We start from the raw sequence: 144,179 nt of genomic DNA, 5'->3' as shown, positions 1-144,179 counted from the left end.
GGTTCGTTTGGACACTTTATGCATTAACTAAGTTTTCAATGCATTTATGTGCATAATTCAAATTTGAACTACATGCACATGCTCCAGTGCATATAAATTGGTTGAAAAATCAAATCTATGTCCTTGGGTGCATGCTTAGGTCCCATGCAAGAAATGAGAATGAATTTCAAACACCAGGGCACCATTAATTACCGGCAAATCTTTGAGATGCCTGGTTTTTAAATTCTAGTAAATCCAAAACCCGTCTGAAATTCATGAAACTTGGCATGCTATCATGGAGCGGCATCAACATGTCGTGGTAAATTTTTTGTCCCTTTGGGGCAGGTTTGGGTATATGCTTCTCACAAACCGGAGCTTCTCACAACAAGCATGATGGTTTTCGGTAGGGAACGTCCCACCTTTAGGGACGAAATGATATCCATTACCTCTTATTGCTTCCAAATTTTTTCTCGTGTCAACATAGAACAAAGGAGTGTTGTGTGATTTTTTGTGATTTTTCGGGGTTCGTTTGGACATTTTTTATGAATTAACTGAGTTTTCAATGCATTTATGTGCATAATTCAAATTTGAACTACATGCACATGCTCCAATGCATATAAATTGGTTGAAAAATCAAATCTGTGTCCTTGGGTGCATGCTTAGGTCCCATGCAAGAAATGTGAATGAATTTCAAACACCAGGGCACCGTTGATTGCCGGCAAAACATTGAGATGCCTGGTTTTTAAATTCTAGTAAATCCAAAACCCGTCTAAAATTCATGAAACTTGGCATGCTATCATGGAGCGGCATCAACATGCTGTGGTAAATTTTTTGTCCCATTTGGGGCAGGTTTAGGTATATGCTTCTCACAAACCGGAGCTTCTCACAACAAGCATGATGGTTTTCGGTAGGAACGTCCCACCTTTGGGGACGAAATGATATCCATTGCCTCGTATTGCCTCCAAAAAATTTCTCATGTCAACATAGAATAACAGGAGTGTTGTGTGATTTTTTGTGATTTTTGGGGTTCGTTTGGAAATTTTTATGCATTAACTAAGTTTTCAATGCATCTATGTGCATAATTCAAATTTGAACTACATGCACATGCTCCAGTGCATATAAATTGGTTGAAAAAACAAATCTGTGGCCATGGGTGCATGCTTAGGTCCCATGCAAGAAATGGGAATGAATTTCAAATAGTAGGGCACCGTTTATTGCTGGCAAAACATTGAGATGCCTAGTTTTTAAATTCTAGTAAATCCAAAACTCTTCTGAAATTCATGAAACTTGGCATGCTATCATGGAATGGCACCCGACATGCTGTGGTATTTTTTGTGTCCATTTTTAGAGAAGGCGCACTCGAATAATGACAGCCAACAAAGGCATTTTGAAAAAATAGCTGCCACTTTAATATCTCAAACGTTTGTATAATTCAGACCGTGTGCGTTCTGTTAACCATTCACGTGACGCCACGTGTATTGGTTTTAATGGCTGCAGGAGGTGCCGCGGACAGCTGCTTGACCTTGACTGAACGGGAGGCGTGCGAGCGTCATCCGGTGCGCAGGCTAACCGAGAGGCATGCAAGTTGTCCACGAATGCGTAGGCTCACCGGGAAGCGTGCGAGCTGTACGCTGTGCATGCTCACTAGGAAGCGAGCCCTTTGATTTCCATGGCCGCCCGCCTTGCTCGCATCCTCTCCATTAATGGCGCCCAAGCCGCAGTTTAATTCGCTTTTTAAATATAAAACAATCATCGCAAACATTTTAGTTAGAACACCCGTATGCAAATCGACAGCTTCCCCAGGAAGCCAAATGAAAATGTGCCGAGCAGGATTTCTCCTGCTCTTGATCGCAAACGTTTTAGATAGAACACCCATATGCAAAGTGAGAGCAGCGCAGGATTTGTGCATCCCTTCAACGCAAACGGTTGTTTTGGATGACCCGTGTGCAACCACGTACAAACAATTTGGTAAGATTTGTGAATCCTTGTAACACTGCAATTTGTCAAAACATGAAGCTAAAAATCAGTAGCAGTATCTAATTTTTGCAACTAAAATTCAGTAATTAAGCAGAGATTTCATTCATAGATTAAGCAGTCATTCTTAATTTATACAAATAGTTCAACTCGACAGCTGAACCAACCAAACTTTTCCCCAATTGTTGCCAACCATGTACTGAAATAGCTAGTTCAACTATATATACTAGCTAATTTTAAGTACGTTGTACAGTTCCACCACATCTATAGTTAGATGAACTGAATAAAATAGCCCCTAAATACTACTACTACTGCGGAGGGGCTTTGTACTACTTCCGGCTGCCTCTCCTCTGTCGAGCGCACTCAGTAAGAGGCGGCGGAGGAGGAGCCTACTGACGAGCTGGGCAACCGCAATACGGTGCCTGCCGCTGTTGCAGCTTCAGCGACGCTCACCTCGAACGCCCTCTGCCGCTCCAGAAGACCCCTCTCGAAGCGGTGGTTCTCCTTGTAGATCTCTTGATTCCTCGCCTCTAAGGAGGCATGTGCCGCGGCCACGGCGGTGGTAACGCTCTTTGCATGCTCGACGAGGCGTTCCTCCTCCTCTCGCAGGAACTCGGTGTAGCGCGCAAGGTCACTGATGCATGTGCGGGCATCCACCTCCGCCTCCCGCCTTCGGGCGGAGGTGGCGGAGCGGGTGTACCTCGGTGGTCGACGGTGGGCTGGCGGCCACGGCGGCTGAAGACGGGGTGGCGGCCACGACCACCACCTCCCGCCTTCGGGCCGCGGTAGCGGAGCGGGTGATGGTCAGAGTGTCGGCAGTGGGGTGGAGGCCACGACGGCCACCTCCCGCCTTCGGGCCGCGGCAGCGAAGCGCGCAATGGCCCTGGCTTTCGACGGTGGTGTGGCGGCAACACTGGCCGGCAACAACTGCCAACGGGCACTGGCGGCGGAGCGTGTGGTGGGTGTTCCACGCACACCCAACAGGGACGCCACACGCACTACACTACGCCGGGGACTGCGTCGCCGCCGCGGTGTAGCCTCCCAGCTAGAGCTATCCTCTGATGACGGCGGAGTGGCTGAGCGACGACGACGGACCGGTGCCATTGACGATTGTGGGAGAAGCAGACGGGATAAGCTACAGGGAGGGAGGGGAAAATGCGACGCAAGACTCGCCGGTCGTGAGGGTTTATATAGCAGGCTGGTAAGCATTGGGATTTTGGGGGATTTCACTGAATTGGGCGGGAAGCTTGCGCGGGAACCTACGAGGTTGCGCGAGAACGGGCTCACCAACGATTCATTAGCGCCACCATTTGGCCAAAAGAACGCCCTCGCGCACTGCGCAAGCTTGAGCTATAAGCCATCTGCGGCAGCGGGGTGACAAGACGTGCGAGAGGAGAATGAAAGGCCACATACACATACGGTTAATAAAAAAATGTTTGCGATTTAATTACCTACTATACCACCGTCCTTGTTTATAAGTATGACTTAACTAATAAAATACGAATGCATGTCGCCAAAGATTATATAGTTGGATTCGTATTTGAACATAGTTTCCAATTATATAATTTTTAAAACATGCATTAACATTTTGTTGGTTAAATTCGAGGGCAAAGTATGGCACATAATATAAAGGAGACTATAGACTAGACGGAGGTGGTAGCACACGGCCGCTCTCTATGCAGCGACACAACTGTCGACCGGCTTGTAGGCGACCATTTCCTGCCTGTTCAACTGCTCTATGCGTGTGGTTGCTTGCGGTTCACGCGGCCGCGACGCGCTCTACTCGCATCCCGCCGCGCGCGCTCTACTCTTGCGTCCCTCCGGGTGCTCTGCCCTCATCCCTCCACGCGCGCTGCCAGTGTTTGGAGCCGGCGCACGATCACACACGTTCGTGTGCAAGCGGTTGCACCGGGCGCGGCGTGACGATGCAGTTACCCGCTGCAAAAACTGCCATGCGGACGCGCCGAGAATCCACGCCGCCTGGCCCCCTTTTATTCCTGCGGCCATTTACCTTCATCTCTCGTCTCACACGACACAATAAGCACACCCACGAGGACACATACAGAGAGGACATCCAGTGGTTCCAATGGCGCTCCTCGTGGCTTCAATGGCGCTCCTAGCGGCCAACGACGACAACTGCGGGCAGTTCACCATGCATCACGTAGTGGACACCCACGTGAGGGGGAAGGCCCTCTCGGTGGTGTACACAAATGATCCAGTCTCAGTGGAGAGATCCATCCAAACTATGGAGCAGTTCCTTGCCGAGGAAAAGTACCGAGCGGTCGGCTTCGACCTCGAGTACACCAGTGGTCGTGCCGGGCATGATCAGAAGGTTGCCATCGCCTAGTTGTGCGTGTGACATGACGTCCTCGTCTACCACTACCACCTTGCCACAAGGCCTTGCGAGCGTTTCTCCAGGTTTATCAACAGCCTCGACTACAGTTTCGCTACGGCGGACACCACCAACGATCTAAAAGCGCTCAAGGTTTCGGACTTGAAATGCCTGAATCTTGTCAACATCCAAAGCCACTACAAGGTCTGAGGCAGCGACAAAAACAAACTAAACTCCCTGGTTGACCTCGCCTCGGCCATCATCGACCCCTACTACATGAATATGAAGAATGAGAGCAATAAGGACAGGAACGCCTGGCATAGTGTGTGGCATAAGAGACTATATGAACAACATGTCAAGTACGCGGCCATGGACACGTACACAAGCTACGAGATGTACTGGCGGATCATTGACATGAGGAACTGGCTTCTTCCTGACCCAAACGAGGGATCGAGCCACATAGCAGTGGCGGGAGCGTCACAAGAAGTAGATGACTAGACGATCGTTTCTCCTACTTTAGAATGCACACAATAGTTTATTGAGGTGTGTGCGAATGATCTGTATAGTCACTTATGTAATTGGATGTTTATTTCAGTTATATATATACACACATGTTATTCTACTATAGACATAGCAAATCACATGGCTTATTAGAAGCAATCGTCTGTGTTACTATTGGTCTTCGTACACATTTCTAATTATGGACCTATTTGCCGCGTATCACACACACCTTGATCTGGCTGACCGTTTCTTTTGTGTTGCCTAATCACAAACAGTTCATCCAAGTGAACTGTATGCTCTATATCACACACGCCTTCATCAGGCTGACCGTTTCTTTTGTTCCTCCTCATCACAAACAGTTCATTGAGCTGAAATGTATGCCCTGCATCGCACACGCAACTAAAATATCAACCGTGTTTGATAGCTCTGACGGTTCTTTTACACCACCCTTTGCGATTATGGCATCACACACAATTTCATCAAAGGGTCTCTGATCGTAGTGTCGCGTTTAGACCATTCTGCAGTAGTAACTCCCGAATATCGGAGGAACACCTTGTGTGCTATCAAACTTCACACCGTAACTAGGTGATTATAAAGATGCTCTACAGTGTCTCCGATGGTGTTTGTTGAGTTGGCATAGATTGAGATTAGGATTTTTCACTCTGATTGTCGGGGAGGTATCTCTGGGCCCACTTGGTAATGCACATCACTATAAGCCTTGCAAGTAATGTGACCAATGAGTTAGTCATGGGATGATACATTACGGAACGAGTAAAGTGACTTTCCAGTAACTAGATTGAACTAGGTATGATGATACCGACGATCGAATCCCGGGCAAGTAACATACTGATGACAAAGGGAACAACATATGTTGTTATGCGGTTTGACCAATAAAGATCTTCGTAGAATATGTAGGGGCCAATTTGAGCATCCGGGTTCCGCTATTGGTTATTGACTGGAGATATCTCTCGGTCATGTCTACATAGTTCTCGAACCCGTAGGGTCCGCACGCTTAACGTTCGATGACGATTTGTTTTGTGAGTTATGTGATTTGATGACCGAAGTTTGTTCGGAGTTCCGGATGAGATCACGGACATGACGAGGAGTCTCGAAATGGTCGAGACATAAAGATCGATATATTGGAAGGCTATATTCGGACATTGGAAAGGTTTTAAGTGGTTCGGGTATTTTTTGGAGTACCGGAGAGTTACGGGACTACGCTGGGGGAAGTATTGGGCCTTCATGGGCCTTAGTGGAAAGGAGAGAAGGGCCACAAGGGGAGGCCGCGCCCCCCATGGGCTGGTCCGAATTGGACTAGCGAGGGGGCGGTGCCCCCTCTTTCCTTCTCGCTCTCCTCTCCTTCCTTCTTCTCTTACTTGGACTAGGGAAGGGGGAAACCTACTCCTACTAGGAGTAGGAATCCCCCCTTTTGGGCGCGCCCCTTGTGGCCAGCCCTCCTCCTCCTCCCCTCCTTTATATACGGGGGAGGGGGCACCCCATAGACACACAAGTTAATCTCTTAGCCGTGTGCGGTGCGCCCCTCCACAGATTTCCGCCTCGGTCATATTGTCGTAGTGCTTAGGCGAAGCCCTGCGTCGGTAACTTCATCATCACCGTCACCACGCCATCATGCTGACGAAACTCTCCCTTGGCTTCAGCTGGATCTAGAGTTCGACGGATGTCACCGAGCTAAATGTGTGCAGATCGCAGATGTGTCGTGCGTTCGGTACTTGATTAGTTGGATCACGAAGACGTTCGACTACATCAACCGTGTTACTTAACGCTTCCGCTTTCGGTCTACGAGGGTACGTAGACACACTCTCCCACTCTCATTGCTATGGATCTCCTAGATAGATCTTGCGTGATTGTAGAAATGTTTTGAAATACTGCATTCCCCAATAGTGGCATCGGAGCCAGGTCTATGCGTAGATGTTATATGCACGAGTAGAACACAAAGGAGTTGTGGGCGCGGGTATATACATATTGCTTGCCGTCACTAGTTGTTTCTTGATTCAGCGGTATCGTTGGATGAAGTGGTCCGGACCGACATTACATGACCGTGTTCATGAGACTGGTTCTACCGACGTGCTTTGCACACAGGTGGATGGCGGGTATCAGTTTCTCCAACTTTAGTTGAATCGGATTCAATGAACATGGTTCTTTCTAAAGATCAAAAAGCAATCACTATACCGCGTTGTGGTTTTTGATGAGTAGGTAAGAACGGTTCTTGCTAAGCCCGTAGCAGCCACATAAAACTTGCAACAACAAAGTAGAGGATGTCTAACTTGTTTTTGCAGGGCATGTTGTGATGTGATATGGTCAAGACGTGGTTATATAAATTGCTGTATGAGATGATCATGTTTTGTAACACAGTTATCGACAACTGGCAGGAGCCATATGGTTGTCGCTTTATTGTATGAAATGCAATCGCCATGTAATTGCTTTACTTTATCACTGAGAGGTAGCGATAGTCGTGGAAGCAATAGTTGGCGAGAGGACAATGATGCTACGATGGAGATCAATGTGTCAAGCTGGTGACGATGGTGATCATGATGGTGCTTTGGAGATGGATATCAAAGGCACAAGATGATGATGGCCATATCATATCACTCATATTGATTGCATGTGATGTTTATCCTTTATGCATCTTATTTTTGCTTAGTATGGCCGTTGCGACAATTCGTCGTGCCGAGACATCACGTGATGATCGGGTGTGATAAGCTCTATGTTCACATACAACGGGTGCAAGACAGTTTTGCACACGCGGAATACTCGGGTTAAACTTGACGAGCCTAGCATATGCGGATATGGCCTCGGAACACTGAGACAAAAAGGTCGAGCGTGAATCATATAGAATATATGATCAACATAGTGATGTTCACCATTGAAACTACTCCATCTCACGTGATGATCGGACGTGGTTTAGTTGATATGGATCACGTGATCATTTAGATGACTCTAGGGATGTCTATCTAAGTGGGAGTTCTTAAGTAATATGAATAATTGAACTTAATTTTATCATGAACTTAGTCCTGATAGTTTTTGCATATCTATGTTGTAGATCAATAGCTCGCGTTGTAGGTCCCCTATGATTTTGATATGTTCCTAGAGAAAACTATGTTGAAAGATGTTAGTAGCAATGATGCGGACTAGCTACGTGATCTGAGGATTATCCTCATTGTTGCACAGAATAATTATGTCCTTGATGCACCGCTAGGTGACGGACCTATTGCAGGAGCAGAGGCAGACGTTATGAACATTTGGCAAACTTGGTATGATGACTACTTGACAGTTTAGTGCGCCATGCTTTATGTCTTAGAACCGGGACTTCAAAAACATTTTGAACGCCACAGAGCATATAAGATGTTCCAAGAGTTGAAATTAGTATTTCAAACTCATGCCCATGTCGAGAGGTATGAGACCTCTGACAGTACTTTGCCTACAAGATGGAGGAGAATAGCTCAACCAGTGAGCATGTGCTCAGATTGTCTGGGTACTACAATTGCTTGAATCAAGTGGGAGTTAATCTTCCAGATAAGATAGTGATTGACGGAGTTCTCTAGTCACTATCACCAAGTTACTGGAACTTAGTGATGAACTATAATATGCAAGGGATGACATAAAACGATTCCCGAGCTCTTCGCGATGCTGAAATCGGCGAAGGTAGAAATCAATAAAAGCATCAAGTGTTGCTGGTTGACAGGCCACTAGTTTCAAGTAAAAGGGCAAGGAAAAAAAGAGAGAACTTTAAGAAGAATGGCAAGCAATTTGTCACTCCCATGAAGAAGCCCAAAGCTAGACCCAAGCCTGAAACTGGATGCTTCTACTGCAAAGAAAATGGTCAATGGAAGCAGAACTGCCCCAAATACTTGGCGGATAAGAAGGATGGCAAAGTGAACAAAAGTATATATGATATACATGTTATTTATGTGTACTTTACTAGTGTTCATAGTAGCCCCTGGGTATTTGATACTGGTTCAGTTGCTATGATAAGTAACTTGAAACAGGAGTTACAAAATGAACAGAGACTAGTTGAGGGTGAGGTGACGATGTGTGTTGGAAGTAATTCCAAGGTTGATAAGATCACCATCGCACACTCCCTTTACCTTCGGGATTAGTGTTGAACCCAAAATAAATGTTATTTGGTGTTTGTGTTGATCATAATATGATTGGATCATGTTTATTGCAATACGGTTATTCATTTAAGACAAAGAATAATTGTTATTCTATTTACAAGAATAAAACCTTCTTTGGTCATACACCCAAGGTGAATGGTTTATTGAGTCTCGATCGTAGTAATACACATATTCATAATATTGATGCCAAAAGATGCAAAGTTGATAATGATAGTGCAACATACTAGTGGCACTGCCATTTAGGTCATATTAGTGTAAAGCGCATGAAGAAACTCCATGCAGATGGACTTTTGAAATCACTTGATTTTGAATCATTTGGTGCTTGCGAACCATGCCTCATAGGCAAGATGACTAAGACTCCGTTTTCTAGAACAATGGAGCGAACCACTAACTTATTGGAAATAATACATACTGATGTATGCGGTTTGATGAGTGTTGAGGCTCACGGCAGGTATCGTTATTTTCTGACATTCACAGATTATTTAAGCAGATATGGGTATATCTACTTAATGGAACACAAGTCTGAAACATTTGAAAAGTTCAAAGAAATTCAGTGAAGTTAAGAATCATCGGAAGAAGAAAATAAAGTTCCTACGATCTGATCGCGGAGGCAAATATTTGAGTTATGAGTTTGGCCTTCATTTAAAAACAATGTGGAATAAGTTTCACAACTCATGCCACCTGGAACACCATAGAGTAATGGTGTCTCCGAACGTCGTAGCCGTACTTTATTAGATATGGTGCGATCTATGATGTCTCTTAGCGATTTACCACTATCGTTTTGGGTTTATGCATTAGAGATAGCTACATTCACATTAAATAGGGCACGGTCTAAAAATCCGTTCAGATGACACCGTATGAACTGTGGTTTAGCAAGAAACCTAAGCTGTCGTTTCTTAAAGTTTGGGGTTGTGATGCTTATGTGAAAAAGTTTCAGCCTGATAAGATCAAACCCAAATCGGAGAAGTGCGTCTTCATAAGATACCCAAAAGAAACTGTTGGGTACACCTTCTATCACAGATCCGAAGGCAAGATCTTTATTGCTAGGAGTGGATCCTTTCTAGAGAAGGAGTTTCTCTCGAAAGAAGTGAGTGGGAGGAAAGTAGAACTTGATGAGGTATTTGTACCTTCTCTCGAATTGGAAAGTAGCTCATCACTGAAATTAGTTCCAGTGATGCCTACACCAATTAGTGAGGAAGTTAATGATGATGATCATGAAACTTTAGATCAAGTTACTACCGAACCTCGTAGGTTAACCAGAGTACGTTCCGCATCAGAGTGGTACGGTAATCCTGTTCTGGAAGTCATGTTACAAGACCATGATGAACCTACGCACTATGAGGAAGCGATGATGAGCCCAGATTCTGCGAAATGGCTTAAGGCCATGAAATCTAAGATGAGATCCATGTATGAGAACAAAGTATGGACTTTGATTGACTTGCGGTGAAGCCTGTATTCACAAGAAAGTGACTGGGAGCACTACAACCTTTTTGATAAGTATATGTGAATGACATATTGTTAATCAGAAATGATGTAGAATTTTCTGGAAAGCATAAAGGAGTGTTTGAAAGGAGTTTTTCAAAGAAAGACCTCGGTGAAGCTACTTACATATTGGGCATCAAGATCTATAGAGATTGATCAAGACGCTTGATAAGATTTTTCAATGAGTACATACCTTGACAAGATTTTTGAAGTAGTTCAAAATGGAACAGTCAAAGAAGGAGTTCTTGCCTGTATTGCAAGTTGGAAAGTTGCGTAAGACTCAAAACACGACCACGAAAGAAAATAGAAAGAGAATGAAAGTCATTCCCTATGCCTCAGCCATAGGTTCTATAAAGTATGCTATGTTGTGTACCAAACCTATCGTGTACCTTGCCATAAGTTTGGCAAGGGGGTACGATATTGATCCAGGAGTGGATCACTTGACAATGGTCAAAATTATCCTTAGAAGACTAAGGAGATATTTCTCGGTTATGGAAGTGATAAAGAGTTCATCGTAAAGTGTTACGCTGATGGAAGCTTTTACACCGATCTGGATGACTCTGAGTCTCAATCTGGATACTTATTGAAAGTGGGAGCAATTAGCTAGAGTAGCTCCATGCAGAGCATTGTAGACATAGAAAATTTTCAAAATACATATGGCTTTGAATGTAGAAGACTAGTTGACTAAACTTATCTCACAAGTAAAACATGATCGCTCTTTGGGTGTTAATCACATAGCAATGTGAACTAGATTATTGACTCTAGTAAACCCTTTGGGAATTAGTCACATGGAGATGTGAACTAATCACATAAAGATGTGAACTATTGGTGTGAAATCACATGACGATGTGAGCTAGATTATTGACTCTAGTGCAAGTGGGAGACTAAAGGAAATATGCCCTAGAGGCAATAATAAAGTTTTTATCCATGCTAGAATTGTATTAACCGGAAACTTAGTACATGTGTGAATACATAGACAAACAGATTGTCCCTAGTATGCCTCTACTAGACTAGCTCATTGATCAATGATGGTTAAGTTTTCTAGCCATAGACATGTGTTGTCATTTGATGAACGGGATCACATCATTAGAGAATGATGTGATGGACAAGACCCATCCGTTAGCTTAGCACTTTGATCGTTTAGTTTATTGCTATTTCTTTCTTCATAACTTATACATGTTCCTATGACTATGAGATTATGCAACTTCGGAATACCGAAGGAACACCTTGTGTGCTATCAAACGTCACAACGTTACTGGGTGATTATAAAGATGCTCTACCGTGTCTTCGCTGGTGTTTGTTGAGTTGGCATAGATCGATATTAGGATTTGTCACTCCGATTGTTGGAGAGGTAACTCTGGGCCCACTCGGTAACGCACATGACTATAAGCCTTGAAAGCAATGTGACCAATGAGTTAGTCATGGGATGATGCATTATGGAACGAGTAAAGAGTCTTGCCGGTAACAAGATTGAACTAGGTATGATGATACCGACGATCGAATCTCGGGCAAGTAACATACTGATGACAAAGGGAACAATGTATATTGTTATGCGATTTGACCGATAAAGATCTTCGTAGAATATGTAGGAGCCAATATGAGCATCCAGGTTCCTCTATTCGTTATTGACCGGAGATATGTCTCGATCATGTCTACATAGTTCTCAAACCCGTAGGGTCCGCACGCTTAACATTCGATGATGATTTGTATTATGAGTTATGTGATTTGATGACCGAAGTTTGTTCGGAGTCCCGAATGAGATCACAGACATGACGAGGAGTCTCTAAATGGTCGAGATGTAAAGATCGATATATTGGAAGGCTATATTCGGATATCAGAAAGGTTCTGAGTGGTTCGGGTATTTTTCGTAGTACCGACGAGTTACGGGAATTCGTCGATGGAAGTATTGGGCCTTCATGGGCCTTAGTGGAAAGTAGAGAAGGGCCACAAGGGGAGGCCACGCGCCCCCCATGGGTTGGTCCAAACTGGACTAGGGAGGGGGCGGTGCCCCCCTCTTTCCTTCTCCCTCTCCTCTCCTTCCTTCTTCTCCTACTTGGACTAGGAAAGGGGGAACCTACTCCTATAGGAATCCCCCCTTTTGGGCGCGCCCCTTGTGGCCGGCCCTCCTCCTCCTCCTCCCCTACTTTATATATGGGGGAAGTGGCACCCCATAGACACAAAAGTTAATCTCTTAGCCGTGTGCGGTGCCCCCCTCCATAGATTTCCACCTCGATCATATTGTCGTAGTACTTAGGCGAAGCCCTGCGTCGATAACTTCATCATCACCGTCACCGCGCTATCGTGCTGACGAAACTCTCCCTCGGCCTCAGCTAGATCTAGAGTTTGAGGGACGTTACCAAGTTGAACATGTGTAGATCGCGGAGGTGCCATGCATTTGGTACTTGATCGGTTGGATCACGAAGACGTTCGACTACTTCAACCGTGTTACTTAACGCTTCCGCTTTCGGTCTACAAGGGTACGTAGACACACTCTCCCCCTCTCGTTGCTATGCATCTCCTAGATAGATCTTGTGTGATCATAGAATTTTTTTGAAATAGTGCATCCCCAACACAAAATATATAGGCGAGTGGAGGTGAGGGGCAAAGTGGAGGGCAAAAGGGTCAACCCTCAGCCATGCTCGCTGGAAGGCCCGTACGCACGGGCTAAGTTGTCCCCATCGGCACGGGGGTCCCATGTGTATGGCACACACCCATGCACACGAGGTTGCCAGCAGCTACATCAGCATGGCCCGTGTGCACGGGGTCCCGGAGGCCCGTGTGCAGGGTGTGTCCAGAAACTCTCTAGATAGGTTGTGCACACAGGGTCCAGGAGGAGCCGTGCGCACGGGATCGCCTGGGCGCGTCTTCTTCTTCTTCCCGTTGTTGGTGTCCATCTTCCTCACGTCCTTGCTGTCCTTCCTCTTGGACTTGGTGAGGCTCCTTAGCTCCTTGGTGGGGGTCGTCCTCGTACCTAGACACACAAAGTTCTATGGTGAGGTAGCAACCAAGTACCATCCATATCCATGTCAAACTCACAAAGGAGTGAGTTCACCTCACTTTCGATGGCACGTGCGTGAGCTCTTGCTACGGGTCCACTTGGTGCTTGATGAGTTGGTGTGGTGTCCATGCGGATGACCGAAGGATGCTCCGCATCATCTCCCCCTGGGAAAGATCTGCTCTCGGATTGATAACCCCGTTACCATGGAAGGGACATAGGTCCTTGATGTTGAAGTTGTTGCTCACATTGTACTTGTTGCGTGAGATGTCGATCTTGTAGGCATTGTCATTGTAGCATGCTAGAACCTTGAATGGTCCATCAGGGCAAGGTAGAAGCTTTGAATTGCCTGGGGAAACGGTCTTTACGAAGGTGTAGCAACACTGGATCTTTAGGGCTGAATGATACGTCTTTGTCGTACCTACTTTTTCAAACACTTTCGCCCTTATTTTGGACTCTAATTTGCATGATTTGAATGAAACTAACTCGGATTGACACTGTTTTCAGCAGAACTATCATGGTGTTGTTTTTGTGTAGAAATGAAAGTTCTCGAAATTGGACAAAACTTTTTGGAGATTTTTTATGGAATAAATAAAAATACTAGAGCCAAGATGCACTAGAGGGGGGTCACCCAGTGCCCACGAGGCATCAGGGCGCGCCCAACCCCGTGGGTGCGCCCTGGTGGCTTGTGGGGCCCATGTTGCTCCGCTGACCCTAATCTCAAGTCTATAAATTCCTATTCCCCAAGAAAAAAATAAGAGAAGAAGTTTCATCGCGTCTTGCGATGCGGAGACACCGCCACCTCCTGTTCTTCATCGGGAGGCCCGATATGGAGTCCTTACGGGGCTTCGGAGAGGGGGATCTCCGATCTTTGGCTTGCTGGATGGTGATGGGTTGGATGAGATTCATCATGTAATCGAGTTAGTTTTGTTAGGGCTTGATCCCTAGTATCCACTATGTTCTGAGATTGATGTTGCTATGACTTTGCTATGCTTAATACTTGTCACTAGGACCCGAGTGCCATGATTTTAGATTTGAACCCTTTATGTTTTCATGAATATATTTGTGTTCTTGATCCGATCTTGCAAGTTCTATGCACCTACTTCGAGTTATGATCCGCATACCCCAAGGTGACAATAATTGGGATTCTTTCCAGTGATTACCGTAGTTTGAGGAATTCATGTATTCATTATGTGTTAATGCTTTGTTCCGGTTCTCTATTAAAAGGAGGCCTTAATATCCCTTAGTTTCCTTATGGACCCCGCTGCCACGGGAGGGTAGGACAAAAGATGTCATGCAAGTTCTTATTATAAGAACGTATGACTATATACGGAGTATAGGCCTACATTACGTTGATGAATTGGAGCTAGTTCCGTGTTGCCTAGGTTATGACTATTACATGATGAATATTATCCAACGTTGTCACCGATCCAATGCATATGAAATTTTCATATATTAATCTTTGCTAAGTTACTACTGTTGCTACTGCTGTTACGATCACTAAAAAACTGATATTGCTACTATTACCATTACTACTTCTTTTGTTACCACCGCTATCAAATTACCATACTACTGTGCTACTGATCACTTTGCTGTAGAGATTTAGTTTTGAGGTGTGATTGAATTGACAACTCAACTGCTAATACTTGCAAATATTCTTTGGCTCCCCTTGTGTCGAATCAATAAATTTGGGTTGAATACTATACCCTCGAAAACTGTTGCGATCCCCTATACTTGTGGGTTATCAAGACCTTTTTCTGGCACCGTTGCTGGGGAGCATAGCTATATTTGTTGAGTCACTTGGGATTTATATCTGTTGATCACTATGAAGAATCTTAAGGATGCTAGAACCAAGATCGTTCCCTCTAAGACGAGGGGAGGTAAGGAATTGTTATCTAGCTTTGCACTTGATTCACCTTGTGTTTTTAGTAGCTTGCAACACCACCACCTGCTATTAATCCTGATATGTCGCAAGTAATTGATGATGCTACTTCTGCTATGAATGATGTTATTGATGATGCTAGTACTTTGCTTGATAAGAATGTGCCACTAGGTGAATTTCTTGATGAACAACTTGCTAGAGCTAAAGAATTTGAGAATGCTGAAATTGATGAAATTACTGAAACTAATGAAGTTATTGAGACATGAAATTATGAAACACCTATTATACCTAGCTCTCCTAGATATGAATTGCCTAAGATTCTCGAGGGTTATGTTATGAAAGGAGAGGTAGCTAGGGATTTTCTTGCTTGTAAGGATAGAGATGATCTTAAGAAATTACTATGCAAGTTGAAAGAAAAAAATGTGAATGCTAGAATGAAATATGTTCAAAAGTTTGCTACTTCACCTATCTTTATTACTGATAAGGCTTATGAATTATCTGTCGATCGTAAGTTAACTACTTTGATTGAATATGATCCTTTCCATGGCTATGAAACTGAAACTGTTGTGGCACATCTTCCTAAATTAAATGATATAGCCACCCTATTTTCTCACGAGGAAAAACTTTGCTACTACTATATTCTTAAGTTATTTCCTTTCTCTTTAAAGGGTGATGCTAAGGTATGGTATAATACTCTTGCTCCTGGTTGTGTGCGTAGTGCCCTGGATATGATTTACTACTTCTCTGGAAAATATTTCCTGCTCATAAGAAAAAAGTTGCCTTATAGGAAATATTTAACTTTGTGCAAATTAAAGAAGAGAATCTCCCTCAAGCTTGGGGGAGGCTTCTTCAATTACTGAATGCTTTGCCTGATCAAACTCTTAAGAGAAATGAAATACTTGATATCTTCTATAATGGACTAACCGATGCTTCTAGGGACTACCTAGATAGTTGTGATGGTTGTGTTTTCAGGGGACGAACTATTGATTAAGCCGAGGAACTATTGAATAATATATTGAAGAATGATAATGATTGGACTCTTCCTGAACCACCGCCTAAACCCACTCCAAAGAAGTGGGGTATTTTATTTCTCAATCCTGAAGATATGCAAGAAGCAAAGAAATGTATGAAGGAAAACGGTATTAAAGCTAAAGATGTTAAGTATTTACCACCTATTGAAGAGATACATGGTCTTGACACACCACCACAGGTGGTAGACATAAATTATCTTATAAAGTTTGATGAAGGTGACATTCCCTATAATAAATCTCCTAGTCAATGCTTGCATGAATTTGATAATTACATTATTAAGCAAGATCATTTCAATGCACATGTTATGAGAGAATTGAAACGAAATGCCTACATGATTGATCACTTGCGTGACTTGTTGTTTAGAATTGTTAATGATGTCAAAGGTGTACATAAATATGCTTCTATGGTCCAAACTCAGTTAGAACAAGTTGCTAAATCTCAAAGTGAGTTTCTCAATGAAATGAATAATAATATGAATGATCATGCCATTAGAGTAATGACTAGAGGAGGTAGAATGACTCGAGAGCCACTTTATCCTGAAGGTCGCCCCAAAAGAATTGAAAAAGACTCTCAAAGAATTAATATTGATGCACCTACTCCTTCTAAAAGAAAAATAAAAAAATGATAGGACTTTGCATACTTCTAGTGAACCTGAGGTAGAAAAACCTTCCGAGGATAGTAATGAAGCTTCTATTTTTGATACTGAAGCACAATCTAGTAATGAAGATTCACCTAGTGATAATGATAATGACAATGATGATGTTCATGTAGATGCTCAACCAGACAATGATAAAGAACCAGATAATGATGTTGAAATAGAACTTCTTGTTGATCTTGATAACCCACCTTCTAGAAACAAACATTATGATAATAGAGATTTTGTTGCTAGAAAACATGGTAAAGAAAGAGAACCATCGGTTAAAAAACCCATGCCCTTTCCTCCTAAACCATCTAAGAATAAGGATGGGGAAGAATTTGAACGCTTTGTCAAAATGCTTAGGCCAGTATTTTTGCGTACTCGTTTGACTGATATTTTAAAGATGGCCCCATATGGAAAGGATCGAGAAGAGGGGTATAGAGGGGGTGATTAGACCCTCAACAAGTAGAAGTGGAAACTTTTAAGTTTCTCAGGTTAAGGTGGAGTTTTAGCAAAAGTTTAAGCATTCGCAATACATTTCAAGCAAGCATGACAAGAGTATGAGCAGCGGAAAGAGTAAAGCATGCTAATTGCAAGAAATTAAAGGGATGGGATTGGAGTGTGCAAATGCAATGAAGACAAAAAGATTTTTGGCGTGGTTCTGATAGGTGGAGCTATCATACATCCACGTTGATGGAGACTTCAACCCACGAAGGGTAACGGTTGCGTGAGTCCATGGAGGGCTCCACCCATGAAGGGTCCACGAAGAAGCAACCTTGTCTATCCCACCATGGCCATCGCCCACGAAGGACTTGCCTCACTCGGGTAGATCTTCACGAACTAGGCGACCTCCTTGCCCTTACAAACTTCTTGGTTCAACTCCACAATCTTGTCGGAGGCTCCCAAGCGACACCTAACCAATCTAGGAGACACAACTCTCCAAAAGGTAATAGATGTTGTGTTGATGATGAACTCCTTGCTCTTGTGCTTCAAATGATAGTCTCCCCAACACTCAACTCTCTCTTATAGATTTGGATATGGTGGAAAGATGATTTGAGTGGAAAGCAACTTGGGGAAGGCTATAAATCAAGATTCTTGTGGTAGGATTGGTATATCTTGATCTCAACACATGAGTAGGTGGTTCTCTCTTAGAAAATGTATGCTGGAAGTGTAGGCACGTTCTGATGGCTCTCTCATAGATGGAGAAGGGGGTGGAGTGGTATATATAGCCTCCACACAAAATCCAACTGTTACACACATTTGACCCAACTCTGTCTGACCGAATAGAAGAACTCGGTGAGACCGATTTAGTTCAAAATGTGAACGTTAGGAATATCGGTGGGACTTACTGGAACAACTCGGTGGGACTGATGTGCTAGGGCTTAGGGAAAACATCAACTCGGTGGCACCGATTGCATCAACTCGGTGAGATTGAAGTGAAGCAATAAGGCAACAGAGAAAATGCCAAGCCAACTCGGTGAGACCAATCGCTATTTCGGTGAGACCGAAATATGCAACATGCAACAGAGAATTGGCAAGGCCACCTAGGTGAGACTGAAATCCCTATCGGTGTGACCGAACTGTTAGGGTTTTTGGCAGTGGCTACGGCATATGAACTCGGTGGCACCAGATAGAAAGAATTGGTGGGGCCGAGTTAGAGTTTAGGGTTTTGACATATTTGTAATGATAATGTGGTTGAGGGCTTTGGAGCAATATCACTAAGCATTTTGAGCAAGAAAGTCATTAAGCAACACCGCATCCCATTTTAATAGTATACACTTTCCTATGGACTCAATGTGATCTTGGATCACTAAAAATGAAATGAAGAGTCTTGAGCTTTTGCCAATATGTGTCCTTAGCATTTTGAAGGGGTTCGACATCTTCTTGTCCTTTCCACACCATTGTTGAACTTTTTTGAAATGCACAAGAAAAAACCATTAGTCCAACAGAGATATGTTGACATTAATTACCAAAATCACCCAGGGAGCACTTGTTCTTTCAATCTCCCCTTTTTTGGTAATTGATGACAACATACATCAAAGCTTTAGGTAAATGATATGAAGAGTAGCAGGTAAAGCTTTGAAGAAACATGTAATATGCATAAGCTCCCCCTACATGTATGCAATCATGTGAAGATAGAATATACTAACACGTGAATGCATAACATGATAGAGCAAGCAGAGAGTTACATGCATCTTGGCTATATGCACCATAGCAGATGATATGAACTAGAAATGTACCTCCATGTTTATGAATCCTTCTTGCAAACAATATGTACACAAGAAAGAGATCATCATGCACATGAGTGTGATGCATATACTTACCCTCTGGTCTTGAGCTGACTTTGGAAAGAGTGGACTTGAGAAAACAAGGTTAGATAACGCAATAACACTCCTAAGTAAAGGAGTTTCAGAAAACCACAAAAGTACCAAGACTGGGATGACATGCAATATGGTGAGTATTGAGTACTTCATTTAGATATAGACATGTCCCCAAAGATTTAAACATGTGCAAATAAGTTCTGTCATGGACTTAACACGACAGATGTCCTAGCGAAAGTACTTAGATGTGGAGCCATCGCGACTAGGTTAGCTTAAAGGGGTTAATCGGGACAAAGGAAGCATAGAGTTTATACTGGTTCGGCCCCTTGTAACGAGGTAAAGGCTTACTCCAGTTTGGGGTTGTATTGCTTGGGTTTCGGTTACCAGGGAGCGAATCCGCTTGACCTAGTTCTTGACTTGTTGTTTCTTGAATTAACCCGCCGCCGGGTCACCCCTTTATATACATAGGTTGATGCCCGACGGCTTACAGAGTCCCAGCCGGCTCATACACAACGTGTCCGGCTCGGTGACTAACTAAACTTTCCTTACAATACAAGTTACACATATGGCGGTTCATCCTCTTGGGCCTGAAGTCGCCTCTGGGCTTTGGGCCTTCAATAGGCTTCCTTCACGACCCGCCATCTTCATCTTTAAGTCGTCAGTGGTGTGACCAGGCCCCTCCTAGGCGGGTTATACCTAATAGTTATATCCCCAACATTAGGCCCCAGGTTGATTTGAACTTGTTCACATCAATCTTGAGCGCTTGACTTGTCAAAATCTTGCATCGTCCATTTTACGCGCTTGCTGTAACCCGCCATGACGTCAACTCACAGAATCAGATTAACCCGCCATGATGTCATCTTGCATTAATTTCGCACGAGGCCGAGAATATCTTAGCAGATCCTTATCTTTAAATGAACATCCTGAAAATCGAGGCGTCCACATAGCCATATGATGGTTTCAACCTCCTCGATTCCCGTGCATGCCTTCTATCCATCCTCTTATAAATAGAGACGGGGTCCTTTTCATTCTCCCCGCTTGCCTCCTCATCTTCGTCTTCCTCTCATGTCTCCTCTACAGACTCGAGCTCCGTCGCCGCCGACCTCCGTCCGCTGCACCAGCTCAGGCCGATGCATCAACCTGACTGGGCCAGAAAACACCAGCGCGCTACCGCTGTCCATCAGCATCCGTAAGTGCTCATCTCCCCATGCCTCAGATCTGCACTAGGGTTTGTTGAGTTCTTCGGTGTTCTTTCACCGTTCTTCACCATTCCTCCGTAGCTGATACGTCTCCAACGTATCTATAATTTTTTATTGTGCCATGCTATTATATTATCTGTTTTGGATGTTTAATGGGCTTTATTATGCACTTTTGTATTATTTTTGGGACTAACCTATTAACCGAAGGCCCAGTGCAAATTGCTGTTTTTTTGCCTATCTCAGTGTTTCGCAGAAAAGGAATATCAAACGGAATCCAAACAGAATGAAACCTTAACGAGGATCTTTTTTGGAACAAACGCAATCCAGGAGACTTGGAGTGGAGGTCAAGGAAGCAGTGAGGCGGCCATGAGGTAGGGCAGCGCGCCCAGGGAGGGTAGGCACGCCCCCGACCCTCGTGGGCCCCACGGAGCTCCACCGACCTACTTCTTTCGCCTATATATACTCTTATACCCTGAAAACATCCAGGAGAGCCACAAAACCACTTTTCCGCCACCACAACTTTCTGTACCAGTGTACATCAACACCATAGCATCTCCGATGATGTGTGAGTAGTTTACCACAGACCTTCGGGTCCATGGTTATTAGCTAGATGGCTTCTTCTCTCTCTTTGGTTCTCAATACAAAGTTCTCATCGATGTTCTTGGAGATCTATTTGATGTAATTATTTTTGCGGTGTGTTTGCCGAGATATGATGAATTGCGGGTTTATGATCAAGATTATCTATGAACAATATTTGGTTCTTCTCTGAATTCTTATATGCATGATTTGATACCTTTGCAAGTCTCTTCGAATTATCAGTTTGGTTTGGCCTACTAGATTGATCTTTCTTGCAATGGGAGAAGTGCTTAGCTTTGAGTTCAATCTTGCGGTGCTCGATCCCAGTGACAGAAAGGGAACCGACACGTATTGTATTGTTGCCATTGAGGATAAAAAGATGGGGTTTATATCATATTGCTTGAGTTTATCCCTCTACATCATGTCATCCTGCCTAATGCATTACTCTGTTCTTATGAACTTAATACTCTAGATGCATGCTGGATAGTGGTCGATGTGTGGAGTAATAGTAGTAGATGCAGAATTGTTTCGGTCTACTTGACATGGACATGATGCCTATGTTCATGATCGTGCCTAGATATCATCATAACTATGCACTTTTCTATCAATTGCTCGGCAGTAATTTGTTCACCCACCGTAATATATGCTATCTTGAGAGAAGCCACTAGTGAAACCTATGGCCCCCGGGTCTACTTTATATCATATAAGTTTCCGATCTACAATTCTAGTTTACTATTTATTTTATTTTGCAATCTTTACTTTTCAATCTATACAACAAAAATACCAAAAATATTTATCTTATTATCTTTATCAGATCTCACTTTCGTCAGTGACCATGAAGGGATTGATAACCCCTTTATCACGATGGTTGCAAGGTTCTTGTTTGTTTGTGCAGGTACTAGGTAATTTGTGTGTAGTCTCCTACTGGATTGATACCTTGGTTCTCAAAAACTGAGGGAAATACTTATGCTACTTTGCTGCGTCACCCTTTCCTCTTCAAGGGAAAACCAACGCATGCTCGAGAGGTAGCAGTAGCTCACCCCTTTTAATCTGAAAATAGTGTTAAAGGCGCGCGGAAGCTGTTTTACACCCCTTCTCAATTATAGGGATCATCTTTCTTATACAGAGAATTCTCAAGCAAAAAAGTTCCTCTGCTGTCAGAACCTTTAGGTTTAGAATTTATTTCCTTTTCCAAACTGCGGCAAATCCAAAATTATAGAATCAATCTGCAGAATCTTGTTTGTCCGGCACTTAGCCAAATATTTACTCATAGATCTTAAGTATCATAATTGCCATGGCGGCTTAAACCATAAACCATGACTCGCCATATAACATTAGGCCCCATTGAGCCGCCAACATGTACTTCATAACCTATATAACTTGGCAATATTTTCTCATGTAGTTCACAATGTCAAAAGAGAAATCCGTCACCTCTAGTTTAGAATTGACTTCATTTTCTGAACTGCTGTAGATACATAGCCAATAGTCCTTCATGGTGGTTTAAAACATAATTTGTAACCCGCCAGGTGCCTGTCGGTTTAACTTTGCATCACTTTTTAAATCACCAACTCAATGTTGACATAACCCAGCTATACTTTAATAGTTTAATCACATCTTAAACCATCTTGTTAGGCCATGCACCCCAACCATGACTAAGACAGTTACGTCATGCGACTAGGTCCCATCTACCGTCACAAAAGAAATGCTTCAGGAATATGTCAAAATCGTCTGCTTACGAGTGAAAAATGTCATTCACTGGCGTGTTCCAAATCCAGATGAAGTTAGACCTCAGTCGCAGAATAATGAGATTATTGTTTTTACTGATCACATGAACCGGGGTTTCACACCGCCCGGGTCAAAATTCTTCCATGATGTTCTGCATTTCTTTCAACTTCATCCTCAAGACATCGGACCCAATTCCATCTCAAATATATGCAATTTCCAAGTCTTCTGCGAAGTATACCTTCAAGAGGAGCCCAACGTTGAACTCTTCAGAGAATATTTTTATCTGAACCGCCAGAACAAGTTTACCGATGGACCCAGCTTAGAGCTTGGTGGAGTCTCAATTCAACGGCGGAGAGATGCCATTTTTCCTTATGCTCGGCTTCGAAGTCATCCCAAGGATTGGAATCAGACCTGGTTCTATTGTCAAGACACATCTCCCGCCGACGAGAACCCCCTGCCAGGTTTTTGTGAACACCTGTTCAGCCCAAGCATCCTCTCCCCGAACGGCTTACCACTCCTGAATGAGCCAAACTTATGCCTACCTTTTCAAAGTTTAGAGCACTACTGGGAAATGGGTTGACTAGTGTTGACTTGGTTAGCTGCTGGGTAGCCTGGAGGATTATACCTTTGAGCCGTCGACCCGACTTAATGTGTGCCTACACGGGCGATGTCAAGGATCCGCCGCGCCACTTCCAAACGCGTTTAACTGATAGCGCGATCAATGAGATGACAAAAACACTTCTCAATGAAAGCTTGGAGAGCTGAAACAAAGTGGGGTTGAATCCCTTATGCACACTCAACCCGCCACCGGATGTAAGACTCTTCGGTTCATTTATTTCAATTTATTGTTCTTATGCTTTGCAAATCTCCAATCTTCTTGTAATTTGTGCAGGCTAGATCCGCCTTTTGAAAAAAGAAGTATGATGAGAAGGCAACCAAGAAGGCCAGGGCTAAGACTAAAGCCCTAAAGAAGAATAAAAAGAAACCAACCGCCTCTGATATGCTGAACTTGGATGATAATGATGAGTCGGAGGTAGACCTTGATTCCCTTGGCTCTTTTTTCAATTATCTTATTGACACTGATTACTATTAGGATGATGCAGAAACCAGCCAGGCGGGAGATGAAGAGGTAACTATTTTTTCCTCCAACTCAGAGCCTTTGCCAAGACAGAAAATTCGACAAGTGACTCGGAAAGTAAGGTTTTCTCACCCTTTAGCTTACTTGGATCCCAACTTTATTTTGAAGCAACAACAACATGAGAACCGGCACAGAACTCGGACCAGCGGAGGCGGAGAACTTTCCTCTAGGTTACCCAACACACCAGCCCCACGCAAAGGCCGGAATGAGGTGCTTCAGAATTCCAACTCTTTTTATCCCAAGGCGGGTCTTATTCGGCAACCACTTAATCTTTCCTATTCAAATTATCAGGGGACTTCTAACTCTTCTTCTAGCGATTCATCTCAGACCCAGCTTTCGGCTTTCAAGACTGCCCCTGGGTAAACACTTTATCTTTGTTTTTTTCACATCTCTGCACATATACTGACCTTGTCTCTTTTTCCACAGTGGGATGGCATAGCCTAGCAAAAAGGCAAAAATTAATAAACCAGTCAAAGACCCAAAAATTCGTGAGCCGGAGAAGCAAGCACTAGTATCTGAGGCTTCTGTGCAACACCCGGAGGAGCTTGCTGATGACCCGCCACCAGAAAATCCTGGCGCCTCCACTGATCATACCATTATCGACCCTTTGGGTGCTAAACCGCCAAGCCCAATCAAGCCTCCTGAGCCAAATACTAAAGAAGTTCTAATCACTGGCACTGGTTTCCAAGAACCGGTGAATCCCACTGTCCTGGCGAAACACTTTGCCAAAGATGAATTGATTGAAAAACGCAAAGTCAAGTTTGACATGGCCAACTATTCTCATCTGAGCATCAGTGAAATACTCCCCGGCTACCTCAACCAAGTGCACAGAAGCCGTGACGTTGAGATTGATATGGTCAAGCAAATACATCAAATATGAGGTATGAAATTTTCATTCGTTTGTGTAAGATATATTCCTTCAGCCCCCCAAGTGTACTAAATATGATAGAACATAATATGTTGTAGACTTTAATATAGCCTTATATATATCAAAGTCAAAATGAGTAGCCCCTAAGAGTCGGCTTAAACTATCAAGTTAAGCCGGGGCTTTATATTTATAGCGATCAATTTTGCACCTGTAGCCCCCAAGGGTCGGTTTAATCAACATGAATAAGCCGCAACTTTATCACCATTATCATTAATAAAATCTCACCTTATAGCCCTCATAGTCCGGGTTACCTGTGAAAAAAGATGAACCGGATTTGTCTGTTACTGCTTGATAAAAGAAACTTTCTGCAGCCATTAGCCCCCAAGTGCCAAGTGCTATTGCTTGCAAAGGGCTTGGGACTTTTTCTGCATTCATACTATGAAATAACTGTTGATAATTATCTGACCTTTTATTTACAGGAAGCCTCAACTCAATTTCAATCTCAATTGGCCGATGTAAAAAACCAACTTGAACTGCAAGAAGCTGAGACCCTGAAGGCTGACTCCAAGTTCAAATTTAGCTTGGATGAATCAGAAAAGCTAAAAACCAGGTTTAACGCCGAGAAAGCCGCCTGGGCTGAAGAAAAAACTGCCCTGGTAGAGAGACCTGAAAAAGCCAAAGCCTCCTTGCAAGAGGTCACCACAGAACTTATCGGTTTAAAGCGTCATATCACGTAGATGACCTCCGCCATTTTTGGTAAGCAAAACTTAAATATTGCAATGACTTTCCGCCCTCCTCTTTATAAGCCGCCTGGTGACTTGACCATCTTATGTTATGCAGGCCCCAGGAGTAGCAATCTTGGTCAAGAGATGCTGATAAAACTCAAGGCGGTTTATACATTGGTGGAACATTATATACCGGTACCCAGCGCACTATAGCCACTATCTCTCCAACCAGCCAAGCACCATCCCTTCTTAGTGATGTCTTAAGAAAACTTTTTGTCCTGCCCGCAAGAATTGAAGCAATCAAGCGGTCAGCCACCAGAGTCGGTGCCATTACGGCTTTAAGCCGGGTGAAGGCATGGCAGGCGGAATTAGACCCGGCCGAGCTAGCTACTGGCTGCCCCAGTGTCAAAGAGGATGGATCTCCCTTTGATAAGAAGGACTTTGCTGCTTGTGTGAAAGAGATGCATCCGTTTGCGAGTCTTATTGCTGAAGAAATAGATCTGTCAAAATATCAGGCGGCTTATACAGTGGACAATCAGAAAATGCCAACGCCGGCTTATAAAATTGTGGATCTCATCCCTCCAATCCGTAAGCATACTTTTGCCCCTAAAATTGATCTATCTAAGCTTATCAATGATAAAGATGAATTTCAAGCATTGACTAGCATCAATTGGTCATCGCCAAACTTCCAGACGACGAAGGAAGAAGAAGAACTGGCGCGGGATGACCCGGAAGCCTCAAGCCACCAAGAACATGAAAATTGATCCGGTGAATGGCTCATAATCTGCTTCATCAGACATTGTCTGAAGAACACTTAATCATCTGGGCTCGCAGAGCCATGTAATAGACTTAGCAAAACAATGATCTGTCGTGCCATCGTGCATGTTTTATCCTCTGGAAAATTGATGGTACTTTATTCTTTTGCGTTGAAAGATTATGGAAAGTAGATCATGTTATCTCATAATGCATATGCACACATGGAAGAAAAAATGCCCTGGCGGTTTTCGTTAGGGCGGGTCATAACATCCAATATGATATATCCTGGTGACTTAAAGTCTAGAACCATGATGGTTTGAAAAAACCAAATACTTCTTCAAATATGATATCATACCTGTAGACCAATAGCATATCGGTGCTATAAATATGTAGGTTTGCAAGTCGGAAGCTTGACATAAATCCAGAAGAGTGCAGCTCGATTCTGTTTTTCAAAAAAATTCGTTTTTATCCCATAAGTTGGCTCTCACGTGACATAAATCCATTGTTTTAACGTTGACAAGTTCCGGGTCTTAAAAAAGAGTAACTTGTCAAGAGTACAAACGGGCCACATAGCGGAGAGACTGCGACAACGGGTGAGTTTGTCCTAGCTCTCTGTAAGCCGGCTCTCACATGACAAAGGCTGCTGAGGGAGTCCTGGACTAAGGGGTACTCGGGCGTCCGGCCTGTTATCCATGGGCCGGACTGATGGGCTGTGAAGACATGAAGACCGAAGACTGCACCGTGTCCGGATTGGACTCTACTTGGCGTGGAAGGCAAGCTTGGTGACCGAAGATTCCTTCTTATGTAACCGACTCCATGTAAACCCTAGATTCCCTCGGTGTCTATATAAACCGAAGGGGATAGTCCGAAAAGGATACCACATATGCTCATTACCATACCCATATAGGCTAGACTTCTAGGGTTTAGCCATTACGATCTCGTGGTAGATCAACTCTTGTAATACTCATATTCATCAAGATCAATCAAGCAGGAAGTAGGGTATTACCTCCATAGAGAGGGCCCGAACCTGGGTAAACATCGTGTCCCCTGTCTCCTGTTACCATCGATCCTAGACGCACAGTTCGGCACCCCCTACCCGAGATCCGCCGGTTTTGACACTGACATTGGTGCTTTCATTGAGAGTTCCACTATGCCGTCGACAAAAGGTTCGATGGCCCCTTCAATCGTCAATAACGATGCTGTCCAAAGGGGAACCTTCCTCCCCGGACAGATCTTCATATTCGGCGGCTTCGTACTGTGGGCCAACTCGCTTGGCCATTTGGAGCAGATCGACAGCTACGCCCCCGGCCATCAGGTCAGATTCAGAAGCTTGAATTACGTCGCGGACATCCGTGAAGATTTGATCTTCGACGGATTCGAGACCGCGGCAACCGCTCCCATCGCCTCGATGAACATGGCTTAAACCTGTCATCGGGCTGCATCCAGGAGATAGCTCCTGTAGTAGCTCTGGCCTTAAATCTGGAGCAGATCAAGTCGCCCGAAGATGAGAAGCTCGACCCCATCACGGGGGCTACCGATTCCGCGGCGCTGGAGCCGCACGCAGATTCCACTTCATACGGTATCTGCATCAACAGAACCTCAGACTCGCCTCGGATGTCGAACTCTGAACCCTGCGAGCCCGCGTATACCGAACTCGACCGGTTATCGATCTTCAAGTTCAGCGCCGCAGATGTCTTCCAACACTCGCCCATGGGTGACATACTAAGCTCGCTAAAAAACCTATCCCTGGCAAACGACTCGTCGCCGAACTATGTTTGGTTCGAACTTTCAGCGGACGATGGAGAATTTTGTTTCCCACCAGCCACCCACTTCGTAGCCACTGTTGAAGACCTAACCAACACGCCCGACCCCCACCCCGAAGACACCGACGGTGTGGACGATGATAAGGGGCAGGGCCAGAGCTTACTACCCGCTTGAAACGGGATGACCACTTCATGGTACGACATGTGTATGATAGACACACCTTACGGCGCTCTCGACGATGACAAGGAGGATCCGGTCGAGAATAAACTGCCTGGTACACAGCCCGGACACTGGCACCCTAGGTCACATCGCCCAACAGAAAACACTGCCAACACCAGGGAAGATGATACTCCGGACAACAAAGACCCTGTTGAGGTAGAATCCGAGCAGGAGGAACAGGAAGGCGGGCAAGACAGCTCTGATGAACAGACCACATATGGGGACTCGAGGGACAACAATTATCTCCCACTCTCCAAGGAAGAGGAGACACTCGGCAACGAGGATTTTATCATGCCCAAGGAACCTCTCGAGCAGGAGCACTTCAAACGCCGGTTTATAGCCACTGCAAGGAGCCTAAGAAAGAAGCAGCTGCAGCTTCGAGCAAACCAAGATTTTCTCAACGATAGATGGACCGAGGTCTTGGCCGCCGAAGAATACGGCCTTTAGCAGCCCAGTCAAAAGCCACCCCTGGAATAGGTGGCTCCCACAACATGATGGCATAGCGATGGAACCCATATCACCATCGAACAATGCGGCGGGCCGACCACAGTTCGGTCTAGACAAAGTAGCATCCCAAGCAGAGCACCATACGAACCCATCCAACATTCAAAACAAAACAACTCGGGGGAATACCCGCGATATCAACCAAGACACGGAGGGTAGAGCAGGACACACAAGATCGATGTACAGATCACAAAGATATACCCTGACCGACGATGATGGTCGCTTATTCGGACGCTATAAAGCCGACCATGCCCGGTTCGATCATCCTAAACGAAGCCCGTCGAAGGTGCTTCATAGTGTGGCCCAACATAGAGGAGCCGCACACCCTCTGCTTCACTAACGAAGTAATGGAGCACGAATTCCCAAACGGGTTTAAACCCATCAATATCGAATCACATGATGGAACAGCAGATCCCGCGATATGGATCGAGGATTACCTCTTCCATATTCACATGGCCCGTGGAGACGACCTCCACGCCATTAAATACCTACCTCTCAAGCTTAAAGGGCCAGCTCGGTACTGGCTAAACAGTTTGCCAGAAAATTCCACTGGCAACTGGGAAGATTTGGAAGACGCCTTTCGAGACAACTTCCAGGGAACATATGCCCGACCATTATACGCCGATGACTTAAGTCACATTGTCCAGGAGCCCGGTGAGTCAGCCAGGGAGCTCTGGACCAGGTTCTTAGTCAAAAAGAACCAAATTGTCGACTGTCCGGACGCGGAAGCCCTTGCGGCCTTCAGACATAGCATCCAAGATGAATGGCTAGCGCGTCACCTCGGCTAGGAAGGACCCAAATCCATGGCAGCCCTTACCGCTCTAATGACCCGCTTCTGCGCGGGAGAAGACAACTGGCTTGCTCGTAAAAGCAACAATGCAAGCGGCCCGGGCACTTCCAAGATCCAAGATGGCAATGGCAAGCCAGGACAAACCCAACACAACAGTCACAGTAATATACGCGACACAGCGGTGAATGCCAGATTTCACAATCCGAAGCCCGGTCAACAGAAGAAGCCACTAAAGGCAAACAAGGATGGACCAACCACCCTTGACAGGATATTGGACCGACCTTGTCAGATTCACGGTCACCCCGATAGGCCACCCAATCATACGAACCGAAACTGTTGGGTCTTCAAGCAGGTAGGCAAGCTTAACACTGACCACACGGGAGGATTCCACCAGGCGATAAAGATGACAAGTCGGCTCGCCAGCAGAATGCCAGGGGCCAGAGACAGTTCCCCTCCGATGTTCGACCACTCCCGGAACACAAGTAGCAGTTTGTCTTCCACCACCCACGTGTTGTACTGGCAAAATTTGCACCACGCGCACATCACTATGCATTCAAGATACCATGGGCATCGGCGGAAGCACAATACGGACCACCCTACAAGCATTCCCGTAACGTTTTTTATTTGCTTACCTTATTTTTTCTATATCATCCCTAAAGAACAGGTGACCAGCTGGACATCATCTACAATGGACTCTATCGGAGTTCGGATCCGTATGCTCACCTAAGGGGCTACTTCCGTTAAGGATTCCCCTCCCCGAGGATGGGCGACGCAGACATGCGACAGGAGGTCCAAATAACTTTTTGTGGACCACACTCTTTATTCCGAGCCTGTACTATGCCCTATTTCCTCTGATACCGACCCCGAGCATGTCAAATAGCCGGGTTCGCGGTCTCTTTTTATTATTATTATTATTATTATTATTATTATTATTATATATATACATAAATTTATCATTGGCACATTGCTCCGTTCTCAGTAAGACTCATCCGAACCAATCTTTCATACTCTTTCAACAGTAAGTACGACCTTAACGGCTGCTCTGCAGATACACCTCGGCATACCCTGCCAAGGGCTCGGCATGGGAACGAATGAGCTGCCAGTAAAAGTCTGAACATCTCTATAGCGTACTTCGGCGTCGCAAGTTTGGCCTTATATGCATCAACTCCGAATGATTGTCTTGTTTCAATAGTTGGGTTTGCCTGGCTCCTGTGTTTGCTACCCTACATTCCGCTCTATCGGCTAGGGTAGTAAAGGGAGAACTACTGTGATTGTGCCCTGGTCTAGACCGGATGAACACCTCAGTAGAGGAAGCCGAAAACTGATTGTCATGATGCGGCGAGAGCTGGTCAACTGCTTGATGACTTATTCTAATCTTTAGCGATTCTCCATGTAACACGAGGGATCTTTTTTAGATCAGATATGCAAGGCACCACACGCCGCATACACACCAGGGGCTATGTCGTAGCCCCATCATAAAACTCTTATGGTTAAGTGAAAGTGTTAACGCCTTATAGTCTGATTGCCTCGTTCACCGCATTATCACCTCCTTCATGGACCAAGATGTTGGATAAAGACTGATTAAATGTTTTTCCGAACACCCCCATACTTCCTACGAGGGGGCTAAAGCCGACGACCAAAAAACTTCCAGATTATATGAAAACGACCGCACATGAGGAATTCAAGCTCTTCGAGCAAAACATAAATAGACTAAACTATAAAGTTGTCTCTTACAATCATCATACACCTCACTCGAACATTATGTTTTTCGAGCATTGACCCTCTATCAAGCGGGCGGCCTCCAGGAGACCAGGACGTCTTCAAAATAACTCTTCGGTTCCGGACGGTCCCTTCCTTTAGGAGGACCCTTCGTGGCGACGTCGATGGCCTTCATCTTTCCCCAGAATGTCTTGACTCGGGCAAGGGCCATCCGTGGACCTTCAATGCACGCCGATCGCTTCACAGCATCGATTCATGGCACCACGTCGACAAGCTTCTGCACCAAACTGAAATAGCTACTCGGCACAGGCTCGGTTGGCCACAGCCGGATTATAACATCCTTCAATGCAGCGCCAGATACCCTATGAAGTCCGGCCCATTGGGACATCTGTTCATTGAGCAGCAGCGGGCGCTTCGACGCACCGAACTGTGACAAAAAAAGCTTCTCCGTTGCATATCAAGCTCGCGCTTGGTAATACCGTGCTGCATCAGAAGAACTCTTCGGCAAGTCCAAATACTCGTCCGGAGAACTCCACACTTGGTTCAGCTAAGCATAGTCCGGGTCGCCGAACTTAGTCTGCAGCAGAAAAGGCTTTCCAACCACTATCTCTTTCGCCTGCCAAACCTCCTCATGGAGTGCTCTGGACTCTGATCGCACTTCTCTTGCCTCTTGTCGGGCCTTGTCCAGTTCAGCCGTTAAGGCTTTATTCTCCTTCTCAAGAAATTCACAGCGGCCAGTAGCATTCTCCAAAGCGAGTGCCATCATGGATACCTTCTCCTCGCCCTGGCATCTCATAGCTTGTTCGGCCTTCAGTTCAACCGATGCCTCTTCAGCAGCAGCATCACTAAGCCGGGCCCGCTCCTTGGGCCGGACTAGCTCCGCCCGAAGAGCCTCCACGGCGGCAGCACCATCCGCATTTCATGCACATTTCATATAAAGCACTTTCCCGCGTCAAGCACACTGGTGTAAAGAATGCTTGAAATACATACCTTGTGAGTCGTCAAGACGCATGTTGATCAATGCAAGGTCATCCTCCACAATATCCAGCTTTTGCTGCAGTTCGGCCACTTCCGTATTCCGGGCAGCCACAGGAGGGGAAGTAGCCTATATTTCAAATTGAACCAAAGTTAATACCTGAGCATATCTCTTTGATCCTCCGATCGCTTCCTTTGGAAGACAATCCGAGTCTCAGGGGCTACTGCACATACAACAGGTGCATTCTGTCAATAAAATTCAGCTGACAAAACTACATCACAAACCTCAAAACCTCTTAGAAGATTCGTGAAGGCCTCGTTCAATCCACTCTTCGCGGATAGAACCCTTTTTACCACCGTAGCCATCAAGGTACAGTGCTCTTCTGAAATGGATGCTCATCGTAGCAAGCCCGTCAGCATGTCCAGCGCTCCTGGGTCTTCGGAAACTGCCGCCAGAGTACGACATTCCTATGAAGGAACCCACTTACTTGCCTCCAGAATCGTCTCCAGCTGTAAACCGGACGGTTCGGGGACGCCAGTCTTGATTCCGGAACCCCGAGTGACAGAGGCACCGCCTTCGGGTAACACCTTCTTCGCTTCCTGTACTACTTGGTGTTCAGGAGGAGCACGTCGGGATGATACCTCGATATCATCTCCCCTATTGGGCGATGTGGCCGGAGAAGGCGTGTCACTATCCGTCATCTCCGGAAGAAGATCTCCTGAGGAGGAGGACGATTGAGAAGCACCAGGCGTTAACCTGCATGGACGAACATGTATCAGATGATTACTTCACTAGTAGGAAAAGAATGAGGTGCGTTTAAAGTACCCCAGCCTCGCTTATGGTCTGCCTCGAGGTTCATCCTCGTCATCAAACTCTTCGACAGCCTCGCTTGCCTGGCCCAAGCTGCTCGACGACGGCGTTTTTCCTCTCTTGGAAGGATTCCCCTCCTGATCTTCGGAGGCGGCCCTCTTCTTTCCCTGGAGGGCCCCCTCTGCACTCTTTCCCTTAGGAAAAAGGATTTCAGTTTGCCCGAACGCAGCCACCTAGTACGGTGTAGGGATCAACATTCTCGTCAGCAGGTCGGTCGCAGGGCCTTCGGGAAGAGGCGCCGGACACCAGATTAGCACCGCTTTCTTTATCCAGTCCTGTACAGGGACGGATTGTTCAGTATCTTGTTAAGAGATGCCTGAATGGAAGGTGCTCGGATATCGAATACTTACCGAAGTGTCCGGATGATTGCAGTCAAGGCCAATGTCTTAGGTGGTGTCCGACCATTGCTCTCGTTCCCCGAAATATGATTTCCACATTCCTTCATGCGTAGTGCCGAAGAAGTGCTGTAGAGTCCGCCGCCCTTCCGGGTTAAATTCGCACATACGAAGAGGCCGCCGCTGACATGGCAGGATCCGGCGGACTAGCATTATTTGAACGACATTCACAAGGTCGATGCCCTTCTCGGTAAGGCTCCGGATGCGACTTTGCAGAGTCTGCACTTCATTGAAGGATCCCTAGTCCAATCCCTTATTGACCCACGAAGCGAGCTGAATTGGAGGGTCGGGCCGGAACGCAAGTGTAGCCGCCCACTTGGGGACCTGCGGCTCGTTGATATAAAACCACCCCTGCTGCCATATGTCGGAAGATTTGGCGAAAGATCCTTCGGGCCAAACCACGCCGGGCAGCTTTCCTATTATGACGCTACCGCACTCTGTCTGCTCCTCCTCTGCCACCTGCGGCCTCACATCAAAGGTCTTGAGCCACAAACCAAAGTGCGGAGGAGTTCGGAGTAAGGGCTCACACGTGACGATAAATGTCGAGATGAGAAGAACAGAGTCCGGGGCCAGATCATGAAAATCTACCCCTTAGTAAAACATGAGCCCCCGGGCGAAGGGGTTAAGCGCGAACCCTAGCCCATGAAGGAAGTGGGATACATATACTACCCTCTCGCCAGATCTGGGGGTCAGTATGACTTGCCCTTGCGCCGGAAGCCGAGAAAGATTTCCGGGGTCAGATACCTCGCTATGCAGAGCTTCGCTATATCCTCCTCTGTGACAGAAGAAGCCACCCACCGGCCCTGATGGTTGGATCCGGACATGACTAGGGCTGGTGGCGATTGGAACCCGAGGGTTGGAACTGGGGTGGCTGGGATTGAGGAAGGAGCAAGCGCAAGGGGAGAAGACGAGACTGGGTCTCTATATAAAGGCCCCGAATACTGGGCATCTCCCCCGGGGTCTCTAAACTTACCTATCACCAAGGAGTTGTACCCAGGGGACGGTTGGGTTACCCATGCATGCATTAATGAAAATCCCATAAATAAAGGGACACGATCCCTGCCTTGATGGGATGTGCTAGTAAAACCGTGCCCCGAGACGTCGGGCGGCTCGCTAGCCGACGGTTGGAAATAGTAACCGGACAGGCATGATACGATGTCATGAACAGTTATCAACAAGTTGGGCTCGAGGGATATTATATTCTCTGCAATTATATATACAGGTCCGGATATACTTACCTCGTCCGAAGACTATTCTGGAGTTCGGAAGGAGGGAACCCGCCTTGCAATGCCGAAGACAAATCTACGCGCCGGACTCCTCGTCATTGAAGCTAGGTTCAGGGGCTACTGAGGGAGTCCTGGACTAAGGGGTCCTTGGGCATCCGACCTGTTATCCATGGGCCGGACTCATGGGTTGTGAAGACATGAAGACCGAAGAATGCACTGTCTCCGGATTGGACTCTACTTGGCCTGGAAGGCAAGCTTGGCGACCGAAGATTCCTTCTTATGTAACTGACTCCATGTAAACCCTAGATCCCCTTGGTGTCTATATAAACCAAAGGGGATAGTCCGGAAAGGATACCACATATGCTCATTACCATACCCATATAGGCTAGACCTCTAGGGTTTAGCCATTATGATCTCGTGCTAGATCAACTCTTGTAATACTCATATTCATCAAGATCAATCAAGCAGGAAGTAGGGTATTACCTCCGTAGAGAGGGCCCGAACCTGGGTAAACATTGTGTCCCCTGTTTCCTGTTACCATCGATCCTAGATGCACAGTTCGGGACCCCCTACCCGAGATCCGCCGGTTTTGACACTGACAACCGCCATTTTAGCGTTGACAAGTTCAGGGTCTTATTAAAAAGAGTAACTGTTAAGAGTACGGTGGGTCACCTAGAGGAGTAGCATCAAGCAAACAGGCAGGTTTAACTCAATGTTTAGCTTGGAAACTGGATCACATGGGTGTGAAGAGCTATGCTCGGGGAGCAGGAAGCCCACATGTGACCAATAAGGTGGCCGGAGGCCAGATCAAGATGGGTGAGCGAGCTATGTTCATTGAATAGGAAGCCCCCAAATGTCCAATAAGGTGGCCGAAGGTCGGATCAAGATGGGTGAGCGAGCTATGTTCAATGAACAGGAAGCCCCCGAATGTCCAATAAGGTGGCAGGAGGCCGGATCAAGATGGGTGAGCGAGCTATGTTCAATGAATAGGAAGCCCCCAAATGTCCAATAAGGTGGCCGAAGGCCGGATCAAGATGGGTGAGAGAGCTATATTCAATGAACAAGAAGCCCCCAAATGTCCAATATGGTGGCCGGAGGCCGGATCAAGATGGGTGAGCTAGCTATGTTCAATGAATAGGAAGCCCCCAAATGTCTAATAAGTCGGCTTGAGAACTAGATCTCATGGGTGTGAATAGCTATGCTCAATGAGCAGGAAGCCCCCATGAGACCAATGAATTAGGGAATAAAGACTCAATTTTGCTGGAAACTAAAACGACACATGCCCGAAATTCTCAGGGGTGCCAGCTTTATTAAACTGAATCATAATATATACATCGGTCTAAATATGTACATCAATAAGGTAGTATGACCCGTTGTTCAGATTTTTGCTGACCATAAAGGGCCCTTCCCACGGTGGGGATAATTTGTGCATGTCAGTTTGATCCTGGATGAGCCGAAGCACCAAATCTCCTTCTTGAAAGGTCCTGGTTTTAACCCGATAACGACGCAGATCTTGCTGGTAAATTGCCGAACGAGCCGCCGCAAGGTCACGCTCCTCATCCAATAGGTCAAGAGCATCCTGACATGATTTTTCATTATCAGCTTCAACATAAGCCGCCACACGGGGCGAGTCATGATGAATGTCTCTAGGGAGAACTGCCTCTGCTCTGTAAACCATGAAGAAAGTCGTGTAACCCGTAGATTTGTTGGGGGGTAGTATTGATACTCCATAGCACTGAAGGAAACTCTTCCACCCAACAACCCGGTGTCCTCTGCAAATGGACCATAAGTCGGGGCTTTATGCCTCTCAATATTTCTTGATTAGCTCTTTCAGCTTGGCCATTGGACTACAGGTGAGCCACTTATGACACATCAAGACGAATATGTTCTTGTTGACATAATTCTTTCATAGCACCATTAGACAAATTAGTGCCATTATCAGTTATAATGCTGTGAGGGTAGCCAAAACGGAAAATCACCTTTTTGATGAATTGAACCGTCGTCGCCGCGTCACACTTACTGACCGGCTTTTCCTCAACCCAGTTTGTGAACTTGTCAACCGCCACCAAAAGATGGGTATTTTTATCTTTGGATCTTTTAAAAGGTCCAACCATATCCAGCCCCCAGACTGCAAACGGCCAAGTAATTGGAATCATCCTCAATTCTTGAGTCGACACATGAGCTCGTCTTGAAAATTTGTGACAACCATCACATTTACTGACCAAATCCTCTGCATCAGCATGAGCTGTCAGCCAATAAAACCCATGACAAAAAGCCTTGGCTATGAGAGACTTAGAGCCGGCATGAGGACCACAATATCCTTCATGAATCTCAAGTAAAATCTCACAGCCTTCCTCTGGAGAAACACAACGTTGAAACACCCCCGTGACACTACAACAGTGCAACTCTCCATTGACAATAGTCATTGACTTAGACCGCTGGGTTATCTGCCTGGCCAAAGTTTCATCGTTAGGTAACTAGCCCCGGGTCATATAAGCCAAATATGGAACTGTCCGATCAGGAATGGTATGAAGAGCCGCCACCAACTGCGCCTCCGAAGGTAATTTGACTGAAGGGTTATGCAGAATATCATGAAAACCATTAGGTGGTACCGGCTTACGCTGAGACCCTAGCCGTCTTAAGGCATCAACTGCCTCATTTTTCCTGCGATCAACATGTTCCACATGATAACCTTTGAAATGACTAGCAATAGTATCAACCTCTCGACGGTAAGCCGCCATGAGTGGATCTTTAGAATCCCATGTGCCTGAAACTTGCTGAGCCACCAAATCTGAGTCGCCAAAACACCTCACCCGGCTTAGATTCATCTCTTTAGCCATCCGAAGACCATGGAGCAAGGCCTCATACTCAGCTGCATTGTTAGTGGGGAAGTCAAAATAACTCCAGCCCCCGAGCCTTCCAACTACCTGCATCCATCAAAGTGAATAGTCCAATATGTGCTATCCGGCTTCTCCTCAGGCATCTGCAGCTCGGTCCAGTCATTGATAAAATCCACAAGTGCTCGAGACTTGATAGTTGTCCGAGGCATATACTTCAAACCATGGGGCCCAAGCTCAATGGCCCACTTGGCTACCCGACATGTGGCTTCTCTGTTTTGAATAATATCCCCCAAGGGAGCAGAACTGACCATAATGATGGGATGACCAAAAAATACTGGTTCAGCTTACAACTAGCCATGAACACTCCATACACTAATTTCTGCCAATGTGGATACCTCTGCTTGGATTCAATGAGGACCTCACTAATATAATAAACCGGCCGCTGAACCAGATATTCCTTGCATGTCTCTTTCCTTTCCACCACAATTGCTACACTCACGGCTCCGCTATTAGAAGCCACATATAGCAATAAGGGCTCCTTGTCAATAGGAGCTGCAAGGATCGGCGGCTCAGCTAACTGTTTTTTCAATGCTCCAAACACTTGATCAACAACATGACTCCAGACAAAGTGATCTGTTTTCTTCATCATCTGGTAGAGAGGGATAGCTGTCGGTGTACTAGAATAGGGGTACCCTAGTACCCCGAACTTGTGCACGGGCAGTTGCAGCACCCCGCGGCAAGGCTTGCCGGGCTAACACCAAGATCCTCTGTGGTTCCCTTGGAGCCATTCAAGAACAAAGTATTTAAGCTCAGGAGACAAGGCCCCAGCAAGAGGAGCTTGCCGGGAAGGCCAACCGAGGTACTCCAAGGAACTTGCCGCGACGCGCCACGCGCTCCGGCAAGGCAACAAGGCCCCGGCAAGAGGAGCTTGCCGAGAAGACCAACCAAGGTACCTCGAGGCCCGGTGAGCGACAAGCTTCCGGACCCGACAAGATAACAACAGCGGCAAGGCGCTTGCCGCGGCAGGCGGCCACTCTGTGCCCACGCTCCAGCGCATCCACCAACGTGTCGCTCTGGGGGCCTCTCCAGGCGCGCGTGGCGGGAGGCTGTGCAGCCAGCGGTGCACAGTGGCATGCGAAGCTGACAAGATCGCCATCGTGGCGAACGGTGGCGCCCCTAACGGTCCTTTTCTGCACTGTTTGGGCGACCCAGACGGGCATTTAATGCCCTTGTCCCCTGCCATCAGGGTTAGGTAGGGTGCACTGTACAAGCAACTGTACCAACCACCTCACTTTTTACATTTGTACCCTTCTCTGCGTTGCCACCTGTCGGTGACCCCTTGAGCATATAAAAGGAGGCCCATGCGCAACATAGAGGAGGTTCGATTCATTCGTGAGCCAGAAAACACTTAGCTCTCGCGAGCAAGAACATAATGGAACCAGACAAGCAGCAGTAGGAGTGTTATCTCTCCGGAGAGCTCCGAAGCTGTGTAAACTGCTCGTGTGCTTCGCCTCGATCTGCTCTTCGTGCGATCTCTGCCCCCCGCCGAACCGAAAGGGGCCCGGTCCGCCGGCCCCATAGGTGTTCGTGGATCAGTTTCCCCGACATCTTTGGCGCGCCAGGTAGGGGGCGTCGAGATTGTGTGAACCTGATCCGGCGTTCACACAAGCTAGATCTTCATTCCCTTCATCAACATGCCACCGAAGAAGAAGACTTCGGCGGCAGCCGCTCCGTCCACGTCACTTCCGCCACCGTTGGAGCAAACGGGTGGTGGAATGGACGCCGGCGGAAGAATGGACGTCGACGAGGAAGCTCATGATGCTGCCAGGTCCAAGAACAAGGCTGCACAAACCTCGGCGACTATACATGTTCCACGCCACTCTCAGGAGGCGCAAGACCAACAGCGTCATGGCACTTGCAGTGCCATACGCATGATAGGCCAAGACCAAGCTGGTGGATCTCGGGGCGCTCAAGACCAGCATGCATGCCAGCGTGCTGGCACGAGCGGGGCACGGTCGCCTGGATGGGATACTGCTCCTTCTAACATAGTTAGAAGTCCGAGCACGTCCCGCTCCTCGCGCCGTCCGCCACTGCCACCCACCACTCCAGCAGAAGCTTTGGCACAAGCTCAACTTCTCCTAGATTACCCTCCGATGTCGGACAAGATCGACGAATGGAGGGCCACCATTCAGAGTCTCATCGGCTACGCCAACGACGACACTCCATGGCGGCCGAGCGTGTCGCCGCCGCGGCAGGGTTGCCGGGCGCGAGCCGGTGGCGACGAAACGGGTGGAGGTGCAACTACCATGCAATCACCACCCCAAAGGCCAAGATCGCCAACTCGCCGGATCCACCTCGACAGCGACTCCACCGCATCTTCGGATCCACGAGCTCGTCGCGATCAGCGCCAAGTTCTTCATGATCGACAACAAGAAGACGCTCGAACTCGCATCGAGCACCGAAGAGAAGCGCGACGTCAATTCGACAAGCGCGCTGGGCCCTCTGTTGACATGCATGCGCCAGGGGAACCAGGCGATCTGCCGTACGCGGTAGGTTGCCCTGTGTTCACTCGTGAGCTGCGGCAAGTCCAGTGGCCCAGCACGAAGAACTTCAAGCCAGACGTACCGGAGAAGTACGACGGCAAGACGCATCCATCGGAGTTCCTCAGCATCTACACCACTGCGGTGCAGGCTGCCGAGGGATGGGATGACAAGATCCTTGCCAACTACTTCCCGCTGGTGCTCAAGCCCAATGTCAGGTCCTGGCTCATGCACTTGCCGGACAACTCCATATCCTCTTGGGCTGATCTGTGCCATCAGTTTGTCGGCGCCTTCACAGGCGGACACAAGCCTCATGGCCAGGAGAGTGATCTTCATCTGCTCGCCCAGAAGGAAGGAGAGCCCCTGCGCAAGTACATTCAGAGATTCAGCAGTGTGCAGCACAACATCCCAGACGTCCACCCTGCCGCGGTGATCAGCGCGTTCCATCAGAATGTGCGAAACCGCAGGATGCGGGAGGAAATGGCGATGTGCAAGATCAGGGACGTCAGTGAGTTATATGCACTGGCCGACAAGTGTGCACGTGCTGAGGAAGGAAGGAGACTCCCCGGAGAAAATGTAGGAGCGGGAGGATCTGACAGTGAAGATGCTGCCCCGGCAAGGAAAAACCGGCGGCGGAACAACAGAAGGAGGAAAGGCAAAGAGGTGCTAGTTGTTGAGCAGTCCGGCAACGGTGATGGCGCCAAGGAAGCCAAAGCTGGTGACTCCGGCAAGGAGGTTGCCGCGGAGGTGGCGGTCGCCGACAAGCAGGACGGCACCAACAAGCAGTATTGCAAGATCCACCGCACCAAGGGCCATGATCTCCAGAACTGTAAGAAAGTCGAGCAGCTTGTTGAGCAATAGAAAGCTGAATACGAGCGGCGCGACAAGGAGAAGGCCCAAGAAGGTGCTGGGGGATCCGGCAAGAAACGTCCCAGCCGAGGAGGACGCCGCGGCAAGGTAAAGCAGCGGCAAGGAGACAGACCTCCTCGCGTCCGCGACAAGGATGAAGATGACGACGACGATGAAGACATGGATGATGAGGAGACTGATGAGCAGGAGTTCCAGAAAGCCACAGAGGTCCTGTGCGTTGACGGTGGTGCTTCTCTGCACACCTTGCACCGCCAGCTCAAGCAGTGGGTGCGGGAAGTTAATGCAGCAGAACCACCCGTCGAGTCACGCAAGCCTCTGAAATGGTCCAGCACGCCTATCATTTTTGACATTGAGGATCACCCTGATCGCATAACTACGGTCGGGTGCTTGCCGATGTTGGTTTCACCAACAATCCGCAACCTCAAGGTCACTAAGATGCTAGTTGACGGCGGGGCTGGCTTGAATCTGATCTCCTCCGCGGTGCTCCAGAAACTCCAGATCCCTGACAGCGAGCTCGAAGAGACCGGTACATTTCAAGGAATCAACCCGGGAAGGAGCAAGCCGAAGGGAAAGATCACGTTGCCGGTAACATTTGGCAGCGAGCTGAACTTCAGAACTGAGAGGGTCACATTTGATGTTGCTGACTTTCCATTACCTTACAATGGAATCCTTGGCCGTCCGGTACTCGCCAAGTTCATGGCAGCCTCTCACTATGCGTACAACGTACTGAAAATGCCAGGCCCAATAAGTGTCATCTCTGTCCCTGGCGACAAGAAGGATGCTCTTATCTGTGCTGACAAGATCTACCGGGAAGCAGCGGCCGCGGCAGAACGCAAGACACTTGCCGCTGAAGCTCCTGGGGGGAAGAAGAAGACCAAGTCCGGCAAGAGTTCTGATGCCCACTCCGGCAAGCGCACCTCTTCGAAGTGCTGCGCTACCGTCGAGGACGCACCATCAAGCTCCACCGGCAAGTGTAAGAAGGCAATGACAGCTCCACCAGAGACCAAGAAGGTGTCCGCCAAGGAGGACGGCGCTGGTGGTACCTTCACCATCAGCGCCACTCTTGACCCCAAATAGGAAAGCGCGCTCGTTGCTTTCCTGCGGGCGAATGTCGACGTGTTTGCGTGGCAACCGTCTGATATCCCCGGTATTCCCAGGAAAGTAATTGAGCACCACCTTGCCGTCTGTCCTCATGCGCGGCCCGTCAAGCAGAAAGTCAGGAAACAGGTAGTGGAGCGCCAAGAATTCATCGCAGAAGAAATCAAGAAGTTGGAAGCAGCAGGCCTTGTCAAAGGAGTGCTCCATCCCACGATACCATCAGATCTTCATGGCAGAAGAGGATGAAGAGAAAACTGCATTTATCACCCCGTGTGGCACATACTGCTTCGTACGGATGCCTTTCGGTTTGAAGAATGCTGGTTCAACATTCGCAAGGGTAGTCCACCACGCTTTTGAGCCGCAGATGCACAGAAATGTGGAAGCCTACATGGATGACATAGTGGTCAAGAGCAAGAACAGGGCGACATTTGCAAATCTGCGCAAGATCAACCTCAAGCTTAACCCCGAGAAGTGTGTGTTTGGAGTTCCTTCCGGCAAGCTTCTCGGGTTCTTCGTGTCTTAGCGGGGAATTGAAGCCAATCCCGACAAAATCAAGGCCATTGAGCAGATCGAAGCACCAAAGCGCGTCAAGGATGTACGAAGGCTTGCCGGTTGCGTGGCTGCTCTCAGCAGGTTTATCTCTAGATCTGCTGAGCGCGCCCTGCCATTTTTCAAAATTTTGAAAAAGGCAGGTCCAATGAAATGGACTCTGGAGGCGGAGGCTGCGCTGCAGGACTTGAAGACATACCTGTCCTCCACTCCAATACTTGTCGCACCTAAGCCGCAAGAGAAGTTGCTCTTGTATATAGCGTCAACCAATCAAGTGTTTAGTGCTGCGTTAGTGGCGGAGAGGGAGGCAGATGATGAGCCAGCAACCATGGCAGATGCATCCAGCGACAAGCAGGGGGCTTCGCCGACAAGCTCTGGTCCCGACAGAGATGGATCTGCGCAGGAGCATGATAAGATGCAGAAGAGAATGGTGCAGCGTCCAGTTTACTTTGTCAGTTCCCTTCTACAGGGGGCTAGATCAAGGTACTCTGGTGTGCAGAAGTTGCTTTTCGGCCTCCTCATGGCCTCGAGAAAGCTGCGCCATTACTTCCAAGCACATGAGATCACAGTCGTCACTCGCTTTTCGCTGAAGAGGATACTGCAAAATCCAGAAGCAACAGGCAGGATTGTCGAGTGGGCGCTGGAACTGTCAAGCTTTGGCCTCAAGTTTGAGAGCACTTCAACTATCCAAAGCAGGGCATTGGCAGAGTTCATAGCAGAGTGGACACCAACACCAGATGAAGAAATTCCAGAGACGAGCATCCCCGTCAAAGAGGCAAGCAAAGAGTGGCTGATGTATTTTGATGGTGCCTTCTCGCTGCAAGGCGCCGGTGCGGGCGTGCTGCTTGTCGCGCCCACCGGAGAGCACCTCAAGTATGTAGTCCAGATGCACTTTCCCAAGGAGCAAGCAACCAACAATACTGCAGAGTATGAAGGATTGCTTGCCGGTCTCAGAATCGCAGCAGACCTTGGGATCAAGAAGCTCATTCTCAGGGGTGACTCACAGCTTGTCGTCCGCCAAGTGAACAAGAACTACCAGAGTCCATTGATGGAAGCATATGTTGATGAAGTGAGGAACCTAGAAGAGCACTTTGACGGCCTACAGATGGAGCATATCCCAAGAGCTCAGAATGACATTGCTGATGGCCTGTCAAAGTGCGCCGCACTAAAGTTACCTGTGGAACCAGGGATCTTTCTGCTCAAGTTGACTCAACCATCCGTAACACCATCAACTGGACAAAGCAAGAAGAGCAAGTTGATTTCTGGTGACTACTTTCCGGCAGAGCTCCCCGAAGCCGCCGCCAAGAAAGTCCCCAAGATCAACACCAAGGTTGCTGAGGGGCAGTCTGCTCCGGCAAGCCTTATGGTTTGTTCCGTTGAAGCAGACGCTCCCGACAAGTTTTGCTCCGGCAAGCTTGCCGGGGAACATCAAGCTCCGGCAGGGCCGCAAGTCCTTGCCATGGCAGCGGATGTTCCCACAGCAGCAGATGTGCCTTTAGTCCTTGTTGTCGAGCCACAAGCTCCAGCATGGGCACAGCAGATTGTCCATTTCCTTCAGACAGGAGAACTTCCCGAAGAGCAAGAAGAAGCGGAAAAAGTAGCCCGGCAGTCAAGTATGTACCAGTTTGTCGATAGCATACTGTACAGAAGAAGACTCAACGGTGTGAAATTGAAGTGTATTTGCCGGGAAGATGGACAAAAGTTGTTGGCAGAGATACATGGAGGCATATGTGGCCACCACATTGGCGCAAGAGCACTTGCCGGCAAAGCTCTTCGGCAAGGTTTATTTTGGCCGACAGCCCTCCAGGATGCAACTGCACAAGTAACCAAGTGTGAAGCGTGCCAGTTCCACTCCAAACAGATACACCAGCCAGCTCATTCTCTCCAGACGATCCCTTTATCCTGGCCATTTTCGGTCTGGGGGCTCGATATCCTCATCCCTTTCCCCCGAGCTGTCGGGGGCTTTGAGTACTTGTATGTCGCAATCGACAAGTTCACAAAATGGCCGGAAGTGCAGCCAGTGAGGAAGGTGACATCACAGTCAGCAGTCAAGTTCTTCAGGTCAATTGTTTGCCGTTTCGGGATCCCTAACAGGATCATCACCGACAACGGCACGCAATTCACGAGCCGCACCTTCATGCAGTACGTCCAAGACCTTGGCGCCAAGGTCTGCTTCGCTTCTGTTGCTCATCCAAGAAGCAACGGTCAAGCAGAGAGGGCAAATGCTGAAGTGCTGCGCGGGCTCAAGACCAGAACTTTCGACAGACTGCGCAAGTGCGGAAGAAACTGGATCGAGGAGCTGCCGATGGTTCTTTGGTCGATCAGAACGGCGCCAAATCGAGCCACTGGCCAGACAACTTTCGCTCTAGTCTATGGAGCAGAGGCAGTTCTCCCCACGGAACTCGTATACGGATCGCCTCGAGTGCTCGCTTATGATGAGCTTGAGCAAGAACAGCTGCGACAAGACGACACGCTGCTCCTTGAGGAAGATCGTCTTCAGGCTGTTGTACGAGCTGCTCGATACCAGCAAGCTTTGCGCCGCTACCATAGCCGCAAAGTTAAAGCCAGAAGCTTCTAGGAAGGTGACCTTGTTCTTCGGCGCGATCAGTCCGCCAAGAATTCCAACAAGTTGACGCCGAAGTGGGAAGGCCCTTATCGGGTGAAACGAGTCACAAGGCCCGGCGCTGTCCGCCTTGAGACCGAAGATGGCATTCCAGTGAGCAACTCCTGGAACATAGCACATCTTCGTAAGTTTTTCCCGTAGGGCACGGTTGCCGGAACCTCGTTCCGGCAACCACCTTTTGTACAAGTCTTGCCGCTGTTGCATGTAATCCTTTGTACAAAGCCGGGCGCAGATCCCGTGCATAAGTAAAACCCCATGTGCTCCGCACAACTTGTCCATTTCATGCATTAGTTTCTTTCTTGCATGCGATTATCTGACACTTTGTGCAGCACCTACATCCGGTAAGCAGTAACGAGCCGAACGGCTCCATATCATTATTTTCTCTTCTTTCTTCTTTTCAACAAAGGAAAAGAAGGTTCCCTCGCACACAAGTTTGCCGGGGGGAGGAGAAGATTGTGGTATGGACCAGGCGTCGTTCAAGCAAAGTTTTGCCTTGCCGGGAAGCAAACGACAGAAAAGCTAAGTTGCCAAAGTTTGAGCAATCAGTTTTTAAATTTTTGAGTTATCTTCCTTGAACGACCCTGCTTTGTATGAAAAACCTGTGCGCGGAGGAACCAACTCGTGGCTAGTTGAGCCTTTACTTTGTTTCGAGTCCGCTCAACAACTTAAGTGTGCTGCATCTAGTCGCGACAAGGTTTCTTGTCGGAAGCAGCGCCGCCAGCAGGCTGCTGATCGTTCCGCACTCAGCGCTCGCGGCTCGGGTGCCTGCGCCGACAAGTTCCCTAGAAGCGTAGGGTAGAAACATACAAAGGAAGGAATCTAGTAGAGGAAATAACATAGCAATTGATAACAGAAATAAAGTTATATTACAAGATAACTTGTCGCAGCTCTAACAGAATGTTTTAATAACATGATTAGCAGCGACAAGGGAAAAGAAGAAATGGGCGGCCTAGTCTACGCGTCCGCCCTCGACCCTCTTGATCTCGCTCACCTTGTCCACAATGGGTGCGACAAGGGCCTTGAGTGCGTCCCGATCGGCGTCTAGCGGCAAGGACTTGAGGACGTTGGTGAAGCTGAGGCCTGGATTGCGGAAGGCCACCTTCATCAGCACCTTCTGGAGAACCCCGGCGCAGATTTTGCGCGACTCGTCGGCCAGCTGCTTTGGGATCCTCTCCGGAGCCGCTGGAGTGCCGTCGCCACGCCCTTGAAGAACAGGCTGAGCTTGGCGCTGGGTTGGAGATTCTCGTCGGAGGGATACCCAAAGTCCTCCATCCCCAGTTGCGCCAGCTCCTTGTTGATGACTGCGGCAATATTCACCAGACCCTCGGTCCAGTGCTCCACAGTATCTCTGAACGAGTTCTGGGTAACTGCGATGCTCTCCAGCAGCGCCTTGTCAGCTTTGACCTTCTCCGACAAGGTCTTCTCCCGCTCCTTGGCGGCCTCCAGCGTCTGCGTCAGCGTGGCCAGCTTCAGCTCCAGGTCTGCATTGGAATCCTTGGCAGCGCTGAGCTCCTTGCCCCTCTCAGCGAGAAGACCTTGCAGCTCACCGTGGGCGACAGCATCCTTCTCACACTCACGCTTGAGTGCGGCAAGCTCCTCGCTGCTCTTCCCAATGTTGGCCTCCAGCTGCGCCACCTTCTCCTCCAGCTCTTTCTTGGCGGCCTCTGCGATCGCGGCAGCGTCCTTTGCTTCCTTGAGCGCCCCGCCAAGTGCTTGCTCACGCTCGGCGAGCTCCTCCTCGTAGCTGTCGAGGTTGGCCTTCCGCTGCACCAATTCACCTTCTCGTACGGACTGCTTCTCGGCGGCCAGCCTTTGTTCCTCCTCAGCTTCGGCCTTCTCGAGAAGGAAGGCCGTGCGCTCCTCGTCGAGTCGCTCCCGCTCCTGTGCCAGGGACCGGAGAGCTTCTTGATTGTGGCCCCGGAGCTCCTCCGCGCGCTTCTCCATGTCAACTCCCGCCTTCGCGACAAGCGCTTCCCGGGAAGCCAGCTTGGTTTGCCGGGTGCGGTAGAGTAACAGCAGCTTCCGCAGCAGCTGCTCCTCCTCAGGCTTGCCACTGCTGCTGCTGGGCGCGTCGACCAACGACAGTCCGGCAGAGGCAAGCACCTCATCATCGAAAGATTCTCCCTCGATCGGCACCCTGGAGCTCGACGCCCAGGGTAGCTTGATGAAGATATCGTCACCTGCCTTCAAGTAGGCACCGGGCTGGGGCTCCTCGGAACCCGGCCCCGCAGCAGCGGCAGAGGGATCAGCGGTCGGCGCAGCGCCTGGCGCTCTTGCGGCCTCAGGGTCGTCAGTGCGATCGCCCGACCCCTCGCCAGCTTCTGCGGCGGCAGCCTTGGCGGCCTCATCGCCGGCGGTCTCATCAGCACCGGCCCCTTCTTCGTTGGCGGCAGCGTTGTTAGTGCTGCCATGCGCACCTTCCCCGCCGGCGCCCTCTGTCTCCATTGGCTCAGCTGCAGATGGGTCTGAAGAACGAAGAAGGGAGAAAAATCAATCAAAAATCTAAGAGAAGAAAATCAGAAGAATAAGAACCCAAGGGAAAGTTTTTGGACAAGTGAATTACCTACGCCAAGATCTGCAGTTGCGGTCTCGGCCGCCGCAGGATCGACGGTGCTGCCCCTTGCCGGAGAGTTCTCCCTTGCCGGAGAGCGCTCCCTTACCGGGAACCCCTCCCTTGGCGGCGTAGTCAAAGCAGATGGCACTTCGGGACCAGCTTCCAGGCGCTCCTGATGTGGCTGCTCTGGTCCTACACAAATCAACAAGCAAGATATCAACAAAGGAAAAAGCACTCATGCACGCCTGACAGCAGAAAGCTAACTATGAACTTACGCTGGGGGATGCGCTGGGGGCTGCTTTGAGGAGTGATTGCCGGGTCCGTCAAGGTGGTCTCGGACCCACCCCCTGCTGACACAGTGGGGTCATCTTCGATGACAATCACCGCGGCCTTGGCCCTCTTCGCCGCTCTCTGGGCCAGCGTCCTGAAAAGAAAGGAGTCCAGATTGAAGCAAGTCAAATACAAGATATAAACAGCAAGATTGAAGACGTACAAGAGCACCAAAGAAACTTACTCTTCTTCCTCCTCGTCGGAGCTGAGCGCGGAAAGATCGAAGTCCGGCCCTCCTCCGGTGCGGCGAGGCGGAGGAGTAGGATCCCTTGCCCGCTTGGCGGGGGCGGTGGCGGTGGCCCGGGAAGATCCCGCTCCAGTTGCCGCTGCTGCGTGGGGCGCTCCCGCGGCAACATTGCTTGACGTGGTAGAGCGCGTCGCACAGCTCGGCGACTGTTGACCCGGCTGTCGCCCCGCTACGTCCGCGCCCCTGCGAAGACGCCTTCTTGGCGGGGCCGGGGGCTCCGCCTGCGGGAAGCCTTCTGAAGGCTCAGGCTCTTCCTCGCTGGCCTCGCTCGGCTCAGCTTCAGAACCGGCAGGCTCTTCCTCGCCAATGAACTCCGCGCGCTCGGCAAGGTTTTCCGCCTCTGCCGCCTCCGCCTCCTCCACGGTGAACCCGAACACGCCCGCGGCAGCTGCGACCGCAACCTCTTCCGCCCTAGTGGCGATGCGCTGCAGCTCCTCGTCAGTGGTATCACGGGTGAGGCTCTTCTGCTCGTCAGCGTGGACCGACACTTCTTCCAAGTTGTCGAAGAACACTTGCACGACGTCATCCGCAGGCTCTTGCCAAGTTGGAACGATTCCGTGTGAATCGCACAACGGCATCATGGCGCGGATCCGGTCAAGCGAAGAATTATTGCACAATGGAACGACGCCCCTCGGCAGCGTGAATGGGTGCTGGGGGTCGCGTTTGAACAACTCCAGGAGCATTGCATCCAGCTCCAAGATAGTGAAGTTGTAGTTGAGGCCTGGCCGCAGCCTCATGATGTCCGCCAAGTTATTGAATTCCCAGGCGGGCCTCCCCCTCTCCTGCAGGGGGGCGATGCGGCGGCGGAGGAAATCTGCGCCTACAGCGCCTACAGTGAGCCCGGCAAGCCTGAGGCGAAGGATCCTAGTAATGGCGATCTTCAGCCTCTCGTCACTCCGGGGCCACGTTGCTCCAGTCATTGCCGCGCACTATTGGAGCTTGGCGCACGGCGGTGAAGGGCTGCGGATTCTCCTCGACGATCCAGCACCACTCCACTCTCCACTCCTCCCACTTGCTGCGGAGCTCACCCTCCAAGTACGCCTCCTTCTTGCCGACTCTCGAGATCCAAGCGATCCCTCCGGCAAGCGGCTCTCCTCTCTCTACCCGAGGTATGAAGAAGTGGCGGAAAAGGGCAACATTGGGGTGGACTCCGACAAAGTTTTCGCACAAATGTGCAAAAACTGCCATGGTCAGAACGGCGTTGGGGGTGAAGTCAAGGAGGCGGAAGCTGTAGGTGTTCATGATATCGCAGAAGAACTCCGAGAAGGGCGGGCAGAGCCCGCAATAGAAGAACAGCGTGAAGAATGGGTACCCGTTTGGAGCCAGTTCTGAAGCAGCGGCCGGGAGTACCCTCGTGCGCGGATGCTCCCGCGTCTTCGTCGCCCAAAAGAGGTAGAAGTACTCCCTCAGCTCCTTCACGCCGAGCTGGGGGGAGAAGATCGCCCGCTCCTTCCGCAGCGCCGCGAGCCGCTGCGCCTCGGCCAACTTCACGCCCTTTCCCTTGTCGGCTTTCAGAGCCATGGCGGAGGTGGTGGAGGAGGTCGACGGCATTGGTGATGCTGGTGGCAATGGGGGGGGGGGCGGAGCGCTGCTCTCTCGGCTTCGAGAAGAAGGGGGGGGGGCGGCGGAGGTTCGTGAAGATGGAGTAGTAGCAACCAGCGAGGGGGAACGAACTGCCCCTGTTTCCTCTGCTTATAAAGAGGGACGGGGCGGACGTTTCGCCCTTCCGAATAAAGAACCACCCACGATCTCTCCCACGATGCCGCATTCAACGCATGCCGTTAGGGGAGAGCGCGGTGGATACGGAGCGAGATTCGACGTGGCCCAGTCCACATGTGCCCGTGCCCTGTCTTGGGCCTGGCCCAACAGCGCTCGGCATCGTGTCTGGCCCAGGCCCGGGGGCTCCTGTCGGTGTACTAGAATAGGGGTACCCTAGTACCCCGAACTTGTGCACGGGCAGTTGCAGCACCCTGCGGCAAGGCTTGCCGGGCTAACACCAAGATCCTCCGTGGTTCCCTTGGAGACATTCAAGAACAAAGTATTTAAGCTCAGGAGACAAGGCCCCGGCAAGAGGAGCTTGCCGGGAAGGCCAACCGAGGCACTCCAAAGAACTTGCCGCGACGCGCCACGCGCTCCGGCACGGCAACAAGGCCCCGGCAAGAGGAGCTTGCCGGGAAGACCAACCAAGGTACCTCGAGGCCCGGTGAGCGACAAGCTTCCGGACCCGACAAGATAACAACAGCGGCAAGGCGCTTGCCGCGGCAGGCGGCCACTCTGTGCCCACGCTCCAGCGCATCCACCAACGTGTCGCTCTGGGGGCCTCTCCAGGCGCGCGTGGCGGGAGGCTGTGCAGCCAGCGGTGCGCAGTGGCATGCGAAGCTGACAAGATCGCCATCGTGGCGAACGGTGGCGCCCCTAATGGTCCTTTTCTGCACTGTTTGGGCGACCCAGACAGGCATTTAATGCCCTTGTCCCCTGCCGTCAGGGTTAGGTAGGGTGCACTGTACAAGCAACTGTACCAACCACCTCACTTTTTACATTTGTACCCTTCTCTGCGTTGCCACCTGTCGGTGACCCCTTGAGCATATAAAAGGAGGCCCATGCGCAACGTAGAGGAGGTTCGATTCATTCGTGAGCCAGAAAACACTTAGCTCTCGCGAGCAAGAACATAATGGAACCAGACAAGCAGCAGTAGGAGTGTTATCTCTCCGGAGAGCTCCGAAGCTGGGTAAACTGCTCGTGTGCTTCGCCTCGATCTGCTCTTCGTGCGATCTCCGCCCCCCGCCTAACCGAAAGGGGCCCGGTCCGCCGGCCCCATAGGTGTTCGTGGATCAGTTTCCCCGACAATAGCCTTCTCGCCCAACCGGCTTATGGATCGGCTTAAGGCCGCAATGCGACCTGCCAGGCGCTGGACATCATTTGTACACGGCGGCTTAGCCAGAGAAGTGATAGCCTTGATTTTCTACGGGTTAGCTTCAATGCCCCTTTCAGAAACCAAAAAACCCAAAAGCTTGCCTGCTGGCACATCGAAAACACACTTTCCCGGGTTAAGCATCATCTTGTACACCCGAAGATTGTCAAAGGTTTCTTTCAAATCATCTATCAAAGTCTCTTTCTTCCTGGATTTCACAACAATATCATCCACATAAGCATGAACATTGCGCCTAATCTGGTCATGGAGGCAATTCCGAACACATGGTTGATAAGTTGCGTGGGCACTCTTAAGCCCAAAAGACATAGACACATAGCAGAAGGCTCCAAAGGGAGTGATGAAAGCTATCTTCTCTTGGTCCTTAACTGCCATCTTGATCAGATGATAACCAGAGTAAGCATCCAAAAAGCTTGTAACGGTCCGAACCTGACAAGATTTGATGTCTTTGTGCTCACTGTGCTAGTCCCTGGATCGACTCGCTAGCACACATAGTACATATGAATATCAAATAATAAGTGCATCATTTACTATAATGTATGATCCAAAAATTATAAAGTATTACAAACTGAATAGCACATGGCTAACTTATTCAATAATAATAGCGGAAATGTAGCATAAGCAAACGATGAGTCCCACCAATGCCCACTGGAGAAAATGCTGAGTGAAGACTCGCGTCCCAACTGTATCTCACTGATCATCTGAAATCCTGCAACATGATAAGTTGCAGCCACAAAGGGCCAATAAATTGAATGTATTGGCAAATCACACAATATGATATAGCAAACCTACATCCACAAAGCGATGTATGACGAACAAAACACACAAGTTAGTTTGGAGAAGAATGTCTTCACCTACCTCCACTACCTGAACTCACAACCGTATCTAATTTACTAGCCCAAGATAACCCAAAGATTCTAAATAAGGCTGCGTTCAGTCCACGGGATTTTCACAGGATTTCTGCATGCTAGTTTCCACGGGAATAAATTCCAGGAAGCCCGTTGACTTCGCAGGAAGTAGTTTGTCTGTTCCACAGGAAAGCGTCGCTAACCTGTACTTCCTCCGTAAACTAATATAAGAGTGTTTAGATTACTAAAATAGTGATCTAAACGCTCTTATATTAGTTTACAGAGGGAGTACTTTTCACAGGAAAAATAACATCTACTCGTACCAAAGGGAACGCCCGGTGAAAACCCTCCTCTCGCTCCATCACTCTCCAGCCCCATACCGCGCCCTTCTCCCGTGAGCTTCGCGCGAAATCGACATGGATGACCACCGGTGCAGCATGCCCACCCGGCAGATCCGAGCACCTACTCCTCCTCCTCCTCCTCCTCCACCTCATCCACCCCCTCCCTGTGTCCTTCGAGCTCCACCCCCCGTTCTATCGACACAAGGGTTGGAAGATCTGAAATTTGGGTGAAGTGAGGAGATCTTGCAAGAAATAGGTAATTCGCTTCATACATCTTGCTCTCTCATTTAGAAATCTCAATCTGGTGTTCAATTTTTTTATTAGGACATATATGTTTCTCTTTGTATAGTGTGGTAATCTGATTAGTTTGATTCGAGTGCTCCAGTGTGCTGGGGCGTTGGTGGTATCATCCCGGGTCCTGGCCTCCCCTTTAGAATGAATTTGTTGCAAAAGAAAACACAAATCCAAAGCTAAACTCACTTCTAATCACCGGCCCCTCTAATCACTCGGCCTCTCTAGTCTCTCCAGCCGTTTTGGGGGCGTGCCCTTGTTTGGCCCCCACTTAAATTCAGCTCACACACTCCGCCACTGCCTGTGTGTTTCCAAGTAGTATCATATAGTTCTGATTAGTTAAATGGTAGTGTGCATACATCATCTTCAGATAATATATTTTTACCACAAATTAGGCAAGCATACATGCACTGATGTATACATCATCTTCAGATAATATTTTTTTACCACAAATTAGGCAAGCATACATGCACTGATGTATACATATATCACTGCATCAGCAGTTAACATTGTGCAGGTATAGCATGGCATTCCTAGCTATCTTAAAAATTCTTTGAGATTATTTAGCAAACTATATTATGGATCCAGAGCATTAGGAAGACTGAACTTGTATGCGCATATAAGCAGTTAACATGTTATTCACTAACTATTACTAAAATTGCCCTTTTCCTGTCATTAGGCACCAACAAAAATTGTGCTAGAGCTAGATGGAATCACAAAATGAAGTCATATCTTATTTGGCTCTTGAAAGAACATGATGGCACAAGACCTCATGGCCGGTAAGTGTTTCATGCATGTATGTGGATCCTGTGAGGATGGATGTATGCATTGGCATTTTTGTGGATGAGATGCTACCTTCTAATGTAGGATGTATGAGAAAAACGAATTCATCTTCATTTTCTGATCGCCTACGGTAGTTTGGATTCATCGCTTGAATGAGAAATGTGATGTTGAAATGAACTCAGCAGTGAAGAATGGCTGTGGGAATGGTTGGCTGTGCGATGTGTGTTCTTAAGCTTGTGTATCTGTACGTATATACTCCCTCTGCATACTAATATAAGAGCGTTTAGATCACTACTTTAGTGATCTAAACACTCTTATACTCCCTCCGTCCGGAAATACTTGTCATCAAAATGGATAAAAAGAGATGTATCTAGACATATTTTAGTTCTAGATACATCCATTTTTATTCATTTTGATGAAAAGTATTTTCGGACGGAGGGAGTATTAGTTTACGGTGGGAGTATAGAGCAAAGGTAGTGCAATGGCTAGTATGTGTAATGGTCAAAACTCAAGGCAACTGCTAGAAAGCTTCCTGTGATGCGAACACACCTCATTTTTCTATTCCTCTACTTTGGAGACCTATGATTTGTACTGTACACCCAACCTCACTTCCTGTACCTTTTCCCATTCCTTTGCTCTGCTTTCCTCCAGTCCGAACACAGCCTAAACATGACAAGAACTTCAGAAGTATTTCTCAAGTGCGCTATGTCAGTGGCGCATTCTCTAGGAACAATAGAGCGCTATACCAAGGACTCATTCATCTGATTTAAGTTCCGAAAACTATCCTACAAAAACAAACACTAAATTCACACAATTCACACAAGTCACCAAAACTATGCTAAAGTAATCACATCAAAAGAGCACATATGATCAATCAAGCATCCAATTGCATAATACAAACAATTCATGAAATATGACAACACAGAAAGCAATGACCAACCAAACATATGACATATCACACAACACAAGCAAAACCTACAGGCAAGGTCATATCCACAAGAGATATGATCTCATCATACTACATCAAATCTTTTATCGAACACAACTTAGGAATGGTGGTCTGTCAACTAAAACTCTGTAAATGACACTAATATAATTCCAGGGGTCGTCTATACTTGAAAAGAAAAGATATGAGTACAAGAGTATGAACTAACAAGTAGACGACAAGTTGTAAATTAAGTTTTTCACTCCTATGGCTTTTCTAATCCATTTTCTAGGGTCAAGACCTACAATCAACACATTGCTCTGATACCATCTGTAATGATCCGAACCTGATAAGATTTGTTGTGTCTGTGCTCACTGTGCTAGTCCCTGGATCGACTCGCTAGCACACATAGTACATATGAATATCAAATAACAAGTGCATCGTTTACTATAATGTATGATCCAGAAACTATAAAGTATTACAAACTGAATAGCACATGACTAACTTATTCAATAATAACAGCGGAAATGTAGCATAAGCAAATGATGAGTCCCATCAATGCCCACTAGAGAAAATGCCGAGTGAAGACTCGCGACCCTACTATATATCACTGATCAACTGAAATCCTACAACATAATAAGTTGCAGCCACAAAGGGTCAATACATTGAATGTATTGGCAAATCACACAATATGATTTAGCAAACCTACATCCACAAAGCGATGTATGACAAAACACACAAGTTAGTTTGGAGAAGAATGTCTTCACCTACCTCCACTACCTGAACTCACAACCGTCTCTAATTTACTTGCCCAAGATAACCCAAAGATTCTAAATAAACATGACAAGAACTTCAGAAGTATTTCTCAAGTGCGCTAGTCAGTGGCGCATTCTCTAGGAACAATAGAGCGCTCTGCCAAGGACGCATTCACCTGATTTAAGTTCAGAAAACTATACTTCTCCTCAAGTGCGCTCTATCAATGGTGCATTCTCTAGGGACAATAGAGCGCTCTGCTAGTGATGCATTCACCTAGTTAATTATCCCAAGCCTACGTCTATAAACATGTGCCACTTTCATGGATCACTCGACACATGCCCGCGTCTACCATAGCAAGTTGATCACCCCATCACATACCACAATCAACAGCAAAACATGGTAACACGGAATACACATATGAAGCCAAACATATAGCATAGCATAAAACCACACACACATAGCAGAATATAGGATAAGCAAAATTAAATGTGCATACTTGCCTTGAAAGGTGTTGAAGTACTCCAACGCTTAGTTCTGATCCTCCAGAAAAATTGTACCATGGCAGCGTTCTTGGAAGCACTGCCGCGGCTGCTGTGGATGTGCCACATGGCACTAGGTGATTGGTGGGAAACCGTTCACTGCGTGGCTTAAACGACAGACGGACACAACTTAAAGGATAATAGTCCAGAAATAATAAAAGCTGGTCGATCTAATCTCGACCATTTAAAACAGATCAGACGGTGCTGGGTGACTCACCGGAGAACAGAGAGTCGGGAGGCTGCCGGACTTGGAGAAGAGGACCTCGGCGGCTCGGACCTCGACAACAATGACAGCTGCAGGGAATCTCTAGCGACGAAGGACCGACCAGAGGAAGAGGAGTATGATGGCGGTGAGTTTGGCGACGTCCACGCGGACTGGAAGACCCTCGGGTGGTGATGGCGAGTGGTTGGACTACTGTGGCGGCAGTGGATTGTAGGGCGAGCTCCAATTGCTCAAGTATGGGGTGTCTCTGTGCGAACTAGCATATGAGGAAGATAGGGGAGGGTAAGGAGATCAAGACACAGGAGTAAGGAGATGCTGCGGACCCTCGGTGCTGAAGAAATCGGCGGCGGCGGAGCTTCAGCTTCAATGGACTCCAGCGAGATCGAGCCACCATTCTAGCGCACATGAGAACTCTGATTTTGCGAAAATCGGTAGAGGAGGACTCGAGAATACCCTATAGGTGGATTCTGGGGTCTAGGGGGGTGGGGATAGTGTAACATCCCAAATTTCCAATTTGGAATGTTATACATAGGTCATCATATGTATATCATATTTTATTTGCATTTTGGCTTTGTGATCCCAAAATCCTAAGCAACTCAAGGACCCACGGAGAGAGTTGGGGATTTTATTATTTTCATATTTGAATTTTCTCAAATATTGAAAAGTGAGTCACTTTGGTTTTTATTATTTTCTCTCCAAATAATATTTCCAATATTAAAAATATATGAGAGGAGATAATACGACTTCTCCAAAATAAATGAAATATTTGAGGTAAATTATTAAAATCAAATAAATTATTTTATTTGGATTTTATTGCTATTTTATTTGAATTAGAAAAATATGCATATTTCAAAATAGCATTTTTAGGCCAATAAAATGTTCACTAAGTTCTAAATATTTTATTTAGACGGTGAAAATATGTTTTGGCATTTTTAGATTTTTATTTTTATTTATTTAGGATTTTTTCCTCTCGGTGGAATTGTTTAAAAAAAGTCGCGCGCCCGACCGGGCCAACGGCCCAGCCGAGCCAGGCCGCCGCCGCAGCCCACCCCCGCGCCCCGACCGACTCTGGGCTGGAGTCCGGCCAGCGCACGCCGCCGCAGCCGAGTCCGCGGAGGACTCCTCCTCCCAGCGACCCCTTCCCCAAGCCGCACGCCCTCGGCCTTTAAATAGGGTCGAGGCCCGCCGCCTCCTCCCATCGAGCCGCACCGCCACCGCCTTTAGCCACCGCCGCTAGAAGCCGCCGCCGCCGCCCGCTGCCCCGCGCCGCGCCGCCGTCGCCCCGCAGCCATCGACCGCCATCTCCGCTGCCGCGGATCTCGCCGGAGCCGCCGCCGTTGACCCCATTTTGACCGGTCGGGTTTCCTCGGTTAACTCTCTTTTTTAGTTTTCCAGTTTATTTTCTTAGATCGCTTTTCATCGGTTTATTTTATTTTGTGAACGTTTGTCTGTTCATTCGTTTTAATGAACGATGTTCGCCGGTTAGGTTCAGACAGCGAATGTTCATTCGTTCGTATTTTCTTTTTATTTTATTTTCTGCCAGGGACCTACCTGCGATTATTTTTATCACAGATTAGCCCCTGATATTCAAACCCTCGCCATTTCTTAACCGTTTGTCCAAATCCAGTGAAACCAACACCAAAATCTTCATCTCGAACCCCTCTTTTTATTTAATCAACTTGAACAAGGTTTTGACAACTTAAAATTTGGTTTCAAGCAGATTTGAATTCGAAATTCTTTTGACCGTAGTTTCAGTTCCGTACCTCCGATTTGATCGATTCTTTTTGCAAATCGAACCTCTTCAGTTGAACTTTCAGATTGGATCTTATTATTTGAAGTTTTACCCTTGCATATTTTATTGAGTGCTTATGTATGCTATTTTTTGTTTGCTCTAGAATTCCCAGAGTGCACAACATGCTACTACGAGTCACTAGGTTTTGCGTATCGTCAGCAAGGCAAGAAACACTTTGATCATATCCCTTTATTTCCCAGTTTTTTTATGCATTAGTTACAACCCTCAAATATTGCGTGAGTAGGATCTCTTAACATGTGGGTTTGGGAAGTAGATAATGAGGTAGAACCTATTGCCCTTTTATTATCAAACTTTGGGAGTTACTTCTACGTTATGGTTAATTTGCCTTGCTATGCTCGTAGACGTGGATTTGGTTTGAGTGTATCCATGACATATGTGAGATTGTTAATTAATGGTTAACTTAAGGTGGCTACTTAAACACACATTCTGGGTGGATTGGTTGCGGGCACCTGGGGATATACCAGTGCCGTCCTTTGGTTCGCCACCCAGGCTCAAAGGGATCATAAGATTATTCATGCTAGAAACTTCCGTGTGCAGCCACAAGCTATTATGGGCTCTAGCATAGTTGAGTATGTTGCATGACCTCTTTCAGTGGTGGGCTAGCTGATGTAGGGGAAAGTAGGTGTAACTGTCCACCCAGAGTAAAGAGTTAATGCTTCTGAAAGACTGTGTCTCGGTCATCCGTTTCTCAAACATCATGTAGTGCAAGAAATCTAACGGAGGAGATTGAGTCTTGTGGGGAAAAGTGCGCAAACCTCTAAAGAGCGTACAAACTAATCATGGTTAGCCGTGTCCCGAGTTATGGACATCTTGAGTATCTGGTTCTTGAATTATCATGTTGATCTCATCACTCTAAATAAATTTGGTGGGTTGTTAATTACTTTTTAATTGGGATTGAGATGGGGACTTACCATTCTCAATGTTTTTCCAACTACCATGATAGCTAAATAAAATATATTTCTTTGTTGTAGGGAAAATTTGGCTTTTCGCAAAAACATTATAACCATAGTCTCCACCAGCCATATATGCATGTAGTGATAGCATTTACCTGTTCATTGCTCGACTGTGTTATATTGCGAGCATATTCCATGCGCTGACCTGTTTTGGGCTGCAAAATATCATGTTACAGACTTTTCAGACGAAGAGTAAGGTGCGCTAGGTCGTTGTCGTGCACTCAGCTACGCCGTTGGAGTTGATGGACTCATTTTATCTTCCAAGCCTTCCGCTGTTATCGTATTTAGATGGCCTTAAGCCGTATTATTGTAACAAGTACTCTTTTATGAGTTATTCGATGTAATAAGTGTGTGATTGCACTCTGTTATAGATCCTTCAAGTACTGTGTGTGTCAGCATTACCGATCCAGGGATGACACTTATGCACAAACATTCAACCGATTGAGGTTGGATCGCTACAAGATGGTATCAGAGCACACGCTGAATGTAGGACACAAACACTAAGATGAGACATATGTCACTCTCCTCTACTTATTTCAGACTTCTCTCCATCTTCTACTCTATAGGATGGCGGACACAAGGAACAAGTTCGCACAGCCGGATGAAGACACACCTTTTGAACGACACTTGAAGGAAGTCACTAGGTACCTGAACATTGGTATACAAGCTTCATCGGGACCTACACTGTTACTTTAACAGAAGGAGAGCGTTGGATGATTCGAGTTCAAGTTCCAGGAAGGACATTCACGCCAGTTACTGAACCCATATAGTTTTCCTTTGATGCACCAACCTAGAATCTAGGAAAGAGCATGGCAGCCCACATCGCCATAGGGCGCATCAACGAAGTTTATCACAAGGATCTTAAGGACACTATCTACCAGATATGTGGACGCCCAGATGAGCAATGGGAGATGATCAGCACCAGGAAGGACTGTCGACATGGATTTTGACCAAGATAAAATAAATATATGAACCACATAATATAAATTAAAGAAACGGTAAAAATATGTTTTATAATGAGAAGAATCAATTAAAAAATATAATCAATTGCTCAAAGTGAGGACTAACAAAAATAGGCATACGATATATTTTCGAAGGTCGATAATGCACGCATTAAACTAACAATTATAAAATATGACGAAACAAGTAACAATCCTCAAGTTTTCTCCTATGGAAAAAATGTACGCGCATCGGCGCGGAAGGATAATGATCTAAAATTCATCGTCAGAGGGGACGCCAAAAAATGTCAAAGCATCATGGAGTATGTCCCTCCATCAAAATACCGTTGTATATTGACGGATGCACACAAAATATAATTCGATGGAGAAGGGCAATAATAGGACCGATCTGCTGCACACACAAAAAAGAAGAAGAAGAAAAAGAGATCCATTAGATAGCATATATATACATGCATGTGGTATGCGTATATGACTTAGCTCATATAGCCACACATCGTAATTGGTTTCCTCTTAATCATGTCTAGGCATGCATGATGCATGCATTAGGCTACAATTGAATTAAGAGACCCAGATGTTGTCTTGCCCATCTCAAGGTAGTGTTTAATTAAGCAAATTGATTAAACTAATTGGGCCAAAGGGCCATGTGCGCTCCCGCCCAGGTCCCATCAATCAACTCACGGAGACCAAGTCTGGAGCACTCCATTTCCTACCCACGTTTTACCAGCCAGCCACGCTCCTGCTCCCACGTTTTACACGCCGTGCAAGTTGAGTTCTTGGCGTGCGCGGCAGCCTCAAGGGTCAGTGCTGCAAACGCCGTCCCTATAAAGACAAGGCATGCAGACTGGTCCAGGGTTGGCCCTTAGTGCGTTCCTCTCCTCTGCTAAAAATCACACACACATACAGTAGCACAGGAGCAGAGAAGGAGGTAGGCGTCCTACGTGTAGGAGGTTTGAAAGGTGAGACTCATGGCTCTCTTCTAGCCCCCGGTTTAGCAATTGTGGTAAAGACCAGGGAGTTTTCTTCTTCCTCCTCTCCCAAAATTCTTGCCCTTAGTCCGGCCATTACGGTACAGACTAAGGAGTGTGTTACATCCATCTTAAACTTTTGTCTTTGGTTCGGCCATCGCGGTACAAACCAAGGAATTGATGTTATGTCCACTCTAAACTTTTGCCTTCGGTTCGGATATCATGACACAAATTAAGAAGCATGTTTTATCTCCCTAAAATTCTTGCCTTTGGTTCGGCCATTGTGGTACAAACCAAAGTGCATGTTTAATCCACATAAAAGTTTTGTCCTTGGTTCGACCATCGCGGTACGAGTCAAGGAGCATGCATGTTCCTTCTGCATGTTTCATATGCTTTGTCCTAATGATCTCCTTCTTGATTCGGTCCCCTTAGCGATACAGGCCAGGACGACCGTCTCATTTCTTGGTATGGTCCCTATACGCGGATACGAATCAAGAGAGTGTCATAGGTACAAAAACCTCATAAAAATTGCCTTAATTTGGTCATCATAAAAAATGGATATGACTAAGTTGGAATGAAATTACAAAAGTTCTAAACTGAACTCATGATAAACTCTTGTTTGGATGCGCTACGGGCATTATGTGTCACGCTAGTTGTAATACAAACAAGAGCATAAAAATATATTCAGTCACTTGGTTACGCTGCACGCGAGCATTATCTTAATGTCACACGATGTTAGTAGTAATACAAAAAGTTGGCAAAACTTAACTAAAAATGTGTTCATGTTACACACCCAAAAAACCAAAATCATGCAAGATGAATAATAAAACATGTTGCATCATAAAAACCAATCTTACCCAATTACACTACACGCGGGCATCGCCTTAATGCTACGCAGTGTTAGTAGTAATACAAGTGAGAGAAAATTAAACAAAACATCCGGGCCACATATTTTAGCCAAAGTCAAATAAAATATGTCATGAAATGCTCCAATGCTATAAGAGCCTAAACTATTAGCATCATCACAAATGGATAACACAAACTCACTTTACTTGGGTTATGCTACACACGAGCGCCAACGAAATGACGCTATGTGGAGTTAGTGCTAATACCATGTAAGGTACAAACATAAACAAAAATGACAGATAAAATATGACTCATGCAATACCATAATTGCTCCACAAACCTTTGCTTGGTTACGCTGCATGCGGGCATTATCTTAGTGCTAAGCGGTGTTAGTAGTAATACAGGTAAAACAAAACTTAACAAAAAAATAAGTTCACTCCACATTCATATATGCATACAAAGTTCAAGTAAAATGCATGATAAGGCATATCTCATGTAGACCACATAGGCTTTAAACAAACAAAAATATCATAAACAAACTCCATCCGGGTCAAGCTATACGTGTGTGTCATATCATTGCACTGTGTTGTTTGTTTTGATACCGTATGAAGTCAAAATCAATAAAACATGGCACATATCACATGCACCATAAAAAGCATTAAGATTGGTGTCAGAAAGCTTCCGTTCGTTACGCTACACACGGGCACCACATCAGTGTCGCACAATGCTAGTAGTAATGTGATGATGCATAACTCATTAAAATTGTCATGTCACATATATCCATGCCACTAACCAAGTATATCATGCAAAATTCCTAAAGGAAAATACATAGCCATATCCCATGTGCCAAACATAGGATAAAACTGTGCCTAGCCAAAATCAATCTCCATTCTGCATATAGATGATGTTGAACACGAACAAATTGTTGCATGCTAGGAATATATATTCCCAACATCACACATGAAATCATGGAGGAGTATTTGCATGAAACAAACTTCAAGTTCACCAAGAAGGAATTCATCGTCGACCGCGAGGAGGATTTCTCTGGTAGAATATTGTAATAGGCATGTAATGTAATCCTATGTAATAGATATGTTGGAATTCTTAATCAGGGTTTTCTCTTTGGAGATGTAATTAACAATTTTTTATGTAAATGTAAGAGTTCTGGAAATAAAGTACCTGCAATGTTTGACTCTATTTTTATTTTATGCATTTAAATTTCACTCTGTATCAATGACGTGGATGCGTTTTTCACGCCCGCCATTTTTCCATCATCAGATTCTGGCACGCCCAGTGGGACCTATTTCTCCCCTCATCTTTGAATTCCAACATAGGATTGCAACATATGAATTTCTAGTGCAAATGAAATATATAAACATTGTGTATGCTAAATATACTAAAAGAAAACTAATATAAAGTTTTCTTTATTTGAAGGTATGGAAGGTCAAGTGCCGCAGTCGGTCATGCTCCGCATTGGAGACATTTGGCTTGATGCGCCGGTTGGTCCATGTGTGACTTCAACAAATCAACATTTAGATAATATGACTGCATCACCGACTGAACATGACCAAGGAATGGAAGTATGCTCTCCACTCAACATTGGGAGAAGTATGAGGGCAGACAAAGAAGGAAAAGGGAAGACAGTGGACAAACTCCAATATGAGCAGCCTATGAATAGGGGAAATACCAAAATTATGTTTTCCTCCTCATTGTTTTTTTAGTGAAGGACATCAAAGGTTCACAATAACATTCAAGTTGATACTTCAGAACCTATTCTCCCGCTGGCCGATAAATCCATTGGAGAATGCTCTAAGACGGTTCTCAAGTTTCCCCTTAATGCAAGAAAAAGCACCCCAATTCCCATGGCTATGAAACATGTCATGTGAACCCAACGTCAACATTGTCAAGTCCTTTGTCGTCATTAACACCCATTGCATATGATTCCTCCCAGACTTCGTTGGAGTCATTGTGCCATCAACCTCAGCAAAGAAATATTCGCCATGTCAACCTTCACAATATTAAGGTCGGCAAAGTCCGTATCCAATTCCCCAAGAGTGTCGACAACAATCATCTAGATTGCCTTTTTCATATCAGCAAGGGCGGTATAAGAATTCATACTACGGTGACTAGCAACCCTTCAATAATTGTTGCCTTCATCAGGTTCATCTGGAAAAAGTATCTTAATCACGCCAAGTGGCGTGTTGTTGGCCTTGACTGTGAATACACTAGATATGTCCACAACAAAGAGCGTAAGAAGCTTCCACTTGAGCAACAACTTGTTCTCTCTAATCAAGAGCCACAACGTGTTGCTATCTTGCAACTTTGTGTGGGCAAGTATTGCCTAATTTACCAGCTATACCAGGCTCATGCCAGGAGTTTTATCCCTCCACTTCTGCGCAACTTCCTTGACAATGAGACTGTCGAATTTGCGGGTGCCGCCATTGGCAATGACATTGAAAAACTCAAGTTCTATAACTTGGGTATCAGAAAACCTGTTGATGTTCAGGGACTGGGTATCAAGGTTCCTAACCAAAAAGCAGGCAATTTGGCTTCATTGGAGAAGCTAGCAAAGAAGGTTGCAAACATAAGTCTTAACAAGGACAAAAGCATCATTGTTAGTCAGTGGGAAAAGTCCAACCTGGACCATGACCGGATCAAGTATGCATGTCTGGATGCCTATGCGAGCTTCGAGGTTTATAGGCGACATTCCAACATAACTGGTTATCTTAGGACCCGCTGAAATGTTTGTTCCTGAGTGAAATATGTAACCAGCTATCTTAGTGCATGTTGAAATGTTTATTCCTAGGTGAAATATGTAAGAAAAAGGTTGTTCAGTCTTTATCAAAGAAAATGATATGTACATGACCTTTGTTTCTTTATATTATGGTTATGACTATTTCACTAGGTGCATTTTTTAATATGATGATGCAGGGAAGAAAATGTTCTTGTATCATCATAATTTTGTTCTCATAGAAGAGAAGTGAATCTGAAGAGAAACGACATATTTTTTTGCTTTAATGCCTGCAATACAAATGTTGCTTCATTATGTGCACCCAATTAAAAACTACAAACATATATTACTCCAACAACTTATGAGTCTAAACTGTGATGCACAAAAAGGGAACATACTCCAATACCTCACGAGTATAAACTGTGGTATAAAACATATATTACTCCAACAACTTATGAGTCTAAACTGTGATGCAGAAAAAGGGAACATACTCCAATACCTCACGAGTATAAACTGTGGTATAAAACATATATTACTCCAACAACTTATGAGTCTAAACTGCGATGCAAAAAAGGGAGCATACTCCAATACCTCACGAGTATAAACTATGGTATAAAACATATATTACTCCAAGAACTTACGAGTATAAATTGTGATGCAAAAAAATCATCAAACATACTCCAATACCTCACGAGTATAAACTGTGGTATAAAACATATATTACTCCAAGAACTTACGAGTATAAACTGCGATGCAATTTTTTTTATCAAACATAGTCCATACCCTCATGAGTATAAACTGGGGCTCATAAAAAAATCACTCCATAGCCTCACGAGTCTAAACTGGGGCACCCCAAAAAAATACACTCCAATAAACTTACGAGTCTAAACTGTGATAGAAAAAAATATTACTCCATACTCTCATGAATATAAACTGGGGCTCCCAAAAATATTACTCCATACCCTCATGAATATAAACTGAGGAACATAAAATAAAAATACTCCATACCCTCATGAGTCTAAACTGGGGCACCCTAATAAATATATCTACTCCATACCCTCACGAGTATAAACTAGGGAAAATAAAATAAAAATGCTCCATAGCTTAACGAGTCTAAACTGGGGCACCCAAAAAAAATCTACTCCACATCCTCATGAGTATAAACTAGGGAAGCAAAAAAAATACTCCAACACCTTAAGGGTATAAACTGTGCTGCAACAAATCGACGGAAATCAAATATTCATCAAAAAATTGAAGTTCAAACGTGTGCATCTGGGAGTAAATACTCCTAACATCATATTAAATAACCATATGTCTAAAACTGCTCCAATGCTGCAAGAGACAAACCTGCAAGCATACATTGTTCTCTCGAGCAAAAGGTGCAAGATCAATCATATTTCGCCAAAACTTGCCTCACGGGCTCAAACTCGAAATGCAATTTTGCATAAAAAAATCACTGTATTGTCAGCCTACATAATGATTGATCTAAATTTTAGAAGTGTTTCTAGAAAATAGCAGAAGCACTCATAATCAAGTGGCTAAAGCCCACCCGGGAGTACCACCGAAACAGAAGAAGGGTCAATTACGCTCCTTTGTTTCTTTTGAACGGAAATATGTTAACAACAAACAATATCTTGTTTGAAATCGTAGTAAGTCAAAGAACAACCAGTTTCAAACATATGATCCAATGCCATATCAACATAAGCTAGGTCATTGAAATAACTCTCTAATGCTTAACAAGATAAAAGTATAAGCATGGATATTCTCTGTATAAAAAAGCCAACTCTTTCATGAGTCTTGCGACAAACCAAACTAATAGCATCATCTTTTCAAAAAAAGGTGGCGTGAATTAACAAAAAATATTAGTCAATAAATATGATCAACTTGACAAATACATACAAAAGGGATACCATCATCCAAGGATGCTACATGTGAAGCATATATCCAATGGCACATAAGGAAAATACACACTCAATATCTAGTGCAAAAAAATCCTCCCAACAGGTGGGCGATAAATCCAATCTTGCCATATCCTAAAATACTGGGGGCAAACCCATCAAAATTTGTTGAAAATAATCATATATATATATATATGTCAACACACCTGCTTCCGAATTTCTCAACGAAAAAGTTGTGGATGAGGTCATACCATGATCTTTCATGTGGTATAGAATGCTAAGAGTGCATTCTAGTGCAACCAGACATCAAACCCAGTGATCTTCAGGTTACATATGGTTATGCCAATTTTCATCCAGAACAAATTATGCGGGTTGAGGAGTGACTTCTGTTGAGGAGCAGTTATCTCAATTAAATGTTTTATTCCATTAAAACTGGGAAGAATCTGCATACCTGGGAAATAAATAACACATCCTCAAGCAAAGAAAGTTATGTATCTTCTTGTGTCACTCTTGAGATAATAAAATAGGTGATTTACCAGCAAGCTAAGGCTCAATATATGGAGACATGGCATGCCAACTGGCCAAGGTATGTCAAACCATAACCTCCATATGGTGGTTTGACCCCTTTTCCAATGGAATGGTAACATATAGCTCATATAGTTGTCGCGTACCAAGATTCGATACGTAGCAAAGCTATATTCTTTCGACAATTGTTCAAATTTCATCGGGACTAATTGTGTCCTTGGTACAAAAAAAATTTACAACCATGTTCGATTAGGACTCAAAAAAATGCAAGATATCCTTCTTGGATATTTTGTAACAAAAAAATATATCGCATGTTTCCCCAAATTGGCCTGTACAAAGAAAAAACTGAACAATATTGTTTTCTAAGTTATTATTAGGTGGAGAATTTAAGCCTCAGTGTGAAGAACAATTCACTGAGGTTGGCACAATATGGATGTCCGCGGATAGTCTCCTACCAAGTGTGTTGGCACATACAAGGGGTGTGACGAATCACTTTTGACGACTTGGCCCTGAAAGCCATCGACATAGAAAACCATGAAGAAAAAGTTGCTCATCGAAATCATTCCATTGAAGGACCCATGACTACAAACAGTCAGAGTTACAACAAAAATGAACAAAAAAACATACTCCAACATAAATTATTGGCACCATGCAAACACATAAGCATGATATGTGTATCCTTCATATGGAAAATATAAATGAACAGAAAATGTTACGCAAAGCATGATTCGCTGGCAGCTTGACTACAAAAGCATGATATGTGTATCCTTCATATGGAAAATATAAGCTCACAGGATATACGAGTATAAACTAACCATGTATGGAGAGAAAGAGATATAATGCTCCAATGCTATATGAGCCTAAACTACAAGCGTCGTGTGAAACTTTGAACACACATAAAAATGCTCAATGCTATATGAGCTTAACTATAAGCATGTTTCAAAAATGTTATATTTGATCCAATCTTCATGAGTTTAAAATCCCAATGTTAAGTCGTGCGCTCCGAAAAGAACGAGTTCCGAGCCTAAATTATAATATAAAAAATGCATAGTGTAGACAAAAAACTGCACATCCACGTATAGCTGGGATGCATCTGAATAGAAAATCGGATGCTGAAAAGGAATACTAAAACAAATCATGAGCCACATACGAAAATACTATAAGCACAAAATAGATTGTCAAGTTTCGAGCTCTGGGTCCGAGTCAAAAAAAACATCAAACCTAGACCTCGAGGGGCATCTGTTGACATGGATTTTAACCAAGATAAAATAAATATATGGATCACATAATATAAATTAAAAAATGGCAAAAATATGTTTTATAATGAGAAGAATCAATTAAAAAATATAATCAATCGCTCAAAGTGAGGACTAACAAAAATAGGCATACGATATATTTTCAACGGTCGATAATGCACGCATTAAACTGACAATTATAAAATATGACGAAACAAGTAACAGTCCCCAAGTTTTCTCCTGTGGAAAAATGTACGCGCACCGTCGCGGACGGATAATGATCTAAAATTTCATCGTCAGAGGGGACGCCCAAAAAATGTCAAAGCATCATGGAGTATGTCCCTCCATCAAAATACCATTGTATATTGACGGATGCACACAAAATATAATTCGATGGAGAAGGGCAATAATAGGACCGATCTGCTGCACACACAAAAAAAAAAGAAAAAAGAAGAAGAAGAAGAAAAAAAAAAGAGATCCATTAGATAGCATATATATACATGCATGTGGTATGCGTATGTGACTTAGCTCATATAGCCACACACCGTAATTGGTTTCCTCTTAATCATGTCTAGGCATGCATGATGCATGCATTAGGCTCCAATTGAATTAAGAGGCCCAGATGTTGTCTTGTAGCAGAGCCCATCTCTAGGTAGTGTTTAATTAAGCAAATTGATTAAATTAATTGGGCCTAAGGGCCATGTGCGCTCCCGCCCAGGTCCCATCAATAAACTTAGGGACACCAAGTCTGAAGCACTCCATTTCCTACCCACGTTTTACCAGCCAGCCACGCTCCTACTCCCACGTTGTACACGACATGCAAGTTGAGTCCTCAAGGGCCAGTGCTGCAAACCCCGCCCCTATAAAGACCAGGCAGGCAGACTGCTCTAGGGTTGGCCTTTAGTGCGTTCCTCTCCTCTGCTAAAAATCATACACATATACAGTAGCACAGGAGGAGAGAAGGAGGCAGGCGTCCTACGTGTAGGAGGTTTGAAAGGTGAGACTCATGACTTTTTTCTAGCCCCCGGTTTGGCCATTGTGGTACAGACCAGGGAGTTTTCTTCTTCCTCCTCTCCCAAATTTTTTGCCCTTAGTCCGGCCATTGTGGTACAGACTAAGGAGTGTGTTACATCCATCTCAAATTTTTGTCTTTGGTTCGGCCATCGCGGTACAAACCAAGGAATTGATGTTATATCCACTCTAAACTTTTGCCTTCGGTTCGGACAGCATGACACAAATTAAGAAGCATGTTTCATCTTCCTAAAATTCTTGCCTTTGGTTCGGCCATTGTGGTACAAAGCAAAGTGCATGTTTAATCCACATAAAAGTTTTGTCCTTGGTTCAGCCATCGCGGTACGAGCCAAGGAATATGCATGTTCCTTCTGCATGTTTCACATGCTTCGTCCTAATGATCTCCTTCTTGATTCGGTCGCCTTAGTGATACTGGCTAGGACGATCGTCTCGTTTCTTGGTTTGGTCCCTATACACGGATACGAATCAAGAGAGTGTCATAGGTACGAAAACCTCACAAAAATTGCCTTTATTTGGTCATCATAAAAAATGGATATGACTAAGTTGGAATGAAATTACGAAAGTGCTAAACTGAACTCATGATAAACTCTTGTTTGGATGCACGCATTATGTGTCACGCTAGTTGTAATACAAACAACAACATAAAAATATATTCTGTCACTTGGTTACGCTGCACGCGGGCATTATCTTAATGTCATGCGATGTTAGTAGTAATACAAAAAGTTGGCAAAACTTAACTAAAAATGTGTTCATGTTACACACCCAAAAAACGAAAATCATGCAGGATGAATTATAAAACATGTTGCATCATAAAAACCAATCTTACCCAGTTACACTACACGCGGGCATCATCTTAATGCTACACGGTGTTAGTAGTAATACAAGTGAGAGAAAATTAAACAAAACATCCGGGCCACATATTTTAGCCAAAGTCAAATAAAATATGTCATGAAATGCTCCAATGCTATAAGAGCCTAAACTATTAGCATCATCACAAAATGGATAACACAAACTCATTTTACTTGGGTTATGCTACACACGAGCGCCAACGAAATGACGCTATGTGGAGTTAGTGCTAGTACCATTAAGGTACAAACATAAACAAAAATGACAGATAAAATATGACTCATGCAATACCATAATTGCTCCACAAACCTTTGCTTGGTTACGCGGCATGCGGGCATTATCTTAGTGCTATGCGGTGTTAGTAGTAATACATGTAAAACAGAACTTAATAAAAAAATAAGTTCACTCCACATTCACATTTGCATACAAAGTTCAAGTAAAATGCATGATAAGGCATATCTCATGTAGCCCACATAGGCTTTAAACAAACAAAAATATCATAAACAAACTCCATCCGGGTCAAGCTATACGTGTGTGTCATAGCATTGCACCGTGTTGTTAGTTTTGATACCGTATGAAGTTAAAATCAACAAAACATGGCACATATCACATGCACCATAAAAAGCATTAATATTGTGTCAGAAAGCTTCCGTTCGTTATGCTACACACGGGCACCACATCAGCGTCGTGCAATGATAGTAGTAATGTGATGGTGCAGAACTCATTAAAATTGGCATGTCACATATATTCATGCCACTAACCAAGTATATCATGCAAAATTCCTAAAGGAAAATACATACCCATATCCCATGTGGAAAACGTAGGATAAAACTATGCGTAGCCAAAATCAATCTCCATTCTGCATATAGATAAGGTTGAACACGAACAAATTGTTGCATGCTAGGAATATATATTACCAACATCACACATGAAATCATGGAGGAGTATTTGGATGAAACAAACTTCAAGTTCACCAAGAAGGAGTTCATTGTCGACCGTGAGGAGGATTTCTTTGGTAGAATATTGTAATAGGCATGTGATGTAATCCTATGTAATAGATATGTTGGAATTCTTAATCAGGGGTTTTCTCTTCGGAGATGTAATTAACAATTTTTTTATGTAAATGTAAGAGTTCTGGAAATAAAGTACCTGCAATGTTTGACTCTATTTTTATTTTATGCATTTAAATTTCACTCTGTATCAATGACGTGGACGCGTTTTTCACGCCCGCTATTTTCCCGTCATCAAGGACAGGTCCATTGTAGCTTTCATCCAAGAGTTAAACCAGCACATTTGTCACCAGGAGAAGCAGATGTGCGCGAGCATGTTAGATCTGAAGAAGTTGATGAATAGGAACATGGAGCTTGAAGAGGAACTCAAGTCTACACGCGATGGATACGAGGAGGAAATCATAATACTAGTGGAGAAGAATGACGACCTGACAAGGAAGCTAGGAGTACTCATGGGAGACCCCGCGCCAGGAGGAGATGACGACCATCCCAAGGACTACATCATCATTGACGACACCAACTCCGCCTCCAATAGTAGTGATGATGATTATGAAGACTAAGCTGGAGCGGATATCATGGAGTCTTCAACCGATCAAAATTTCTAGTCGACGACCAAATTATTAGTGTTATTTCCCCCATGTATATATTAGTAGTCCGAGCACTGTAACGATAGTTAGATCGATTGTTTGCCCGTGCTTGAATTTTTTTTCGTGTGATATGATTGTGTTTATCTCATGTGCATATGGGTAGTGTTTTCTCACTAGACCTCTTTCTATTCTAATCTCTCCCCTCTAAACCCATCAGATGCCTCCGAGATGTGACCCCGTATTTGCCTTCCCACCGGAGCTCACTCAGTTGATCCAATAGAAGAATACACTGACGCAGTTACTAGTCCAGAACCAAGGCAACAATAATAATAATAACAACCCACCGCCCCCACCTCCAGTTGACAGCTTAGCCCATTTTCTGAGGTTACAACCGCCGGTGTTTTCCAGTAGCACCAAGCCCATAGTTGCTGATGACTGGCTACGCAGGATAGGAAGGGAGTTAACCACTGCAGGTTGCACAGATTATGAGAAGGTGTGTTTTGCCGCACACCAATTGGATGGACCTGCAGCCTCATGGTGGGAGAATTACACAGCCACCTTCCCTATAGCCAATGTTACTTGGGAGTAGGTCCATCAAGCACTCCGCACCGCTCATGTCTCAACTGGAGCTATGAGTATGAAGAAGCGTGAGTTTTGCAACTTGCGCCTAGGAAACCATACCGTGGGGCAGTACGTGGAAGGGTTTAGCAAGTCAGCTCGCTATGCCCCGAATGATGTGGCCACAAATGCCGCGAAGCAAGAGAAGTTTATGGAAGGGCTGAATGATGAAATGAGTGTGCAGTTGATGGTGGCAACATTTAACAACTACCAGAAGTTGGTAGATAAGGCTCTTATGATTAAAGGGAAGCAGGAGAAAATTGAGAGCCGCAAAAGGAAGTTTGGACAAGGGAAATACAATTCAGGGGCTCAGCAGAAGCCTCGTTTCACCCCGAACTCGGGAGGATATACCCATAACCATGGAGGCCATAACCACAATGGAGGAAGTTCGCATAACCACAATGGTCCCAAGAATGGAAATGGGAACGGAGCAAGAAGTCAGAACCGCTCTAACCCAGCTACACCCGCCAAGAAGGACCAAAGTCACATTACTTGTTTCAAGCGTGGGAAGACTGGACACTATGCCAATGAGTGTCCTGAACTCAGGAATGGAAATGGAAATGGAAGCTCTGGGAAGAAGCCCAACCCTTTCAACAGGGGACAAGTGAACCACGTGAACATGGAGGAGGTTGAGGAGCAGCCAGATGCACTTATCAGTAAGTTTTTGGTTAAGTCATTTACTGCAATCGTTCTTTTTGATACTGGTGCATCACATTCATACATTTCAAGGGGATTTGTGGATAAGTATAGGTTGCCCACCAAAGTTCTTAAGACACCTATGTTAGTAAGCTCGCCAGGAGCGGAGCATATGGCAAGCCAAGGATGTTTTCAAGTGCCATTAACCATAGGTAGGCATGTTTTCCCCTCAGACTTGATAATTTTGGAATCACAAGGATTGGATGTGATACTAGGGATGGATTGGTTATCGATGTATGGAGGAAACATCAATTGCGCCAGTAAGTCAATTCTGCTCACCACACTGGAGGGAAAAAGAATTAAGTATGTATCCAGGCATACACCAAAGAGGACTCACATAAATTCCCTCACGGGAGTTGTTCAGGAAGAAGTGGCTGTAGTGAAGGATTACCCGGATGTATTTCCAAAAGAACTACCAAGTATGTCGCTAGATCGAGACATTGAGTTTTTGATAGAGATGTTGCCAGGCACCAGACCAATATCGAAGAGACCATACCTGATGCCCGCAAATGATCTGGAGGAGATTAAGAAACAGATTAAGGAGTTATTGGAGAAATGTTACATTCATCGAAGTTTGTCAGCATGGGGAGCCCCAGTGCTCTTGGTTGAGAAGAAGGATAAATCTCTTAGAATGGTGGTTGATATCGTGCATTGAATGAAGTGACGATCAAGAACAAGTACCCACTGCCGATGATCAATGATTTGTTTGACCAGCTGCAAGGAGCTAAAGTATTTTCCAAGACCGATCTTCGATCAGGATACCACTAGCTGAAGATCCGAGAATAGGATATACCTAAGACAGCCTTCACCACAAGGTACGGGCTATATGAGTACACGGTTATGCCATTTGGATTGACAAATGCCCTTGCCTATTTCATGAGTATGATGAATAAGGTGTTCATGGAGTTCTTGGATAAGTTTGTTGTGGTGTTCATTGATGATATTTTGGTATACTCGAAGAATGAAGAAGAACACAAAGAACACTTGCGTTTAGTTCTCGAGAAGCTCAGACAACATTAGTTATATGCCAAGTTCAGCAAATGTGAGTTTTGGTTGAAGGAAGTTGGATTCCTTGGACATGTTATCTCAGGAGAAGGTATAGCAGTAGACCCTACTAAGGTTCAGTCAGTCACTGAGTGGTTGGCACCCACCTCAGTTGGAGAGATCCGCAGTTTTTTGGGACTCGCGGGATATTACCAGAGATCCATCGAGAATTTTTCTAAGATTGCAAAGCCTATGACAGAGTTGTTGAAAAAGGACACCAAGTTCAAATGGACAGATGAATGTGAGGCAAGTTTTCAGGACCTGAAGAAATGTTTGGTTACAGGCCCAGTGCTGATTCTGCCGGATATACGCAAGGATTTCCAAGTGTATTGCAACGCATCTCGCTTAGGACTTGGAGGCGTACTTATGCAAGATGGAAGAGTTGTTTCATATGCCTCACGTCAGCTTCGACCGCATGAGTTGAATTATGCCACACATGATTTGGAGTTAGCAGATGTAGTGCATGTGCTCAAGACCTGGAGACATTTTCTTATTGCAAATCATTGTGATGTGTACATGGATCATAAGAGTTTGAAGTACATTTTCACACAGAAGGAGTTGAATCTCAGGCAAAGGAGATGGTTGGAGCTTATAAAGGATTATGATATGAAGTTGCACTATCATCCAGGCAAGGCTAATGTCGTAGCAGACGCTTTGAGCTGGAAGAGTTACGACAATACCCTCGTAAGCGGAGGATTGCCAAAGGAGTTAGCTGAAGATCTCAGGGAGCTACGTTTGGAGATAGTCCCTAGAGGTTTTGTTGCAGCATTAGAAATTCAGTCGACATTATTGGGAAAAATTCGAGAAGCTCAGCAGGATTATAAGGAAGTTGCTGAGATAAAGGAGAAGATGAGCAAAGGAAAAGCCAAGGGTTTTCGTGAGGATGAGCACGACACCTTGAGGATGAGCCAAGGGTTTGAGGACTGTGTTTATGTACCCAATAATGCAGAGATCAGGAAGTTGATACTTCAGGAAGCTCATGACTCGCCATACTCGATACGCCCCGGAAACACCAAGATGTATTTGGATTTGAAGGAGCGTTTCTAGTGGACTGGTATGAAGAAGGATATTGCCGAGTATGTAGCAGTATGTGATGTATGTCAGAGAGTGAAGGCAGAACATCAGAAGCCAGCAGGATTACTGCAGCCTATGCCGATACCCGAATGGAAGTGGGATAAGCTTGGCATGGATTTTATCACCGGATTACCCAGGACCCGATCGGGATATGATTCTATTTGGTTAGTAGTGGATCGCTTGACCAAAGTGGCTCACTTTATCCAAGTGAAGACCACCTATACAAGTGCGAAGTTGGCCAAGATATAGATGACCATGATTGTATGTCTGCATGGAGTTCCGAGGACCATCATATCAGATATAGGAACACAGTTTACTTCAAAGTTTTGGCACCAGCTACACCAAACTTTGGGCACCAGGCTAGAGTTCAGTACAGCCTTTCATCCGCAGATAGATGGACAGACCGAAAGAGTCAATCAGATTCTGGAGGATATGTTGAGAGCTTGTGCGCTAGATTATGGATCTAGTTGGGATGATAATTTGCCTTAGGTGGAGTTCTCATACAACAACAGTTACCAAGCCAGTTTGAAGATGGCACCTTTCAAAGCTTTGTATGGAAGGAGGTGCAGAACATCGTTGATGTGGGATGAAGTTGGAGACAGCCAGTTGTTTGGACCAGATTTGATCAAAGAGTCCGAAGAGAAGGTTAAGTTGATTCGAGATAGACTGAAGGTAGCTCAATCCAGGCAGAAGAGTTATGCAGACTCAAAACGCAAAGTGGTAGCCTATGAAATCGGAGACAGAGCATATCTTTGGGTGTCACCACTGCGAGGAGTTAAACGTTTTGGAGTTAAGGGAAAGTTAGCCCCAAGATTTGTAGGACCCTACCGAGTTCTGGAAGGTATGGGAGAAGTAGCCTACAAGCTAGAGTTACCCGAAGGATTGTCAGGAGTTCATGATGTGTTTCATGTTTCCTAGTTGAAGAAGTGCCATGCAGAAATGGATGATATCCCTTTGAGAGATACAGTGCCCCTGGAAGCAATTCAGTTGGATAGTGATCTGACCTATGAGGAGAAACCAGTCAAGATTCTCGAGTCTGCCAACCGAGTCACGCCCAGTAAGGTTATCAAGTTTTGCAAAGTTCAGTGGAGCCACCATACCGAGGATGAAGCCACCTGGGAACGAGAGGATGATCTACGGAAAGACCACCCACACCTATTTTCTAGCCAACCCGAATCTCGAGGGCGAGATTCACCTTAAGGGGGGTAGGTTTGTAACATCCCAAATTTCCAATTTGGAATGTTATACATAGGTCATCATATGAATATCATATTTTATTTGTATTCTGGCTTTGTGATCCCAAAATCCTAACCAACTCAAGGACCCACGGAGAGAGTTGGGGATTTTATCGTTTTCATATTTGAATTTTCTCAAATATTGAAAAGCGGATCACTTTGGTTTTAATTATTTTCTCTCCAAATAATATTTCCAATATTAAAAATATATGAGAGGAGAGAAATGACTGCTCCAAAATAAATGAAATATTGGAGGTAAATTATTAAAATAAATTAAATTATTTTATTTGTATTTTATTGCTATTTTATTTGAATTAGAAAAATATGCACTTTTCAAAATTGCATTTTAGGCCAAGAAAATGTTCACTAAGTTCTAAATATTTTATTTAGGCAGAGAAAATTTGTTTTGGCATTTTTAGATTTATATTTACATTTATTTAGGATTTTTTTCCTGTCGGCGAAATTGTTTTAAAAAAAAGTCACACGTCCGACTGGGCCAACGACCCAGCCGAGCCAGGCAGCCGCCGCAGCTCACCCCCGCGCCCCGACCGACTCCAGGCGGGAGTCCAGTCGGCGCACGCCACCGCAGCCGAGTCCGGGGAGGACTCCTCCTCCCGGCGACCCCTCCCCAAGCCGCAAGCCCCCATCCTTTAAATAGGGTCGAGGCCCGCCGCCTCCTCCCATCGATCCGCACCGCCGCCGCCGCCCGCTGCCCGCGCCGCGCCGCCGCTCGCAGCCGCTGCCCGTGCCACGCCGCGCCGCCGTCGCCCGCAGCCACGCCCCGCAGCCGTCGACCGCCATCTCCGCCGCCGCGGATCTCGCCAGAGCGGCCGCCGTTGACCCCATTTTGACCAGTCGGTTTTCCTCGATTAACCCCAGTTTTTTTAGTTTTCCGGTTTATTTTCTTAGTTCGGTTTTCGTCGATTTATTTTATTTAGCGGACGTTCGTCCATTCGTTCGTTTTAAGGAACGATGTTCGCCGGTTAGGTTCAGACAGTGAATGTCCGTTCGTTAGTCTTTTCTTTTTATTTTATTTTCTGCCAGGGACCTATCTGTGATTATTTTTATTGCAGATTAGCCCCTGATCTTCAAACCCTCGCCATTTCTTAACCATTTGTCCAAATCCAGTGAAACTAACGCCAAAATCTTCGTCTTGAATCTCTCTTTCTGTTTAATAGACTTGAACAAGGTTTTGAAAATTTAAAATTGTTTTCAAGAAGATTTGAATTCGAAGTTCTTTTGACCGTAGTTTCAGTTCTGTACCTCCGATTTGATCGATTCTTTTTGCAAATTGAACCTCTTTAGTTGAAATTTCAGATTGGATATTCTTATTTGAAGTTTTACCCTTGCATGTTTGCTTGAGTGCTTATGTATGCTATTTTTTCTTTGCGCTAGAATTCCCGGAGTGCGCAGCGTGCTACTACGAGTCACTAGGTTTTGCGGATCATCAAGAAGGCAAGTAACACTTTGATCATATCCCTTTATTACCCAGTTTTTATGCATTAGTTACAACCCTCAAACATTGCATGAGTAGGATCTCTTAACATGTGGGTTTGGGAAGTAGATGATGAGGTAGAACCTATTGCCATTTTATTATCAAACTTTGGGAGTTACTTCTACGTTATGCTTAATTTGCCTTGCTATGCTCGTAGACGTGGATTGGGTTTGAGTGTATCCAAGACAGATGTGAGATTGTTAATTAATAGTTAACTTAAGGTGGCTACTTGAACACACATTGTGGGTGGATTGGTTGCGGGCACCTGGGGATATACCAGTGCCGTCCTTTGGTTCGCCACCCAGGCTCAAAGGGATCATAAGATTATTCATGCTAGAAAATTCCGTGTGCAGCCACAAGCTATTATGGGCTCTAGCATAGTTGAGTATGTTGCATGACCTCTTTCAGTCGTGGGCTAGCAGATGTAGGGGAAAGTAGGTGTAACTGTCCACCCTGAGTAAAGAGTTAATGCTTCTGAAAGACTGTGTCTTGGTCATCCGTTTCTCAAACATCATGTAGTGCGAGAAATATAACGAAGGAGATCGACTCTTGTGGGGAAAAGTGCGCAAACCTCTGCAGAGTGTACAAACTAATCATGGTTAGCCGTGTCCCCGGTTATGGACATCTTGAGTATCTGGTTCTTGAATTATCATTTTGATCTCATCACTCTAAATAAATTTGTTGGGTTGTTAATTACTTTTTAATTGGGATTAAGACGGGGACTTACCATTCTCAATGTTTTTCCAACTACCATGATAGTTAAATAAAATATATTCCTTTGTTGTAGGAAAATATTGGCTTTTCGCAAAAACATTATAACCACAGAGCCTCCACCAGCCATATATGCATGTAGTGATAGCATATGCATGTTCATTGCTCGACTGTGTTATATTGCCAACATATTCCATGTGCTGACCCGTTTCGGGCTGCAACATATCATGTTGCAGGCTTTTCAGACGAAGAGTAAGGTGCGTTAGTTCGTTGTTGTGCACTCAGCTATGTCGTTGGAGTTGATGGACTCACTTTATCTTCGAAGCCTTTCACTGTTATCGTATTTAGATGGCGTTAAGCCATATTATTGTAACAAGTACTCTTTTATGAGTTATTCGATGTAATAAGTGTGTGATTGCACTCTGTTATAAATCCTACAAGTATTGCGTGTGTCAGCATTACCGATCCAGGGATGACACTTATGCATAGAGATTCGACCGATTGAGGTTGGATAACTATAGATAGTTCGATCCAATTAATCGAATTTGGTTCGAGAGAGGACTCCAGGACGAACACGGGTGGAGGAAGGGACGATGTGCGGGACCCACCCATCAGCGGCACACAGAGAAGAAAGGGGAAAAATTGCGGGGTGAGCCGTGGGTCTGGGCTGCGGTCTGCACCAAAATGGGCCAGCCTACTTGCTGGGCTGCACTCGCGTGTGAGGAAAAGGAGCCGGGCTGCAGCGGTGATGCCCGACGACACTGTGCATGCGTGTGTGATTTCTCTTGTTTTTAAACCTCTGCCACAGAAGTAAAAATATAGTTAAACAAATCTAAAACAAAACAAAATAAAATTACCGAACACATAGTAAAACATTACTGCTACTTCAAAAAAAGTGAACATTTTTAAAACACAAATATAGTAAAAACATTTTTTGCAATACAAGCATATAAAGAGTATGATAACAACTATAAAATAATTTTGAGTTACTACAAAGCCAAATTAATTCAGGTAGACACCAGAATATATTTTTATTATTTTCCAAATATAATTAATAGGGGATAAGTCATTTTATCTCCACTCCAAATATATTGCCTTGAGTTGCAAAACACTTTAAATATTCGGAAAGTTTAGATAAGCATAGAAATCATAATGACAAAAAGAATGATCCTATTAACATTCCAAATTTAAAAAATTTGGGATGTTACAAAACTCAAACGCTCACCCGCCGTAGCATCAATAATCTGATCAATACGGGGGAGAGCAAAAGGATTAGCCAGGCAGGCCTTGTTAAGGTCTGTGTAATCCACACACATTCACCAAGTACCGTTCTTCTTGAGTACCAGCACCGGGTTAGCCAACCACTCAGGATGAAAAACTTCCACAACAAACCCAGCCGCCAAGAGCCGGGCCACTTCTTCACTAATGGCCCTGCGCCTTTCTTCATTGAAACGACGAAGGAATTGATTGACCGGTTTAAACTTTGGATCAACATTGAGAGTGTGCTCAGCGAGTTCCCTTGGTACACCTGGCATGTCAGAAGTTTTCCATGCAAAGATGTCCCATTTCTCACGGATGAACTCGATTAGTGCGCTTTCTTATTTCAGATCCATATTAGCACTAATACTGAATTGCTTGGATGAGTCGCCGGGAACAAAATCAACCAGCTTAGTGTCATCTGCCGACTTAAACTTCAACGCAGGGTCATGCTCCGTGGTTGGCTTTTTCAGAGGTGTCATATCTGCCAGGTCAACATTATCTTTGTAAAACTTCAACTCCTCTGTTGCACACACAGACTCAGCATGAGCAGCATCGCCTTCTTCACATTCTAAGGCTATCTTCCCGTTCCCATGTACTGTGATGGTATCCTTATAACCCGGCATCTTAAACTACAGATAAACATAACAAGGTCTTGCCATAAACTTAGTATAAGCCGGCCGCCCAAACAAGGCGTGATAAAGGCTCTGGATCTTGACCATCTCGAAAGTCAATTTCTCAGCTCTGTAATCACGATCATCACCAAAAGCCACTTCCAAAGCTATTTTTACCGACTAGATACGCTGACTTACCAGGCACTACACCATGAAAAATAGTATTAGATGGCTTAAGATCTTTATCGGTTAAATTCATATGACGAAAAGTGTTATAGTAAAGGATATTGATATTGCTGCCTCCATGCATGAGCACCTTAGTAAACTTGTACCCCCAACCTGAGGTGCAACCACCAAAGCCAACTGAGCCAAATTGTCAACCCGGGGCGGGTTATCCTCACGGCTCCAAAGAATAGGATGTTCAGACCATCGCAGATAACGAGGAATTGTCGGCTCAACTGCGTTCACTGCCCTTTTATGAATCATTTGGTCTCATTTGCATAAACTCGTGGTGAACACATGATACTGTCCACTATTCAACTATTTTGGGTTGCTCTAATACCCTGAATGCTGCTGCTGATTACCTTGGTTAGACTACTGGTTAAAACCCCCCTGACCACCTTGTCCTTGAAAACTGGAACTTGAACCGCCGCCACCAAAGCTAGGTCCGTGAGAGACGGACCTGCTCCGTCGTGCGGGCCATTACCATTATTGTGGTTCTGGTTGAGGTTGTAATTCATGTACTCCCTCATGATGCTAAAATCCTTCCACAAGTGTGTTGATGGTTTATCAAGCCGGCTATGCCTTGGAGAAGGCTTGTTCAACATCGCCTCTAGACTAGACCTTGACCCTCCATATTGGGGTGGGAATTTTCCCTTGCGACGGTGATCATTGTTCTGCACATTAGTGTTAGCCACAAAATCTGAGCCACCGTCCGTGTGCTTGTGCTTACCATTGTTACCTTGACCCACCGTATTTTGTTGCTGCCCCTTGCCGTTTTTCCTCCCCTTTCCAGCCTTCTCCTCATCAGATTCTGGATCCTTGGTACTATCTGAGTCAGCATACTTGACAGAGCCGCCACAAGCTCCCCCATATCATTACAGCGGCGCTAAAGCTGCCCCAACTTCTACTTGAGGGGAAGGAAATGGTAGTTTTTCTCTAACATGAGGACAGCTGAGCCGGCGTTAATACTGTCTGAGGAGTGAATAATGGTTGAGATCCGGCGCACCCAATGGGTCGTTGACTCTCCTTCGCCCTGGACACAAGTGTCTAAATCAAGAATCGACATGGGATGCTTGCATGTATCCTTGAAATTTTGAATGAAATGGGACTTCAATTCAGTCCATGAACCAATGGAGTTAGCAGGCAACCCCTTGAACCAGTTACGTGCCGACTCATCCAACATCATGGTGAAATACTTAGCACATGCGGCATCACTAACATCCGACATCTCCATAGCCATCTCATAGCTCTCAATCCAAGCCTCTGGGGGCTGATCCGCTGTGTAGTTAGGCACTTTATGAGGGCCCTTGAAATACTTAGGCAAACGCTCGTCGCATAAAGCCGGCACTAAACATGGCACACCCAATGTTCTAGAGGTCACTCCTGCCCCCACAGACATTGACGGATAAACCAAAGATTGTTGTTGAGCAGCTAGCTGAGCCGCCAGCTCGGCCTCATGCTGCGCCCTGCCCTGGTCCACCAAAGCCCGCACATCATTGCCAGCGCGCAGCGGGTCATGCCTACGAGGCTGATTACGGTGTTGTTCACTACTCGAAACTGCTGGCGAGTCAATATGCCTGCTATAACTCCGGCTTGGACGAGGGGTTGAGTGAATCCGTTTGCGTGTATACGAATAAGCCGCCTGTTGAGCCACTGCTATATGAAGAAGCTCTCTGGCCCTCCGCATCTCTATCACCACCGGAGACTCGCCTTCAACTAGGAGAGCCACCAATCGTGACACCACAACAATCATATTATCTAGAGGGTTAGAATAATGACCCGATGGTGTCAGAACATGCTGAGGTGGAGTCATATCCAAAAGGTAGATCTGCCGTACGCGACTGAACCGGCGCCGTGTTCACGGGCGCCTCAACCGCCCGATTCACCACAGGCGGGTCACTGATCCCTACCCCCGGTGTGTTGAAGAATTTTCTCGCATCGTACTCCGGAGGTAAGCGACTGTGGTGCCTCCTTCAAATGATGGCATTTGAAGCGTTTTGATCCAAGGTAAGCCGGAAAGACTCTGCATGAATCTGTTGCGCCTGTACGTCCAAAGCAACTTGCTACATGGCCATCCTAGCATTTCAGCTGCCAGCTCTTCCTTGGCTTGAGCTATCTCTTCTCGTAGCTTCGCAACATCCACCTTATGCTATTCTTGAGTGTCCGAGGTCACCTCCACCCCCATCAAAGCCGCCAAAGCATCTAGCAATTCGGTCAGAACCTGAGCCATCGCCGCAGCCATTGAGCTGGAGGTCATGGCAGCGACAGTTGTCGAACCAGGCACTCTTTGTGTGCCAGCCATGAAGATTGGCACCATGTTCAGCGGCTCATAGGGGTCCAGAATACTGTCACCATCGAACATCCCCCAAGCCGGCTGTCCTACAGCTGATACATTGAATCGGTCTCATCGGTCGCCGACTCACCATCAGAGTAGATGGCCGTCTCACCACAAGACACATATCCTTCCTCAAGTTCCGCCCCATGGATGAAACCCACAAAGGTGTGCTTCACAGCGATTTGATCCTTGGAGGGTCGTGCACACTGAGCCATCTCGATGATGTCGGTGCATGTGTCCGGCTCAGGGCCTGATTCACCGATCTTGCCGATGAAAAGGTGGATTCTGCCGAAGGGGACCCGGTACCCGTACTCAATCGAGCCGGCCTCGGGGCCCTAGCCTGCATCATCGATGTAGAGCTTTCCGCGACAATTTTTGGTCATCCGGCCCACAATGTATCCCTTGATCATTGCAAAGTTTCCCTTTAAGAACTCAAAACCACCATGCATGGGCCCCACGGTGGGCGCCAACTGTCGTGGACTTAACACGCTAGATGTCCTAGCGAAAGGACTTAGATGTGGATCCATCACGACTAGGTTAGCTTAAAGGGATTAATCGGGACAAAGGACGCATAGAGTTTATACTGGTTCGGCCCCTCGTAATGAGGTAAAGGCTTACTCTAGTTTTGGGTTGTATTGCTTGGGTTTCGATTACCAGGGAGCAAATCCGCTTGACCTAGTTCTTGACTTGTTGTTTCTTGAGTTAACCCGCCGCTGGGTCACCCCTTTATATACATAGGTTGATGCCCGACAGCTTACAGAGTCCCGGCCGGCTCATACACAACGTGTCCGGCTCGGTGACTAACTAAACTTTCCTTATAATACAAGTTACACATATGGCGGTTCATCCTCTTGGGCCTCAAGTCGCCTCTGGGCTTTGGGCCTTCAATAGGCTTCCTTCATGACCTGCCATCTTCATATTTAAGTCATCAGTGGTGTGACCCGGCCCCTCCTGGGCGGGTTATACCTAATAGTTATATCCCCAACAAGTTCCAAATATTTTTCTTCCCTTAGGTATAGACTCCTTCTCCCCTTGAATCTGATATGGGGTATTGGGAGAAGGTAGGGTGAGATAAAATCAGAGCACAAATAGGGTAATATCATCTAAAATCAGAGCAACAAGAATTTTAGCAATGGCTAAGATCATACATAGATTTGGGTTCATCCAAGTACCTACAAGGGTTAGATAACATGTGACTTCTCTCCTCTTTGTTAGCAAGCATCTAGAAGAGCTTAGATGTGCTCATATGATAAGCTTTGATGTGCGCTCTCTCCCCCCCTTTGACATCAATTTCCAAGAAGGGCACTTCTTTATCATGAGTCAAATAGGTCTGGTCCTTGAGAGTCACTACAAGGCAGTGAATAGCTTATGATGCTGATGGAGGGAAGAATCATTGAGTGGAGCTGAAGAAAATATTCAGAAAGAAATGGATAAACATTTTCTCAGAGTTGAAATCGGCGACGCCGATGAGTTTTCCATCGGTGGCTCCGAAATGACTGAGTCACAGAAGGTACTTATCGGTGAGACCGAGTTAGTCCATGTCAGTTGTACCGATGAACTATTCATAATGATACCTTGTATTTCGGTCGAGCCGATAGATTTGAAGTGGAGGGACCGAGTTCAACACAGAGTAAAGATTTTTTCATCTCAGCTCACTTGGCAAATGAAATCTCACAAAGATTTGCAAGGAATTAACAGAAGGATTTGCAATGAATTTACAATCGTATCACCGGGAAAACAGAAAAGATGAAAGAAATCTAGATGAAGTTTTTTTGATTGTTTTAGAGAGAGAGACAAAATATCAAGAAAAATATGCAAACACAAAAAACAACTGATCAAAATAACACTAGATAACTTCATCTAGAGAGCATTTTGATGTGTTCACATTTTGTTGATTTGCTTTAGCTCATGACTTGGAGCAAAGCTTCTCTAAGATGGAATGACATACCTTGGTTTGTGGTGTTGATTTTGATCATGTAGTCGAACTTGTGTCGGATGCTCAAGGTTGATGTAGTTCATCAAGAGTTGGGAGCACCACTAGTAGTTTGAGTTCATCTTCCTACATGAGTTAGTCTTGCAAGGAAGATCACTTGTGTATCCAAAATGACAACCATGAAACTTGATACCAAATGGAATTTGATATATTGAAGTTGTCAAAGGATATGTTGAGTGAGTTCATGCTTCCTTGTATTCAACAACCATATTATAGGAACTTGGTGATGTAGGGATTGCTCAAAATGTGAGTGACTTGCAATCTCATAGATTTGCGTTCATCCAAGTACCTACAAGGATTAGATAACATGCAAGGGTACAAGTATAGATCCAAGACATATGATCATCATCATAAGAGAAACATCAATGATTAGTCATAAAAGGCCCATGCCTTACATGTATCCAAATGGAGCTTCTACTCCAAGTTTGAGGCATCAATGATATTCAATTCTCCTCTCAAACGGCAAAGCACTTTCTCATCAAGCGGTTTGGTGAATATGTCCGCCAATTGCTTATCGGTACAAACATGCTTAAGATTGATGTCTCTGAGGGAGTCCTGGATTAGGGGGTCTCCGGACAGCCGGACTATCTCCATTGGCCGGACTGTTAGACTATGAAGATACAAGATTGAAGACTTCGTCTCGTGTCCGGATGGGACTCTACTTGGCGTGGAAGGCAAGCTAGGCAATACGGATATGGATACCTCCTCCTTTGTAACCGACCTTGTGTAACCCTAACCCTTTCCGGTGTCTATATAAACCGAAGGGTTTTAGTCCGTAGGACAACAACCATAACATGCAATCATACCGTAGGCTAGCTTCTAGGGTTTAGCCTCTCTGATCTCGTGGTAGATCGACTCTTGTACTACCCATATTATCAATATCAATCAAGTAGGACGTAGGGTTTTACCTCCATCAAGAGGGCCCGAACCTGGGTAAAACATCGTGTCCCCTGCCTCCTGTTACCATCCGGCCTAGACGCACAGTTCGAGACCCCCTACCCGAGATCCGCCGGTTTTGACACTGACATTGGTGCTTTCATTGAGAGTTCCTTTGTGTCGTCGCCGTTAGGCTTGATGGCTCCTATTATCATCGATAGCGATGCGGTCCAGGGTGAGACTTTTCTTCCCAGATAGATCTTCGTATTCTAGGGTGAGACTCGTCTTGCCCCTCTTAGAGGGAGGCCGCCTGCCCGAGCCCGGAACCACTGGAGGTTCCGGCGCGGTGTTCGGCAGAGGGCCGAACTCGGAGCTCTCACGGGCCCCGTCCCCTCGGCTCCCGGAGTCCGGAAGGTCGCCTTGAGGCGCCTATGGGTTGTCTCCCCTCGATCCGGTGCCTCTTGAGACAACACCTCAGCGTCGTCGGTAGGATGAGGGGAGGTGGAGGTCGGGACTGGATCGCTATCCATGTCCAACAAGCCCAAGGAGCCGTCCGACGATACATCGATGCTGGCTCGTGGCGGCCTGCATAATTGCGTTCGACGTTAGAGAAAGCAGTGCGACAAAGGAATCCTATGAGTTACTCTGGTATCCGTATCCGAATACTTACGATCTCCCCGGGGGCCTGGCCCGGGGCAACCACTCGTCCTCGCCCTCGTCGGCGGCGGTGGAACTGTCCGGAAGGAGAGTCCTCCCCTTCTTGGACCCTTCGGCCTCCCCAGTTGGGGCGGCCTTCCTCTTCCTGTCTCCCCCAATCAGTGGGGGAGCATCTTCTTCTTCTTCCTCATCTTCGGGGGAAGAGTGCACCGCAGAGTCATCGAACGGTGAGTCCGAGGACGCCTGGCGTCGGGAACTCTTTCGAGTTCCCTTGGCCTTCTTGGTCTTCTTCGGCACCGTCTAAGGGGCCAGAGTCAACATCTTCGCCAGAAGAGCGTCTGCAGGGCCTTCAGGCAAAGGAGCCGGATAGTCGATCTGTCCGGCCATCTTTTGCTAGTCCTGTCAAAGGTACGGGAGTTTAGATCCCGCATAGAGTCAATCTATATAAAAAAATAAGTATCCTGTGAAAGGTAAAGCAGCTTACCGCACTGGCTTGGCGCTTCGCGCTGAATCTGCGATCCTCGGTAATAGGGGGGGCACCTCGGCGCTTTTGAACTGCACCCTCCAAGTGTCTTCATGAGTCGTGTCGAAGAGCCTGTTCAGAGTTCGGTGTTGTGCCGGATTGAACTCCCACAAGTTGAACTCCCGTGGTTGGCACGGGAGTATCCGGCGGATGAGCATAACTTGGTCTATGTTGACAAGCTTGAGCTTCTTCTCCAGCATGTTTTGAATACATGTTTGGAGTCCGGTCAGCTCTTTCAAATTACCCCAGGGCAGGCCCTTCTCTTTCCAGGAGGTGAGCCGCGTGGGGATGCCAAATTGGAACTCGGGGGCCGCTGCCCATGCAGGGTCGCGCGGCTCGGTGATACAGAACCACCCCGATTGCCACCCCTTTATGGTTTCCACAAAGGATCCCTCGAGCCATGTTACGTTGGGCATCTTGCCCACCATGGCGCCTCCGCACTCCGCCTGGCGGCTGCCCACCACCTTCGGCTTGACATTGAAGGTCTTCAGCCATAAGCCGAAGTGGGGCCTAATGCGGAGGAAGGCCTCGCACACGACGATAAACGCCGAGATGTTGAGGATGAAGTTCGGGGCCAGATCGTGGAAACCCAGGCCGTAATAAAACATGAGCCCCCGGACGAAGGGATGGAGAGGGAATCCCAGTCTGCGGAGGAAATGGGTGAGGAATACTACCCTCTCACGGGGCCTGGGGGTGGGGATGAGGTGCCCCTCATCTGGGAGCCGGTGCGCGATGTCGTCGGGCAGGTATCCGGCTCTCCTCGGTTTCTTGATGTCTCCCTCCGTGACGGAGGAGACCATCCACTTGCCTCCCGCTCCGGACATGATTGGAGAAGGTCGAGGTGAGAAGTGCGGACTTGGCTGCTAGAGCTCGAGTGTGCGAAAACGGATGGGCAAGGGAGGAAGAAGGCGTGGATAGGAAGGTGAATCCTTATCCCTTTATATGGGCGGACGAAGCTAAGCGTCCCCACTTGCCCGGTAAAACTCACTTATCCCCCAAGCGCCGCGATTGATGGCGCGGTTGGGTTACCCATGCCCGTATTGATGAGAATCCCGTAATAAGGGGACACGATCTCCGCTTTGACAAGACGTGTCGAAGAACTGCCTCGCGTTATGTGCGGGGTTGGTTAAAGGAAACGGTTCGAATAATCACCGGGCCATGACATAACGTCATGCTGCCAAAACAAGCCAGCAAACTAGATCTGTGAAAATATTATTCTCTCTACAGTAGAATGGGGAACTTATTTTGTAGGGTCGGACACTATCCTCATGTTCAAATTCTTCTGTGATGTATTAGGAGAAGGAACCCGCCTTGCAATGCCGAAGACAATACTGCGCGCCGGACACATCGTCATTGAAGCCTGGTACAGGGGCTACTGAGGGAGTCCTGGATTAGGGGGTCTCCGGACAGCCGGACTATCTCCATTGGCCGGACTGTTAGACTATGAAGATACAAGATTGAAGACTTCGTCTCGTGTCCGGGTGGGACTCTACTTGGCGTGGAAGGCAAGCTAGGCTATACGGATATGGATATCTCCTCCTTTGTAACCGACCTTGTGTAACCCTAACCCTCTCCGGTGTCTATATAAAACGAAGGGTTTTAGTCCGTAGGACAACAACCATAACATACAATCATACCGTAGACTAGCTTCTAGGGTTTAGCCTCTCTGATCTCGTGGTAGATCTACTCTTGTACTACCCATATTATCATTATCAATCAAGCAGGACGTAGGGTTTTACCTCCATCAAGAGGGCCCGAACCTGGGTAAAACATCGTGTCCCCTGCCTCCTATTACCATCCGGCCTAGACGCACAGTTCGGGACCCCCTACCCGAGATCCGCCGGTTTTGACACCGACATTGGTGCTTTCATTGTGAGTTCCTCTGTGTCGTCGTCATTAGGCTTGATGGCTCCTATTATCATCGATAGCGATGCGGTCCAGGGTGAGACTTTTCTTCCCGGATAGATCTTCGTATTCGGCGGCTTTGCACTGCGGGCTAATTCGCTTGGCCATCTGGAGCAGATTGAAAGCTACGCCCCTGGCCATCAGGTCACATTTGGAAGTTTGAACTACACGGCCGACAACCGCGGAGACTTGATCTTCGACGGATTCGAGCCGCAGGCGGGCGCGCCGCACTGTCCTGATGAGTATGACCTAGCTCTGCCGCCGAATAGTACCCCAGAGGTTGCGCCTGCATCAGCTCGGAGCCAACTGCGCCAGTCGAGGACGGGTGGTTAGACACAGCCTCAGGGGCTGCAGTCTCAACAGCGATCGAGCCAAACACCAGCCTAAACCTCTGCGTAGCCCGTGACTCCAAGGTGTCGGACTCCTTTCCAAACTCTGAACCATCCGCACCCCTGCCAATCAAATCCGATTGGGCGTCGATCATGGAATTCACCACCGCGGATATCTTTCAGTACTCGCCCTTCGGCAATATTCTGAATTCACTAAGGTCTCTCTCTTTGTCAGGAGAGCCCTGGCCGGATTACGGCCAACAGGATTGGGATGCGGACGACGAAGAAATTCGATGCCCACCCACCACCCACTTCGTAGCCACTGTCGATGATTTAACCGACATGCTCGACTTCGACTCCAAAGACATCGACGGTATGGACGACGATGTCGGAGACGAACATGAACCAGCACCTATAGGGCACTGGAAAGCCACCTCGTCATATGACATATACATGGTGGATACACCCAAAGAAGGCAATGGCGACGAGGTAGCGGAGGATGACCCCTCCAAGAAGCAACCCAAACGCCAACGTCAGCGGCGCCGCTCTAAGTCCCACCAAAGCAAAAGTGATGATACCGGCACAGGAGATAATAACACTCCGGATAGTGCCGAAGAAAACAACAAACCCCTCCCGCAAGATTAAGAGCAGGAGGATGGAGGAGCCAGCTCTCCTGAGAGAGCGGCAGACGGAGAGGAGGAGGATGACAATTACATCCCCCCCTCCGAAGACGAGGCAAGCCTCGGCGACGATGAATTCACCGTCCCAAAGGATCCCGTCGAACAAGAGCGCTTCAAGCGCCGGCTCATGGCCATGGCAAATAGCCTGAAGAAAAAGCAGCAGCAGCTTCAAGCTGATATAACATCCCAAATTTTCAATTTGGAGTGTTATACATAGTCATCCATGCATATCATATTTTATTCGCATTTCGTCTTGCGATCCAGAAAAATCCTAAGCAACTCAAGGACCCTCGGAGAGAGTTGGGGATTTCCCGGTCTTCAAATTTGATTGTATCAAATTTTGAAACGAGGATTTTGGTTTTAATTATTTTCTCTCCAAAAATATTTCATACTAAAATCTATGAGAGGAGATAATATGACTTATCCAAGATAATTGAAATATTGGGGGAAAAATATTAAAATCAAATATTTGTTTTATTTGGATTTTATTGCAATTTTGTTTGCATTAGAAAAATTGCACATTTTCCAAAATTGTATTTTAGGGCCAAGAAAATGTTCATCTCGTTCTAAATATTTTATTTAGACGGTGAAAATTTATTTTGGCATTTTTAGATTTTTATTTATTTTTCTAGGATTTTTATTTCGGTCGGCGAAATTATTTCAAAAAAAAGTTCCCGCGCCAGACTGGGCCTAAGGCCCAGCCGAGCCAGGCCGGCCCAGCCGCCGTCGCCGCCGCCTCCTGCGCGCGCGCCGCCGCCGCCACCACTTGGACTGGAGTCCGAGTTGGACTCTGTGCCGCCCCGCCTTGGCCCCTACTCCAAGCCGTCGCCATCCCCGCCCTTATATACCGTCGCCCCCGGCACCCCAACACCCCACCGCAGCCACCGCCGCCCCGCGCCGCGCCAAGCCCCACCGCCCCTGCCGCCTAGCCCCGCCGCCGCAGCCGAGTGCCACCGCCGCCGCTTGCCGCCGCCGCCCCGTCGCCCGCACCTCGCCTCGCCAGACCTCTCGCTGGAGGTAGCCGTTCGGTTCTTTTTAAAAAAAAACTAGATCCATTTTTTCGGATTCGCCGGTTTTTCTCGGTTCTTCTAGTTAGCGGACGTTCGTCCGAACGTTCGTTTTAACGAACGGTTTCTGCCTGTTAGTTACAGCTAACGAACGCTTTCGTTTGTCCGTTCGTGAGTTTTCTTAGTTTCTGTTTATCTTTTCGCTCGTTAGTCGGAATCAGGCGATTCAAGTGCCTAGAGTTTCGTCCCGAAACCCCCTTTCAGTTTAACCAACTCAAACAAGTTTTTGCTACTGTAAAATTTGACCTAGTTTTAGATTAGTAAACGAAGCTTCTTTCTTTGCCGTTTGAGTTTCGTTGTTCCGTTTGATTTGATTCTTTTTGCGGACCGGAGTTATTAAGTTGAAACTTATGGTCAACCATCTTTTGTTTGAGTTTGCTTGTGCATCGTTGCTTGTTACTTATGTATGCTATTGTTTGCTTGTGATAGAACACCTGGAGTGCGAAGCGTGCTACTACGAGTCCCTAGGTTTCACAGATCGTCAGCAAGGCAAGTAACACTTTGATCATACCCTTTTATCACCCAGTTTTTATGCATTAGTCTCAATCCTCAAACATTGCATGATTAGGATGTCATTAATTTGTGGGTTGGGAAGTAGTTGAAGAGGTAGAACCTATTGCCCTGCTATATTCAAACCCTTGGGAGTTACTTCTATGCTTGCTTATATTACTATGCTATGCTATGTTCGTAGACGTGGTTTGGGTTTGAGTGAAATCCATGACAGATGTGAGCTTGTTAATTAATGGTTCAACTTAAGGTGGCAACTTAAATTAACATCTAGGTGGATTGAGGCACCTGGAGTACCCAGCGTTGCCTGTATTTTTTTGGAAATCCCGGAGTACCCGTGTGATCTTCCTATGGACCGCCACCCAGGTTCAAAGGGAACTGAGATGATTCATGCTAGAAACTTCCATGTGCAGCCACAAGCTATTATGGGCTCTAGCATAGTTGAGTAAGTTATGTGAAGCTCTTGAAGAGGCAGATCAGCAGGTAGTGGGATGTAGGTTTGGTATGGTCTGTCCGGAGTAGAGAGTTAATGTTCCTGAAAGACTGTGTCTCAGTTATCCGTTTCTCAAACACCCTATAGTGCAAGAAAACCAACGGAGGCGATCGAGTCTTGTGGGGAAAAGTGCGCAAACCTCTGCAGAGTGTACAATCTAATCATGGTTAGCCGTGCCCCCGATTATGGACAATTCTTGAGTATCTAGTACTTGGGTTATCACATGTATCTCATCACTCTTAATTAATATTGTTGGGTTGTTAATCACTTTAATTGGGATTGAGTTGGAGGACCTTCTCAATGATGTTTCAACTACCATGATAGTTAAATTAAAATCTATTCCTTTGTTGTAGGGAAAAATTGGCTTTCGCAAAAACTATAACCATAGAGCTTTCCACCAGCCATATATGCATGTAGTGATAGCATTATTCTGTTCTTGCTCTACTGTGTTATTTTGCCAGCATATTCCATGTGTTGACCCGTTTTCGGGCTGCAACGTATTATGTTGCAGACTTTTCAGACGAGGAGTAAGGTTCGTTAGGTCGTTGCCGTGCAGCTCAGCTATGCCGTTGGAGTTGATGGACTCACTTTATCTTCCAAGCCTTCCGCTGTTATCGTATTAGATGGCCTTAAGCCATATTACTGTAATAAGTTCTCTCTTGAGACATTCGATGTAATAAGTGTGTGATTGCTACTCTGTTATAAATCCTTCGAGTACTGTGTGTGTCAGCATTACCGATTCAGGGATGACACTGAAGCACAGAGACTTGACCATCTGAGGTCGGCTCGCTACAGCTGATCAAGATCTGCTAACTGACAAATGGACTGAAGTCCTCGCGGCCGAGGAATATAAACTCGAGCACCCCTCCAAGAGTTACCCAAGGCGCAGGTTACTACCCCGACTGGAGGAAGAAGCGTATGATACGGCTGATCGGCCACCTCGTGGCCGCGATAGACAGGCATTCCAGCCAAAAGCTCAGCCTCCACCCGAACGCCATTCAAATAAAAAGGCATGGGGAGATACGCCAGACCTGCAAGACATATTGGAGGACAAGGCAAAGCATTCAAGATCGATCTACGGATCACGAGGGCGCACCACTCTGCGAGACGACAAACATCACGCCGGATACAGTAAAAGCAAATCCGGCCGGGCCGAACACAGCGGGCAAGACCCATTCGAGCTGCGTCGCGATATAGCCCAATACAGAGGCGCCGCACACCCCTTATGCTTCACAGACGAAGTAATGGAACATCAATTCCCAGAAGGTTTCAAACTTGTAAATATTGAATCATACGATGGCACAACAGATCCCGCAGTATGGATTGAGGACTTCCTCCTCCACATCCACATGGCCCGTGGCGATGACTTACATGCCATCAAATACCTCCCACTAAAGCTCAAAGGACCAGCACGACATTGGCTTAACAGCTTGCCAGCGGACTCCATTAGCTGTTGGGAAGATCTGGAAGCCGCATTCCTCGACAACTTTTAGGGCACTTATGTGCGACCACCAGACACCAATGATTTAAGCCACATAATTCAGCAGCCAAAAGAGTCGGCCAGGCAATTCTGGACTCGGTTACTTACAAAGAAAAATCAAATCGTCGACTGTCCGGATGCGGACACCTTAGCGGCTTTCAAGCACAACATCCGAGACGAGTGGCTAGCCTGGCACCTTGGTCAAGAAAAGCCGAAATCTATGGCAGATCTCACGACGCTCATGACCCACTTTTGTGCGGGAGAAGACAGCTGGCTAGCTCACAGTAATAACATATCAAAGAACCATGGCACCTTAGATACCAAGGACGCCAATAGCAGGTCACGTCGCAACAAGCATAAGCGCCGCATTAATAGCGAAAATACTGATGATACGACAGTCAATGCCGAATTCAAAGGCTCTAAGCCCGGTCAGCGGAAAAAGCCATTCAAACAAAGCACGCCGGGTCCATCCAGCTTGGACCGTATACTCGATCGCTCGTGTCAAATACACGGCACCCCAGACAAGCCAGCCAATCACACCAACAGGGATTGTTGGGTGTTCAAGCAAGCCGGCAAGTTAATTGCCGAGAACAAGGACAAGGGGCCACATAGCGATGACAAGGAGGAGCCCCGGCAGCCGCACACTGGAGGACAGAAGAGGTTTCCCCCGCAAGTGCGGACGGTGAACATGATATACGCAACCCACATCCCCAAGAGGGAGCGGAAGCGTGCGCTCAGGGACGTATATGCGTTGGAGGCAGTCGCCCCAAAGTTCAACCCTTGGTCTTCCTGTCCGATCACCTTCGATCGCAGGGACCACCCCACTAGTATCCATCATGGCGGATTCGCTGCACTGGTCCTAGACCCAATCATCGACGGATTTCACCTCACTCGAGTCCTTATGGACGGCGGCAGCAGCCTGAACCTGCTTTATCAGGACATAGTGCGCAAAATGGGTACAGATCCCTCAAGGATCAAACCCACAAAAACGACCTTTAAGGGCGTCATTCTAGGTGTAGAGGCCCATTGCACATGCTCAATTACATTGGAAGTGGTCTTCGGATCCCCGGATAACTTCCGAAGCGAGGAGTTAATCTTCGATATAGTCCCGTTTCGCAGTGGTTATCACGCGCTGCTCGGGCGAACCCCATTTGCTAGATTCAATGCGGTACCGTATTATGCATACCTCAAGCTCAAGATGCCAGGACCTCGCGGAGTTATCTCAGTCAATGGAAACACAGAGCGCTCTCTTCGAACAAAGGAGCACACCACAGCCCTCACAGCAGAAACGTAAAGCAGCCTCTCAAGGCAATCAACCAGTTCGGTGCTTCATAGCCCGGACACCTTCAAGAGCGCTCGGGGCAATCGGCAAATAGACCGCCTGGCGCGATCTACGCTCGCGTAACAATACAGCGGCCACCCCAATCCCAGCCCAGCGGCGAAACTCATGTCGCGCGTACATAATTACGCATTAAAAATTCCATGGGCACAGGTGGGGAGGGGGGCACAACTACGGCACGCACCAAGATGCGGCCTAAACCGCACTAGGGGCTTCCTGTTCAGTTATTTTTCTTTTTCTTTCAGGACCTTAATCCTGGAAACACTGTCCGGCAGCACTACTGCCGAACACATGATGCAGCAACCAAGGAGGCAGACAGCTACGTTATATCACGGAATTCCCAGGTTGATTACAGTAACGAGTGAAATACTCAATTTAATATCATTCCTCAGCTTGCCCTTGGAAGGGACATAGTCCTACTCTTTGCTTATCGCACTATTTGTATCACTCTGCTTTAACGCAATTTTTTAAATAAATAATGCATGACATTACGACTATTATTGCATTCTTGTTATATATATATATATATATATATATATATATATATATATATATATCTATGTGTTCATTAACGACGCCTTGCAACCGTATGCTATGGTACAACCAATACACTAGGGGCTTACGTACCCCGCAATGCGGTGTGAAAAGTCCGAACACTTTCACAAGTGCGGCACCCCGAACTTATAGCATTATATGCATCAGCTCCGAATCATGTCTTTGGTCAAATGTTGGGTTTGCCCGGCTCCTATGTTTTGGTACCTTACGTTCCGCTCTATCGGCTAAGGTAGCGCTAGGAGAACTACTGCGATTGTGCCCCGGTTCTGCCAGGCTTAGCACCTCAGTAGAGAAAGCTAAAACTGACTATCATGATACGGCGAGAGACTGGTCGTTGTTCGGCGAGGTTTTTCGAGTCCCTAAAGACTTATGCCGCTTAGGGAGAGGGGCCGGCCCTGTCCGGCTTACAGGCGTGTATCGCGCCCCAATTTTGGCCTTCCGAATTCCAGGGGCTTCGTCGAAATTTAAAATTATAGAATTCTATGGCTAAGTGAGAGTGATAAAGCATTATTAGTCCGGTTTCCTTGATTGTTGTGCTGAGCACCTCCCTCGAAGGACCCAAATATGGGAACAAGAGTGCTCAGGTTTATGCCGAACACCCCAGCACTCGCGGCATGGGGGCAGAAGCCGAAGACTAGCCATCTCTTAGATTGGATAAACGGCCAAACAGAAGGTAATATTTTAAATTCACACAAGCGTTGCATAGCGCATATGAAACAAATTTTCATCACACAGGATCACACGAGCAAGTTTCATTCAAATATTACATCTTTTGCGCACTCATCCGCGATGAGACGGGCACCCGACAGAACACCCTCGTAGTACATCTCGAGGTGGCGGTGCTCCTTGCCCTCTGGCGGCCCCTCCTTGATCAGCTTCACGGTGTCTAGCTTGACCCACTGCAATTTCACACGGGCGAAAGCCCGGCGTGCACGTTCAATGCAGACAGATTGCTTGACGACCTCCAGCCGCGGGCAGGCATCCACAAGCCGCCTCACCAGGCCAAAGAAGCTGTTCGGAAGGGCGTCGCCAGGCCACAGCCAGACTATAAAGCTCTTCATGGCCTGATCGGCCGCCTTATGTAGCTCGACCATCTGCTTCAGCTGGTCGCTCACTGGCATCGAATGTTCGGCCTCAGCATACTGAGACCAGAACAGCTTCTCCGTCGAGCTTCCGTCCTTGGCCTGGTAAAATTGTGCGGCATCGGACACACTGCGGGGCAAATCTGCGAATGCTCCTGAAGAGCTCCGGATCCGGGTAAGTAATCGGTAATTCACTTTTACATGCTTGCTTTGCATATAGAAAGCCTTACCCGCTGCTATCTTCTTCGTCACGTCGATCTCTTGGAGGGCCTTCTCGGCCTCGGCCTTGGCACTCTTTGCGCTCACAAGGGCCGCGGCAAGCTCAGACTCTCGTGTCTTCGAGTCAAGCTCCAACGCCTCGTGCTTCGTCACGAGAGCCTGGAGCTCTTGGTGCACCTCGCCCACCTGAGCCTCGTGCTTCTCTCGCTCGGTGCGCTCCTTGGCCGCTTTATCTTCGGCCTTGGCGAGCGCTTGCTTCAGGGTCGCCACCTCGGTCGTGGCCCCTGGCAAGCATACGATGATCCTGTTATTTTGCAATCGTGTCCTCTTATATATATATATATATATATATATATATATATATATATATATATATAATACAGGGTATTACTTACCCTTGTTTTCCTCGAGCTGCCTCTTGGCAAGGCCGAGCTCTTTCCTGGACCCCTCGAGGCCCTATTTCAGTACGGCGACCTCCGCAGTCAGTGCGGCGGATGCCAGCCGCGAAGCCTGCATACGCATATTGACATACTTATATTAGACTCCTGCGATATTATTTGATCCTCTGTTCGACTTTTCTTTGTGAACACCGAACAAAGCATCAGGGGCTACTGTCTATGTGGTAATGTTTATACTACATTTTAAAACATTTACCTCGAAGCCTGTTAGAAGGCTGGCACATGCTTCAGTCAATCCGCTCTTGGCGGACTGAACCTTCTGGATCACCGCACTCATGATAGTGCGGTGCTCCTCGTCGATGGAAGCGCTGCGAAGCGCTTCCAGCAGACTGTCCGACGCCTCTGGATGGACAGAGGTCACCGGCACAGGCGTCTTGCCCCTCTTAGAGGGAGGCCGCCTGCCCGAGCCCGGAACCACTAGAGGTTCCGGCGCGGTGTTCGGTAGAGGGCCGAACTCGGAGCTCTCACAGGCCCCGTCCCCTCGGCTCCCGGAGTCCAGAAGGTCGCCTTGAGGCGCCTCCGGGGCTGTCTCCCCTCAATCCGGTGCCTCTTGAGACAACACCTCGGCATCGTCGGCAGGATGAGGGGAGGTGGCGGTCAGGACTGGATCGCTATCCATGTCCGACAAGCCCAAGGAGCCGTCCGACGATACATCGATGCTGGCTCATGGCGGCCTGCATAATTGCGTTTGACGTTAGAGAAAGTAGTGCGACAAAGGAATCCTATGATTTACTCTGGTATCCGTATCCGAATACTTACGATCTCCCCGGGGGCCTGGCCCGGGGCAACCACTCATCCTCGCCCTCATCGGCGGCGGTGGAACTGTCTGGAAGGAGAGTCCTCCCCTTCTTGGACCCTTCGGCCTCCCCAGTTGGGGCGGCCTTCCTCTTCCTGTCTCCCCTAGTCGGTGGGGGAGCATCTTCTTCTTCTTCTTCTTCCTCGTCTTCGGGGGAAGAGTGCACCGCAGAGTCACCGGACGGTGAGTCCGACGACGCCTGGCGTCGGGAACTCTTTCGAGTTCCCTTGGCCTTCTTGGTCTTCTCCGGCACCGTATAAGGGGCCGGAGTCAACATCTTCGCCAGAAGAGCGTCTGCGGGGCCTTCGGGCAAAGGAGCCGGACAGTCGATCTGTCCGGCCATATTCTTCCAGTCCTGTCAAAGGTACGGGAGTTTAGATCCCGCATAGAGTCAATCTATATAAAAAATAAGTATCCTATGAAAGGTAAAGCAGCTTACCGCACTGGCTTGGCGCTTCGCGCTGAATCCGCGATCCTCGGTAATAGGGGGGCACCTCGACGCTTTTGAACTGCACCCTCCAGGTGTCTTCATGAGTCGTGTCGAAGAGCCTGTTCAGAGTTCGGTGCTGCGCCGGATTGAACTCCCACAAGTTGAACTCCCGTGGTTGGCACGGGAGTATCCGGCGGATGAGCATAACTTGGTCTATGTTGACAAGCATGAGCTTCTTGTCCAGCATGTTTTGAATACATGTTTGGAGTCCAGTCAACTCTTTCAAATTACCCCAGGGCAGGCCCTTCTCTTTCCAGGAGGTGAGCCGCATGGGGATGCCAGATTGGAACTCGGGGGCCGCTGCCCATGCAGGATCGCACGGCTTGGTGATACAGAACCACCCCGATTGCCACCCCTTTATGGTTTCCACAAAGGAGCCCTCGAGCCATGTTACGTTGGGCATCTTGCCCACCATGGCGCCTCCGCACTCCGCCTAGCGGCTGCCCACCACCTTCGGCTTGACATTGAAGGTCTTCAGCCATAAGCCGAAGTGGGGCCTAATGCGGAGGAAGGCCTCGCACACGACGATAAACGCCGAGATGTTGAGGATGAAGTTCGGGGCCAGATCGTGGAAATCTAGGCCGTAATAAAACATGAGCCCCCGGACGAAGGGATGGAGAGGGAATCCCAGTCCGCGGAGGAAATGGGTGAGGAATACTACCCTCTCATGGGGCCTGGGGGTGGGGATGAGTTGCCCCTCATCTGGGAGCCGGTGCGCGATGTCGTCGGGCAGATATCCGACTCTCCTCAGTTTCTTGATGTCTCCCTCCGTGACGGAGGAGACCATCCACTTGCCTCCCGCTCCGGACATGATTGGAGAAGGTCGAGGTGAGAAGTGCGGACTTGGGTGCTAGAGCTCGAGTGTGCGAAAACGGATGGGCAAGGGAGGAAGAAGGCGTGGATAGGAAGGTGAATCCTTATCCCTTTATATGGGCGGACGAAGCTAAGCGTCCCCACTTGCCAGGTAAAACTCGCTTATCCCCCAAGCGCCGCGATTGATGGCGCGGTTGGGTTACCCATGCCCGTATTGATGAGAATCCCGTAGTAAGGGGACACGATCTCTGCTTTGACAAGACGTGTCGAAGAACTGCCTCGCGTTATGTGCGGGGCTGGTTAAAAGAAACGGTTCGAATAATCACCAGGCCATGACATAACGTCATGCTGCCAAAACAAGCCAGCAAACTAGATCTGTGAAAATATTATTCTCTCTACGGTGGAATGGGGAACTTATTTTGTAGGGTCGGACACTATCCTCGTGTTCAAATTCTTCTGTGATGTATTCGGAGAAGGAACCCGCCTTGCAATGCCGAAGACAATACTGCGCGCCGAACACAACGTCATTGAAGCCTGGTTCAGGGGCTACTGAGGGAGTCCTGGATTAGGGGGTCTCCGGACAGCCGGACTATCTGCATTGGCCGGACTGTTAGACTATGAAGATACAAGATTGAAGACTTCGTCTCGTGTCCGGGTGGGACTCTACTTGGCATGGAAGGCAAGCTAGGCAATACGGATATGGATATCTCCTCCTTTGTAACCGACCTTGTGTAACCCTAACCCTCTCCGGTGTCTATATAAACCAAAGGGTTTTAGTCCGTAGGACAACAACCATAACAGACAATCATACCGTAGGCTAGCTTATAGGGCTTAGCCTCTCTGATCTCGTGGTAGATCTACTCTTGTACTACCCATATTATCAATATCAATCAAGCAGGACGTAGGGTTTTACCTCCATCAAGAGGGCCCGAACCTGGGTAAAACATCGTGTCCCCTGCCTCCTGTTACCATCCGGCCTAGACGCACAGTTCGGGACCCCCTACCCGAGATCCGCCGGTTTTGACACTGACAGTCTCCTTTAGCAACATGATCTCGAATGAAATGATGACGAACTTCAATATGCTTACTTCGAGAATGTTGCACAGGATTGTGAGCAGTTTTGACAGCACTTTCATTGTCACAAAGTAGTGGACCATGTCTCACATGTATCCCATTATCCTTAAGGGTTTGGATCATCCAAAGTAATTGAGCACAACATGATCTGGCGGCAATGTATTCCACTTTGACAGTAGATAAGGATACCGAGATTTTTTTTCTTGGAGGACCAAGACACAAGGGTTCTACCAAGAAATTGACAAGTACCCGAGGTGGACTTTCTATCAACCTTGTCACTGGCATAGTCCAAATCGGAGTAACCAACAAGATCAAAAGATGACCTGTTAGGATACCAAATGCCAAAGTTTCGTGTATGAATTAAGTATCTCACTATCCTTTTCATAGCCGTAAGATGACACTCTTTAGGAGCCGCTTGATATCGTGCACACATGCAAACACTTAGCATAATATCGGGACGGGAGGCACATAGATATAACAATGAACCAATCATAGAGCGGTAAACCTTTTGGTCAACCGGTTTGCCATCCTTTGTCAAGTCAAGATGTCCACTAGTAGGCATGGGTGTTTTCACACACTGGTATGCGTCGGTGCTATACAAATGCTTTTTAACCCCTTTCCGCGATGACATTTGGAACCATTGCCAAGTGAGTGTGGGCGATAGGGGGGTCCTTCCCACACGCCCAGAAACCGTCGGAGATAGGGAGCCAAGATGCATATACAGTACTCCTACTCGTTTGTGCTCACATTGCCATCGCAGTTGGTATTCTGTGGTGCTACGTTTAAGATGCGCGGCCCATCACAAACTGTTCACTATTATAGAACGCGTATGATAAGCATACAATCACACACATTTGCTTTTCCAAACCATATGCGATAACTAATTAAGAAGATTATTTAATCGTTGTACGAGTGTCGGACAGGATTACAATATGTTAGACCATCATAGCATCGTCGTACATGACAACTATCACACACGCTATTCTATGGTGCAACGTTTACGATGCATACTCCATCAGAAATAGTTCATGGTTGCGAATCGTGTACGATAAGGCAACTATCACAAACATTTAGTTTGTCTGCACCGTTTATGATATTGTCTGACAACGCACACGCTTTGCAAACGGCAACTGTGTGCATACTACGTTTCCTCTTTGTGAACCGTGTCAGATTATGGTGTATATCGCAAACGTTTGTGTTTTACCAACCGTGTGTGCCATAATGACCTGGAGAGCCTAATTTCACCGTAATTTAATTGTTGCTATTTCAAATTGTACAAGATTTGAATTTGAATGTATGCTATAGCTTTATTCATATCCATCAGGTTCAAACAACCAATGCATTATTCGATTCATAGGTACATATGTTCATGAACTACATAAGAATCAAATAAATAATGATTAATCGTAGTTGTATACTTGTACTATTAAAGACGGTAAAGAAAGAGGCGAAATACATTCTGGTTGCTGAATAAGGTGAAGCGGAATGCCCATATTGTGCCCTCCTCCATGCAGAAGGCACGCACGACTTTAGGCCGACCCCTTGTGATGGCCGACCGCCCATCCTTCACGGTCTTCATGAAAACATCTAGATAATCATCGTGTTCTAGTAGAAATACTTTAACCTTTGCATGCCCACCAATCATGTAGTTTGAGAGGTAATCTTGAGTAAACTGCTTTAGGAACCACTGCAAAGGAAAAAGATTCAGACATTGTCATCTAACACAACTCATTATGGGCAGTAAAAAGAAGGCTGCAGAGTTCTTACTTACCATCCCGCAGTTTGCTGTTGTCTTGGATAAAGTGTAAACAAATAGTTTAATTGCCATCTCTTGACCCATTTTACTAACAATATTTATCAGCTTCCTCACTTAATGTTGGTTCATCGATATCTCATTTCCCCATATGCAGAAAGGGTCGAAGCGCGAATCATTACCAATGACATATGTACCTAAAAGCACCAAGTTAATATTAGAAGCTAAACAGCAATTGCACAATGATGTCGTACAACACTCTTATATAATATCTTATAACATCCAATATACTCACATATTAGATGAATTACCATCTTATATTATGGGCCACAAGGAGTTTAGTGCATTCTTACAAATTATCGGCTGATTAACTATTGATGTATCCATGGGTTATAGTTAGTTTGAGCTAGTTCGGTCTCAAATAGCCCTAAAGTATATCTAAACATGAGGGATAGTTTGAGCTAGTTGCATCTATAACCCACCCCAAAAAACTATCCAACCCAAGAGGTGCTAATTGGAGCTAGTTCTCCTAGTGCATTTATTGTCAATCTAATCCTGCCATCCAAACAACTCTTTGGATGGAGTTAGTTAAGGGTTAGTCATGAGCTAGAAACTAACTCTAACCTCTAGCTAAGTTGAGTATCCAAACAGGACAACATTGTTGTAGTTGTTGTTGCTGCTGCTCTTCTACATATATCTAGACATCATCAGAACATTAATGGCACACTCTTCCTTGTTGCTATGTAGCCTAGGATTGCATATTTAGACATTAAGTACAATGCATGTTGCTATGTAGCCTCAGATATATTACATATGGCCCTAGTTAACCTAACAATAAATGGGTTGCAGATATATTCAGTTAAAGGTCTGATTCACCGATTAGTCCCTTATTAGCCCCCGGCCTAGCTATATGGTACCAGCTACCGATATCCTGAACAGTGAGCATATATAAGCCATGGGATGAAACTAACCTCGATGGAAAACAACATCCGTTCCCAAAATTTTCATGTGTAGGTACATCGAGAAGCATGTTAAGCACAACAGGCTAAACATCAACCAAAATTATCCATGGCAGACAAAATAATCTCCAAAAGATAGCTTCAGTGTGCAGGTTTCAGCACGCTACTAAAGCAAAACAAGTGGAAAGGTGTGTTACCTGCAATAGGCCTAACATTTAACAACAAGCAAACATAGTCATTCAAACTGGTATTGTGCCGGTCTAAGTACACTGGTTATTGTTAAATAAAAATGGAAAGGCGTGTTAACTACAAGATGCAACAACCAAATGTAGTCATTCATAGTGGTATTGTTGAAACTGGTACTGATGAAATTGAACTGCATAGTTCAACTTGCACATACAGAAAATCACGTTGTGAATAACTGGAATAAACAAGGCATACTATGAACAACCAAATATAGCATTTGAAATTGGACATATGCTAACTACAAACAAGAGAACAATCAAAAAACTTTAAAAGACGCATATGCTAGCTATAACAGGCTTAACATCAAGCAAATATATGCATTCCTATCAGTATGTTTAAAACTAGATTAATGAAATGTACTACACAGTAAATAATTGCACATATAGAGCATCACATTTGTGAACAACTAAAATAAACAAGGCATACTACAAACAACCAAATGTAGCAATTAAAACCAGACATATTCTCATTACACTACAAAAGGGACTCAGCAAAACAAATCATGGGTTCTCCCCTGTGAGGAGGCACGGCAAAACAAATCATTGGTTTCCTCACTTGTCACAGATGGGCTCGTTCCCGTGGGATGAGCATGGACCCCGGATGCGCTCCATGTTGTCATAGATGGGATCCTTCCACTTGGAAGATCATGGCTATAGGGTGCCCTCCCTGATGTCGCAGACGGGATCTTTCCCCTTGGAAGAGCAGATGGGCTCTTTCCCCTTGGAAGAGCCGGAGAGGGTGTCCTCCTCGTGGTCGCCATCGATGAGGTCTGACTTGGAAGCTGTGGATCCCAAGCCAGCGTCGCAGAATGTGTCCTTCAGAAATGACAAAAGGGGCTCGATGGCGATGTAGGATGGCAAATTCTTGATAGCGAGCCAGAGGAGATCAGTGGTGGGGCTATGGATGAGATCGACGACGGTTGAACCCGAGGGGTTGGGGGTGGGCCACTTAACCTGTGACATAACCCGCCTTAGGCCGTCGCTATCGACGACCTCGATGTCGTAGCTGACATCTGCGACATAACCACATACTGTAGCCCGCAGATTGAGTGCCTGTAGCTAGTAATGGTTGTCAGTTTCCTCGGCGACGTCAGGCAATGAAACTGCGATACACCTCTTTTGGGCCAGTCGTTCCTCGAGCTCCACAGGAAGCGTAGCTGGGCTTAGGCTGCGACGCTTTGGAGTGGGGATGGGGATGGGATGGGGATCTGTGGGAAAGGGGGCATTTTGCAGGTGTCATCTAGTAAACTTAGGGCAGCCTGGGTATGGAGATCGATGGGTAAGCTGCACAGGCAAACCGGCAAATGTTGACAATGGAGGCCTTGTGGTGGTGGCGGCGGGGACCTTGCTAGGGTTTCGAGCGAGGGAGGGTGTGTGTGTGTGTGTGCGACCGAGGAGGTTTTTGTGTGTGTGTGTGTGGAGGGAGGGGGGTGTTTGAGGAAATGACATGGGTATTGAAAAGTTTACTACGCGGGAGTGAAATGCCGGGGCTATTGAAAATTTTGATGATGGTGCATCGCACATGGTCCGGAGATAACAACCGTGTGTTATGAAACAGAAAAACCCTCGAGGCGAGCAAATATTTTTGAGGGATGCATGAGGCATTGGGAACAAGAAACATCACACACGATCGAAACACAATAACTGTGTGTTATCAAACAAAAAAAGCTGCAGGCGGGTAGATATTTTTGAGAGGGGAAGCCTCGTGGAGCGTAATGTACTGCACGGATGTGTGTGTGATAGGGGCACCGGCGTGGCACACGGTTAGTTTGAGTGAACCATGTCTATTGCGTCATCCGACTTGTCTAATGTTCATAAATTTGGCAAAAAAATGACGCGGGAGAGGGTCAGAACACGAACATGCTTGCATGTGGACAAAATTTATGTATGAAAAGGGTGGTTTGATGTTCAAATACCAAATGCAACTTCGATGTGGAACCTATCTCACCAAGCGCATGGTATTGCTTGCCCCCTCGTGTCGGCATGAAGGGAATTCTAAGCTATGAATGCATCCCCCACAACCGAGGTTCACCTAGCAAAGTGCGAAGTAGCTAGCAACCCCCTCGTGTCGGCACGAAGGGAATCCTAAGCTACGAATGCATGCCCCCCTATCGGTTCTATATCTGGCATATCTCGTAGTAGGGGTCCTAAGCTAGGCGTGTTGGAGCGATGGCAACATGGACACGGGATTTTACGCACGTTCGGGCACCCTTGATGGAGGTAAAACCCTATGTCCTGCTTTTGATTGTATTCACATGGGGTGTATTACAGAGTACATGTATATACCACGAGATTGTTCTAATGAATATTAGATTGTCTATTGACTAGCCTTGCCTGGGTTTACATAACACACCAGAGGCCTAGGGTTTAGGAGAGTCCTTGTCTTGGGCAACAAGTCTTGTGGGATCTCCCTTGTATGCGGCATGGGCTGCCCGAAGTTGTCCATGAGTAAATCACCATGGGGGTCCTCAGCCCGATCCAGCTGGTCGAGAGATGACGTGGTGAGTACCCCCTAGTCCAGGGCACCGTCAGTAGCCCCCCTGAACTGGTCTTCAAGTTGGGGACGCTCCTCGATTCTTCCGAACTATTCTTCATCTTTGGTCGTCGATCTTGAAAACTGGTTCAACAAATCTTCTCATCTTCGATCTTGAGGATCGCCGAAGTGAATCCGAAGAGTGTACACATCGGGTATCCGAGGAGCCCTTTTAAGTTCTCGTCCTTTATCAATGCCTTGTTATTTTTATGCCACACCTCGGGTTTGAAATTATTCCCATTTGGCAGTGCCCTCTTGCATCCGAGGTCCAACGTCGGACTGCATTTGAGGTATCTTTTGTAGCCGAGCACCAACACCGGACCGCTTTCAAGCTCCAACACCAGAATGTATCCGAGCTTCAACGCCGAACTGTATCCGAAGTGTGTTTTACAGCCGAGCTCCAGCGCCGGACTATATCCGAGGTGTCATAGATTACCTCGGTCTTGAAAAAGTTAAAATGGTTCAAGCGAGCTTATTGCCGGAGATGCCCACTATGGATTTAATTCCGATTTGTGTAATGTATTCGCTGCCAAGATGTATAGCCAATAGCCCTCAAGGTGTGTGTTGGCCAAAAATCCGAGATGCACATTAGAGGAGATAGTGATCGGCGGGCGGGCCCTTGAGAGAGGGTTTTGAGAAGTTGCCGTAATATATTAGCTTGATGTCGGATAAGTCCCAGATAGTACCTATTGTTGTTCGAAGACGCATTTGCCCATAGTTCGGTCAAGCCGAACACTAAGCACTTTGAATTTTCTGCATTGAATAGGCAATGCAGTAGCCCCTGAGACACTGATCGGGTGGCAACACCAGATCAGGGAATTGATGTGCCCCTTTAATATTAGTAAATGATAAGCCCAAAGCCCAGTAGCCCCCGAGCCTTAATGTGGGCACGGGTGGCCGAATTAAGGATCGATATCTGGAGTAAAATCACAAATTATGTGTAATGATTCTACATATCTAAGTACTCTACATCATTAATGCTTGGATCTGCATTGTACAAAACTTTGATGACCGACCATCGGCTTCAACCTCCTCGGCCAGTAGCCGAGGAGTGTTTGTCCTACTTTATATAGCCTATATAAGGGCAAAGATTTATGACAAACAAGGCAATTCGGCCATATTGTTTAATAAACAAAGTTACATGGAGAGATATGTGATGTTACGTTTTAACGGAAGAAACATCGTCCGAAGAAAATAGTCCCGCTATCGGTTCCTTTCTTTGGGTTGTCATGCTGACCATGATCATAAATCCTCACCTCCGATCAATCTGGGAGGAAAATATTGAGGATTTAGTGTGGGGAAAGTTCCCGAACTCTATCGTCTTAATGAACCAAAAAATTCACTTCTGTTGTTGCCGACCAATTATATCCTTTAGGATCGCTAGCTTTCGGCTTCACCCAGTCTGAGGTACTAACTTGGATGACCCGGTAGTAACAATCACACATGTGCTCCCTTTACCGCCTAGCCGAAAAATCGGGAACATAGGGGTAAGCACAGGAGCCAGGCAACACAACTTGGCAAAAATCTTAAGTCAAATTGATGCATATTTATGGCTTTATAATGATGATTACGAAAGGCGGCCCTTGTATATTGAATACAAACATTGATGATATATGTTTATTTTGACTCCGTTGCGACCGTTTATTAGTTGAAAGTGGCCCATCGTCGGCTTATACCCCTTTGTAGATGCGACACAGGGTGTTTCCACGGTAACAAGACAACCCTTAGCCGACGTCTCAGCGCCCGGAGGCGGTTGTGTTAGCGGAAATAAGGCAATTAGATATGCGGGCTTTATAACTTTCACTTAGTCATAGGAGCTTTAAACTGAGGAAGCTAGCTATGAGCCCCCGGTTAGTGTTTGGCACCGACCGAAGTCTAGCCATTAACACTTCGGCCAATGTTATGAAAGGCCCATCGTTTAACATGGGGTAATCTGTATCGATCTATAGTTTGACACCGTCATCGGATCGCTGACCAATTTACGCCCATTGTGACAGTCAGTTTTTGTCTTTCTCCACTCAGGTGCTTAACCATTCAAGCTGAAAGCATAATCATAGTGGTTCTCCCTTTGCACACCTAGCCGAACAAAGTGAAACTTAGGAGGCAAGCACAGGAGCCGGGCAACCCAACTATTGACCGAAGACACAAATCGAAACTGATGCATATATAGCAATTTCAGAGATTGTCTTTGCCGAATCTCTAAAGGTGTCCGGCCTTGCACTACGAGACTTATGCTGGAAACACACAAATAGTTCAAAATTTCCATAGGTTGGAAAACCAAAAAATTTCAGTAAAAACTTTACGCCCGAAATAAATCAAGTCATTTGGTGCCAATCCGAAAATTGGTCTTACTTTTGTGCTTCTCTCGCGCATTGATATGACACATCCGATCTCAAAACTTCAAGCGGGTCAGACTACGGCCGTAACCTCTTATCCCGAAGGTGTAGTACTGCTCGTTAAGCCAGTTTTAGCAAACAAAACTCGAGCGGCTTTAGAGAGAGACTAGGCCATCTAGCTATTAACCGCACACTCGCATCGAAAAAGGAGTGGTAAAAAAAGACTATGCAACGACTAGGAAGGCGCTCGTACAAATTTAAGACCCCCAATTAACTTGGGTAAAGGAAGTGTTTTTAACAAAGAACATTTTTAACAAACTAAGTTTTTTATTTAACATAAAAATAAAGTTTCGTCGAACGAACGAGAATTAAAAAGCTGAGCATGGAAGCTACTTAGCTGGTTAATGTTCTCGGTGTCGATGCACGACCCGAGCTTACAGCGGGACGAGGTCCCAACCCCCAAGCCGGTCCCGAGGTGGCGGAGCAAAGAGCTCGACATTCCAAAGTGGTGTCATAGCACAACCAATGTGGCGAGGTGGAACCCCCAGTCCGACCGAGGTGACGGAGTAGACCAGCAGTATCACGTTGAAGTCCCCGGCGTGGGTTAATGAAATGATGACGAAGCCACCGGTCCAGCTGAGGTGGCGTGGTACGTCGGTAGGCCGAGGTGACAGCGCTGCCCAGCCCGGATCATTTACCAATGCATAGAAAATAGTTCAAGCCACAGATAATAGTAATAATAATAAATTAAAAAAATTCGTTGCATAATTAATAATTTATGCAAAGAGAGTAATAAAAGAAACATGGCCCGTGTGCCGAACACTCGATGAGGTAGAGGTCTCTCAGCGATGCCGAAATCCCCGAGGCAACCGAACATGTCGGTATGGCAATTCGACCAACAAGGTGATCATGTGAGCCGATTTATGCCGATTGGGACGATGATGTCGGCTTGCCGAAGTGACCGCGTGACGAAGTCGGAGTCAATTAGCTACACGTGTAAAATAGTGCAGTCCAAAAAATAATAATATAAATATATCAAAAATCCTCGCATAATTAATTTACGCAAATAAATTTTTAAAGAGATGTGGCCTGGCATCGAAGCCAATGTCGATGCGGGGTGTCAGTGTGGCCAAGTCTGAATTCAGAGGACGGTCCTAGTTCCCGATGTGGCGTTAGCCGAATTGCGGACGGGAAAACTGACCGAACCATCACGCAACCATCGTTAATGCGGCCAACATTTGATAGTCCTGTGTATAGAGGATGGAACAAACCAGAGTGATATTCCTTAGGAAAAATAAGCTCATGCAAGAAAAAAGTTAGTAGGAATAATAGCACCAGGTTTATTTGTTGTAGCAATCCAAAGAGACACGCGGACGTTCATGGATTTGCATCTAGTTATAGTACTAGTGCTAGTGCTAGCTTGATGTTGTGTGCGCGTGCTTGGCCGGGATGTGGCGAAGCAAAGCGCTCGGTCGAGCTAACATGATGAAGCTGGTCGGCCGGTGACGCCGAAGTCTCCGGAGTAGGTTGATGAAGAGACGACGAAGCTCCCGGTCCATCTGAGGTGACGGAGCAGGTTGGTAAGGTGACGTTGAAGCCGCCATGCCAGCCAAGGTGTTGAAGCAGTTTGGCATGGCAGTCATCGGTTTGAAGAAGCTACGGCTCGGCCCTGCTAACGCTGGTCATAACTTGTGACGCAGTCAATGCCGCATTGATGAAGTGACCGAGCGGCAATGTTTGGGCGCCTAACCCGTGCAATCCGTGGGGCGATTGTCTTGGTGATGATTTATCCTTAGCAATGCCGAACTCTTGTTCGGCTTACCGAGCTGTTGATCCGATAAGGTTAGGTTCGGCTCGATGAAGCGACGATCTGTCTAGTGCATGTCGGCAGATGTGGAGCAAGGCTGGTTTGACACCGACACGATGGTGAAGATTACCTACGAAAAGGAGCAAAATTTGTGAGCGTGTGTTCGAAAACAAAAGACAATACCCTAGAAAGAGATTGTTCCAAAAAGGTTGTCCAATATCCCGTTCATGAAGAAAGATGAACTCAAGTTGGATTCATAGTCGTGTAGAAAACAGATCCGAAAAGTGATGCACTAATCGGAAGGTTCCCGGAGTTTGAACGGTTGGATCGAGCTGAAATTTTGAGAGGTGGTAGATATGGAAATTCCGCAGAGGATGAATAGTTGGATCTTCAAAATAACATCCGAGCTAGGCTCTGGAGACCACACCCTAAACTCGTCCAGATTCCCTGCCAGACTCGACGGGCCTCCACTTTATCATAGATCATCGGAGATTCCTCCATCGGAAGGTGACATAATTTTACAGGGTTGTTGTATATTCAATTCCACCAAAGGGTTCGTCAAATCGACTCCCGAGGAGACGGTGCCAGCGAAAACAAATCTGCTGTATAGAAAAAACTATGCGATCGCATGAGGGCAATGTTGACGATGAGCCCCCAGGCTCCATGGACGACTTTTTCATGGTCTCGGTTGAGATTTGAGCTGATGATGATGAAAGTATCCATCTGATCTTGATGATCTGACGTGGAGGGCGGTCCTCGGTCCAGCCAAGGTGACCAGTCGAGCCGGCGACAAAGATGCTGACATCGACCATAAAGCTCGGCTCCGATGCGTAGATCGCGCCGGAGACGACCTGAAATCCCATCGCACCATGGGGACTGCCAGCAGATTCTCTATGAAAGCACCAATGTTGGTTCTATATCCGGCATATCTCGTAGTAGGGGTCCTAAGTTAGGCGTCTTGGAGCGATGGTAACATGGACACTAGATTTTACCCAGGTTCGGGCCCTCTTGATGGAGGTAAAACCCTACATCCTGCTTTGATTGTATTCACATGGGGTGTAATACAGAGTACATGTATCTACCACGAGATTGTTCTAATGAATATTAGATTGTCTATTGACTAGCCTGGCCTCGGTTTATATAACACACCAGAGGCCTAGGGTTTAGGAGAGTCCTCGTCTTGGGCGATAAGTCTTGTGGGATCTCCCTTGTATGCGACACGGGTTGCCCGAAGTGGCTCATGAGTAAATCTCATGGGGGTCCTCGGCCCGATCTAGCTGGTTGGGAGACGACATGCTGAGTACCCCCTAGTCTAGGACACCGTCACCCCCAACCGAGGATCACCTTGCAAAGTGCGAAGTAGCAGCCCCCACACTTTCACTCGGCGGGCCAGAGAGGCACCTCACCAAGATGGATCGTAAAACAGACCAAGAATAATTCACCTTGGTCATACAATCTCTCTCTTGTTGTTGGTTAAAGTGATGGCCGTCCATGCGACCCCGGAGATGGGCTAGCTCGCCAATAATCACGCAAGTAGCTAGTCCCCGAAGACAACCACTGCATGCGTGTGGCCCAATCATATGTATGGAGAGGTGTGTTTTTGAATACACAATGGAACAACTTTGATGTGGCACCGTGATTTCGAACTAGAAATCCCCACACTGAGTGAGGGTTAGGTTGACGATGCATATGTATGTTACACCACACTTCAAGCATACGACGGGGATTCATGCATGCATGCGTGCATAGTATATGCGCTCAAATTTAATTAGGCCTGAATCACACCATGACCAATACTGCGATAACACGAACCAAAGGAAGAATCCACCATGGTCACCTATCTTGTTGTCGGTCAAGGTGATCATGGATGTCCATACGGGCCCATGAATATATAGGCTTGTCGCCGATAACCACGCGAGGGAGTGTACCATTTGAAGACGACCACTACATGCATATGTATGGAGGTGATGCGTGCATGCATGCTTGAATACCATTTCACAACATTGATGTGGCGCGTGCGTCGAAAATCGTACAGTCACCACACAAAGCGAGATAGGTTCATGACGTGTCATTGTACTAGCCACCTCGACTCGATGGGAGGGATTCATGTGTACACATGCATGTGTGTGTGCTCAAACGGTATCATGTCATCCCAGAGTATGACCTATATATATTCCGTATTACAATCAAAAAAATAATCCCCTCCTAAGTCAAATTAACCTCCCTTGTTGTTAGACAAAAAATAGTGATGGACCAAGCGGGCCCACGGACGGAAGCATCGATATCGCTGATAACCGCTTAAGTGGGTGCAAGAGGACAACCACCATTGCTTTGCATGTGGGCCAAACATATGTTGAATACCCAAAATGCACAACTTTGATGTGCCACATGCCTCAAAAACCATAAAACCCCCACATAGAGCGAGGTTCATGAAGCTTACTACATATGATGGTCCCCTTCCCCCTCTTCGACTAATACTATATGCTCCTACCGTAATACAACCCAAAAAGAATCCTGCTCGATGGTGAAATTAATTAACCTCTCTCGATGTAGCCCAAAGTGATGCATGCATCGATGATGGCCTCGTGGGCCCACAGATGGAAGCATCACACGTGAGTGTCCTAGCTAGGATAACCACCGCCTGCATGCATGTGGCCCAAAGAGGTGTTGTGTGATGTTTGAATCGCCAATTTCACAACTTTGATGTGGGACATGCCTTGGAAACTGAAAAGTCCCGACATTGAGTGAGGTGTACTTGTTCACAGACGCGTACATATAGTATATATGCTAGTCCCCTCCCACCTCTTCGACGCATACTATATACCACCATAACACAAACAAAAAAGATTCCACCTTGCTAGTCAAATTAACCTCACTGCCAGTGATACGTCCATTTTGAATCATGTTTTCTTACTATTATTTATGATGTTTTTATCCATAATAATGATTTTTGGAGTAATTCTAATGCCTTTTCTCTCATAATATGCAAGGTATACACAAAGAGGGAGAATTCCGGCAGCTGGAAATCTGGACCTGGAAAAGCTATGTCCGGCCACCTATTCTGCACAACTCCAAACAAGCTGAAACTTCATGGAGATTTTTTATCAAATATTCGAAGAATATTGGAGCAAATAACTACCACAGGGGCGCACCAAGTGGGCACAACCCACCTGGGCATGCCTTGGTGGGTTGTGCTCACCCAGGCCCACCTTTGGTTCCCATCTTCTGGTATATAAGTCATTCTAACCTAGAAAAAATAAGGAGAGGACTTTCGGGACAGAGGGCCGCCGTCTCGAGGCCGAACTTCGATAGGAGCACTTTTGCCATCCGACGAAGCTTTTCCACCGGGGGAACTTCCCTCCTGGAGGGGGAAATCATCGTCATCATCATCACCAACAACTTTCCCATCTCGGGGAGGGCAATCTCCATCAACATCTTCAACAACACCATCTCATCTCAAACTCTAGTTCATCTCTTATGTTCAATCTTGTTACCGGAACTATAGATTGGCGCTTGTGGGCACTACAAAAAAAGGACACATATGTGACATTTTGGGCCGAACGATTTTCTTCTGTCATGCTTATGACACTTCTATGACGATAATTGTGACGAAACCCGGTATCGTCATAGATGTGGCGGGGTCCTACTTCTATGACAAAAAACCATGATAGAAAATGAGCTTTTCGTCCTGGGCGGGCCGGAGACGCAGCTGCATGACATTCTTTGGGCCGTCCATGACGGAAAAAACAGTGGTAGAAGCGAGGGCGAGGAAAATATCAGGGGAGTTCCTGGTTACAGTGGGTGGTCGGGGGCCGAGCGATGCGCATTTCTCTCGTACATACGCACGTGTGTGCGAGGCGTTGGGCTCTAACTGAACCCGAACGATTGCACTGCAGGCTACGAGTTACTGAACCCGAGCGATCGATCGATCCCTTGCTGTTAACTGAACCCGAGTGATTCCTTCGCTACTGTTGCTAACTGAAGCCAATCGATGCTGCCTCTGGATGAACAATGAGCGTTGTTAGGGGGGTTGGATGAACAGTTCCTAGTGGGGGGTTGGATGAATAGGACCCCGTGGTAGTAGAGGCCGGTGCAGCTGGATGAACAGTACCCAGATCGATCGAGCCAGTGGATGAACAGGACCCCGTGGAGGGCTGGATGAACAGGACCCCGTGGAGGGCTGGTTGAATAGTAGCCAGTGGAGGGCTAGATGAACAGTAGCCCATGGAGGGGTGGTTGAACAGGGCCCCGTGGAGAGGGCTGGTTGAACAGTAGCCGGTGGAGGAGCGCACGATGGAGGATGGATGAACATTAGCCCGTGGATGAACAGTCACAGGTGGAGGCTGGAGGAGGTCGACGGTGGATGAACAATAGCCCGTGGAGGCAGTCGACGATGGAGATGAACAGTATCTTGTGGAGTCCCGTTTTGCGGTACGCCGCACCCCTCCCGATGAACAGGACCCCCGTTTCGACCGTGGCGCTCAAACACAAGTTCGTTTCCTTCGTTTTGCGGTACGCCACACACCTCCCGGTCAACACGACCCTATTTCCACCGTAGGAGGTCCTTTTCCTCCGTTTTGCGGTACGCCAGACTGCTCCTGATGAACAGGATCCCGTTTCGACCATGGCCGGTCGAACACAAGGTTGTTTCCTCCGTTCTGCGGTACGCCAGGCCTTGTTTCCATCGGCTGTTCCGTCCAAGACAATTGGCTCTCGATGAACACGACGACGCATTCCGTTCCGACCCAGCCGGTTGCCTCCCCATGATCACGACGATGGCACAACTTCTCCGTTCCAACCCAGCCACGCACACGGGCCCTGGCCGTATGTATGCGCGAGTAGGCGTTCGAGACCCCGCCCATATTTACGTACGTGGCCGTATTTTTTGGCGTGTGGCTGTATGTACGTGTACACGGTTTAGCCGGGACAGCCTGAACTGCTACGTGGGGGGCTCTACTATGACATGTGCCGCTACTTACTGCTACGGTTCATATTTGCAGAGAGACCGATCGACCAGTATGTACGTACACGTTCAGACAAGACAAACAACGGTATGTACGATTCGACTGGGTGGGTCCCAGCTATCAGGGAGGATAAGGACGCACTTCATTGCGTGCGAAGATATAGCTGCTGGGTCCCAGCCGTTCGGGGGATATTGTTTTTGCCCGTAATAAGGACACACTTCCTTCCGTGCGAAGATGTAGCTGGCGGGTCCGAGCAGTCAGGGGGAGAAAACATTATTTTCAGGGTAAAAAGGATGCATTTGCATGCATGCGTCCATGGGCGTGGTGCGTCCCCACTGCCAGCCTCTCATGTACAGTCATCTTCTAATGACTCTCGGTTGTTGACCATGTTGACCACACCGTGCCGAGCGCACCAAGGCCGGTGGATGACGGCGAGGCCCCAGACTGGAACGACCTGGAGATGGGGAAGAAACAGTATTGGAGTCGCAGATGAAGAGGAGTGGGAAACTTGACTGGTTCGGGTGCGCGGCAGCACTGCCGCCCACGAGAGACAGTAGCAAGAACAGAGGTTGAAGAAGGAGAACGGCTGTTGGATTAACATCCAACGGTCTAGCTGCTAGAATCATTTGTTGATTAAGTTGACAAAGCCCTCCGTACACATCTGCTTAGTAGGCCCACAAGTCAGCCACCAAATCTGCCGGGTCCAAGCTGTCATCGAGAGGAATGGTTTTTTTTCGCATAACAAGGAGGCACTTCCTTCCATGCAAAGATACAACCGGTGGGTCCCAATTGTCATGGGGAGGAAATAGCTTAATAAGGAGGAACTTTCCTTGCGTGCGACCATGGACCTCGTGGGTCCCAACCATTAGGCTCTTCATGTATAGTCCTCTTCCGATGACTCTCGTTTGTTGACCACGTCGTGCTGAGCGCAGCGAGGCGGTGGATGATGGCGAGGTCCTAGACTGGAACGATCCGGAGATGGGGAAGACACGGCAGTGGAGTCACATATGGAGAGGAGTGGGAAACTTGACTGGTTCGGGAGCGGGGTGGGCCTACAATCGACAGAGAATAACAGGAGGTGCAGAATGGAGGGATGGCGTAGCCGTTGGCGGGGTAGCATTTCGTTGAGGCGCGCAAAACAACACCGCTGGATGCTGGAGGCTGGAGTAGGCGGTCCGGGCAGCGCTGGGGGAAGAAGACGGGAGATTGAAGAAGAATTCCGGCCGTTGGATGTAAATCCAACGCCTTTCTTAGGCTTCGACCTACTGGCCTACATGTCAGCCAGTCCATTTGTTTTTTAGTCTATTTGGTGCGCTGGGTGAAATAATGATGTAGCATCTATGCAGCCCGTTTATATATATGGTAGAATTTAAAGCCCATTTGCATTTTTCTCGAAATCCGCGGACTTGCTGAGCTGGGTGAAAATATCATGTTGGACTGGACGGAGAAATGTTATAAAAACGTAAACACATGATTGCACATCTATTACTACATTGGTCAGTAAAATCTTTGCAAGCTTATGTACGCAATCACTAGGAGTTAACTTGCCAAGTTATATATAAACTATTATTATTATTATTTTGTAAGAACTTTCAATTTACGAAATAAAATATCATTTTAATTTGATGAGTTAATAGGACTTGGGTATTATTATTTTTTAGGCTAGACATGGGATAGTTGAGTTGGTTCTAGGGAAAAGTACTTGGAGAAAACTTAGTTTACATCGAAAAAGAAAGTGGGAGAAAATTCAGATATAGGATTAATGAAAACGAAAAATAAAGGAAGTGGGAAGGTTTATAAAATGGTTGGACGAACGATAGGTTTAACGGAACCTTATGTTGTTTCTATTATATATATATGTAATAAAATAAGATATAAATATAGGTTCAATTTTGCATTCTTATAGAAAACATAGGTTCAGTTTTGCATTCTTATAGAAAAATAGAACTGAGCTGTGCGTCGTCTTGAAAAAACTAACATAACTTGGGGTGCTGATGTTATAGACAAGCTAGGTTGGGAGGCCCAGAGGCCGCTTGATACCTGCTGGATCCAAAAAATGTTGAAACATGTCATGGGATGCCCATGTTAAACAACAAAACCTAGGCCATGGACCTGGTGGGCCCGGGACTGTCAGCCTATCGACAAACAGTTGTCTCCCGATTCCTCTTGTTTTTCTGACCATGTTGGGAATGATAGACGGTAGCGCTGCGGCGAGAGGACCAAGGTGGAGGATGATGTTGAGACCTCAGACCGAACGAACCGGAGCGGGGGAAGACGCGGGCGGAGGGGAGTACGAGGGTTGATTTGTTCGGGTGCAGGGTGGACCGGTGGAGCTGCCGCCGCCGGACAATGCGTGGGATTAGAGGGATGGCTGGCCAACGCCATAGGCTATGATGGCCAGCCACTGTATAGGAAGAGGACGAAAGATTGAAAAAAATAAAGGAATACAAATGGATAGGTGATTGGTCCCATATGTCTATGTACGAGACCTGCTGGGTCCACCTGAGAAGGGGAATATGTTGGGAGGAAGGAGATTCAAAGCACGGCAGCCGAGTGAACTAGTTTTTATTAAACAGACGAGTGAACTAGTTACATACATAAGCAAATAGCCACTAAAAAAGCAAACAAGTTAATGGGTTCTTAAAAGAAATATTTCGAACAAAATAGATAATTACAACACATAGGCTAATGCATGAAACACTCAGATGATTAAGGTGCTTATAAACAAATAAAGTACAACATCTAGACCTTCCTGGCATGCTTGATCATGACGCTGCTGCTGTCCGTGTACTCGCCGGTTACGGGAAGCAGACACGCCCTCATGTACAAGATCTGCCTGTACATGTCGTAGCATGCATTATGCGTATGCGTCCTTGGCCGCGTAGGTTATTCTGGCTAGATTCCGAGGTACCTCCCACATGTTCAGGTCCTTTGGTATCGTTTTCCTCTTTCATGTTGGCGTATCAAGGGTCGATGATGGTCTCGGCGAGGTCAACCACGGAGTCCTTCTCCTGCCCATTGCCAGTGATCTTGTATTGCTTCGACAAGCTTGTTGCACCAGATGGCAGAATCGTCGCGTTCTTCCTTATCTCCACCAGAGCGAAGGTGCAGTCGGTGCTGCCGATGAAACGGGCAAGTGCTCCAGAACCTCTGATGGCCCTACAACTGTGGTAGACGAGAACCTCGCCGCGCACACAAACCTGGGTGATGGTGATCCGCTGGTCCCTGTCAGGAGAAGAATGGATGGGCACAAGGTCAAGTCCTGCGACCTTGTGCTTTCTCATCCTGTAGGTACTGCTTGAACTCGGCGAGGCAGAGCTTCACCGAGTCCGGATCATTGGTGTACATCACATTCAACTTGGTGCAGCCATAGGACTGAACGGCGACCTCAAAGGGGAACTCCTTGCTGAAGTCCATATCCAGCAGGCTCACCCCTCGGATCGCCATTGGAGTCTCTTCAAGTGAACGAGTGGGTAGGCGGCGACATCAGTTCATTTTTCAGCTCCTGGGGAACTAGATTCAACAGTAAACTGAGTGTGTACAGGCGACAACAGTTACTACCCCTCCCTCACCCGCTGCACGCCCGACAGAAAATGCACCCTCGGTGCATTCAAATGACTCCATTAAGAAACCTACTCCGGCCACACGTCGATTCACGAGCGGGTCTGCATTGGTACTGTAATAACAAGAGTTAGTGGTCACTTTACTTAAATTTAATTATCTTTAATAGAAATTTATACTTAAAACAAGCAATGCATTGGCTCGTTCTATCAGTCCCACAGGATCAACATGCACAACAATTATAATTATTATTCTCAAGACGCACATGATCAGCACATTTGTCACAGTTTCACACATATAATACTACAAAGTTTGAACTGTTTGTTATGGTTGTTTTCCTCTGCATCATCATGTCATGTTTCCCAGCTTGCAAGATTCAAAACCAACAAATAAGATCCAAATAATAAGTACAACAAATATGCCTACACATCATTGATTCCCAACTTGCAAGATTCAGAACCAACAAATAAGATTCAAATAATAAGTACAACAAAGATGCCTACACATCTCATTGATTCCCAACTTGCAAGATTCAGAACCAACCCATTAGAGCCTTTTTATAAAGTGAATATCGGGATTAAATTCATCTTGGCTAGCCATGTCATACAATTGAAGAACTTGGCGAATGCTCTTGACCATCACAACATCCATAGTTGAGTATTCCTATTTGCACAACACAAATAAGAAGAGCATGATCACTATAATAATGGCACTCCTTAAACTCAACCTCCAGCTCCACTCGGATGAGGCCTGCCTGGAGTACCATGATTCAATTCATGCACCTTTTTCTGCAGTTCACCTGAAATGAAGCAAAGATTGGATCATTTAGCTAGCAAGAAGTACTTGCTCTCATGAGCTGGCAGGTTCTTCTTTAGTAGTTGCACTAAAATTGAGGAACATTAAGGTTGGTTGTCCAGCTCATGTAAGGTGCAACTATAATTTGCTTATCCTTTTGTGCAGTTCCACTAAAATAAAGTGCCATTGTGGTGATAGTGAGAGCCCATCTTGCAAAGGCTAATAAAATGTTGCACCGGATTACCAGCAGAATTTGATGGAGATTTTGGAAACTCCAATCACCATTTTGTGCAGTTCCACCAAAACTGAGAGATGTTGCCCACGTGACATTTTAGTTGAACTACATAAGATAGTCATTCCAAAAAAGTGTTTTGTGCAGTTCACCAAAAGGTCACAATAGCAACAAGGTGAAATGGATATCCCTATCTGCACAAAAAGATAGAAAGTAAACAGTTGCTGGTCAATAAGAATATACGAAGCATACACGAAATGAAAAGAAGCATCTTAATTATGTTCACGGCAATCACGCAAGGACAGTCGAAATTTTAAAATGTCAGCAATGCTTCATGTTACCAGAAGCATTATGATCAACAATGACATTCATCAAATATGTGATTAGTTTAATGGTGGCATTGCTTGTTTACCAGATATAGTAAATCAATAGCAGCTAAAGAGTTGGTTTAAGGGCATGGGACTGTGGGGACACCAGGACACTCAGCAGCGTAAAGGAGCAACTTACTTATCATACTGGGGAAAATAACAGGAGTACCATTTGTAACACAATTTAATTGCATCATATCACTACAGGCATTAGATTAACAATAACACTGGTTAGACATGTCCTTAAGGTAACAGTGTGATCGCTTCATTTTACATGCGCCCTTACATTAACAACAGCAAAAGGTTGGTATAAGGACATGCGGCAGTGGAGGCATTAGCACAATGTACCTACAAGGAGGCATGAAGTGGTGATGCCAAGTTTTTTCATGCTCTGTGAGGGCAGCAAATCTAATCCTGGAGACCTTTTACTATGTGAGGGCAACAAATCTAATCCTGGATACCTTTTACTATGTGAGGGCAGCAAATCTAATCCTCGAGACCTTTTATTATGCGAGGGCACCAAATCTAATCCTGGAGACCTGTTACTATGTGAGGGCAGCAATTCTAATTCTGGATATCTTTTACTATGTGAGGGCAACAAACCTAATCCTGGACATACTCTGTTGACTTGTCCACCAGCCGCCACTTTCTATCATTTTTCAACCAATAACAGATCTGTTCCTTATCCAGTTTGTACTGCGTTTTCCCATTATTTCCCTTTTCAACCAAGAGACCAGTTGGGTATCTGGTCTCTACTACTTTCACCATATTATTTCCTCTTTGAATCAAGTCCTAGATTCATGCTACAACTTTCCACCCTTTCTTCGTTGTTTGAACAAAGTCCTAGATTCGAATGCATGAATTACCTTTACCTCTAATAATACTAAAAATTTAGGTGGCTTTGGAAGAGCTGATGGGAGTAGAAAAAGATGCACATGCAGACACATGGGGAGCTGGGGCAGTAGAGCAAGGCCGCTTTCGAAGAACTTATACCTGAGGGTCGTCGGGATGTCGGCGGCGGCAGGTCAGATCTGCGCACAATACGGCAGGGAGGAAGAAGGGTCGGAGGACCTCCCGAGCCGGCGCTGTGTTGGAGAGAACAACACGGGTAGAGGATCGGCCCCCTCCGGCAGCTATGGGTTTCCTCCCTCGCTGGAGATGACCACGTGAACGATGCACCTAGTCCTCTACACACACCAGCCGAAGGGATCCAGCCGGATCTGTGACCAGCGGCGAGCACAAAGAAAATGTCGCTACCGCTGTCTTGTTTAGATCTGGAGAGGATGAGAGAATGAATAGAGAAACCCTAGTAAAGCAAGCTCTCAGGCCCCTGCGTACATATATAGTGGAGTGATTATCTTTCTCTCTCCCCAACAAGCGTTTCAATTTGTGTACGTGGCATTAAAGAAAAGAAACTCTCTATTTAAGGTGACTAACTATATGACTCCTACTTACTACTACTAGTAGTAGTATTGTTCACTTGTGCTCCCCGACCCTCCACTCATTGAACAACCCCGCGGGTGAATAAACATATAGCACTAGTATATATAGAACAAACAAGCTCGAACTATTTTTGCATAGTTAAAAGTTGAGGATGGGGCTTTTCTCGGGCAGTACGCGCGGCAGTTTTCATGTAGGCGGTTTGTCAGAGAGGCGAGGAGGGTGAGGTAGTAGCGGATTCAATTTACTTACTGCTGGAAAGGTCGGGCTGTGTGATTTAACGGTGCGTTACTGCTGGAAAGACTTGTGATATGACTACTCACTATAGTCATGAATTACTGGCGGTACGATAGGGGTGATGCCCCCTTCCATTCCGCACTCTAATCTAGTGCATGACACATCGACCCGGATGCTGGCTCTCCCACATGTCGGCGAAGTATGTAGTAGTAAGAAGGAGAAAAGAATCATGCGGTATATACTACTAGTAGTACTACTCACGTCGGAGGGGTGCGAACCAAGGCAGCCCAGTGAATCAGCAGTAGAAAACAATGTGCTGATATGGCCATAAAAAATAACGTGCTACGGTCCAGGCTGTAGCATGTACAATACTACTCCTCTTTGTTTGGATCCCTGAGTTAGAGCTAGTTTGGGTTGAAATAGCCTTAAATTATCCAAACATGAGGGGTTAGTATGAGCTAGTTTTCTCTAACCCAGCTAAAAAAACTAGCCGGTGGAGAGGTTCTAATTGGGTTAGTTCTCCTTGGGCCCACTAAAAGAGAACTAAAGAAATCTCCCCTGCCCGCACCAGATCGCTCCCTCCGCCCCCTCGCATGACTCCTCTCTGTTCCCCATCGGGCCACCCGCCCAAGTGCCGCTCCGCCGCTCGCCCTCTCTCTGCTCCGGCCGCCCTCTCCCTCCAGCCTCCACTGCCCTCCTTCGGCCGCCCTCTCCCTCCGGCCTTCAAAGCTCGCCCTGCCCCCCCTTCACCGGTCGTTTTTCTCCCTCTATCGTGCGTGGCGGCGACACATCTACTAGGGAGGTCACAAGAGGGGTAAGTTTGTTCGTTCCTTCTCTGTCTCACAGCCATATCATTGATCTTGCTTTCTCTAGCGCTAATTATGATTTGGAAAAGTAGATCCTGGTTAAACTTGGTATAGATTTGTGGTGCACGCATGGAATTGTTTAATGCTGCTTAAGGAGGTAATAAATCTTTCTAGAGGCCCAAAGATTCAGTTCACCTTTCTAGGTATTTCTGTTTCAGGCTTGCATTATTTCTAGAGGCTCAAAGAACCAGTTCACCTTTCTAGGTGTTTTAGTTCTAGGCTTGCATTATTCTAGAGGCCCAAAGATTCAGTTCACCTTTTTAGGTATTTCAGTTTCCGGCGTGCATTACTTCTAGAGGCCCAAAGATTTAGTTCACCTTTCTAGGTATTTCATTTCCAGGCGTGCATTATTTCTAGAGGCGCAAAGATTCAATTCGTAGCCGTCGGCAAGTGGCCCTGCTACCCATGCCGGTGTCGACCTCAACTCGCAAGCGCTGGTGTCGGAGGGGTTCTCGGGACTTGGGCTCTACAGAGCCTTCCTCCAGAGCGACGATGACGAGCTCCTCACTAGGTGTGTGAGGGGCTCCGGGCTCTATCCCTATCATGAATGACTTTCGTGATGAGTTAGCTCATGCTTTGTTTCATGCAGTGTATTGTTTTTTGTGAAGCTTGATTGAGTACTTGTATGTTTAAGTGGGATATCTCATTTGTACGGACAAAGTAAAATTTATCATGTTTTGCATGCTTGATTTGTAAAGATGGTTTGTTTATGTCAATTGTGAGCGGGAGGAGGCCACACAAGAGCTGGCCACACCAAATCCGGCAGGAAATAGGGTCCAAAGTAGTCAAATGATTGGGAAAGAAAATTTATTGTCAATCTAACCCTGCCATCCATACACCTCTTTTGTTTAGAGTTAGTTCAGGGTTACAATCTAACTCTAACCTCTAACAGAGTTAGAGTTCTCCTCATCTCGGTTCATCACCATCATAATTTCCACATTCCTGTGTTTTCAGTATCCTGCGAATCAAAGAGGCCCTTAGACTGGTTTAGGTCCGGTAGTTTTTTATAAATGTGTTCTGTCCAAAATTTAATGAATGTGCACCGGTTTCTACAAAAATAATCCGATTTCATGTAGTAATTCATTTATTTATTTATTCTTCTGCGGGGGGTTTGCATGTAATTTGTGAGGTCTGAAATGTAAAGTACCCCGGCATATGCTCCGAGTCGTGCATGCACTACGACCCAGATGCTCTATGTCCCACATGTCAGTGAAAGGGAGCACGTGGAAATAGCCTAGGAGTACATATAGTTATAGGAGGATAAATACGTGAAAAATATGTACGGTGAAGCGTAGCTGCGGCTCGAAATGGACCTAAAGTGATGGCAGGTATATGTCACACGCACCCAACTAGTGGTAGTACTAGACATACGACTACTTTTTCCCTCAAAAAAAGAGGTACGAGTACTCAGTACTCCTATTCTATCAACACGAGTACCATCTGATAACAACGTTTGTGCTACAACTAGCTCTTCTCCCTCGTTTCTCTCTTCTAATTCTAAACTTAGCCGACGCCCGGTGGGCGGGGTGGGTATTTGCCGATTGTTAGTTTGCTCAACTGCGGCCCCACCTCAAAGAGAAAACGTTACGACTGGAATAAAAATGCCATATACACCCTCCATTCCTAAATATAAGCCTCTTTAGATATTTCAAATGGAATACAACATACGGATGTATGTAGACATATTTTACAGTGTAGACATTTTGCTCCGTATGTAGTCACTTGTTGGAATCTCTAGGAATACTTATATTTGGGAATGGAGGGAGTACTATACTATTAAAATATTAAGGCCATGAGGCGATGCAGTGCTGGTTACAGGAGGCAAGAAGAAGAGATGCATCCATTGACGATGTCCACCTCCTCAACTCAGGGCACCGGCCCACCGAACGGCGGCTAAGTAGCAGCGGCTTTCGTGGCCAGGTCAACGTGCTTCTGAACAATGGCGTCCAAATATTCTAGCCACTGAAAGAAGGCCAACGTCTTTCTGTCCTCGCTGGCCTTGTAGTGGCCTATGTAGATGATTTCCTCATAGACGTGGATGTGCAGGTCGACGGTTTCTCGCATGGCGAGGCGCTGCACGGTGAGTGCAACCTCAAGGTGCACATTCTTCGTCACAACCTCCGCACCTGCAGGGCAACCAGGGCTTGAAAGAGTTCATCACCATGGAGGCCGATGAGGGTGGGAGGCAATGAGGAGCCTGGGCACGCGGGCTAAAGCAGTACGGCAAGGTCGTCTGCGTAGTTCTTGACGGCGGTGAACTTGCGGATGGAGTTGACCATCATGTCGTCCATGCGAGAGGCGAAGCGGCGTCAGCGAGGGTTACGACGCCATCAGTCGCCAGCACCTTCTGGAAATGCTGTGCGGTGCAGGGCCACAGGCCGGCGCCTTGGATGATTTGGCACAGCCGACTGTCGCTCGCGTCCATCGCCTCCATAGGTGGTTGTGGCTTCTGGTCACTTGGTCTTGGATTGGAGTGAGAAGTATTGCGGAGAGACTAGGAGTAGATGGATTGGAGTGGTGGGGAGCCTTTATATGAGAATCCAAACTCTATTGCATTCACATCGTGCTGGCTCTATTCTACTTCTCCAATTAATTCCCTCTGCATGTAATTGAGGATGCATCATTGACCGTTCAATGTCTCGGGAACCGCTACCCCATCCCTCCTTTGAAATGGCATTCAAGCACCTATGGAGGCGTCTGCCGCTCGTGCCTATCGCCTGTCAGGAGATGTTCCCACTGATGACGAGGTGCCTATGGTTAGTTCATAAATTTGAAGATGATAGTACTAGTATACTCAATATTGTGCACCGCGACCAAGGCGGAGAGGAAAACGAGAGAACTATGTATTTATTTTACAGTGTAGATTCACTCATTTTGCTCCATATGTACTCCTTCTCGGTGTAGTCTAGTCACTTGTTGAAATCTCTAGAAAGGCAAATACTCCTTTCTAGTTTACAGGGCTATACTAGCAAGTACTACAATAGTGGGCTGACATAGCAATTTTGTCTCATACAAGAGCCTGGCTATATGCGTGCTCCAAGGTTCGCAACCGCCACGTTCGGGTTGCGATTGGCTCTTCGCCTCTTCGAGAAGACGAACAATGATGTTACTACTACTTCTACAATATCAAATCCACTACTGTGTGTCCGTCCACCGCGTGCGGGAGCGATAGCTTGTTGTAGTACTCTATACGGCTAGTTGTAATGGGAGTACTATCATAGATAGTACTCCCTCCGTTCCTAAATATTTGTCTTTCTGGAGATTTCAACAAGTGACTACATAGGGAGCAAAATGAGTGAATCTACACTCTAAAATATGTATATACACATCCGTATGTGGTAGTCCATTTGAAATATCTAAAAAGACAAATATTTAGGAACGGAGGGAGTATCATGCATGCCAACTAGGCAAATTTGATGAGGTGGCATAGAAGTAAATGAAGAAAGAGAGGGTTGAGTATCATATCATGATACCGTATCATATTAAATGTTATGCTACTATGTGTCATGCATGCTAATAAATGAAGTCATCGATGATGCTAACATATGATACTATGCACTATGGATGTGTAGTATCATACACTAGTATCATATGCATGATACTAGTATTCCATTACGACCAGCCTAAGCAAAAGCATGTCCTCGTTTGCGAGCCACCGCGTGCATGGGCGAGGGAGAAGGCGTGTGGTAGTAAAATCAAGCTTCTCCTCATTGTAGAAGTTGACGCGACACATCATAGCACTGGCCCCACATGGTTGCCTCTAAACTTGGCTGAAAGACCCGCATTGTACAATACTCCATTTGCTGCAACCTCTAACATTTACCACACCACAAATTAAAATATACATTCCTGTCTTGACTAGATGAGTGTGCAAACTACAATCACCAGGATGACAGGTAGGTCCAGAAGATTATTTTAATAAAAAAACATGGAGCTGACCGCAACGATTTTAAGCTTACAGGCATGGTACACGCTATCCTAGACTACTCTACACTTGAAACTGCCACACGAGCGTCCGGGCTGCGCTTGGCTCTTCACCTCTTCGGGAAGTCGAACAATGATGGAGTTCTACTGCAGTGGAGGAGTACAACAGTGTGCTTCTGGCCATCTGACACCGATTGAACTATTGCATGTCCACCGCGTGTGGGAGGGAGAGCATGTAGTGTACGAAAGCTTCTCCTAGTCCTGCCAGCCACCACGCTCATGGGCGAGGGAGGGACGCAACTTCATTGACTTACTGCTCCTGCCTTTGCATGTATGACAAGTGGGCCCAATAGGTGGGTGGCCCACCTATCATGCAGCCAATGGCAGGTGCGGTTAAGGCACCGGAGCTCAGTCCGCGAGGGATAGGGCATTGTAGTAATCAAACTTCTTGGTCTTGTACGAGTTGACGCGAAGCATCAAAGCACTACACGCGATATATTTCAATAATTTGCGTTTACTGATGCATTAATTACAACGCATGCATGCATGCCGTGACTCTCCTATTGATACTTGCATGTGTTGATTTAATGCACCTTGAAGTAGTATGAATATGTGACGGTAAAGCTTTGTAATGCCCCGACCCTAATAAAGCGAGAGATGGTTGTGTAGGAGGAGGGCGAGATCATGCAGACGGAACATGACCCGGCGATGGAGCTCTCTATGGTCTCGATGGACCTCACCTTGCCACACTGCCCCTTGTGCCTCCGCCCCTTGAAGCCTCCAGTGTATGAGGTTCGAATACACCTTGTCCGTTCAGTTGATTGAGCAAGGTGCAGGTTTCTTGATTGATGTGTTGTTCGATTGATTTGTGAAGTGCAAGGGAGGGCACTGGCCTGCGCGGACTGCCGCATCGAGCACCCCGGGAACTAGCGATAGTGCCAGAAGTGCGAGCGCGGTGGTGGCTTCGATGTGCGGAACACGGCGGTGGACGCCGTCCTCTCCTCGGTGAGGGTGGAGTGCTCGCATGAAGGCTGTGGGCTCTACGTCACTTACCACAAGCTCGCCGATCACCAGAGCGTGTGTCCGCTGCTGCCTCTTGAGCTTGCGTTGGTTTTCCCTTGAAGAGGAAAGGGTGATGCAGCACAGTAGCGTACATATTTCCGTCAGTTTTGAGAACAAAGGTATCAATCCAGTAGGAGATAGCACACAAGTCACCTAGTACCTGCACAAACAAACAAGAACCTCGCAACCAACGCGATAAAAGGGGTTGTCAATCCCTTCACGGTCACTTATGAGAGTGAGATATGATAGAGATAATAAGATACATATTTTTGGTATTTTTATTGTATAGATTGGAAAATAAAGATTGCAAAATAGAAATAACGAATTGATAGGAAAATAATATGTTGGAAGATAGACCCGGGGGCTATAGGTTTCACTAGTGGCTTCTCTCAAGATAGCAATTTCTACGGTGTGTGAACAAATTACTGTCGAGCAATTGATAGAAAAGTGCATAGTTATGAGAATATCTAGGCATGATCATGTATATAGGCATCACGTCCGCGACAAGTAGAGCGAAACGATTCTGCATCTACTACTATTACTCCACACATCGACCGCTATACAACATGCATCTAGAGTATTAAGTTCATAATAACAGAGTAACGCATTAGGCAAGATGACATGATGTAGAGGGATAAACTCAAGCAATATGATATAAACCCCATCTTTTTATCCTTGATGGCAACAATACAATATGTGCCTTGTTGCCCCTGCTGTCATTGGGAAAGGACACGGCAAGATTGAACCCAAAGCTAAGCACTTCTCCCATTGGAAGAACGATCAATCTAGTAGGCCAAACCAAACTGATAATTCGAAGAGACTTGCAAAGATATTTAAATCATGCATAAGATATTTCAGAGAAGAATCAAATATTTTTCATAGATAATCTTGATCATAAACCCACAATTCATCGGATCTCAACAAACACACCGCAAAAAGAATTACATCGAATAGATCTCTAAGAGAATCGATGAGAACTTTGTATTGAGATCCAAAGAGAGAGAAGAAGTCATCTAGCTAATAACTATGGACCCAAAGGTCTTTGGTAAACTACTCAGACAACATCAAAGAGGCTATGGTGTTGATGTAGAAACCCTCCATGATCGATTCCCCTTCCGAAGGAGCGCCGGAAAAGGCCCCAAGATGGGATCTCACGGGTACAGAAGGTTGCGGCGGTGGAAATAGGGTTTCATGGTGCTCTTGCATGTTTTTGGGGTATATGGGTATATATAGGAGGAACAAGTACGTCGGTGGAGCTGCGAGGGGCCCATGAGGGTGGGGGCGCCCCCTGCCTCGTGGCCTCCTCGCTTTTTTCTTGACGGCCACTCCAAGTCTCCTGGATCATGTTTGTTCCGAAAATAACTCTCCCGAAGGTTTCATTCTGTTTGGATTCCGTTTGATATTCCTTTTATGTGAAACACTGAAATAGGCAAAAAAACAACAATTTGCACTGGGCCTTTGGTTAGTAGGTTAGTCCCAAAAATAATATAAAAATGTAAATAAAAGCCCATTAAACATCCAAAACAGATAATACAATAGCATGGAACAATAAAAAATTATATATACATTGGAGACGTATCAAGCATCCCCAAGCCTGCTCGTCCTCGAGTAGGTAAATGATAAAAAACAGAATTTTTGATGCGGAATGCTACCTAGCATAATTCTCAATGTAATTTTCTTTATTGTGGCATGAATGTTTAGATCCGAAAGATTCAAGACAAAAGTTTAATGTTGACATAAAAATAATAATACTTCAAGCATACTAATAAAGCAATCATGTCTTCTCAAAATAACATGGCCAAAGAAAGTTATCCCTACAAAATCATATAGTATGGCTATGCTCCATCTTCACCACACAAAATATTTAAATCATGCACAACCCCGATGACAAGCCAAGCAATTGTTTCATACTTTTGATGTTCTCAAACTTTTTCAATCTTCACGCAATAGATGAGCGTGAGCCATGTATATATCACTGTAGGTGGAATATAATGGTGGTTGTGGACAAGACAAAAATGAGAAGATAGTCTCACATCAACTAGGCGTATCAACGGGCTATGGAGATGCCCATCAATAGATATCAATGTGAGTGAGTAGAGATTGCCATGCAACGGATGCACTAGAGCTATAAGTGTATTGAAGCTCAACAAAAGAAACTAAGTGGGTGTGCATCCAACTCGCTTGCTCTACTTTTGCTATAAAATGTTCCTAGCAGATTGTTCATATGTTTAGCGATTTTGCCGAGCTTGTTGTTGATCCGTGCATGCTATGTTGTTGTTCTTGCCTTGTCTAGCTTCTATGCGATGTCTATTTACTAGGTGTATGCTTAGTTTGTCATGCAATGCCTCGTAGTGAGTGCATCGAGCTCATAAACATGCCTACTTGTTAATCTGTTTTGCATGCTCCAGTTTTTCACAAAGTCTGAATCTGTTTATGTTTTTGCTATGTTCACATGCTTGCAATTGTATTTTCTGATCCCTTTTGGCTCATGGTCACTAAGGGACTTTTGTTATATGCTTAGAGTAGCTTCATACCATGCCTTGATTTGCCATGATATATTCCTGTAGCATGTAGTTTTCATGCTCTAAAGATTGCTTCCTGATGATAAATTCCAGAGTTGTGTTAATTTCGCAAAGTCTGAAACCTGTTATCATTTGCTCTTTTACCATGCTTGTTTGAACCTGTTAATGAGTGAATTAGCCGTAGCTCGGTGTTCATATTTTGTCAAGCATCATGAGTGGATCCCTGCCATATATTTTCTGGCCATGTTTGAGTGCAGTAGCTTAATTATCTTGATGCATTAAGAAGGCTACTTGCTGTTTATCGCAGACCGGTGCCATATTTGTTTTTCTTGTCTTTTCCAAACCGTGCATCCGATTCCGGTGATCTTTATATCGTTTTCGACCCAAATCACCTCACCTTTCCAGTGGCACTCTTGGATTTCCAAGATGAGGCCAGGTTCAATCATTCCTTTTCCAAATCATGAATATGCATCACATACCGCATCCCGCATATCATGCCATGTTCATGTGTTGGTTGTTTACTATGTTGTGTGCTTCTTTCCGGTGTTTGCTTCTTAGGGTTGGTTCCGATAACATCGCGTTTGTCAGGAACTGTTCGACTACGTCCTTTTGTCTTCTTCATGGACTCGTTCTTCTTCCTTGCGGGATTTCAGGCAAGATGACCATACCCTCGAAATCACTTCTATCTTTGCTTGCTAGTTTGCTCGCTCTTTTGCTCTGCCTATGCTGCGATACCTACCACTTGCTTATCATGCCTCCCATATTGTTAAACCAAGCCTCTAACCCACCTTGTCCTAGCAAAACATTGTTTGGCTATGTTACCGCTTTGCTCAGCCCCTCTTATAGCGTTGTTAGTTGCAGGTGAAGATTGGAGTTTGTTCCTTGTTAGAACATGGATATTTTGTTGGGATATCACAATATCCCTTATTTAATTAATGCATCTATATATTTGGTAAAGGGTGGAAGGCTCGGCCTTATGCCTGGTGTTTTGTTCCACTCTTGTCGCCCTAGTTTCCGTCATATCGGTGTTATGTTCCCGGATTTTGCGTTCCTTACACGGTTGGGTTATAATGGGAACCCCTTGACAGTTCGCCTTGAATAAAACTCCTCCAACAATGCCCAACATTGGTTTTACCATTCTCCACCTAGCCTTTTCTTCCCCTTGGGTTCTGCAGACTCAAGGGTCATCTCGATTAAACCCCCCGGGCCAGTGCTTCTCTAAGTGTTGGTCCAACTGAGCGATGTTCGGGGCTACCAGGGGCAACTCTGGGCTGGCCTACCCGACGTCTGGCTCATCTGAGTGTGCCCTGAGAAAGAGATATGTGCAGCTCCTATCGGCATTTGTCGGCACATTCGGGCGGTGTTGCTGGACTTGTTTTACCATTGTCGAGGATGTCTTGTAACCGAGATGCCGAGTCTGATCGGATTGTCTTGGGGGAAGGAATATCCTTCGTTGACCATGAGAGCTTATGATGGGCTAAGTTGGGACACCCCTGCAGGGATTTGAACTTTCGAAAGTTGTGCCCGCGGTTATGGGCAGATGGGAATTTGTTAATGTCCTGTTGTAGAAAACCTGAAGTGGACCTTAATTTAAAATACATCAACCGCGTGTGTAGCCGTGATGGTCTCTTTCCGGCGGAGTCCGGGAAGTGAACACGGTTGTTGGAGTTATGCTTGACGTAGGTTGTTCCAGGATCACTTCTTGATCATAGTTGTTCGAACGTGCATTGCCTTCTCTTCTCGCTCTCATTTGCGTATGTTAGCCACCATATATGCTAGTCGCTTGCTGCAGCTCCACCTCATACCTTTTACCTACCCATAAGCTTAAAGAGTCTTGATCACGAGGGTGTGAGATTGCTGAGTCCCCGTGACTCACAGATACTTCCTAAACCAGCTTGCAGGTGCCGATGATGCCGTGTAGATGACGCAACAGAACTCAAGGAGGAGCTCGATGAAGATTGTGTTTGATATTTTGTTTCGTTTCCAGTTAATCAGTAGTGGAGCCCAGTTGGGACAATCGGGGATCTGTGTAGCATTTGGGGTAGTCTTCTCTTATTTTGGTTCCACAGTCAGACCTTGATTGTATCTGGATGATGTAATGCTTTATTCATGTATTGTGTGAAGTGGCGATTGTAAGCCAACTATGTATCTCTTTCCCTTATGTATTACATGGGTTGTGTGAAGATTACCTCACTTGCGACATTGCTTTCAATGCGGTTATGCCTCTAAGTCGTGCTTAGACACATGGGAGATATAGCCGCATCGAGGGCGTTACAAGTTGGTAATCAGAGCCTTGCCGGACTTAGGAGCCCCCTGCTTGATCGAATCGCTGGCGTTGTTGAGTCTAGAAAAATGTTTTGAGTCTTATAGGATTATATATATCAGAGAGTAGGAATTCTTTTTACTCGCCAGTCCCTTCGTCGCTCTGGTGAGACATCTTGACGTAGAGTTTTGACTCTTCTCTTCTCAAATTTCACTAAAAAGAAATTTAGGATCACGCGGGTATCTTGGAATCGTTCCGATCGATTTGTGACGAGAACATTGTTCTTGGTGCCTCCTGACATTTAGGGGTTGTGGCAGTGTCCCGGGGAGTTGAGCTCCGAGGTGTTGTCGTCACAATTTTATCGTTGAGATTCTGGAATACCTGAGTTCGCCGACATCAAAAATCTCTTTTATGCAGTTGTTGGTGAGATAACCTCGACGCCACCCAGTACTAGGGCGGGAGTTCAGGAGTATTGCCATAACTCGTATAACGGATGCTTTTCGAAGGTTGAGGTAAATGATTTCCGAAGGTTTCTTGGTTATGTGTTCAAGGATGGATACAGCTAGATGTAGGATTTGCTAGTTTTGGGTGAGATATTATGCTTCCCCTGTATCCCCAACACCTGATAGCATAATCGGAAAATTTCGGGAGTTTATAAGTGGGAATAAAAGTAGCTCTTAGGATATCTTTTCGACAGGTGTATGATATGAGATTGGGGTTCGACGTCTAGTGGTTTGCTTATTCACGGTTGGTTTTACAGTGGTCTCATTGTGTCTTAAAGAGTCCTTGGCTATGCCGACTCGGGGACGCTTCATATGTCATGTGCACTGCCTTGTACATGATGGTGCTGTACGATCGAGCCCGTGTAGGCCCCACCACGAAAACTTCAGATGAAATCTCTATCATATGTTTGTTCCGGCTTACTCTGCAAGCCAATCCTTTGTTTTGTTTTCAGTTGTGGTATTCAAGTTGCTTAGAAGTCAAATATTGATTACATACCTTCTCTAAACGGTGTTCTCATACTCCGATGTGAATACCAATCCATCTTGATCATCGACATTGTCATGTCAATCCTTTTCAACCGGCGTGTTTTCTCTTCAAGTGGATCCGACCGTTTTCAACATTCGCTTGATCAAGTATCAGTTCTTCTCAACGGTGTTTGCTTCATCCGTCTCGAAGTTGCCTTTGTATTTCCCGCCAACCCACACTTTTTCTTCAAGGAATCCGATGTCTTAATCAAGTATCCATCTTATTGATGTGAAGTCTCTCCATTCTTTTCCGTCAATATTCTTATCCGGTGATTCTCATGAAGATGCTCTACAAGTTCATCATCCTTCGTTCTTTTTCCTTCTCCGGTGGATTTAATCCAAGTTTTCGGTGTTGACCATATCCTTTTTCCTCGTTTCAAATACCTTCTCATGCCGGTGCACCCCCTAATCATCCACTTCTCGCTATTCATTTGTTCCGGAGTGCTCAAGATATCTCAATAGGCTCATCTTCTCATTCAAGATCCGTTCAACTTATTTCGATGTTGTTATCTCATTCAAGCCGTTTAATTCAACCGGTGCTATCTCCTTTTCAAGCAATCGTGCTACGGTGTATCTTTTGAGTGGCCCCTAACCCATAGGTCTTTTCCCAAGATCTAACCTGACTCTACTAATTTTTCCCAGAGTTACTCCCAAATTCTTTTCAAAGTTTGACGTAAGAATGATTTATCATCAATCATATGTATTTCTCCAAGATCTTTCAAATTATTTTCATCGTTGGTTCAACTTTTCCATTCTTCATTCCGGAGTGTCACAACAATTCTTGGTGGTGTTTCTCATCATCATTCTATACATTTGAAGACCGAAGAAGAGTTTTTCCTCCAAATCTTTCCCGTTCTCCCGAGATTCGTCATTCTAGCTGGTGGCCATCCTCTCATAATTTTTTTATTGTGAGAATTCTTTTCACCCACTCGAAGCTTTTCATGAGTAGTTTCCATTTCTTTCCTCCGAAGGCCATCTTTTCAAATATTATTCATTCCAGCTTTCAGCTCTCGTTCTTCAATCATACCGGTGCGTATATCAAGTATTTTATAATCAGCTCGGGATCTCTTCGTTCTCATGTATCTAAATTCTCTCAAGTATCTTCATTCATTTTTCTAATTCTTACCGGTGTTTTCCTTATCTTTTCTTCATTCATTTTCAATTCTTACGGTGTTTTGCAAACGATTCTCTTCCATGGTTATCATATTTATCCATTCTTTGTTCCAAACCTACCGGTGGTTCGTTGAAGACCTTCTCAAGTTTGTGTTATATCTATCTTAATCCTTTCTACGAGAATAAGTTGCATGTAATCCGTTGCTTGTCATCAATTTAATTGGTGAAGGATAAGCATAATGTAATTCTTATTCTTGTTTCATCAAGTGAAGCCAATCCCTTATTCCGGAGGTTCATCAAAATTATTGATCTCAATTATTCATTTTTCCTTCCGGAGTGCCAAGTTTTCTCGGTTATATCATTTCAAAGCTTCTTCTTATCACTGCAAGGCTTCTCCTGGAGTCCTTTTCTACTTTCCCTTTCGTTTGATCATTCTATTACCAGAGTTCTTCATGGAGACACTACATGATGGTTCATCAAGGATTTAATTTCCTAATCGAACTGTTCATCAAGAGTCTTTTCAGAGGATCTCAAGCATTCTTCATCTTGCATTCCAAAGTGTAATTCTTTCTACCGTATCATTTGAGGTGGTGCTATGGCATTCTTCATAACTTGAGTTCATGTTTCATGATTCACATGTTGTCAAGAATGAGGTATCTTAAATCCATCAATCTCTTCATTGGATTTATCTTGGGTTATATTTCACCTCAAGCCTTCCCTAAGGATGTTGCTATCTATGGTGCTTATAAATGATCCAAGTTCTTCATTTACCCTCCCGGTGAAATAAGTTTCTCGTATCCTTCTTGATATCAAGCCAATCTATTGTTTTTCGTGACTGGCAGGTTGTCACCTCATAATTTGTGATGTATTACATAAGATAATATCAAGCTTATTCTTTTCGTTGTTGTTTTTTTCCAACAACTCCGTTTGACCCGTCTCCTATGGATGCCTTTTCAAACTCTTTTGTGACAGAAGTTGGCATTTTCTTCTCCATTCTTTTATTTCAATTATCTATCTTCTATTCTTTCTTCCGGAGGCTTTGTGATGTTGCTTTCTCTCCCATCATCCCGTTTTGTCAAAGATCATGTTCTTTTCATGCCTATCCATTTAACCGGAGTGTTGTGCCTTTTTGCTCAAGTTCTTTTCGCCTTATCAAGCCTTGCATTTGTTTTCAACCGGAGTGCTGTCTGAGATCCTTCTTATCCCTTGTTTCCATTCATTCAATAGCTCCGCAGGCAGTGTGTTGTGATTTCATCAAGTATCTTCTCATCTTATCAAGTTCTTATTCAATCCTCCTTCTTTTCATTCGGAGTGCTGCCTGAATTTGTTCTTCCTTGTTCCTCTTCCCTACCGGAGTGCTTTCAACTTTGTTCTTCTTCGTTGCATTCTTCTTTCAATGGCTTAACCTTTTCAAGGCTCGTGGTTTCACTCGTTTGTCAAAGAAGCAACTTAGCTTTACATCTCCTCTTTCTCTTTCGTTTTCCCTCCGGTGCCATTCTAGATCTCGGGACGAGATCCTCTCGTAGTGGTGGAGTGTTGTAACTCCCCGAGACCGATGTGCTAGGTGTCCTCTAGTTATTCGCTGTTGTTGCCTTGTCATTGCTTGCGTGTCATGCATCTCATATCATGTCATCATGTGCATTTCATTTGCATACATGTTCATCTCATGCATCCGAGCATTTTCCCCGTTGTCCATTTTGCTATCCGGTACTCCTATGTCACCCGGTGGCCCTTTCCACCTCTTTTCGTGTGTGGGTGTTAAACGTTCTCGGATTGGACCGAGACATGTCATGCGGCCTTGGTTTACTACCGGTAGACCGCCTGTCAAGTTTCGTTCCATTTGGACTTCGTTTGATACTCCAACGGTTAACCGAGGGACCGAAAAGGCCTCGTGTGTATTGCAGCCCAACACCTCTCCAAAGTGGCCCAAAACCCACCTAAACCCCCTCCATCTTCTCGGTCGTTCGATCACGATCGCGTGGCCGAAAACCGCACCTCATTTGGACTCTCCTAGCTCCCTCTACCTATAAATATGTGGCCTCCCCCGAGAAATTCGCGGATGAAACCCTAACTTCGTCATCCTCGCGCCGCCGGACATTTTCCCACCGTGCCCGGACATGTCCAACCGCCGCCGCCGGCGAATCTGGAGTTGCCACCTGTCCTCTGCCGCCGTCCTCGCGCCGCCGGCCCGCGGAGCCCATCGCGGGCCCGTGCAGGCCCGCGCGCCGCCGCCGCTCGCCCGCTGCGGCCCATCCCGGCATCGCCACCTCGCCCGCCGCTTCCCCGCAGCCGGCGCGCAGCTCCGCTGCCTCCTGCGCCCCGCCGGTGACCGCCACCTCGCCGCCCGATCGACGCCGGCGACCACCACCTCACCGCCGCGCGTGCACATCGTCGCGCCGCCTTAAGGCCCCGCTGCCTCGGGCGACCGTGCCACCGCCCGCCGCCCTTCGTCGGCAAGCGTCGCCGCATGCCGCCCCGTCTTTGCACTGCTCCGGCCGTGCACTCCTCCATCGCCTCACCGGTGCCGCCACGCCCTATGCCTCCCCACCGCCACCGGCGCCGGATCCGGCGAGATCCGTCCGGATCCCGCACCTCGGCAAGCTTCCCCGCAACTCCGGCGAGCCCCAGCGCCTCCGGCCTCCTTCCTCGTCTGCTCTAGCGAGATCCTGAAGATTGGATCAGATCCACCAATCCCGTGATCCAAACGGCCCCCTCGTCCCGGATATCCTCATCCCACGTTAACTTTTCACGAAGCTAAAATTTCACTAAGTCCCTGAAGTTTCCAGATTCATGTGCCCATGTTTATCATGGCATAACTTCATCACCGCTACTCCGATTCGTGCGTGTAGCATATCAAAATGTTCGTCTCGATGAGTACATCATTTCATCTTAGTGCATCATTCTCTTTTGAGCTCATCTTGATGCCCGAAATGCTGTTGGAAGAGGGCTATGTGATGATTATGTCAGATCTGTTTCAGCAAATGGCCTTTTGTCATTTTTGCCATGATTAATGTGTGCATGCTATGATCCTGAGCTCTACATGTGTTTTGTTATATGCTATGCCATATTTACAGGAGTGTATGCCATGTATTTTTGTGATCTTTGTGGTGACTAGCACAAGCATGCAAAGTAGCTTACTCAATGATGTTGATTTCAGGGACTTAGAATTTCACTAAGTCCTTGACCTGTCTTTATTTTTATGCCATATGTTCATGTTATTTCCTAGTGATCCGTGCCTCTTTTGAGGATGATCAGTAAGGATGTTTTGTTAATATTGTGGTGCTCTATCCATCCATGTCTTTGTTTGCATTTATGGAGCACCCTAGCTTGAGTCAATCAAGCTCTAATTTTGCTATAAAATGTTCCTGGCAGATTGTTAACATGTTTAGCGATTTTGCCGAGCTTGTTGTTGTTGATCCGTGCATACTATGTTGTTGTTCTTGCCATGTATAGATTCTATGCCATGTCTATTTACTGAGTGTATGCTTAGTTTGTCATGAAATGCCTTGTAGTGAGTGCATCGAGCTCGTAAACATGCCTACTTGTTAATCTGTTTTGCATGCTCCAGTTTTTCACTAAGTCTGAATCTGTTTATGTTTTTGCTATGTTCACATGCTTGCAATTGTATTTTCTGATCCCTTTTGGCTCATGGTCACTAAGGGACTTTTGTTATATGCTTAGAGTAGCTTCATTCCATGCCTTGCTTTGCCATGATATATTCCTGTAGCATGTAGTTTTCATGCTCTAAAGATTGCTTCCTGATGATAAATTCCAGACTTGTGTTAATTTCACAAAGTCTGAAACCTGTTATCATTTGCTCTTTTGCCATGCTTGTTTGAACCTGTTAATGAGTGAATTAGTCATAGCTCAGTGTTCATATTTTGTCAAGCATCATGAGTGGATCCCTGCCATGTATATTGTTGCCATGTTTGAGTGCAGTAGCTTAATGTATATTGTTGCCATGTTTGAGTGCAGTAGCTTAATTATCTTGATGCATTTAGAATGCTACTTGCTGTTTATCGCAGACCGGTGCCATATTTGTTTTGCTTGTCTTTTCCAAACTGTGCATCCGATTCCGGTGATCTTTATATCGTTTTCGACCGAAATCACCTCACCTTTCCAGCGGCACTCTTGGATTTCCATGTTGAGGCCAGTTTCAATCATTCCTTTTCCAAATCATGCATATGCATCACATACCGCATCCCGCATATCAGGCCATGTTCATGTGTTGGTTGTTTACTATGTTGTGTGCTTCTTTCCGGTGTTTGCTTCTTCGGGTTGGTTCCGATAACGTCGCGTTTGTGAGGAACCATTCGAATTCGTCCGTTTGTCTTCTTCATGGACTCGTTCTTCTTCCTTGCGGGATTTCAGGCAAGATGACCATACCCTCGAAATCACTTCTATCTTTGCTTGCTAGTTTGCTCGCTCTTTTGCTATGCCTATGCTGCGATACCTACCACTTGCTTATCATGCCTCCCATATTGTTAAACCAAGCCTCTAACCCACCTTGTCCTAGCAAAACGTTGTTTGGCTATGTTACCGCTTTGCTCAACCCCTCTTATAGCGTTGTTAGTTGCAGGTGAAGATTGGAGTTTGTTCCTTGTTAGAACATGGATATTTTGTTGGGATATCACAATATCTCTTATTTAATTAATGCATCTATATATTTGGTAAAGTGTGGAAGGCTCAGCCTTATGCCTGGCATTTTGTTCCACTCTTGCCGCCCTAGTTTCCGTCATATCGGTGTTATGTTCCCGGATTTTGCGTTCCTTACACGGTTGGGTTATAATGGGAACCCCTTGACAGTTCACCTTGAATAAAACTCCTCCAGCAATGCCCAACATTGGTTATACCATTCGCCACCTAGCCTTTTCTTTCCCTTGGGTTCTGCAGACTCAAGGGTCATCTTGATTAAACCCCCCGGGCCAGTGCTTCTCTAAGTGTTGGTCCAACTGAGCGATGTCCGGGGCTACCAGGGGCAACTCCGGGCTGGCCTACCCGACATCTGGCTCATCTGAGTGTGCCCTGAGAACGAGATATGTGCAGCTCCTATCGGGATTTGTCGGCACATTCGGGCGGTGTTGCTGGACTTGTTTTACCATTGTCGAGGATGTCTTGTAACCGGGATGCCAAGTCTGATCAGATTGTATTAGGAGAAGGAATATCCTTCGTTGACCATGAGAGCTTGTGATGGGCTAAGTTGGGACACCCCTGCAGGGATTTGAACTTTCGAAAGTCATGCCCGCGGTTATGGGCAGATGGGAATTTGTTAATGTCCGGTTGTAGAAAACCTGAAGTGGACCTTAATTTAAAATACATCAACCGCGTGTGTAGCCGTGATGGTCTCTTTCCGGTGGAGTTTGGAAAGTGAACACGGTGTTGGAGTTATGTTTGGCGTAGGTTGTTCTAGGATCACTTCTTGATCATAGTTTCTCGACCGTGCTTTGACTTCTCTTCTTTGCGTATGTTAGCCACCATATATGCTAGTCGCTTGCTGCAACTCCACCTCATACCTTTTACCTACCCATAAGCTTAAATAGTCTTGATCGCGAGGGTGTGAGATTGCTGAGTCCCCGTGACTCACAGATACTTCCAAAACCAGCTTGCAGGTGCCGATGATGCCATGCAGGTGACGCAACTGAACTCAAGGAGGAGCTCGATGAAGATCGTGTTTGATATTTTGTTTCATTTCCAGTTGATCAGTAGTGGAGCCCAGTTGGGACGATCGGGGATCTATGTAGCATTTGGGGTAGTCTTCTCTAATTTTGGTTCCGTAGTCGGACCTTGATTGTATCTGGATGATGTAATTCTTCATTCATGTATTGTGTGAAGTGGCGATTGTAAGCCAACTATGTATCTCTTTCCCTTATGTATTACATGGGTTGTGTGAAGATTACCTCACGTGCGACATTGCTTTCAATGCGGTTATGCCTCTAAGTCGTGCTTGACATGTGGGAGATATAGCCGGATCGAGGGTGTTACAAGTTGGTAATCAGAGCCTTCCCCGACTTAGGAGCCCCCTTCTTGATCGAATCGCTGGCGTTGTTGAGTCTACAAAAATGTTTTGAGTCTTATAGGATTATATATATCGGAGAGTAGGAATTCTTTTTACTCCTTAGTCCCTTCGTCGCTCTGGTGAGACATCCTGACGTAGAGTTTTGACTCTTCTCTTCTCAAATTTCACTAAAAAAATTTAGGATCACGCGGGTATCTTGGAATCGTTCCGATCGATTTGTGACGAGAACATTGTTCTTGGTGCCTCCTGACATTTAGGGGTTGTGGCAGTGTCCCGGGGAGTTGAGCTCCGAGGTGTTGTCGTCACAATTTTATCGTTGAGATTCTGGAATACCTGAGTTTGCCGACATCGAAAATCTCTTTTATGCAGTTGTTGGTGAGATAACCTCGACGCCACCCAGTACTAGGGCGGGAGTTGGGGAGTATTGCCATAACTCGTATAACGGATGCTTTTCGAAGGTTGAGGTAAATGATTTCCGAAAGTTTCTTGGTTATGTGTTGAAGGATGGATACAGCTGGATGTAGGATTTGCTAGTTTTGGGTGAGATATTATGCTTCCCCTGTATCCCCAACACCTGATTGCATAACCGGAAAATTTCGGGAGTTTATAAGTGGGAATTCAAGTAGCTCTTAGGATATCTTTTCAATAGGTGTATGATATGAGATTGGGGTTCGACGTCTAGTGGTCCGCCTATTCACGGTTAGTTTTACAGTGGTCTCGTTGTGTCTTAAAGAGTCCTTGGCTATGCCGACTCGGGGACGCCTCGTATGTCATGTGCATTGCCTTGTACATGATGGTGCTGTACGATCGAGCCCGTGTAGGCCCCACCACGAAAACTTCGGACGAAATCTCTATCATATGTTTGTTCCGGCTTACTCTACAAGCCAATCCTTTGTTTTGTTTTCAGTTGTGGTATTCAAGTTGCTTAGAAGTCAAATGTTGATTCCATACCTTCTCTAAACGGTGTTCTCATACTCCGATGTGGATACCAATCCTTCTTGATCATCGACATTGTCATGTCAATCCTTTTCAACCGGCGTGTTTTCTCTTCAAGTGGATCCGACCGTTTTCAACATTCGCTTGATCAAGTATCAGTTCTTCTCAACGGTGTTTGTTTCATACGTCTCCAAGTTGCCTTTATTTTTCCCGCCAACCCACCCTTTTTCTTCAAGGAATCCGATGTCTTAATCCAATATCCATCTTATTGATGTGAAGTCTCTCCATTCTTTTCCGTCAATATTCTTATCTGGTGATTCTCATGAAGATGCTCTACAAGTTCATCATCCTTCGTTCTTTTCCCTTCTCCGGTGGATTTAATCCAAGTTTTCGGTGTTGACCATATCCTTCTTCCTTGTTTCAAATACCTTCTCATGCCGGTGCACCTCCTAATCATCCACTTCTCGCTATTCATTTGTTCCGGAGTGCTCAAGATATCTCAATAGGCTCGTCTTGTCATTCAAGATCCGTTCAACTTATTTCGATGTTGTTATCTCATTCAAGCCGTTTAATTCAACCGGTGCTATCTCCTTTTCAATCAATCATTCTACGGTGTATCTTTTGAGTGGGCCCTAACCCACAGGTCTTTTCCCAGGATCTAACCTGACTCTACTAATTTTTCCCGGAGTTACTCCCAAATTATTTTCGAAGTTTGACGTAACAATGATTTATCATCAATCATATGTATTTCTCCAAGATCTTTCAAATTCTTTTCATTGTTGGTTCAACTTTTCCATTCTTCATTCCGGAGTGTCACAACAATTCTTGGTGGTGTTTCTCATCGTCATTCTATACATTTGAAGACCGAAGAAGAGTTTTTCCTCCAAATCTTTCCCGTTCTCCCGAGATTCGTCATTCTAGCTGGTGGCCATCCTCTCATAATTGTTTTTTATTATGAGAATTCTTTTCACCCAGTCGTAGCTTTTCATGAGTAGTTTCCATTTCTTTCCTCCGAAGACCATCTTTTCAAATATTAGTCATTCCAGCTTTCAGCTCTCGTTCTTCAATCATACCGGTGCGTATATCAAGTATTTTATAATCAGCTCGGGATCTCTTCGTTCTCATGTATCTAAATTCTCTCAAGTATCTTCATTCATTTTTCTAATTCTTACCGGTGTTTTACTTATCTTTTCTTCATTCATTTTCAATTCTTACGGTGTTTTGCAAACGATTCTCTTCCATGGTTATCATATTTATCCATTCTTTGTTCCAATCCTACCGGTGGTTCGTTGAAGACCTTCTCAAGTTTGTGTTATATCTATCTTAATCCTTTCTACGAGAATAAGTTGCATGTAATCCGTTGCTTGTCATCAATTTAATTGGTGAAGGATAAGCATAATGTAATTCTTATTCTTGTTTCATCAAGTGAAGCCAATCCCTTATTCCGGAGGTTCATCAAAATTATTGATCTCAATTATTCATTTTTCCTTCCTGAGTGCCAAGTTTTCTCGGTTATATCATTTCAAAGCTTCTTCTTATCACTGCAAGGCTTCTCCTGGAGTCCTTTTCTACTTTCCCTTTCGTTTGATCATTCTATTACCAGAGTTCTTCATGGAGACACTACATGATGGTTCATCAAGGATTTAATTTCCTAATCGAAGTGTTCATCTAGAGTCTTTTCAGAGGATCTCAAGCATTCTTCATCTTGCATTCCAAAGTGTAATTCTTTCTACCGTATCATTTGAGGTGGTGCTATGGCATTCTTCATAACTTGAGTTCATGTTTCATGATTCACATGTTGTCAAGAATGATGTATCTTAAATCCATCAATCTCTTCATTGGATTTATCTTGGGTTATATTTCACCTCAAGCCTTCCCTAAGGATGTTGCTATCTATGGTGCTTATAAATGATCCAAGTTCTTCATTTACCCTCCCGGTGAAATAAGTTTCTCGTCTCCTTCTTGATATCAAGCCAATCTATTGTTTTTCCGTGAGTGGCAGGTTGTCACCTCATAATTTGTGATGTATTCCATAAGACAATATCAAGCTTATTCTTTTCGTTGTTGTTTTTTTCCAACAACTCCGTTTGACCCTTCTCCTAAGGATGCCTTTTCAAACTCTTCTATGGCAGAAGTTGGCATTTTCTTCTCCATTCTTTTATTTCAATTATCTATCTTCTATTCTTTTCTTCCGGAGGCTTTGTGATGTTGCTTTCTCTCCCATCATCCCGTTTTGTCAAAGATCATGTTCTTTTCATGCCTATCCATTTAACCGGAGTGTTGTGCCTTTTTGCTCAAGTTCTTTTTGCCTTATCAATCCTTGCATTTCTTTTCAACCGGAGTGCTGTCTAAGATCCTACTTATCCCTTGTTTCCATTCATTCAATAGCTTCGGAGGCAGTGTGTTGTGATTTCATCAAGTATCTTCTCATCTTATCAGGTTCTTATTCAATCCTCCTTCTTTTCATTCGGAGTGCTGCCCGAATTTGTTCTTCCTTGTTCCTCTTCCCTACCGGAGTGCTTTCAACTTTGTTCTTCTTCGTTGCATTCTTCTTTCAATGGCTTAACCTTTTCAAGGCTCGTGGTTTCACTTGTTTGTCAAAGAAGCAACTTAGCTTTATCTCTCCTCTTTCTCTTCCGTTTTCCCTCCGGTGCCATTCTAGATCTCGGGACGAGATCCTCTCGTAGTGGTGGAGTGTTGTAACGCCCCGAGACTGATGTGCCAGGTGTCCTCCAGTTATTCGCTGTTGTTGCCTTGTCATTGCTTGTGTGTCATGCATCTCATATCATGTCATCGTGTGCATTTCATTTGCATACATGTTCGTCTCATGCATCCGAGCATTTTCCCCGTTGTCCGTTTTGCTATCCGGCGCTCCTATGTCACCCGGTGGCCCTTTCCACCCCTTTTCGTGTGCGGGTGTTAAACATTCTCGGATTGGACCGAAACTTGTCATGCAGCCTTGGTTTACTACCGGTAGACCGCCTGTCAAGTTTTGTGCCATTTGAACTTCGTTTGATACTCCGACGGTTAACCGAGGGACCGAAAAGGCCTCGTGTGTGTTGCAGCCCAACACCTCTCCAAAGTGGCCCAAAACCCACCAAAACACCCTCCATCTTCTCGGTCGTTCGATCACGATCGCGTGGCCGAAAACCGCACCTCATTGGCGAATGGTAAA

Source organism: Triticum aestivum, chromosome 6A, assembly GCF_018294505.1.
Source record: "Triticum aestivum cultivar Chinese Spring chromosome 6A, IWGSC CS RefSeq v2.1, whole genome shotgun sequence".
Classification (NCBI taxonomy): Eukaryota; Viridiplantae; Streptophyta; class Magnoliopsida; order Poales; family Poaceae; genus Triticum; species Triticum aestivum.
This window is presented reverse-complemented; position numbering follows the sequence as displayed.